The sequence below is a fragment of the Bos indicus x Bos taurus genome, chromosome 8 (assembly GCF_003369695.1).
Source record: "Bos indicus x Bos taurus breed Angus x Brahman F1 hybrid chromosome 8, Bos_hybrid_MaternalHap_v2.0, whole genome shotgun sequence".
NCBI classification, from domain to species: domain Eukaryota; kingdom Metazoa; phylum Chordata; class Mammalia; order Artiodactyla; family Bovidae; genus Bos; species Bos indicus x Bos taurus.
In genome coordinates, this window is record NC_040083.1 from 38,952,611 (window position 1) to 39,084,399 (window position 131,789).

General features: G+C 40.4%; 2 protein-coding genes across 3 annotated transcripts; both read right to left on the reverse strand.

Annotated features, from left to right (window-relative positions):
* Positions 1-2,867: 2,867 nt before the first annotated feature.
* Positions 2,868-66,023, reverse strand: PDCD1LG2 (programmed cell death 1 ligand 2). Its single transcript, XM_027549336.1, has 7 exons — positions 65,673-66,023; positions 52,335-52,400; positions 43,802-44,107; positions 29,743-30,009; positions 21,118-21,255; positions 17,846-17,895; positions 2,868-4,179 (listed from the first exon to the last, which is right to left on the reverse strand). Exons 1-7 carry the CDS (start codon positions 65,692-65,694, stop codon positions 4,174-4,176), a joined length of 855 nt encoding a protein of 284 aa, XP_027405137.1. The 5' UTR covers positions 65,695-66,023; the 3' UTR covers positions 2,868-4,173.
* A 33,719-nt stretch (positions 66,024-99,742) lies between these two features.
* On the reverse strand, positions 99,743-118,290 carry CD274 (CD274 molecule). 2 transcript variants are annotated; one of them, XM_027549337.1, is made up of 7 exons: positions 118,202-118,290; positions 113,834-113,899; positions 112,392-112,733; positions 106,448-106,732; positions 104,152-104,259; positions 102,674-102,733; positions 99,743-101,226 (listed from the first exon to the last, which is right to left on the reverse strand). In XM_027549337.1, exons 2-7 carry the CDS (start codon positions 113,883-113,885, stop codon positions 101,159-101,161), a joined length of 915 nt encoding a protein of 304 aa, XP_027405138.1. In that variant the 5' UTR covers positions 113,886-113,899; positions 118,202-118,290; the 3' UTR covers positions 99,743-101,158. The 2 variants fall into 2 exon arrangements, with proteins under 2 accessions (XP_027405138.1, XP_027405139.1); XM_027549338.1 differs by having other exon boundaries at positions 100,854-101,280.
* Between the last annotated feature and the right edge of the window lie 13,499 nt (positions 118,291-131,789).

Consider the following 131,789-nt stretch of genomic DNA (forward strand, 5'->3'; position numbering starts at 1 on the left):
CTGGAGTGGGTTGCCATTTCCTTCTCCAGTGCATGAAAGTGAAAAGCGAAAGTGAAGTCGCTCAGTCGTGTCCGACCCTCAGCGACCCCATGGACTGCAGCCTACCAGGCTCCTCCGTCCATGGGATTTTCCAGACAAGAGTACTGGAGTGGGGTGCCACTAATCCTTAGGAACCCCAAATAACACTGTGATCTAATGGTCAAAATAGGGGCTTAGAGTGATCAGGTGATAAACAAAGTTTGGGTCCAATTCCAGCTTATCATGGATCTGTGACCCATGCATCCATTAAAAATGAGAATTAGGAAGCCTAGTCAGCAACATATTTGTGGATTTACTCATGTGTGCTCAGTCGCTTCAGTCATGTCTGACTCTCTGAGACCCTATGGGGTATAGCCTGCCAGGTTCCTCTGCTCATGGGATTCTCCAGGCAAAAATACTCGAGAGGGTAGCCATGCCCCCCTCAGGGTAATCTTCTCGACCCAGGGACTGAATATCTCTTATGTCTCCTGCATTTGCAGGCAGGTTCTTTACCACTAGCACCACCTGGGAAGCTCATCTGTGAACTTATGTACAACGACTAACTTGAAAAAAGGACAGAAAATGACATGTTAACAACTATACCAAGATGCTGTACGAGTCTGGACAAAGCAACTGCTAACAGCAAAAATGAAAATACTTGTGTTTGGATGATGGCGTCATAGGTGATTTTTGCTTGTTTGGCTTTCTCAAGTCCTCAAACTCTCCCAAATGCTGTTTTTGCTTTCTTTGTAAAAGGGACTTTTTTTTTTTTTAATACTTGGAACTCATTTAGCTCTTCTTCTTTGAGGATTACCATTGCACAACTTTCTGGCCAATCATATTAAGGTCATGGTAAGTAAGAACATTAAGTGTAGCCACTCTGTCCAGTGCTGTAATGAGTCTCAGAGCCAGTCATGCATGAGGCATCGCTCACATACAAGATACTGCAGGAATGACAAAATCTCACTCTTTTCCCACCCTCTAGGAGCATATAGCTAAGGGGACGATATAAAATGTGCTCAAATCCTCATGATTCAAAACTGAAAATAGATAACTGTTTCAGAGAGGGACAAAGAAAACACTGCTCCACCCAAAGTAAAGAGAGCTCATATTCAGTAGTGGGGGGGAAAAAAAAACAGAAAATATTCACTGGCAGAACTGGCATCTAAAGAAAGCATAGGGTTTTGTGAAGGCAAATTGAGGCCCCAGAAAAGAGGTGTTCTGGGTGCAGGGGACAGCACAAGGCATACTGGAGGACTGAAGAGCCCCTTGACTTAGCTGGGGAATGCGGCATGTATAGGAGAGCCTGGGGACAAAACCCCTTGGCTGGAAATCCTTGGAAGCTCACTTCTCCCCTAGGGTTAGGATTTAGGAGAAATATCCTGCAGACAGACTAGCTTAATAGTGTCCAGACATTGCCCATTTAGCGAACAGTAGTGGCTGGTACATAGGGGGATTACCAGTGGTACTTGTCATTTAACAGGTACTTACCATGTGCTGTACATGCTAAGTGCCTGATAAAGGAAGATGCTAACTGTCTTTTTTATATTACAGCTGGGCCTTCATATTGAGTTTCCACATCCAACTAAGGATTGAAAATATTAGAAAAGAATTGCAGAAAATTCCAAAAAGCAAAACCTAAATATGCTCTTCAACTATTACATAGCATTTATATTGTAGTTACAACTATTTTACTTAAACACTTACACTGATTGGGTCTTATAAGTAATCTGCAGATGATATAAAGTATATGGGAGAACATGAATAGATTACACAAAAATATGGCACCATTTTGTATAAGGGACTTGAGCATCCACAGATTTGGTATCCGAGGGGGTCCTGGAGCCAGTTCCCTGAGATACCAAGGGAGGATTGTATTCATCTTTTAGATAAGGAAACTGATGCTTAGAGATCAGATGATATGTACAAAGTTGTGTAATTCATATACAGTTGAGGTGGGGTTGGAATCTCTGACATCAGAGCCTGTCTTCTACTTCCTGTAGTGCCTCTTTGGAAACAGTAAGAGTGAAATTAATTCTAGACCAGGAAAAAGGACTACAGGGTGTATGTAACCAGTAAAGGACACATGGTGGGGTGTAATGAATATGGTTTCATTGTTCTAGTTCTCTCCTTTCCAAGCTAACCAGGCAGCCTTAACCAAATTTCTTAACCTCTCTGTGCCTCAGTTTCCTTATCTTTAAAATGGAGACATGAATAGTGCCTTTCTTAGAGGGTTTTGAGAGAATTCATTTTAATAATATGTATAAAATGCTAGACAACATCAGGTGGGAAGTACTTGGTAAATGTTAATCATTATGGTTGTTAGGCTGTACTGTAGAACATTTCTCACACTAGGACACAATGCTTAGTGCTCTTCTTCCCCAAAGAACCCTGAATTTTGGGATACTGGAGCTAGGGAGCCCTGTCCCAATTTGGTGTTTAAGAAAATAACCCTGATCTAGGACTAAAGATGGTGGTATTTTGACAGAAGCCATTATTCCACCAGGTTCCTACAGAGTTAAATATTACCACCCAAGGATGCAGCATGCCAATCACGTATCAGTGGAGATGTGCAGCCCACATGGACAGACCTGCTTCCTCGGGGAGAAGGTCCTGTCTGCCTGCTCTGACCTCTGCACGATTAGGAGGTGCTTCCTTCCCCAGCAGGGGCCCCAGACCAACACATGGGACCTGGGAGACAGCTGTGGGACCCTGCCCTTCTAAAGAGGCATTTGAGTGTGCTGCAAAGGCTTTTAAACCTATGGGAGCCAATTGGCCTTATGGAACATTAAACTTACTGATCTGGATGGTCCCTGAGGAAACCACTTAGCCAAAAGCAGAACATCTGGAACATTTTGAAGAACTGAGTTTTATTCTTCAATGGCATTCTTTGATTTTCAACAGAAGAAACTGAGATATTACATAATTGTCTATTATCCACTTTCACCCCCCTTCATTCTCATCAACCTAAAATTATTCTTTGTGCATCAGTTAAAAGAGTTTGCTTGAAGCACATTCATCATCTGTTATACTTGATAATGTTTACATTTGGATAGTTTATAGGTCAGCTAATGCCTTGAATGTACTAGCACAAAGACCAAATTGAACATGATCAGCCTGATGGACCACATCCAGTTACCCTCCTCCTTGACACATGATAATGGAGTCCCACGGGTTTTCTAGTACTGACCATCAGAGGTCATGGCTAGTGACCATCACTCTATCACAGACCTGGAAACTGAGCTACTGAAAGGTTAAGTTTAAAGTCAAAGAGAAGACTAGGAAAGGACCCTTAGTTTGGTGCTTTGACCATTATAGCTACTCATCTGAAATTTTTGCAGAAATAGCATATTAGTATGACAAAACTTAAAATGTGTATGATTGGCTTCTGAGGTTAAGAAGACAGGATTTTTTGAAGGGAAGATGTAGTTTGCTTTTGCTTTTAAAATACCATTCAACACAGTTCCATTACAAGTTAAAATCAATGCTTTGTGATTTAGATCTCAGAAAAATACTCAATGGCTTTTCTCCACAATCTGTAGTTGACCACTCTGTGTACTTCAATGCTTAAACATTTCATTAAAACAACACAGATGTTTTCTAGCTTCCTGTAAACCATAAAACATGTCAATTATGGCTTGATTTTGTATAAAGTCCTGTCTGTGAACTCACAGTCTCAATAGGCTTGTTCAGTATCCAGAGGAAACTACACATAAAAATAACTCCACTGGCAATCTTCTGTCCATTTCTGTAACTGGAAACTTCTACTTGTCTCTGCTTCTGGAAACCACTTTGGAAACTTAAGGAGAAATAATTCCCTCTGTTTCCAGTCTGGAAGAAAAAAGAGCCAGAGGACCCTCAGGGGGGTCCAGGATCCACTGTGGTTGTTTTCTAAAGTGCAGTAGTGTGTGCGTGGAGCCACGGGCTGTGGGGGAGAGAGCCCAGGTCAGTGGAGGGGCAGTCGCCTGACTTTCCGTTACACGGTGGTGGGTGCTGCCTAGTCGTGCTGCAGTCTCCAGAATAAAGTGCTGATTTATACAAAGACAATTGAAAAGTACAAACAACAAGCTCTGCAGGCCAGGGGATTCTTGTTCAGAGTCTAGAAGTTTCTTGAGGATGTCCTATCAGGTCACCCCAGCTCCTGAGACCACAGGTTCAAATCTGGAGAGAAAAGTTCACAAACAGAAAAATCACTTTTCTGACTGGAAAATACACAAACTCTCAAAGTCTGATTGGAGTGAGAAAATTGGAGTTAAAAACAACAAAAAAAAAAGCTCAAAGGCAGCAGGGCTTAAAGCTTTCTTTTCACCCCCTCGACAATTTGCCCTAGTCCAAATCTTTAGTTTCTCTCCCCAGGCTGATGGCAAGAAGCTCTCTCCTCTGTTCTCTGAGCTGCAGGCAGCTGAGAAATACTGGAGCAAAGTTCAAGGGGCTTACCTATTCAGACCTTTCATTGTGTCAGATATTTCTGTTTATTCCTGGAGATGCATTTTCCTCCACCCTGCTCAGCTTGTGCACGTCCTAGGACTGCATCACTAGCCTCTCTTTCCTCTGGTTTCCATTCCATTTTTCCCCTCAAGTATCAGAGAGAGAGGAGATTGCATGGGATAGGAGAGTAAGGTTGGGAGATCTCTTCCTCAGTCACCTACTGGACAGGCTGCAGGTCCGTTTTATCCCTCTCTTAAAGCCTACAGCTCTGTGGTCTGCCCTTTCCTCCTGCAGTTCTCACCAGGCTTCTGAAACTGCTCCCTTCCCTTTCCCCTTCAGTCTGAGGATACTGGGCCCCCTGAGACTAGCAAGAGCAGGGACCAGTGTCCATCTGTATCCTCTATCATATCCTTTTATAATGAATTGATAAAACATGTAAACTATTTTCCTGAGCCCTGTGAACAGCTCTAGCAAATTAGTTGAACCCAAGGACCTCAGATTTATAGCTGATTGGTCAGAAGTACAGGTGACAGCCTGAACATGTGACTGGCATCTGAAGTGGAGGGGGAACACTCTTGGGAACTGAGCCCTTAACCTGTGGAATCTCACACTATCACCAGTTAGTGTCAGAACTGAGTTACATTGTAGGACACTCACCTTGTGATGCAGAGAATGGCTTGATGTGGGGAAAACTTCCACACATCTGGTGTCAGATATGCTTGAGTTTGATAGTAGTATGAGAGTAAAAGAGGAATATAGGAGGACAACTCAAAATTTTTCCTACTCAGAATATATATGTGTATATATATAAAGGGTTATAAGAGAAAAGAAGAAAAAAAATTAGAATCATTGGCATAGGAAAAAGAAAAGGAGACATGTCCATGTTGCTATAATAGAATGCCAAAGCTGTGGTTGGTTCTCTGATGGAAGTTCTTAGAGGAAAGACAAGAGAATCAAGTAAACAAAGCAAAACAAAATGAAGATATTGGACCAACTACTATATAGGTATATATAGAAAGCTGGCCTCATATTTTAATATAAGGTATATAGAAATATAGAGAGGTATACAGAAGTATACAGAAAGAGGTATACAGAGGTATTTAGAAAGCTGGCCTCTTATATTTTAATCTTAACCTAAACTATGGCAATGAGAGCAGTTTTTTGAGTGCCTCATCTCTAATACTTCATTGTAAGACTCTTAGATGACTAATGTGCTTAAGTTATTTTCAAAATTCTCCCATGGCCTACCTGACACAGAGTCTTGCAAATAAAAACACAATACATGTTTGAGAGTGAATGGATAAATAAATAGTGTTATACTGGGGATCACAAGATCTTTCAATTTTTTTGTCATTATTTCATCAATTGTCACTTAACATGCCTTAAACTCAATCTCATGATCTCTAAAGTAGAGAAGTCAGGCTGCTTTATTAGGTCTGGAAGCTCTAATAAAGTATGACTTGGATGACTAGAATAACTTTTTTTTAAGGAAGCATAACACATATCTGGCCATAGCAAACACCCTCTTCCAACAACACAAGAGAAGACTCTACACATGGACATCACCAGATGGTCAAAACTGAAATCAGATTGATTATATTCTTTGCAGCCAAAGATGGAGACGCTATATACAGTCATCAGAAGAACAAGACTGGGAGCTGACTGTGGCTCAAATCATGAACTCGTTATTGCCAAATTCAGACTTAAATTGAAAAAAGTAGGGAAAACCACTAGACTTTTATGTATGCCATATATCAAACCCCTTATGATTATACAGTGGAAGTGACAGATATATTCAAGGGATTAGATCTGATAGAGTGCCTGAATAACTTTGGATGGAGGTTCATGACATGGTACAGGAGGCAGTTATCAAGACCATCTCCAAGAAAAAGAAATGCAAAAAGACAAAATGACTGTCTGATGAGGCCTTACAAATAGCTGTGAAAAGAAGAGAAGCTAAAGGCAAAGGAGAAAAGGAAAGATATACCCATTTGAATAGAGTTCCAAAGAATAGCAAGGAGAGATAAGCAAGCCTTCCTTAGTGATCAATGCAAAGAAATAGAGGAAAACAACAGAATGGAAAAGACTAGAGATCTTTTCAAGAAAATTAGAGATATCAAGGGAACGTTTCATGCAAAGATGGGCTCAATAAAGGACAGAAATGGTATGGACCTAACAGAAGCACACACTACTAAGAGGAGGTGCAAGAATACACAGAATGACCCAGATAATCACAATGGTGTGATCACTCACCTAGAGCCAGGCATCCTTGAATGTGAAGTCAAGTGGGCCTTAGGAAGCATCACTAAGAACAAAGCTAGTGGAGGTGATGGAATTCCAGTTGAGCAACTTCAAATCCTAAAAGATGATGTTGTGAAAGTGCTGCACTCAATATGCCAGCAAATTTGGAAAACTCAGCAGTGGCCATGGGACTGGAAAAGGTCAATTTTCATTCCAGTCCCAAAGAAAGGCAATGCAAAAAAATGCTCAGACTAATGTACAATTGCACTCATTTCACACACTACCACAGAGAAGGCAATGGCACCCCACTCCAGTACTCTTGCCTGGAAAATCCCATGGATGGAGGAGCCTGGTAGGCTGCAGTCCATGGGGTCGATAAGAGTCAGACACGACTGAGCGACTTCGCTTTCACTTTTCACTTTCATGCATTGGAGAAGGAAATGGCAACCCACTCCAGTGTTCTTGCTTGGAGAATCCCAGGGATGGGGGAGCCTGGTGGGCTGCCTTCTATGGGGTCACACAGAGTTGGACACGAATGAAGTGACTTAGCAGCAGCAGCAGCACACACTACCAAAGTAATGCTCAAAACTCTCCAAGCCAGGCTTCAACAGTACGTGAACCGTGAACTTGCAGATGTTCAAGCTGGATTTACAAAAGGCAGAGGAACCAAAGATCAAATTGCCAAGATGTGTTGGATCATCGAAAAAGGGAGAGAGTTCCAGAAAAACATATACTTCTGCTTTATCAACTATGCCAAAGCCTAATCACAACAAACTGTAGAAAATTCTTCAAGAGATGGGAATACCAGACCACCTTACCTGCCTCCTGAGAAATTTGCATGCAGGTCAAGAAATAACAGTTAGAACTGGACATGGAACAATAGAGTGGTTCCAAATCAGAAAGGAGTACATCAACGGTGTATAATGTTACCCTGCTTATTTAACTTATATGCAGAGTACATTATGAGAAATGCTGGACTGGATGAAGCACAAGCTGGAATCAAGACTGCCAGGAGAAGTATCAATAACCTCAGATTTGGAGATGACACCACACTTATGGCAGAAAGCAAAGAAGAACTAAAGTGCCTCTTGATGAAAGTGAAAGAGTGAAAAAATTGGCTTAAAACTCAACATTCAGAAAACTAAGATCATGGCATCTGATCCCATCACTTCATGGCAAATAGATGAAGAATCAATGGAAACAGTGAGACTCTTTATTTTCTTGGGCTCCAACATTGCTGCAGATGGTGACTGCAATCATGAAATTAAAATACGCTTGCTCCTTGGAAGAGAAGTTATGACCAACCTAGACAGTATATTAAAAAGCAGAGACATTACTTTGCCAACAAAGGTCCATCTAGTCAAAGCTTTGGTTTTTCCAGTAATCATGTATGGAAGTGAGAGTTGAACCAAAAAGAAAGCTGATAGCCGAAGAATTGATGTTTTTGAACTGTGCTGTTGGAGAAGACTCTTGAGAGTCCCTTTGACAGCAAGGAGGTCCAACCAGTCCATCCTAAAGGAAATCAGTCCTAAATATTCATTGGACGGTCTGATGCTGAAGCTGAAGCTCCAATACTTTGGCCACCTGAGGCGAAGAACTGACTCATTGGAAAAGACCCTGATGCTGGGAAAGATGGAAGGCAGGAGGAGAAGGGGAAAACAGAGGATGAGATGGTTGGATGGCATCACTGACTCAATGGACATGATTTTAAGGAAGCTCCAGGAATTGGCGATGGACAGGGAGGCCTGGTGTGCTGCAGTCCATGGGATCGCAGAAGTCGGACGCAACTGAGTGACTGAACTGAACTGAACTGAATTGATACATATCTATGGTATCAGAATTCAGTTCTAGTCGACCAGCCATATCCGATTCTTTGCAAACCCATTGACTGTAGCACGCCAGGCTTCCCTGTGGGTCAACAACTCCCAGAGTTTCCTCAAACTCATGCCCATTGAGTCAGTGATGCCATCCAACCATCTCATTCTGTTTTCCCCTTCTCCTCCTGCCTTCCATCTTTCCCAGCATCAGGGTCTTTTCAAATGAGTCAGTTCTTTGCCTCAGGTGACCAAAGTATTGGAGCTTCAGCTTCAGCATCAGTCCATCCGATGAATATTCAGGACTGATTTTCTTTAGGATGGACTGGTTTGATCTCCTTGCTGTCAAAGGGACTCTCAAGAGTCTTCTCCAACACCACAGTTCAAAAGCATTAATTCTTTGGCACTCAGCTTTCTTTATGGTCCAACTCTGACATTCACACATGACTACTGGAAAAACCATAGCTTTGACTAGATGGACCTTTGTTGGAAAAGTAATGTCTCTGCTTTTTAATACGATGTCTAGGAATCAGAATCCACTCCTAAATTTATACTGGTTGAAAGCTTGTTTGCCTGCATAACAACAAGAAGCCAGGGGCCTGAATAGCCCCACAAGTGAGTCAAGTTAGCTGCAAGGAGAACTTCCACAAATGGAAAGGGTAGTGTACCACAGAAAAGGATTCAGGAATTCTGGACTAGGAGTTCCATCATAAAGTTATAACATAACCTTGTGCAAGTTACCTTGTCTGTTACATCCCTGCAGTATGTGTCCACTCGTTCTCAGTTGCCTGAGCTAGGAATCTGTGAGAGGCAGCTAAGACACTGATACATGTCCTTGAAAGGGAGTAAAAGCGTTTCCCTCCCAAAAGTTGAAGAGGATCCTAGGAAGAACCCTACATAATGCATTTGACTACTGAGATATAGAGAGATGAGTGCGGGATGGTTAACAGGGCTTAAAAAACTCCTTTCTTCATCTAACAGGCACCCCTGGGTACTTAAAACAGTGACACATTGGGGAATTTAAAAATGTACTAAAGTACAAACAGAATTCAGGAAACATGAAGAAAATAATATGAGGTTCCATCACACAATGACAATTATGGACATTTTTTATGATTATGAGCAGTTTAATGTTTTTTATTGGCATTTTAATGTCTTCATTTTGGGGGGAGAAAGCAGGTATGGTGGGTATATTAAATACTTTCTTTAAATAGAGAACTAATTATATGATGAATATATTCTTATGCTTTATCCTTTTTTCTTTTTTATATAGAAAGCATTTTTCCTCAGAAACAGAATGTTAAATGGTAACATACGGTCTATTGTTTCCCTGTTGTATCAGTCAGGATAGCCTAGATTATGCTGCAGTAACAAACAACTCTTAAATCTCAATATAATAAATAAAGGTTTATTCTTGCTCATGCTCCATGCCCACCGACAGTCAGCCAGGCGCCCTGTTATTTGTTGTTACTCAGAAGCCCAGGCTGTTGTAGAAATCACTACCTTGAATGTTGCAGATGAAAACAGAAAATACAGCAAAGCACAGGCTAGCTATTATATATTCTACCCCAAAGTAACAGACATCACTTATGCTTACATTTAGTTGATCACAGCAAGTCATATGACCACACTTATGACCTAATTAATCACAGAGAAGTGCAATCCTATTGTGTACACAAGAGCAAGAGATCTAGAATTGTGTGAAATAACACTAATGACTACCACATTCATCATGGAGAAGGATGGGAAAGAGCCATCTCCTTGGCTACATTTAGTTTTATATGAGTTTTTAATTTTATAATATTAAGGTTAAGGCCTTGAAGGCCCGTCTTGGGTGATTGAGAAGTCTGGATTTTCACAATAACAGGAACAGGCACTACCTTTCCCAGAGCTCCCTAGAAAGTTAGGGGTAGAAACATGGAGTGGAAAACCCAGCCCAGAGCAGCTGTTAATTGAATTACTGAGCCCTTCTGGGCACTCTCACAGTAATCAGGCCTCACTTCAGTCACTGGTCAGTGAGGCAAAACCAGCAAGCTCTTCCTTTCTTAGGTGGGAAGCAAGAGTAGTTATTTGAATAAGAGTCTTGCCAGAAGTATGTGTGACACATATCTCAATGTTCACAGTAGCACTATTTACAACAGCCAAACATGGAAACAACCTAAGTGTCCATTAATAGATGAATGGATTAAGAAGATATAGTGTATGTGAGTGTGTGTATACACACACACAATGGAATATTAGCCATAAAAAGAATGAAATATTGCCATTTGCAGCAACATGGAGGGACCCAGAGAATATTATACTTAACAAAGTAAGTCAAAGAAAGACAAATATCTTATTTGTCTTATTCCACTTACATGTGGAATCCAAAAAAAAAAAAATACAAATGAACTTATTTACAAGACAGACTTACAGACATAGAAAACAAACATGATTACCAAAGGGGCAGGAACGAGGTTTAAGTTAAGAGTATGGGATGAAGAAATACTACCATATATAAAATAAACAACAAGGATTTACTGCACAGCACAGGGAACTATATTCAGTGTCTTATAATAACCTGTAATGGAGAAATATCAATAACCTCAGATATGCAGATGACACCACCCTTATGGCAGAAAGTGAAGAGGAACTAAAAAGTCTCTTGATGAAAGTGAAAGAGGAGAGTGAAAAAGTTGGCTTAAAGCTCAACATTCAGAAAACGAAGATCATGGCATCTGGTCCCATCACTTCATGGCAAATAGATGGGGAAACAGTGGAAACAGTGTCAGACTTTTATTTTTTGGGGCTCCAAAATCACTGCAGATGGTGATTGCAGCCATGGAATTAAAAGACGCTTACTCCTTGGAAGGAAAGTTATGACCAACCTAGATAGCATATTCAAAAGCAGAGATATTACTTTGCCAACAAAGGTCTGTCTAGTCGAGGCTATGGTTTTTCCTGTGGTCAAGTATGGATGTGAGAGTTGGACTGTGAAGAAAGCTGAGCGCCGAAGAATTGATGCTTTTGAACTGTGGTGTTGGAGAAGACTCTTGAGAGTCCCTTGGACGGCAAGGAGATCCAACCAATCCATTCTGAAGGAGATCAGCCCTGGGATTTCTTTGGAAGGAATGATGCTAAAGCTGAAACTCCAGTACTTTGGCCACCTCATGCGAAGAATTGACTCATTGGAAAAGACTCTGATGCTGGGAGGGATTGGGGGCAGGAGGAGAAGGGGATGACAGAGGATGAGATGGCTGGATGATCACCAACTCGATGGACATGAGTTTGGGTAAACTCCGGGAGTTGGTGATGGACAGGGAGGCCTGGCGTGCTGCAATTCATGGGGTTGCAAAGAGTCAGACATGACTGAGCAACTGAACTGAACTGATAATGGAAAAGAATCTAAAAAACTATATATGTATTATTGAATCATTTTGTTGTACAACTGAAACTAGCACAATACTGTAAATCAACTATACTTCAATAAGAATTAAAATTAAAGAAATGAAATGAAATATGTCCAAAGAACATGGTCAGAGCAAGTCCCAAGACTTCATCTTCTGAAATGATAATGAGTAAGAATATGAAGGCCCAGGATTGCTCCTGGAAAGCCGAGAACCTAACACTGTCCCCCAGTGGTGGTTTTTGGGGGTGAGGCAGAGCTAGGGTAGCAGAGACTGTGTCGGAGAGTGAGAGGCTAGCTTGGCCTAAGAACTTCCGGTGGGCTCTGGCCTCAGACTTCATGAAGCTGACATAGGAGTGGGGGTGACATTGTATCACTTAGCTCAGGAAGAAGTATTTGGTTGACCAAGAAGTTCGTTCAGGTTTTTCCATATCTTACAAAAAACCCTGAAGGAACTTTTTGACCAACCCATTACATTTAGTGTGGAAGGAAGTGTAAAGCCTGGGAGTACCTCTAGGTCAGAAGACAGCAAACTTTTTCTGTAAAGGGCCAGATTATAAAAAATTTAGATCTGTATGGGCTATATGGTCTCTGTTGCAATTACTCAACTCTACCATAAGAAGCAGAGGAACGGATGGGAAATTAGGGGGGAGGGACAATATGAAAACGGAAAGCATGATTAAGTTTTAATAAAAATTTTGTTTACAAAAACAGGTGGGGATTTGACCCCCTGACCATGGTTTGCCTACTCTTATTTTTTTATCAATACACACCAGTGGGTAGGAGAGTGTTAACTGTGGTTGATTCTCATTAATAGGTGCCTACTAAAGTATGACAAATGTTCTAGAAATCATTATAAGTTGTTCTTTTTTGAATTGGCAAACTCACCTAAAATTAAACAAGATTTTTTAGTAGCAAGCTTAATTTGGTCAAAATCAGTCACTTTCTTTTAAACTGATCATAGAATAAGCTAAAAGAAGTGTAGAAAAACAGCTAATAAAGCAGACAAAACCAAATACCCAATAGTTTTATTAACAGTAATATCTCACTTCATTTCATTGACTAAGTAGATATAAAACATGTACACTTAGAAGAAGCCAGGAAATAATGCTGTGACCATGCACTTAAGAGAGGTATAGACTGTGTGTACAATGCAGAGGGAAAAACAAAGAGGGCCGAGCTGCAGAGAGTCTTACAGACTAAGAGAGGGAGGACAGTTTAATGTACAGGCATGGGCTCTGTACTGGCATACTTCGGTCTATTTTCTGGCCCATGCATTCACTAGTCATATGACCTTGCACAAGTATCTCCTCATCTCTGAGACTGGAGATGGTGGGAGGAAGTATATAGGGCTACTGTGAAAATTAAATGTACCTCTAGAGTGTTTAGAACAGTGGTCTGGCATTAAAACAATAATAATGCTAACTTATTATTCTATACTAAGGCAGATCCTACAAGAAGTTTGAGTTTGAGTCAGCAAGAAGGAATGAAGAGGGCATTCCAGGCGGGAGACACAACATGAACAAAGGCGCAAAGGTAGGAATGAGCATGACTTGGGGACAGGAAAGGGAGAAGGATGGCCTGAAAAGCCATGCAAAAGAGCTCAAATCTAGTCAAGAGACAGAAGACTGGCCTGATGATGAAAACAGTGTAGGGGTGTGCTGCTCCACTCAAGGGGACTTCCCAAAGCTATCTATACATAGTATACATATCTATCTATAGTTCTCACTGGGTGTTGGCAATGAAACAAGATATTAGTTAAGTCAAGTCCAGCTCTTATAATTTGTCCATTTTACTGAGAAGTAAAAGTTATTTTTTCAAAAAACTTGTTTGATTTTATCAAGTAATTTCTTGGCTACAAGTTTTTTGTTTTTTTTTTTTACCCCCTCTAGATCTACTCAGATATTCATTACTTCAAAATATACAAAGTGGTAGATTCTGAAGTCACAGATGCCCTTTTGTTATTGAATGGTTGACAGGCAGGGAGTTGAGGGAAAAACATCTTGCTGAAATAAACAAAAACCCCTAAATAGTCTACATGCAAATCTGGAGTGCCAGCTGCATGGATGAGCGGGTATTAGACAAAGCCCTGGTCATTTGGAAAACTCGAGTGACCAGAAAATACATGGCCACATACTTGTATTTTCAAAGGCTCTAGGAAGTCTGGCAAACTGACTTACTCCAGGCAAGAATGTCCCCCTCATTTCTTGATGCCTGTGATGGTTTATTTTATGTTAATTTGGCTAGACTGCTGTGCCCAGCTATTTGGTGAAATGTTAGTCTAGATGTTGCTCTGAAGGTATGTTGTATAACAGATGTAATTAACATTTATTTCCATCAGCTGACTTTAAATAAAGTAGATTACCTTCCATAATATGGGTGGGCTTCATTCAATCAGTTGAAGACCTTAACAGCAATCAGAGAAGGAGGAATTCTGCCTCAAGATTGTAATATAAAAAATTCTACCCGAGTTCCCAACCTGCCAGCCCTACAGATTTCATACTTTTCAGGCTAAGAATCTGCCTGTAATGCAGGAATCATGGGTTTGATCTTTGGGTTGGGCAAATTCCCTGGAGAAAGAAATGGCAACTCACTCCAGTATTCTTGCCTGGGAAATCCCATGGACAGAGGAGCCTGGCAGGCTACTTACTGTCCACGGGATCACAGAAGAGTTGGATGTGACTTAGTGACTAAACAACAAGTAGTTCTGTGGTTCTGTTCTTCCGGAGAAGCATGAAGTGCCCCCCTCATCCCCAGAAACACATTTCAAGTTTTCTTGGCTGTCCAAACACTTGGCCCCAGAGCTATTCTCTTTCCATCCCTCAAATCAGTATTTCCATGTCCTGTTCCCTCTTCTTCCCAGGGGATATTATTCCAAATGTTAAATCAGTTCTCAATAAAGAGTTAATAACTGATGAGCAACTTTTTAGGGAAGAACTTAAAAAAAAAGCATCTACTGAAAATCTAACACATTTGTATCTGCTTTGACAAAACCATAATACATTATACTAAATAAAAATAATTTTTCCTTTAGTACTTTGCTAATGATCATCAACCAAGTTCTATATTTTATGCAGCTCTAAACATGATTAGAAAGACTTCAATCAATCTGAAAATAACTTTGAATGCAATCAAAACAAGTACTAATAGACCATAAAATAATGTCATGTACGTATGTACATGATAAAGATGAACAGAAATACAGATAAACACAGTTTTTTTTTAAAAATGAAAAACATCCCCTCCACATTTGTCATTAAATGGCCAAGGCCCTCAACTCTTCCCACCCTGCACCCAAGGCAGACATTATTCATCCTTCTATCACCACAATTTGCATCTTGAAACGGTCTCCCAAACTATCCTCATCTCTGCTCCAGGCATTCCCCGCACCTGACATGAGGCTTGTTTGCCCTCCTGGACTTGATTTAACTTTCTCAATTTACAGATGACAAAACTGAAGCACAGAGAAGAGGCAGATCTTACCTAAGATTATGTAGCTAGATCACAGAAAAATTTAAATCTAAATTGTCTTGAATTTTAATTGTGACCTCTTTAAATAGATATTTCAGGTATAAAATAAAGAGAATAATGTAATGAACATCCATATATCCACTACTCATTCAGGAGGTTAAATTTGATGTTTACCATTTCCATGCTATTTTTGTACTTCTTTTGTACTTTGTACATATGACTGTTTCCCATATACAGTACTTAAGGTTGTTTGCATGTTTCTGAACTTTCTGTCATTGGTAATATGCTATCTATGCCTTTCTGCATCTATCTTTCCTCTCAAAATTATATTGTTCAGATTTATTCATCTCAAAAATACATCTGGTTTTGGTGCTTTCATTTTAATTATTGTCTAGTTTTCTTATTCATCTTTTCTCTTTTTGATTCATATTTGATTATTTCTAATTTGTCGCTGTTATAGGTAATAGTACCAGGCACATTCCTATCTGTATCTTCTATATATATATAGAACTAAGATACCAGTTCTATATATAGAACTGGTCCTGACCTCTTACTACTCTCAGGTAAGTGTCAAGGAGGAGTGAGGGAGGAAGAGGAGAAGCATCACTTTCACCTCCCTGACTCTTCCTTCCTCCAGGTTAAAAGGTAGAGAGTGTGAGTAAATAATTGTGGAGGGGCAGTGGTTTGGGCAGGGGATGGAGAAAATGAATCCCATTTATTTAATTTTCCTTTTGATCAAGATAGTTACTTTATTTTGAATTTCAGACAACCATTAAAAGAGAGTGTGAGATTTCTCTGTTTATAAAGGAGCTCTACTGGTTAAAAATGACTGTGACACCCTCACTGTATAACTGCAATATTCAGACCATGTGGCAGGTCACAGGAGAGACATTTAGGTTGGCAGCAAGCTGTTGAGTAATCAGTTCCTCAAATAGGTGTTTCTGCCTTCATTACTCAGATTCTAAACTCTTCCCTTACAATATTATGTTTCTAGGAAAAGATTTGAAAACTGATCGACAGGCTCAATTAACCTACAGGCATGTTTTGTTTAGTTTGTTTGCTATTTGAAATACTTTCAGCTAGCATTTAATAATTAAGATATTTTATATATAAATCCGGATTTCTTCTCTGGCAATGTAAGGCTAGTGCTAAACTGACAGGGAAAATGCTCTCCAATTTGTCAAAATCCCTCCCCTCCCCCACTCCCTATTTGGTTAGGGACAGTTTTTACTCATTTCATCACTGGCCCAATAGGCATCTGAGTTTATTACTTCTGTGCTCAAGTTTTGCACTATTTCTTCCTTATGCTGAGCAGCTGAAGGAATCACTTATTCAAACATTTTGACCTCATGAAATTCAGCAAATATTGGGCCTCTTTCATGGGAACTCACCTGGAGGCCAAGGAGATCAATTTATAGGAATACAGGATTTTTGTTTCCCAAGAAACAAATGTTTGTATCAGAACTTGCAGTGTTGATCTGAAAGTTGTCTCATGATTCAGAAAAGCTCAGGCAATGGGATATCAAGCACAGCCAGCTTAGGCTGCATTTCTTCTCTGGCACTGGGTCCAGGAATGAGTCTATAGCAAAAGGATATATTTTCAAGAATCTCTTTCAGGGAAGTGGTGGAGACAGGGAGGGTGCAGGAGCCTCTTTTCATTTCATTCTTTTAAGTCATATTTTGTGCTTATGAACTGCCATGTGTGATAGATAAGCCAAATGCAGACCCTGGTATTTGAAGGTTTTCTAGGGTTATTTTCATAATCAGTGTCCCTGGAATCTGGGGAATATATTCAAAAGAATTCAAAAATAAACACTTCTTAATATTCTGAGCAGCTGATAATACATAGTTATTTAGAAATGTCTACGAATTGCCTATCATTATTGTGGTAAACTCATAATGTCATGTGTGATACCATATGATCCCTAGATTTCAGGCAAAGGAAGCTTTCCCAAGAGAGCCAGAAATACCCATTTTACTATGTGACCTAGAGCCGTGGATCTCCAACAGATCACTTCCCCAGTGTCTATGCTTTCCATCCTATGAAGCTAAATGGTTTCAATCTCATGAAGAGACTTCTACATCTCCAGAAATACCCTTAACCCACAACCCACAGTGACTTAACGACTACTGCAAAAATCCCAGCTGCTGACTGTGTCACAGTAAACTATCTTCCTTTTGCTGTTAAATTTAACCATGTTTCTAATTTGAGCCCAGATGTCCCGTGCATTATCTTCTAGGAGTGCTTAGGAATATAAACAGACTAAAGGCTATATAGTTGTTCTCTGGCTATTCAACTGACACCATCTTTATTTTCCGAGAAAGGTATGGAACAATGCAGGATTGCAAGAGAAACTAAATGCCACTTAGCAGGAAGATTCTGCCCAGGCTATTTGCCCTTGGTGCCACAAAGCAGAGGTTTTATTTCTTAATTTAATCTGGGAGAGAAGAGAAGGTGAAAAAGAAAAGAAAAATCATGATTACTCACAGCTCTGTCCACTTCTCTCCTTACCATGGTGGCAGATCTTTTTGTTGAATCTGAAAAAGAAAAATTCCAGGGGTGGGTTAAGATTAACAAGGAAACTGTTCTGTTTATAGGTGAAATAATGGCAGAACAAAAAGTAAATCCAAATAAATCCACATAGAGAAGCATAAATTTCCACCGTGGTTTGAGACCTCAGGCTGGATACAAACTAAAACCATACTCTTAGGAGAAAATTGTGAAGAAAGAAGGCCTCGGCTTACTTCCCATTCCCTTGTCTGCCCAGGCCCCCAGGTCCTCAGAGGCTGAGGGACTGCTAATTTGGGTATTTAGCCCAGGAAATACCTCTGAAATTCTCTCTCCCTGTTCTACTTTAGTCTTGAATACCACTTCTGTCCTGTCTTCCCTACACAGAGCAGAAGGTCTAATCAATAAATCTGTACTAAGGTGTAATTGACTGATACTGGTTCAAAGTAACTTTGGGAGCAGAAACACAAGTTCACAAGACTGGTTGCTGCTCATCATTGTTTCCCTGGCTTTATCTCTTTATCAAGCCCTGATTTCACACATTCCCTCTTATTCTGATTTTCTTACAAGGTTCAATACCCATGTGCTGCAGTTGCTTGGGTTCCTGAACTCAGCCCATCCCTAATCTGCTTTTGTTCTGCATGTCAGCTTCTTAATAACTCCTTTGTATCCATCTTGACCTTGGCCCAGATTTAGAGGGCTTCTATCCAGCATTATAATCTCCTCCAAGAGCATTTGTATTTGAAAGGGGTCAATGGCTAAGCTATAGGAATTGCCCTTGAATGTTGGAGATTCAGTGAAGGACTCTTAACTCCTGGGGTCAGTGCTGTCATTCTCTGTGATTCTCATGCAAACATTAGTCAATATATTTGGGCTTTGGTTTAAATCTCTGCAAAGCTCTGGCTCGGTCTTTTAGGGCAAAATGTGGTGCACAGGCTAGTACTGGTGGGCGAGTTGATTATTAACAGTCCACAATGAGATAGGTATAGAAATAAAGTGCAAACACTAGAAATTTTTATAGTAATTCTTCTAATATGTTAGGTTTTTTATGATCATATTTATTGAAATATCATATTATGTTTATTAAATCCAATAGAAATTAGAAATACTTCTCTATCCCATACAGTAGCTACTAGCCCCATGTGACTGTTGAACACTTACAATATGTGAGCACTTAAAATATGACCCAGAACTTGAATTTTTGTTTAATTTAAATAACCACATATGACCATGTAGTATAGAGCAGGTTAGCATACATATCTGCATATCAGAGGTTCAAAGTCTAAAATTTTATTGAACAATTTTGTTGTATATGCCAGGTAATGTTTTAGACACTGGACATATACTGATGAAAATGAGAAACCATAGTCCTTGAATTCATGTGTACTTGTATACTCCCTTCTAAGAGAGCAGATCCCAAAGCACAAGAGTTACAGAGGGCTATTACGTAGCAATGGTGATTTCACTTTAGTTTATTAAAAAATAAATCACTTGAAAATGTATTCACTTAACTCTTATTAGTAACAAATCTCTCCCACTCTAGTTGGTGCCTGAGACTCACACCCAACTTGGTGCTACTTACATTTGAAATTGGGATGAGGGATGAGGGGAAGACTTCTTTTCTCCATTCTATCTTTAAGAAATGTGGCTCTACTTCATTTTCTCAGAGAGTAAGGATAAAAAATCTGCTGCTCATTTATGAGGTGCCTAATGGGTTCTCAGGCCCCAAGCCTGGAACCTTGGTTATAAAATGCTTCTGAGGGGTATACATGAGGGAAGTACTAGAGGAATGCAGGACTTTGCTGGTGGTTCAGTGGTTAAGAATCTGCCTGCCAGTGCAAGGGACAGGTTTCTGATCCCTGGCCCGGGAAGATCCCACATGCTGCATAGCAACTAAGCCCGCATGCCACAACTATTGAAACCCACACGCTCTAGAGCCTGTGCTCCACAGCAAATGCCACCACAATGAGAAGCCCATGCACTGCAACTAGAGTAGCCCCTGCTTGTCACAACCAGAGAAAGCCCATGCAGCAACGACAACCCAGTGCAGCCAAAAAAAGAAAAAGAATACAGAAAATAAGGTCCTGATGAGGTGCATCTGTCATGACTCTCTGAAGTCACAGATTTTCAGAAGTGATTCTGTTTAGTCCATGATTTTTTGGGCAAGACCCTAAAATTCCTCTACTTCCATTCTTTCTCCCTATCCCATTTTTTCTCCTTTCCTCCCTCCCTTATTCCCTTCCTCCTTCCTCCCCAAACCCCCTCTTTCTTTTGACAACAGTTCGTGGATCTTGGATTCTACAGTAGAGGGTTTGTGGTTACTACCCAAGCTAATGCACACGTAGGTCAACGGACAAATAGATGATGACAATATTTCATGGCAGATGAGAATATAGAAGTTAGATTGTAAATGTAGGATAACAATCACTGAAAAGCCCCCCAGTCCTCAAATAGTGACCACTTCAAATTCTTAGTGAATTATTCCTAGCTGCTATTTCCTTTTCTATAGGCTGTGTATAGATCTTGGGAGGAGGCTCACTGGGTGCTGTGTAGGAAAGGACCTGTTTAGGAAAGCACCAGATGGGCTTGCAGGTATTCTGGCCTGGGTTCAAACACCACAGGCATGCTCTGCCTCACTGTCACAGAGGAATGGGAATAGGCTGGTGAGCCTGTGATGGGCTGAGGAGGGAGCTGCTGGAAGATCTCAGGGTACCACCAGTCAGGTGCTTTCCCTACACCAGATGGCCTCACACTTCTTTCCTTTCCTTACCCAACCAGAAGATTCAGATTCCTGTGGGGAAGAGGACAGCTCAGCCCAGCTCAGACCCAGAATGGGCAAAGGAGGAATGAGAACTAAAGGAGTCCTCATGAAGGATCCTGCCATCCTCCCACCAGTGAACTCTGACTGCACAACCATCCGCATTGCCCAAATAACACTGATCTCATGAGGCTGATGACACTTCTTGGCTCAGAGAACAAAGCAAACCATTTCAGCTACAGGAATGAAGCACTCATTCAAAAATATTCAGTTTTTTAATTTTTACTTTTATCAATATTTTTATTCAAAAAAAAATTGTATCTTACTGAAGACCACAGGCATTTTCTCCTGGGAAATAATCATCAGGACAAGCCCCAAGAAACTCATGAGCCCTGAGTGGACACAGTATGAAGCTACAAGTCAGTGGGGCCAAACAGGGCCTCACACTGCAGACACCCAGTCTACTTGGTCACCATGAATAAAACTCACTTACCTTCTCCAGAATACAACTTCTGGCAGAGTCGTTTTCTTAGGGCTACCACTGTGGCTATGAATATGGGAGCAACGATGAGGGAGAGAATGAAAACATGAAGCAGTGAAGATGAAGGGATCTTGGGGTCTTCCAGAGGACCTGGCAGAAAGAAAAAGCACCAGAATCCCACTGTATGGTAACTCAGAGGCAAACCAACAGTGCAGCCAAGTGAGTTATAACCAACACGGCCAACTTGCATTGAGCGTTTACTCCATGCCAGGTGTTTTTCTATGAATGCTGTGTCTATATGAATGACGTCTGTATCAGCTTCTTTACTCTTCATGACCACTTTATGAGGCAGGCTGTACTATAACTCTCATTTTATTGATGAAGAAAGTGAGGCACAGAGACCTAGCACACCTTCCTAAAATTACACATTAAGTGACATAGCTGAGATATAGTCCAGGCTGCCCGATTCCACATTCCATGTTTTTCACCAGTCTTATATACCTACTGTATTATGTTCTCTTTCTTTCTCTTCTTTCTTCCTCTCTCCCTTCCTTCCTTCTCCTTCCTTTCCTTCTTTTTCTTCCTTCCTTCCTTGCTGTTTCTCCTTCATCATCTCTCTTTTTACAGTAGGATAGTCCCTCAGCCCGAATATGTCTCCCCTTCCACTATCAAGCATTCATGATGCTTAGAATATATCTGATCAGTTATTCAACCTCTAGGATTAAGAGGATCCTTTTGAAAAAACAGAATATCGTATCTTAATGTGAATCATTACAGCTAGCCATTTTCCTTTTCTCAGGGAATCAAGGTCTGGCACTGAGGAAGAGATGAGTTTAGTAGAGAGGTGGATGAGAAGAGTAAGTTTGGAGGCTGGGGAAAGCCTTTTAAAGGAATGCTCTGGTTGGAATGAGGGCTCCAGACTGACCAAGGACAGGCCTGGATGGGGGTTCACTACAGGGAGATGGAAGCATACTCAAGTAAACTGTGCCCTTTCCAACAGGCTGAATTTTGCCTTATGGAGTAACTCATAAAGAATAAACATAACAGGGAATTCCCTGGCTGTTCAGTGGTTGGGTGTCTGCACTCTCACTGCTGACGGCCTGGGCACGGCCAAAAAAAGAATAAGTGTCATAGCCTGGTCCTGGAAAAGTCTGCCAAAACTGCTCTTGAGGAAGGGCTCAGTCCTGCCCTGTCTTCCCCTTCTCCCATCATAGTGCTATCTGAGAACCACAGACAGTTTTAGCTAAGAAGAGACTAGGTGTCATTTAATTTGAGGCACTCATCTTAGAGTTGAGGAAGTAAGGCTCCAAGATCTAAGGTCATCACTGCTAATGGGCTGGTGGCTCAGTGGTAAAGAATCCATTTGCCAAGTAGGAGACGCCGGTTTGATTCCTGGATTGGGAAGATCCCCTGGAGAAGGAAACGGCAACCCATTCCAATATTCTTGCTTGGGAAATCCCTTGGACAGAGGAGCCTGGTGGGTTGAAGTCCACGGGGTCACAAAGGGACGGACAAGACTTAGTGACTGAGCACACATGCACACATCAGTGCTAAGTAAGTGGCCAAACCAGGACTGCAAACACAGATCTGTCTGATCCAAAGCTCAGGCCCCACAGGTATTTGTCTCTAAGTTTAAGATTGTAGTGAACATAAAGATAAAAAGCATTAAGAAGTTTGCTTCATCTAAACGTTGGGTAATCCATATTTAAAATTTTTAATTGAGGTATAATTGTCATATAACATACTAGTTTCAGGCATATACCATAACGATTTAATATTTGTATACACTGTGAGTTATCACCACAATATATCTAGCTAACAGCCCTTATCACGCATAACCCAGAGTAACTAATGTTTTCTTAGAAGTGCTTACTAGGGCTTCCCAGGTGGTGCAGTGGTAAAGAATCTGCAGGTTCAATCCCTGGATTGGGAATATCCCCTGGAATAGGAAATGGCAACCCATTTCAGTATTCTTGCCTGGAAAACTCTGTGGATGGAGGAGCCTGATGGGTTATAGTCCATGGGGTTGCAAAGAGTTGGACACAATTGAGCGACTGAGCACACACACACAGGAAGTGCTTATTAAGTATTTGCTGCATATAGCACCATAAGTCAAGGAGTTCTTACTGTCCCCATAGCAGGAGATGTCCTTACCTCAGTGCCTTTATGCAAACCCTTGTCCTGTAAGGTTCCCTCATAGTTCCTTCCAAACACAAATTCTACTTATTCTTAAAGATTTTCTAATGCTGAACATGCAATAAGACCTCAGTCTGCTTAGAATATAAGTACATGAAATTACAAAGATTTTTGCAAAGTCATCTCTGAATCCCCTAGAGGCAAGCACCAGCTACAAGAAAGGTGTCAATAAGGATTTGCTGGACTGAATTGACTATCTGTCCATCTAGTCTACCTTGCCCAATCTTTCTTATCATTAGTTAAATCTTGTGACAGACTGCTAAATCCATTCTCTGTTTCTTCTCTAGTATTAGCTAGGTGTTAGCTGGACACATGGTTTTGCTGAGACTACATGTCTAAGCCTTCCCTGCAGTTAGGTATGGCCAGCCATGTGAACTAAGTTCAGGACTAGAGAATGGGTTTTTTTTGTGTCTTGGCCTTCAAACACTGGGTATATTTTTTTTCTTTCTGTGGGCTGAAACATGAATGTAGCAGTGACCTAGTTTTGACAGTTCAACAGGGTAACATCCTGGAGAGTGCCAGAGCAATGGAAAGAATCTAGATTACTGAATTACTATATAGAATACAGCAACTTACCTGCTCTGACCCACCTTCTATCTCTGAATGTGACATCAGAGAGAAGTATACTCCTGCTTTAAGCTACTATATTTCGAGTCCTCTTAGCCTAAATCCTAATGCATATTATTCTAGACTGTTTTATAACAATTGCATGCTACTTAACAATGAGATGTCCTGATGTGATGGGAAAAATATTGGATCTGTTCTTATCTACAGTCTCATGCACTTATAAGGAAACCAGGCTTCTTGCTGGACAAACCATGGTTTTTTTTTTTTTTTCCTGTATCTATCCTTTTTAACTGCTAAGGACTTTACATATTTCATTTAATCCTCATGATAACTCTATTAGGTATCTACTATTATTTTTCCCTATTCTACAGATGAGAGGCTGAGTTCTAGGGTGGCTCAGTCATATGTTCATGTTCTCAAAGCTAGGAGGTAGCAGAGAGAGGATTTGAAATTCTAGTCCACCTGACCTCAGAGCCCGTGCTCCTGAGCACTGCCAGAGAGTCACCTCCAAGTCTCCTGGGAGAGCTTCTCTGCCAGCCCTACAAGGGTCTTGTTATAGTTATTTCCTGTGCTCCCATCTCATTATATTTCCTAATGAAAACGCATCACTGGCTGAGTGGAAGGAACCCTGTTTCAAAAGGAAAATGGTGTCACTGCTCCTTAATTTCTGATTGAAAATTAGGATGTTCAGTCATCTATTCTGGAGCTACTGGAGCACCTCCCACCCCAGACTCTCACTGCTCTATGTGTTTTATTCATTGACTTTTAAAGAAGTATGTGTGGGTCACAGAAGTCAGCAGTGAGAAGCCAATTAATGAGAAAGGGCACAGTCATAAGACAACTTAAAAATGTCTTTGAGAAATAGAAGCAAGGAATCCATGGGAGGATGTGTGACTTTGGTCATTTTGTTACCGGTATTTGTATCACAAACTAGGCAACCATTTGTACCATACAGACTGGCAGCTGGGATGATAGGACTGGGGTAGTCCAAGAGTAAGTCTCCAAGTCATTAATCTCACATTTACTGAGCACTTACCATGGGCAGAGCACTCACCATGGGCAGAGCACTCAGGTTTTGCTTTAGTTTGGATATAAAGAAGACTCATGTGAACAATTAAAATGCATTGAAAATAAAAGAGCAATGAAAGAGAAAAGACAAGCACAGTAGCAGGCAAACAAAGAAATAGGTCTTAGGAAGTGAGATGAGGGAAAGATACCTTGTACTCTGGAGTTACCTGAACTACCCTGAGAGCTGGTGAAGACAATGAAGAATGATATTTTGTGTGGAAGAAACTGCCTGAGGAAAGAAGTCATGGTGACCAGAGAGGTGCAAGTAGGTTCAGAGAGTACAGGGTGAGGAAAGGATACTACTTGGAGCGGAGGATCCATGACTGGGGGCAGGATGAATATAGAGCTGAGAGCGACTCTCAACTCAGAGAATCTAACTGCACAAAGATTCCTCCATCTCCCTGCTGGCTGCATTCATGAGCGATATCCTAGGAGCTCCCAAGCTCTGATGCAGACCCCACAGGTACCTCCACAATTATTGACTCTACTATTAGGTCTCTCCCATGGAGAGAAGGGCCAGCTTACTTCATTCTTAACTTCTCACTGCTTTAAGGCTTCTAGACAAATGGTCAGTCTGCCTGTCCACCTCTCTACTATGAAGAGAAAAATACTGATGTAATCAGTGATGACAAGGGTAGGTTGTAGTTATTTCCAAATTCTTCTTATCCAGGCCCTTGTTTCCCAGTGAAGATCCTTATGTAAGTGTCACTCTAGAAAACCACATTTCATCCAATATTGGCCAACATTCAACCAGACAGAAAATTCTACATAACAAAGGAAAGTTGACTAAACAATTCTTGGAAAAAACTAATTCCCCTGGGATTATTAATATTTGAGTCTGTGGAGCTCTGGTACAAATTAGTTATAGCTCAGTTTCTATAAGGTGACAAGTCTGGTGGTCTTAGTTGTGATAAAAGGAGATGTAGAGAATGTTGAAAGGTCAACTTGCCTAATTCATTATTTTCACTTAAAGTTGGTCCTCAAAATGGTACACTTATAATGTCTTCATTTCTGTCCATATCCTTAGCATGAATCCTCTCTTTGCCTTCTCACTTCATCATAATAACTTAGAAAGAAGCTGGGCTAACTTTAGTGTTGGAATTGTGTAGTGAAGTGTGGGGAGATGGGGAAATGGGGATTTGGAATGACAATGGAGCTGGCTGCCTCTAAAACTATATCAGGGAGGATTTTATTTTCTAGAAAAAAAATGCTAGGAAATTAATGATGAGATAGGCACTGAGTCATTTCAAAGTTCTCTGACTGGCCTGTGGATCAGTGCCAGTCCATGACAAAATTTAATTTGAGATAGAGCAGGTATCTCTGGTGCCCCAACTCATATTCTGTCTGTCCCATGTGATTTCAGCCATGGCTCAATGTGGCTGAATGATGGATGGTTCTGTGCAGGTTCTAACTCACTTCTCCCTGACAGCCATGCCTCAACAGTGTGCTGCTTTTGTGCCAGGGCTTCCCCAGTGCTGAGGGTTGTTTCCTCTCATCACTTTTTCCAGTGACCTACTTGTAGAGTCTTTGCTTCTCCTATCCACAAATTTAGGTTGCCCTGGATTAAAATTCCAGTTCCCTAGTGGCCAATACTTCTACCAAGGATGCTGTGTACCAAGGGACATGTTCTACCGCATGTAAAGTTATAGCTACTGCCTAGTCAACTTGAGCTCTATCCACCGTCAGACCAGCGGGCAAAGCAAAGAATAATAATACTGGTAGAGGAACTGATCTTGATTCCCACGTTGTTGCTGTTCAGTCTCAGTTGTATTTGACTCTTTGTAATCCCGTGGACTGCAGCACGTCAGGCTTTCCTGTCCTTCTCCCAGAGCTTACTCAAACTCATGTCCATTAAGTCAGTGATGCCATCCAACCATCTCATCCTGTCATCCCCTTCTCCTCCTGCCTTCAATCTTTCCCAGCATCAGGGCCTTTTCTAATGAGTCAGTTCTTCACATCACGTGGCCAAAGTATTGGAGCTTCAGCATCAGGCCTTCCAATGAATATTCAGGATTGATTTCCTTTAGGATTGACTGGTTTGATCTCCTTGCAGTCCAAGGGACTCTCAAGATCTTTTCCAACACCACAGTTCAAAAGCATCAGTTCTTTAGTGCTCAGCCTTCTTTATAGTCCAACTCCCACATCCATACATAACTGCTGAAAAAACCATAGCTTTGACTCTACGGAACTTTGTTGGCAAAGTAATGGTTCCCATGAAGAATTCCAATGCTGCTACACAATGGAGGCAGGGAAGACTGTCTGGAACTCAGGGATCCACTGATTCTCTGAGTCTTGTAACTTCCATACCCAGTGATAACAATGAAAAGGCAATTGCAACAACTGCAGTCTGCTGAGGATGAGGGGACTAAGGGCTCAGGTTTCCCAGTGTTGAAAGTCTGAGTCACCCCCATACCCCTCCTTCCCTCCACCCTCCAGGCAAACAAACTATTCCATCTGAAATGCTGAGTGAGGGAAAGCTAGAATGTATGCTGATGAGAGAGATGACAAATATCAACTATGGCTTGGGATCAGTTGCAGCAGTAGAAACTGTAACTTGTTTCATGAACTCTGGTATATGTATCTTGTGCAGCGATAGTAGCTACTTCCCTGCCCAAAGGCTCGGAGACAGTAGTTAGAATACAGGGCATGAAGGGACAGACTTGAGCAGTGCAAGGGATTGACTACTGTCATCCTGCCTCACTTTCTCTCAGCCTCTCTTCTGAGTTTAGCCACATATTGGGTAGAATTCTGGGTGGGCCTAAACTCACTTCATGGTCAGTGACTCCCTCAGGTGGACACTTGCTTTCTGCCCTGAAATGACTTTGATGCCATAGATGCTGGGAGAGCTCTCTCAGCCCACATGCATGCATAGCTCACAGCAGAAGGAAATTATACTCCTGGGGACAACTGCTCACCACTGGGGGTGAAAGCAAAAGATTAGTCCTTCAGTCTGAAGCTCTTTGAGTTAACATTTTAGGAGATGATCTATACACTTCTCACGAGGTTCTTGAGTATTTCAGCTTCTACTGTTCATGCCAACTATTGGAATAATGCACCCTTCTATTTTCTCTTCCTTCTTTCCTGTCTTAATTTTTGAACATCTCACTTCTGCCCCTTTGGGTCAATACCTAAATGCCTGCATGCCACACAAGTCCTCATCATAAGCCCTTTTATCTAACTAAGATAGAGAGTAAATAGTGGAATATAATGATAATATATCAAATCTTCTGTAAAGTCAAATTTAATCACTACTAAGGACTGTCTTTGTTCTGAAATTATATCCCTTATTGGTAAGATAGCAGAATAATGGCTCCTCTTAAAGATGTCCATGTTCTGAAACCTATGAATGCATCATCCTACATAACAAAGGATTGTGCAGATGTGGTTATATTAAGGACCTTGAAATGGGAAAACTATCCTGAATTATCAGGTTGAGGTATGTATTGGAGGGGCATCTAATGTAATCACAAGGGTCCTTAAGAGGTAGAAGACAGAGGCAAGAGAGTTAAAGAAAGAGATGTGATGACAGAAGCAGAAATCTAATGCTGGTTTTGGAGGTGGAAAGAAAGGCCATGAGCCAAGGGATGGAGGTAGCCTCCCAAAAGTGGAGAAATCCAGAAAATGAATTCTCTCTTAGAGCCTCTACAATCCCAGGACAACTTGATTTGAGCCCAGTAAAGCTCTTTTCAGAATTTTGACCTCCAGAAGTGTGAGCTAATAAATTTGTGTTGTCTAAAGCCCACAGTGGGGACTTCCCTGGTGTTCCAATGCTAAAAAATCCACCTTGCAATGCAGGGATATGGGTTTGATTCCTGGTCAGGGAACTAAGATTCTACATATCCTGGGGCAACTAAGCCTGTGCGCCACAACTAGAGAGTCCATGCATTGCAAGGAAAGATCTGCATGCCACAACTAAGGCCTGACATGGCTAAATAAATAAATAAAATTCTTAAAAAAAATAAAGCCCATGATGGTTGTGGAACAATAGGAGACTTATGCCTCTGCAAAAAAATGACTTGTCTTATAAAATGATTATGATACTAAATGTTAGCTGATACTAAATGACCTAATACTAAATGTTAGCTGCTCTTATTTGTCAAATGAATGTTCTTAGCAGATAAAAAATTAGCAGACTATGAGAACTGTTATAAATTTTACTGATGCATGAAGTTCTAAAGTATAGGATTCGGCATAGCCAGAGAAGTCTATAAGCGATTTTTTTAAAGAGGTCAGTTTTCCTGGAAAACTCTAAAACCACTTGGCTGGCAGAAAAGCCAGCAAAGTAATATTTATACTGCTGACACATGGCATTATGCCTGAATCAAAGTGATCAGTCTTTATGCTGGGTATTTTCAGTTTCTTCTTTGGGTCCATTCATTGCACTCTAACACTCTATTCTAAGCTCTGAGAGGCTGACCTTATGAACATATCAGAGGACTTCCTTGTTCTCTGACCTCACCTGCGTTCTGGCAGTGGGAGACTCCAGCAGGAGACTGGAGGGTGGGAGAACAAGGTTGGGGCATCTGTTCATCACCTTCTATTCTTGGGAGTGGCCGCAGCTGGCAGTACCCCTGTACTGGAGGCCCCAGGTCCCTCTTCCAGGTTCCAGCAGCCTCTCCTGGAGGCAAGGGCGGTACAGCTCCACGACTTTTGAAGTCCCAGGTGCCCTATCCTACTTTTAGTAGTTTCTCTAAACCTTAATCATTCCCTTTATTACAGTCTTCTCAGGTTATTCATTCTGACTGTGTCATCCATTTCTTGCCTGAACCCTGATTGGTAGAGCTAGGAAGTGTGGGCAGCTCTTACCTTGGACAATGGTGGCTGAAGTGAGTTCCTTCACATTGGCATTCCAGAACACACAGCTGAAATTCCTGCCAGGGTGTGGCTTTAGGCGCAGAACACTGGTAACCTGGTAGAGGCCTTCAGAGGTCTTGGTGTGGCTGGTGTTGGTAGGAATACTGATGTTTGGCCAAGACACTTCTGCCAGGGGATAGCCTTCAGCTTGGCAGGTGAGCTCTACCTCATCTGTCCCTGGGACCTTGAGGTGGCGAGTGTTTATTTTCTTATAGGAAGCTGGGACAAAAAAAAAAAAAATGAAGAAATAAGTCTCTCGTTTCTGACTCCTATAGATCCCTGTACTTAATGTCATATGAAATAAATTATCATTATCAATATTAAATAAAAATGGTTTTAACTTTTAAAACATTTCCTGTGTCCCAGATATCATGCTCTTTTACATCACTGAATAATTTAATTTTTACAACAAAAGAGCATCATCAATATTCCCAATTTTTGTTGAAGGTAACTGAGGCTAGAGAGGTTTATTTCACTCTAAGATACAGAGTTATTAACTGGTGGAGCCAATTATGCACAATCGAGGCTTGATTTCAAATCTCAGTGGTGCTTTATCCTATCACAATCTGTGGCTGTAAATTATCTCACAGTCAGAGATTGGAGGAAAAAAAGACGATGGATAAACAAAATCATTAGATAACCCCTACATCCCACTTTATTTAGTATTTTCTAACATCTTCAGGAGGAAACTTTATTTCCACTTCCCCCTTTCTTCTTTCTTCTTCAAGATTCGGAGGAGAGAAAAATGAAGACCTAGACACCTGTGGGAGGTCAGATTCATTGCCATCTTGGCCCCCGTTGGTTTCATCTGGATTTGGGTTTTTTGTGTTGTTTGTTTGCTTTTGCTTGCAGTTTCCTTTCTTATCTCTGGACCTTTTAATGGAAAGATTTATGTTTACTCCTGCTGAAGGTGGGGGTTGATGAGTTTTGAGCAAAGACCTAGAGCAGCTCTGACAACACTTTGAAGATGAAATGAGTTAATACATGTAAAGTGTTCAGAAAGGGCAAATATGGTAAAATAATGCTCAAAATTCTCCAAGCCAGGCCTCAGCAATATGTGAACTGTGACCTTCCAGATGTTCAAGCTGGTTTTAGAAGAGGAAGAGGAACCAGAGATCAAATTGCCAACACCTGCTGGATCATCAAAAAAGCAAGAGAGTTCCAGAAAAACATCTATTTCTGCTTTATTGACTATGCCAAAGCCTTTGACAGTGTGGATCACAATAAACTGTGGAAAATTCTGAAAGAGATGGGAATACCAGACCACCTGATCTGCCTCTTGAGAAATTTGTATGCAGGTCAGGAAGCAACAGTTAGAACTGGACATGGAACAACAGACTGGTTCCAAATCCTGAAAGAAGTACGCCAAGGCTGTATATTGTCACCCTGCTTATTTAACTTATATGCAGAGTACATCATGAGAAATGCTGGGCTGGAAGAAGCACAAGCTGGAATCAAGGTTGCTGGGAGAAATATCAATCACCTCATATATGCAGATGACACCACCCTTATGGCAGAAAGTGAAGAGGAACTCAAAAGCCTCTTGATGAAAGTGAAGGAGGAGAGTGAAAAAGTAGGCTGAAAGCTCAACATTCAGAAAATGAAGATCATGGCATCCAGTCCCATCACTTCATGGGAAATAGATGGGGAAACAGTGGAAACAGTGTCAGACTTTATTTTTGGGGGCTCCAAAATCACTGCAGATGGTGATTGCGGCCATGAAATTAAAAGACGCTTACTCTTTGGAAGTAAAGTTATGACCAACCTAGATAGCATATTGAAAAGCAGAGACATTACTTTGCCAACAAAGGTCCGTCTAGTGAAGGCTATGGTTTTTCCAGTGGTCATGTATGGATGTGAGAGTTGGACTGTGAAGAAAGCTGAGCACTGAAGAATTGATGCTTTTGAACTGTGGTGTGAAGAAGACTCTTGAGAGTCCCTTGGACTGCAAAGAGATCCAACCAGTCCATCCTAAAGGAGATCAGTCCTGGGTGTTCATTGGAAGAACTGATGCTGAAGCTGAAACTCCAATACTTTGGCTACCTCATGGGAAGAGTTGACTCATTGGAAAAGACCCTGATGCTGGGAGGGATTGAGGGCAGGAGGAGAAGGGGACGACAGAGGATGAGATGGCTGGATGACATCACCAACCTGATTGACATGAGTTTGGGTAAACTCTGGGAGTTGGTGATGGACAGGGAGGCCTGGCGTGCTGTAGTTCATGGGGTTGCAAAGAGTCGGACATGACTGAGCAACTGAACTGAACTGAACAGCAGGTACATGATAAGTGCTATTATTTTTTAAAGACCTAGATTATGTCTATAAATATTCAAGAATACAGTATATTTATTAGTTATTTCTCCTCTCTAACACCCCACACATGCACACACATGCACATATGCACACACACGTGCATGCACACACATACACACACACCATTCTGTGCAGTGGATGCTGAATGAATTAACCAGACATTCTTCCCTGTCCTCTGGAAAACTGAGATCTAAAATAGATACAAGTGACACTGAGAGCACCAGGAAGACACAAGGACAAATTGTCCAACTGTTTCAGACTATAGCTAAAAATAAATGTTAGCCACATATGCAAGCACAAGGGAATGCAAAAAGTAACCTCTTGATTTTTGGTGAAAGGAAGAGAGGGTGGGCACTAGCTTTCAATGGCTAGCCTTTAAGAAATAGAATTTTGATACCATCTTTGAAGTAAAGACATATATACGGCCCACATATGAATAAACATTTTTTTCTTAAATTTTTGGGAGGAGTATAAATGAGTACAAATGGTGAAAAGTGATTTTTCTACTAAAATAATGGTAACAGCCACATGGAAAACATCAAGTATGTATGACTTACTAAGTGTTTTCTAGGTACTGAGTTCATGTTCCACACTTTTACATTCTGTGGAGGTGGAAGGAATATTCAAGCCCCTTTCCACAACTTTTGCCTTTTGAGAGCCTTCCTTGTGTGTCTCTATGTTATGAGTTGCTAATTTGATTGTGTTAGTCACTCAGTCGTCTCTGACTCTTTGCTACCCCATTAACTGTAGCCTGTCACATTCCCCTGTCCCTGGAATTCTTCAGGAAAGAATACTGGAGTGCATAACCCCTTCTCCAGAGAATCTTTCCCACCCAGGGATTGAACCTGGATCTTCTGCTTCACTCACTTGGTCATGGGTCACCAGAGAGCAGGATGACTGTACCTCGAAGAGCTGTTTATAACCTGTGGCCTTTTCTTGAAGTTCTCTGTTCCATGCCACTAAGCATACTTGGTCAGGCCTGCTGGGCTGCCTGCCTCAAAAAGCTCTCACATTTTCCTCACTCACACTAGTCCAGCTTTTGTTTGTGGCTGAGTGGTGGGGCAGATTTTCTTATCTATGAGGCTGGATGGATGAGTGACTTCAGGGTCTGATTGCAAATCTGGACTCAGTTTAAGACCAGGGAACAAGAAACCAGAAGTCCCTATTCTGAGTCATGTTCTCCAGTGCAGATTATAAGAGAAGGCTCAATGTAGGGAGAGGCAAAAGGAAAAAAAATATGTGTTAATCCAGTTATTATTTTAAAAACTGGAGCTCATTTCCCATTTGGCTACTAATTACTCTGGGTATATCTCACTTAGTCAAGAACTTAGAGACAACTGGGGTGAGTAGCTCTAAACCTGACTCCATCACCTTAATATACCTCTTCTCACTTAAACTGTCCTACACTATTGGTGGGAATGTAAATTGCTATAGTCATGATGGAGAACAGGATAGAGGATCCTTAAAGCAGAATTACCATATGATCCAGCAATCCCACCCATGGGCATATATCCAGAAAAGATGAAAACTCTAATTTGAAAAAATATATGCATTGCAATGTTCACTACAGTACTATTTACAATTGCCAAGATATGGAAGGAATATAAATGTTCATTGGCAGATGAATTGGTAAAGAAATAAGATGTGGTGTATGTGTGTGTTCAGTTCAGTTCAGTTGCTCAGTCATGCCTGACTCTTTGTGACCCATGGACTGCGAAGCACACCAGACTTCCCTGTCTATCACCAACTCCTGGAGCTTGCTCAAACCCATGTCCATTGAGTTGGTGATGCCATCCAACCATCTCATCCTCTGTCATCCCCTTCTCCTCCTGCCTTCAATCTTTCCCAGCAGCAGGGTCTTTTCCAATGAGTCAGTTCTTCACATCAGGTGGCCAAAGTACTGGAGTTTCAGCTTCGGCATCAGTCCTTCCAAAGAATACTCAGGACTGCTTTCCTTTAGGATTGACAGGTTGGACCTCCTTGCAGCCCAAGGGATTCTCAAAAATCTTCTCCAACACCAAGTTCAAAAGCATCAATTCTTTGGTGCTCAGCTTTCTTTATAGTCCTCCTCTCACATCCATACATGACTACTGGAAAAACCATAGCTCTGACTAGACGGATCAGTGTTGGCAAAGTAATGTCTCTGCTATTTAATACGCTATCTAGGTTGGTTGTAGCGTTCCTTCCAAGGAACAAGAGTCTTTTAATTTCATGGCTGCAATCACAATCTGTAGTGATTTTGGAGACCAAGAAAATAAAAAGTCTGTCACTGTTTCCACTGTTTCCTCATCTATTTGCCATGAAGTGATGGGACCGGATGCCATGATCTTAGTTTCTTGAATGTTGAGTTTTAAGCCAACCTTTTCACTCTCCTCTTTCACTTTCATCAGAAGTCTCTTCAGTTCCTCTTCATTTTCTGCCATAACGGTGGTCATCTGTATATGTGAGGTTATTGATATTTCTCCCAGCAATCTTGATTCCAGATTGTGCTTCATCCAGCCCAGCATGATGTACTCTGCATATAAGTTAAATAAGCAGGGTGACCATACACAGTCTTGATGTACTCCTTTCCCAATTCGGAACCAGTTGTTCCATGTCTTGTTCTAACTGTTGCTTCTTGATCTGCATATAGATTTCTCAGGAGGCAGGTAAGGTGGTCTGGTATTTCCATCTCTTTAAAACTTTTCCACAGATTGTTGTGATCTACACAGTTAAAGGCTTTGGTGTAATCAATAAAGCAGGAGTAGATGTTTTTCTGAAAAACTCTTGCTTTTTCTATGATCCAATGGATGTTGGCAATTTGATCTTTGTTTTCTCTGCCTTTTCTAAATCCAGCTTGAACATCTGGAAGTTCACAGTTCATGTACTGTTGAAGCCTGGCTTGGAGAATTTTTAGCATTACTTTGCTAGCGTGTGAAAGTGAAAGTGAAGTCGCTCAGTCGTGTCTGACTCTTTGCGACCCCATGGACCGTAACCCACCAGGCTTCTCCATCTATGGGATTTTCCACGCAAGAATACTGGAGTGGGTTGCCATTTCCTTCTCCAGGAGATCTTCCTGACCCAGGGATTGAGCCCGGGTCTCCCGCATTGTAGGCAGACGCTTTACTGTCTGAGCCATGAGTGCAATTGTGCAGTAGTTTGAACATTCTTTAGCATTGCCCTTGTTCAGGATTAGAATGAAAATTGATCTTTTCCAGTCCTGTGGCCATGGCTGAGTTTTCCAAGTTTGCTGGCATATTGAGTTTTCCAAAGTTCTGGCGTACGTAGCACTTTCACAGCATCATCTTTTAGGATTTGAAACAGCTCAACTGCAATTTCATCACCTTCATTAGTTTTGTTCATAGAGATGCTTCCTAAGGCCCAGTTGAATTTACATTCCAGGACGTCTGGCTCTAGGTGAGCGATCATACCATCCTGATTATCTGGGTCATGAAGATCTTTTTTGTATAGTTCTTCTGTGTATTCTTCCCACTTCTTCTCAATATCTTCTGCTTCTGTTAGGTCCATACCATTTCTGTCCTTTATCGAGCCCATCTTTGCATGAAATGTTCCCTTGGTATCTCTAATTTTCTTGAAGAGATCTCTAGTCTTTCCCATTCTGTTGTTTTCCTCTATTTCTTTGCATTGATCACTGAGGAAGGCTTTCTTATCTGTCCTTGCTATTCTTTGGAACTCTGCATTCAAATGGATATACCTTCCCTTTTCTCCTTTGCCTTTCATTTCTCTTCTTATCCCTGCTATTTGTAAGGCATCCTCAGACAACCATTTTGCCTTTTTGCATTTCTTTTTCTTGGGGATGGTCTTGATCAATGCCTCCTGTACCATGTCACAAACCTCCGTCCATAGTTCTTCAGGCACTCTTTCTATCAGATCTAATCCCTTCAATCTATTTATCACTTCCACTGTATGATCATAAGGACTTTGATTTAGGTCATACCTGAATGGTCAAGTGGTTTTCCTTTCTTCAATTTCAGTCTGAATTTGGCAATAAGGAGTTCATGATCTGAGCCACAGTCTGCTCCTGGTCTTGTTTTTGCTGACTGTATAGAGCTTCTCCATCTTTGGCTTCAAAGAATATAGTCAATCTGACTTCACTATTGACCATCTGGTAATGTCCATGTGTAGAGTTTTCTCTTATGTTGTTGGAAGAGGGTGTTTGCTATGACCACTGCGTTCTCTTGGCAAAACTCTGTTAGCTTTTCCCTACTTCATTTTGCACTCCAAGGCCAAAGTGTGTGTGTGTGTATAAAATATAACTCAGCCATAAAAAACAATGAAATAAAATTTAAATTAAAAAAAAACAATGAAATGATGTCATTTGCAGTAACTTGGATGAAACTAGAGATTAGCATACTAATTGAAATAAGTCAAAGACAAATATCATGATATCACTTATATGTGGGATCTAAAAATATGATACAAATGAATTTATTTACAAAACAGAAGTAGATTCATAGACATAGAAAACAAAGTTATGGTTACTATAGGGGGATGGGGCAGAGGGATAATTTAGGAGTTTGGGATTAATAGATACACACTGCTGCTGCTGCTGTTTAGTTGCTAATTCATGTCTGACTCTTTACGACCCCATGGACTATAGCCTTCCAGGCCCCTCTGTCCATGGGATTTCCCAGGCAAGAATACTGGAGTGGGTTGACATGTCCTTCTCCAGGGGCTCTTTCCAACCCAGAGATCAAATTCATGTCTCCTGTATTGGTAAGCGGATTCTTTACCACTGAGCCACTTGGGGAGCCCTAGATATACACTGCTGCTGCTGCTGCTGCTGCTAAGTGGCTTCAGTAGTGTCCGACTCTGTATGACCCCATAGACGGCAGCCCACCAGGCTCCTCCGTCCACAGGACTCCCCAGGCAAGAATACTGGAGTGGGTTGCCGTTTCCTTCTCCGCAGATATACACTACTATATATAAAATAGACGAACTACAAATAGTTACTGTATAGCACAGGAAATTATATTCAAAATATGTAATAACCTATAATGGAAAAGAATTGGGAAAAGAATATATATATATACACCACATATCTATATATATACATATATACATACACATAAAACTGAATCACACACAAAACTAACATAACATTGTAAATCAACTATTCGTCAATGAAAAAATAAAATACATTTTTTTAAAAAGAACGAGCAAGGTCTGAGGGAGAGGCATGAGCCCACATCCTTCATTTACATAACATTAAAGAAGTCTCCCCATCTTATTTGGGAAGTGGGTAAAAACACATCATTATCAGCAACACACAATGGGGAAGCTGGTCGCAGGGGTGATATTCTTAGGAAAATATGAGTAAATTTTAGAATTTTAGAGGTGGCAGTGATCTTAAAATTCAATTAGTCCAACTTCCTGCTCAACAAAAAGTATCTTCTCCAGCAGCTTTGCTAGATGACTATCTTGAATGTTTCACATGCACTTGGAAACAATGTATATTCTGTAGTTGTTGGGCTTGAGTTTTATATAAGTCAATGAAAATGGCTAATGCTGTTCTACTCTCTTGTTTTCTTTTTGGATATTCTACCAGTTATAATAGAGATGAGTTGAAATCTCCAAATATGATTATGGATCAGTTTATTTCTCCTTTTAGGTCTGTCAAATTTTGTTTTATACACTTTGAAGCTATATGGTTAGATGTATATACATTTAGGATTGTTATATCTTCTTGCTGAATTGATTTTTTTCTATCATTATGAAATGTCCCTTTTTCTCTTTAATAATATTTTTTTTTCCTTGATATTGGTAACCTGCTAGATAACTAACTTTTGGTTAAATACACTTACGTATGGAAGCTCCTACTTCCAGAATTAGTCCTTGCAGTGATTAGACAATAAGAAAGTTAAACTTTCATTGGGAAGATTATCTTGACACCAAGTCAAATTTTGCCTCATGGTAGCTTTAACCCATTGGTACTTACTTGTCTGGTTTAGCAAAACAACACATGGTAAGCATACTAGTTAAGAACATGGGCCTTAGAGTCCAAAAGTTTTGACTAGACTTCAGTGCTGCTTACATAACCTGTCAAGCCTTAAGCCTCATTAGTAAAATAAGCACAGTATTACTTATCCTTAACTGTAGTGTTAGAATGATAAATGAGTTAGGTACCTAGAACGTATTAAATAGTCAATTAGTACTGGTAATTATTATCTCTTCCTGCTTTCACTAATTGCTGACTTGCCTCACTATTCTCTATTTGGCTTCTCAGTTTGTTTCATTAAAAGATTTACTACTTTCTGATTTCAGTTTCCACTGGTTTAAATGCTTTCTATTATTCTGCTATTTCTGACTATATGATTCAAATGTTACTGGCAACTTTAGCATTTCTGAAATAAAGTTGCCAGTAACATTTGAATCATATAGTATATGATATTATTATATTATAGCACTATATTATCTACTGTACATAGTATTATCTGCTTTATCATCATAATGACCATAACTAAGGTGGAAAAAAATGTAGTTTTAAATGCCTTAAATTTAAAGAGTCCTGGCAGGTTTCTAGCAGTCATTAAAAGAAATATTTTAGGACTGCTCTCAATTGGTCTGTTAAATGACCTGGAGAGGAACATCAGGTTAAACAGTCTGTAATTTCCAGGAGCTTTCCCACCCCTCAAAATTCAGGATATTGTTTTCTTAACTCAGGCTTTCCTTATTCCCTTCTGTTTCCCCAGGGAGAAAAGACAGAGCAGAGATTTAGCCTCATTACTAAGTTATTTTAGCAAATGCTTTTTTTTCTGGGTCTAGAAGCTAAATGTACAGACATCATTTCACTACGAAGATGTTTCTCTTGGGCTATCTCCTCCCTATGCTGTTTGTCTTCCCCTTCTTAGGGTGAGGGCTGTTTCTCTCTATGATGCCTTATTCCTCCACTTTTTGATGAAGTTGTACTCTATCCTGGGCCTTTCTGTTGATTTAAAGAAATTCTGCCAAGCCTTAGCCTGCTCAGGCCTTCAGGATGGTTTGGCCCTTCTATTCTTAGCTTCTGCTCTATGTCTGTCTGGGATCCATGCACAGGCCGGTTCTCAGCCACTGTGCTCAATCCCTTGCTTCTCAGGGCTGCTGTGCTCTCCTCTTCCATCATGCTGCTTGGCCTTCCTCTGACAGATATCTAATCTTGGGTTGCAACCTGGCATTTCAAAAACTGCAGCCTTCTGTTACTTTTATAAACTCTTTAGCCATGCTATCTGGTGTTTTTTTTCCTGTCCTTATGAAATCAATCCTCTTTTCACCATACTTATTATGAACTGTTGTCCAGACATCAAAGAAAATATTATAAATCTATTTTCAAGTATATGCCAAAAATTAGGCATTTTAAAGACAAACACATCCTCCCTCTAGTCTTGTTCTATTTAAGTGCACCCTAACTGGGGTCTCAGATCTCCCCTGTTTCTTTCAGAGACCCCCAATTAGGGCAGAATATCCTTAGGTGCTTAACTTCAACCTCCTTTTTTTTTTCCCTTTTTGCTTGCATTCCTCCTAAAACAATTGTGATGTAGTGTGCTCCCTCTCACATATTTATTAAGTTTATTCTTGGAATATTTCATAGGTTTCTATATTGGAAAAATATATAATGTTTAGCATTTTATGAACACATATTTTCATTAAGGCATTTCACTCATTCACAAATGTATCCAACATCACCTTGATATCCAAGAAGGTGTCTTTAATACACACCACCATCCACTGAAAAATACAGGGCTTCCCTGGTGGTCCAGTGGTTAAGAATCCTCCTTGCAATGCAGGGGACACCCGTTTGACCCCTGGTCTGTGAAGATCCCCCATGCGGCAGAGCAACTAAGCCTGTGAGCCACAACTACTGAAGCCCATGTGCCTTGAACCTGTGCTCCACAGTAAGAGAAGCCACTGCAATGAGAAGCCCACACACCACAACTAGAGAAAGTCCACATATGGCAACAAAGATCCAGTGCAGCCAATAAATAATAAATAAATATATTCATAAAAAAATAAAAATAAATGGTCAGAACTTTTCTTTCTATTAATATTCCTTAAATATCAGTTCCCATTCCACTTCTACAGAATTTTATCCTAATGCAACATGTTTGATCACTCCTTTGGTGGTTATCCTTTTGTTTCTTTGCAATAACAAAAATGAATAGCTATTGAAATTAAATTTTTTTCTTGTGACAATGAGGCTTTAAGTGTTCAAATTTTTCTTCAGCATTGAGGTCTAGTTTCCATTATTATCAGCACATGTAAAATCAAAACAAATATTATGAATATTGACAATTATTAAACTTAAGAAAAGTTTACTGGAAAGGTATCTCTTAATGGTATGGATGGGATTCTCATTTTCTATCTGTGCATGAGGACACAAATGACTTAAAAGTTGGAATGAGACAATCTTCAGAATCAATTCTATTTCTGTTTTTCATTTTTTTGTAGCTATAAGTGCTAAGGAATCATGCTCATATGAATAAATAGGTGGGCATGGAAGGAGTTCAGTTATAGTAATATTTCATTCTTTGAAAGCCTTATGATTTATATAACAAAAGTATTTCTTTTTTTATTAGCTATTAACTGTATTAGGGACTCCTTCAATTTTTCTGAAAACAGAGAATTTGATACTTCCTGGTTTGCTGAAGGATTTGTTAGTCATTACAATTTGGTAAGATATCAATATTTCCAGTCATTCTTTTGTTTGGCACTATGGAAGTTTTTACACCTCGGAGCAAAGCACTATATTCATGATGGGTGAGAGGTAGGCTTTATATGAAGTGGGTAAAGCAAAATTAAAAGAGGAAGTGTTTTAGGGGAACCCCAAGAGCCTTGCCTGGAAGACACATTCTCAGGCACAGTCAATTTAGGGAAAGAGTATTTGAGGAAGATGAAAATCTAGAAACTAATTTCCTAAAACTGTCTATGTGTATGCATCCCATAGAAGGTCTTTGTGATCCCATATAGTCTAGCTGGACAATCATTAAAGGTATAAGGGATTAATAATTAATTAATTAAGGTTTGAGTCATCCTGTCAAGTCATCCCTGATCTAGGTGAGGAAGCAGGCAGAGTGCCTTTCCATGGATGAGGGACACCCCTCAGCCAGAGCAAGAAAGACTGGGACTGGTATCAAATTGCCCAAAGACCCTACATGCATTAAAGCATGCCCACAAAGATCAACAAACACGGGGCAGTGATTTTGGGGTGTAGATATCCAAGGACACTAGGAGATCATGAGGATGTTGAGCTCTCTCTCCAACCATTGATTAAACTCAGACTAATGTCAATGTCTGGAGCTCCTCCCAGCTGATTGTAGAAAATGCAGTAAAGGTAGAAGGAGGTTACATCCAGGCTCAGGGCTTTCTTGATGATTCACTGTTAGTTGATGTGTAAGAGGGCACTATCCTTGCGGGAACTGAGGGTCTTTGAACCAAATCTCTGGACACCCACCATATGCCAGGCATCATGCTCAGTTTTTTACGTTATCTCTTTTAATTTTTACAGTAATCTTATGTGGTAGATGCTACTATTGCTGCTGCTACTGCTAAGTCACGTCAGTTGTGTCCGACTCTGTGCGACCCCATAGACAGCAGCCCACCAGGCTCCCCCATCCCTGGGATTCTCCAGGCAAGAACACTGGAGTGGGTTGCCATTTCCTTCTCCAATGCATGAAAGTGAAAATGAAAGTGAAGTCGTTCAGTCATGTCCGACTCTTAGCGACCCCGTGGACTGCAGCCTATCAGGTTTCTCCGTCCATGGGATTTTCCCATGAGGTGGGGTGCCATTGCCTTCTCCAGCTACTATTGCTATTCTTTTATAAATAAGAAAAATTCCGATTATGATAACCTCATATATTCAGATGACACCACCCTTATGGCAGAAAGCAAAGAAGAACTAAACAGCCTCTTGATGAAAGTGAAAGGAGAGTGAGAAAGTTGGCTTAAAAGTCAACATTCAGAAAACGAAGATCATGGCATCCAGTCCAATCATATCATGGCAAATAGGCGGGGAAACAATGGAAACAGTGACAGACTTTATTTTTGGGGGCTCCAAAATCACTGCAGATGGTGACTGCAGCCATGAAATTAAAAGATTCTTGTTCCTTGGAAGGAAAGCTCTGACCAACCTAGACAGCATATTAAAAAGCAGAGACATTATTTTGCCAACAAAGATCCATCCAGTCAAAGCTATGGTTTTTTTAGTAGTCATGTATGGTTGTGAGAGTTGGACTATAAAGAAAGCTGAGCACTGAAGAACTGGTGCTTTTGAAGTGTGGTGTTGGAGAAGACTCTTGAGAGTCCCTTGGACTGCAAGGAGATCCAACCAGTCCATCCTAAAGGAGATCAGTCCTGAATACTCATTGGAGAACTGACGCTGAAGCTGAAACTCCAATACTTTGGCCACCTGATGAGAAGAACTGACCCATTGGAAAAGACCCTGATGCTGGGAAGGAGTGAAGGCAGGACGAGAAGGGGATGACAGAGGATGAGATGGTTGGATGGCATCACCAACTCAATGGACATGAGTTTGCGTGAGCTCTGGGAGTTGGTGATGGACAGGGAAACCTGGAGTGCTGCAGTCCATGGGGTCACAGAGTCGGACAGAACTGAGCGACTGAACTCTGATGAAAATTGAAATAACCCACTCAAGGTCACAGGTGAAAACAACATTCACCCTCATGTCTAATTATACCAGTTTGTCCTTCTTTATTCCAGATTGTAAAATCACACCACAGCTGTCAAGGTCAATGGTCTTTAGGGACCAAAATTCGGAGACTCTCCAGAAGACAGAAGAGATCCTCTGAGGTCTAGTGGCAGAGGAAAACTGACATAGTTTACCTCAGAGCAGTTAGTAAAGGCTGAGACACACAAGCTGATTGACAGAGCCAAATCTACTTTTCTATAGTTGTTATGTCTTTGCTCAAGTGACCTTTTCCAGAAGAAACAGCAACTTGAAGATTCTCTTCTGATTTAGGTTCTTGGCTCATGTTGTAGTGGAGAGAGCCCTCAACTCAGAGGAATGGAGACAGCTACTGAATTGGCTCCCTCAGGCTACCCATTTCAGTTCTCTGAACTTCAGCTGTTTTCTGTGCAATAGATAAGACTGAGGCTAGAGTAGCATTTCCCAAACATTTTAGACTATGACCCAGAGTGAGAAAGAATTTATTATACCACAAGCCAAGATGCACACCCACATGTGTGCGCATGCGTGCACACACACACACACACACATCCCCTCTGAAATAGTTTGTGATGCCCTGATATATTCAATTCTATTCATTTATTAATTTTATTGGTAAAAAGCCCACTTTTGTCACTCTTTAAACTGATATTTTAAACTTTTAATGGGTAGCAAATCATAGTTTAAAAAACTCTGGACTCTGAAAGAGTAGTATAATATCAAGCCAATATCGTTCCTGTGAATTAGGCAAAACTTATCTTTGGTACCCTCCCAACTTACAGAGAGTCATTTTCCTGGCTTTCTCTAGACCCGTTTTATTCCCTCTACCCCTATTTACCCTCACCTCCATTGCTTTATACATAGATATGAAAAACTACTTCTGAGCAGGTGCTTTTGTCTTCTCTGAGGTAGCTTTTTCTCTTTATAATCATCGTCCCAGTTTTTGCTTGGGCTAGCTTCAGTGGACTTGTTACTTGCAGCTAACACAGGTCCTGCACTGGAGAGGTGCCTCTGTGGATTCCAGTCCCTGAAAGTACTCACCTTTGACTTTCAGCGTCAGGTACTTGTAGTCCCAGGCAATCCCATAGATGATCAGGCAGCGGTACTGCCCTGCATCCTTCAGCTGGATTCGGGGGATGAGGAACAAGGCCTTCCCCAGGGGCAGCTGCTCCTCCAGCAAAGTGGCTCTTTCACTGAGCAAGACTGTATCATTTTCCACTTTTTGCAAACTGGCTTTTAAAATCCCGAGTTCCACAGGACCTCCAGTGTCAAAATCACACTCCAAGGTCACATTGCTGCCGTAGTCTACCATGTACATTTCCTTTGGGATGGTCACTGTGAACAAAGCTGAACAGAAAATAAGACATTCTCCCACTGTCTGCCTTCACATTTCAGTTCTGTTCAGAGTGGGGGAGCTGAGGAGACCCATACAACCTCGGTTTCCCAGGAGACATCTATCAGTATCTGGGCATTTGCAGAAGTTCTTTTCTATCCCTTGCCCTATCCACTTTGTGGAAGAGTGTGATTCTTGATCCCTGCTCTTGCCTCTCAACACTCCTCACCTGTACAGCTGACTGGCCTCCTGCTCCCATGATCCAAGCTCATTTTCTTTATATGGATCAAATTACATCATTCCCTGCCAAATTTTACCTCCTCTCAGCAGCTGCTGCTGCTGTTGCTAAGTCGCTTCAGTCGTGGCCGACTCTGTGCAACTCCATGGACGGCAGCCCACCAGGCTCCCCTGTCCCTGGGATTCTCCAGGCAAGAACACTGGAGTGGGTTGCCATTTCCTTCTCCAACGCATCAAAGTGAAAAGTGAAAGTGAAGTCACTCAGTCGTGTGCGACTCTTAGCGACCCCATGGACTGCAGCCTACCAGGCTCCTCCGTCCACGGGATTTTCCAGGCAAGAGTACTGAAGTGGGGTGCCATTGCCTTCTCCGCAAAGATAGTAATAATAACGACTATCAACTGTTGAATTCTTACTAGGTGGTGGGCCTCTGCTAACACATGATCTCTTTTAGTCTCCCAGCAAGACAATGAGGTAGAGCCATCTTCTTTTTAGAAAATGAAACTGACACAGAATGGTTAAACAACTTGCCTAAGATTGCACAGCCAGGATCAGACCTAGGTATTGCTAAGTTCAAGTGCTCTTGACCACTACATCATACAAGCCCACTGTAGAAATGTCTTTTCTACTAATACTAATACTTAATGTATATCTACCATGTGTCGGCCACTGTTCTAGACTCTAAACCATATTATTCAATATTGAAAATGCAACCATAAAATATGCATAATCATTACTGTTTTATAGTTAAAGAAACTGGGTCAAAGAGGTTTGTTTCAGGATGCACAATTAGTAAAGTTAAAATTCAGAGCCAGTCAGATGGTTGACTTCAAAATCTATAGTTTTTGAAACAGTAGTTCCCAAAATGTGAGGCATATACCTCAAGAAGTATGCACAATGATTTTACATATGAAAGAATCAAGGCCCAAAGGGAGTTGGGTTATGCAGAGAAGAATTTATCCCCTCTTCAATTCTATTTCAATCTTTCAAATTACATACAATTTGCAACTAGACTTTCACATTTCTAACAATGGTTATTTTTCCTTTTAATAAAACAAGAAGCGCTCAGACAGATATTATCAGGGTAGACTTTAAAGCACCACTTTACTTTTATTGCATTTATTTTTGCTCATATCTTCTATTTACTAGTATCATTGATACTGGTTTTCCATTTACCACAGGGGTAGATTGTTTTGTTCAAAAAATAAAAGCTCAGTTGATTTAGATAATTCTATAAAAACAATAGTGCAAAGAGTAGTCAAACATGGCAAAACTAATGAAAGTAGTGTATGCATGAATAAATTGTGAGAGACTGTACAAAATTACGCTGTTTCCATCAATAATGAATGGGGAGTCATTAAGACTGCGGGTACGATCTCAAAGTAGCTTCTGAATTATGACAGAAGATTAGATCAAATTATGTTCAGTAGGACTTGCTTCATTAATCCATTCATTTAATTAATTCAAAACTTTCATTTAACAAATATTTGGGGATGGCTTCTAGAATACGCTATTTAAGGGGTTGCTTCCACATAAAACATAGTATGAAAAGAGCTTGGGATTTAGTGACAGATGAACCTGGGTTCAAATTCTGAGTGTATCCAGATTATGAACCCTTTGATCTTGATCAAACCTCTATGAGTCTCAGCCTCTTTATCTGCAAAGGTCCAAGGTTAAATCTACCTGTCAGCAGTGTGGTGAAAACTAGATAAACAGCACAAAATGGCTTATTTTGGCAGGTAGTAGGTAGTCAGCAAACATTGGTTCCTTTCTTTTCTACCATGCTTTAGTTCTTGAGAAAGTGGTGTTCTGACCATCCTGGACAACAGATTTCACAGTAAAAATAGACTGGGGGTTTTCAGTTGCTCGAATGATTCACATTGAAATTCTCTTCTGACTGGAGATTTTCCTCCTACCATCCTGCAAATCTTTGAAGGCAGTGCAGGTTGAATTTGTTTTGGTGTCTCCAGTGCCTAGCACATACTAAATTCTAGTTAGAGGTTTAACATATAAGTGACAAAAGAAGGAGAGGAAGAGAAAAAAAAGGATGAGCCTACCCATATTTGCAAAGAGTAGGACATGATTGAGAGACTGAGTATGCATGCACCCATATTCACTTCTGTTTTCCTCTCATCAAACTTCATTTTGCCCTAAATTGCACAAACCGGCATTCTTAATCACCACCCAATGCACCTGTTAGTGTAGTGCACAATATGAATTTTATTAAAAATAAGTGATGAGTTTATATCTTTCTTCCAAACCCTGTTTTAACCACAGCTAGAACATGAACGTGCCTTTCTAACAGAAAGGAGTTCACATCTGCCTGGTATTTTTTGGTACAGAATGGGGGTCGGGGCAGTGCTTCTGTATAAAACAATGCTAATTAAGCTTGCATTTTCTTGGCCACATTGAGAAGACTCTGGGATGATACATGTGAAAAAAGACACTGTGCTTCTAAATTTCCCATATGATTCCATTTTGTGGAATGCCCTGAACACTTGTAATAACTCTCTCCCAAGTCTCCGTAATAGGATACTCCTAAAAGTAGATTCCTAGAATCATCTCCAAATATTTGTTATTAAGTCCTCTTATACCTAAAACAGAGCTACCTGTTTTATTCACTCATCAAATATGTATTAACTATCTTCTATGTGCCTGGTTTAGAAATTTATACTTTTACTCTCTTCATTCCTCCCAAAGAAATCCCAGGGCTGATCTCCTTCAGAATGGACTGGTTGGCCTGGCGTGCTGCGACTCATGGGGTTGCAAAGAGTCGGACATGACTGAGCGACTGATCTGATCTGATCTGATCTTACTCTCTTCATAGTACTTCCTTCTCTTTTATTATACGATAAAAGAAGAACAAGAAACAAGATGGAACAAGAAACAGGGAAGAGAAATGGGGCTTGCAGGTAAAGTTAGTTGCTGAGTCTGAGATTTAACAAGCATCAGAGGACTTTGGTGTAGTCTGTATTGGATTTATTTAGCAAATTTATTTACCACACTTACACTTCTTCTCGTGAGAGAAGGAACACCTGTAACTTCCTCTGGAACTCCCCACAGCATACGGCAGAACTCCCCTCTTCACTGTTTGGGCCTTTGACAAAAACCCATTTTCTGCTTGCTTTTCCCCTCTGCCTTCTACAGAGTGTAAGAGTATATACACACATGGAACCCTTTATGGAAGCATGAAGTGTGCTATCTCTCAGGCAGGTGACATTTTCTGGCTAACATTCACAAGAGGAAAGGGCAATTGGCAAACATGAGTCATGTATCTGAGTCACTCAGAATAACTAGAAGATTGTTAGTTGGTCTAATTTTCCCACAATTGAAGTTTTTAAAACATGCAAAGCTTTCAGCTTGATTACTTGATATAAAATAAGTTTAGGAAAGCAGTACAGTTTTGCAATCCTAAAGTATTCTTGAAAGTGAAAGTGAAGTCGCTCAGTCTTGTCTGACTCTTTGCGACCCCGTGGACTGTAGCACACCAGGCTTCTCTGTCCGTGGGATTTTCCAGGCAAGAGTACTGGAGTGGGTTGCCATTTCCTTCTCCAGGGGATCTTCCCGACCCAGGGATAGAACCCAAGTCTCCTGCATTGCAGGCAGACGCTTTACCCTCTGAGCCATCTTACTTATTGTAAATTACAGAGGAAATCAAAACACTTTTGCAAACAATTCTGTGAAGAGGTTTTTCTCAAGCTTGGCTGCATATTAGAGTCACTAATGAGAGGGCCTCAACCTTAGCCATAGTTGGTATCAGCTTGGGAAGCTTTTAAAACATGCTCAGACCCCACTTTGTATCCTATAAAATTAAATTCTAATCATTTCGTGAGGCCAGCATCAACTAAAAATAATTTCCTGGGAGTTTCTAATGTGCAAGGAGCATTGAGAAACCATTCAAAGTGTTGTTCTCAGTTTTCTTAGGCAGCTAGTTAGGAATGCAGAATCCCAGTCCCTTCCCAGGACTAAAGAAGCAGAACCTGCATTTTGACAAGGCTGGGGGATTCAAATGCATATTAACATTTAAGAAACAGAGTTATAACACTGGTTTGTATTTGGTCTGTTGTGTAAGATAGAGTAACAGTTAACATTTATTAAACACAATGAACCAGACACTAGGCTAAACTGTACATCTCATTTGATGTCCCCAAAGCTGCAAGACTGGAGTCACTGCACTCATTTCACAGATGGGGAAACTGAGGCTTAAAGAAAAGATGCAACTCGCCCAAAGTAAAAAAGTGGGAGCTCATGGACTTGGAATTCACATTCATATCTCTGTGCCCTGAAAGCATGTACTTCTAACAGATATGACTATATATCTACTGGCCTGTGTATACTACATACATTAATGAAACAGATATACTTTCCAGCTTTATACTAAGTAAAAGACATTTGTGTTCTATTTCATATGTCACATGGTTATAAAACTAAACTTCAATGTAGCACTGAACTCCTGATGTCATCAGACAAAGGAGAACACTGAAAAAGTTTCCACAACTGCAAAACTAGGCAGACGAAATATTCATTTGGTCGTCTTGACTAAATTAAAGGGTGAAGGATGTGGCTACAGCATGAAAAATTAATACATGAAGGTTCTTTAGACAGATGAAAATAGCTGGCTTGAGTAATGCTAGAGCCTTTTTGAAAGTTCTTGGGAGAAGTTTGCATTTTATTTGCAATCAGGAGTCAGCACCTGTCATATCTCCAGGAAACACAAAACAATTTATTTGCATTAACTCCCAAGATAGCGTCCTCTTTAAGCTAATTTTATACTTTTTTTCTGCATTAACAGAAACTTAAATGCTTACAGACTTCCTACCTAAGGGATTTGAAAAGTGAGGATGGGTCTAGGCGGGGAGGTGAGAGGGGATTGCTTTACACAGCCAGTCCTCAGAAAACTCTAGTTCCTGGTTCTGGATAGATGCTGCTCTGGACACCTGACTCATGCACTTCTTTTTGCAAGAATGCTGCATGAGACATCTTGTCTACTTGAAATCCCTTCCCCAACCTGATTTTTCTGCTTTGTATATCTCAGGGGTCAGCAGATGTAGTTTTGAAGGCCGGCTATAACCTAGACAGAATGACCCAGGGTGTGGTCCCTGTCCTAGAGTGACGTCAGCATCACCATGGCCATGTGCCTCTTGAGTTTTATTCTTCTCAGATGGATGAAGAAAGAAGGAAGCATCAATGAGAGACATAAGATTGGGGTTACTTTTTCTTCCAAGACATGATGAAGTACAAAAATAAATATTTTTCTTGAATACGTCTAAGTTACAAGATGCCTTAGGTTTTGAAATGAAAATATAAGAAAAAAAAACTGAACTACAACGCTACAGTAATAAGAGAGTGATATGAGTGAAAGCATATATACATAGATCAATAATACAGACAGAGGGCCCAGAAAAAGACTCACACAAAGAGCCAATTGCCTTTTTTTTTTACAAAGGTGCAAAGGCAATCAATAGAAAAAAGACAGTCTTTTCAATAAGTGAACAAATGGGGCTGGAGCGACTGGATGTCCATATACCAAAAAGAAAAATCCCAATCTACACTTCACAAAAATTTTTGTATACTACACAAAAATCAACTGAAGGTGGATGGCAAACCTAAATGTAAAATGTACAACTATAAAATGTTTAGAAGAAAACATAGGAGAAAATCTTTCAGGTCGTGGGTTAGGCAAAGAATTCTTAGATATGACTAGCCATCAAAGAAAAAATTTGATAAATTGGATAGCTTCAAAATTAAAATCTCTCCTTTGCAAAAGACACTGTTAAGAGAATGAAAAGATGAACCACAGACTAGGAGAAAATATTTGCATATCACATATCTGATGAAGAATTTGTATCCAGAATACATAAAAAACTCTCAAAACTGAAAAATAAGAAAATAACCCAATTAAAAATGGTCAATGATTTGATATGCACTTAAGAAGATATATGGATGGGCAATAGGTACATGAAAATATGCTTATCATTGCCAGATACTAGGGAAAGGCAGATTAAACCTCAATGAGATACTTCTGTACACCTATTAGAATGTCTTTAAAAACAAAAATGACAATGTCAATACCAAGTGATGTCAAGGATGTGGAACAATTGGAACTCTCATACTTTACTGGCAGGAATGCAAAAACAGTATAGATACTAAGAACGGCTTGATGGTTTCTTATAAAGTTAAATATATACTTAATGTATGTCTCAGCAATCCCACTCCTAGGTATTCACCCAAGTGAAATGAAACTATGCTTCCACAAAAACCTATATACAAATGTTTAAAGCAACTATATTTATAATTGCCAAAAACAGGAAACAACCCAAAAGTCCCTCAACTGGAAAATGAATAAACAAAATGTGGTGCATACAGACAGTGTGATACTAATCAGCAACAAAAAGAAATGAACTACTGATTCATATAACAATATGGATAAATCTCAAATGCACTGTGATAAGTGAAAGCCAGACAAAAGGTATGTCTAAAAATGATCCCATTTATATAACATTCTGGACAATTTAAAACTATAGGATAGAGTTGGGAGGCGGTTGAGGGACAGTTTTTGTTTGTTTGGTGACAGAACCGTTCTGGGTCTTGATTGTGGTAGTGGCTATATGACTATGTGTGAGCGTGTGTGCTCAGTCATGTCCAATTCTGCGGCCCCATAGACTGTAGCCCACCAGGCTCCTCTGTCAATGCAATGTCCTGGCAAGCATACTGGAACGGGCTGCCATTTTCTATTCTAGGGCATCTTCCTGACCCAGGGATCAAACCTATGTATCCTGCATTGGCAGGTGAATTCTTTACCACTGAGCCACCTGGCAAGTGGCTATATGATTATGCATATGTCAAAACTCATAGATGCTTTTATTTAAAAAAGTATAAATTTTTATGTCAATTTAAAAATTAGTAATTTTAAAATGAAAATATTTTCTGATAGCTTTTCACTTCACACTTTAAATTATTTTACAGATAACACAGTAGACCATCCACAGAGCATTCATATAAGGAAAGAGTTAATTTCACACCTGTCTCCAAAAATCCCAGCTGGCCAGGATCCCTTAGGAAGGAAATATCAAGTGTTCATTCAGCTGCCACTGCAAGGGCAGGGCTGGAGTAAGCAGAATATTGGGGTGTTCTCCAAAGATGGCCCCAAGTCAATGACTCTAGTGCTAGACCCTGCTGGGCAGGGAGGGGGAGGAATTCTACTGGGATCACCTGGAAGAGAGGGGAAAGCTCCTCAAAAATTTATCAGTGCCAACAAAGGCATTCTTTCTCAGTCAAAGGCAGCATGTTGGATGACTTCCCATGGGATTGGGCCTGCTATTACAGAGGACCTAATTCCCTGTGTCCATCTCTGTCTTCCTCTCTTACGTACTGGTGTTCACCACTATAAAGCACTCATGATCCTGACTGAACACGTGAATGGTCTGAACTGCCTTCCTCAGGAAAGTGAAACTCTGAAACTGCTTTCCTCCTTGCCATCTATACCCTCGAGCAGAGTATCTTTCTTCAAAATCCAAAGGCATAGCTTAAGGTTCATTTTTCATTTAGATGCAAGGAAGACTCTGATTTCCCAATTCAAGTAACCCACATTAATGTGTGAATGACCAATGGCTGCTACTGTTGCTTTTTAATAGAGGAAGTGTCTCTGACAGAAGAGAAAAGAACAGCTGCTTGACATCTCATCTTTCAGGACACTTAACCCGTGTTCTCTTGGGTCATTTCAGCAATGATGGTCTGAATGGTCTTGTCATCTTGTTACTATGTTTACTGGAGAGTGGGGATAGATGGACCAATATTATCAGTCCCTGTTTCTGTAAGATAGGGAAACAGGTGTGCACAAGCCACCCTGGGCACCATTCTTTTGACTGCGCTTGTCATAGCCGGTAATCACCCTTTCTCTTAAAGAAAGCCTTTAGCCCAAGGACCACATTCTCATCCTCATCTTCAGCTAGGGGTCATCATCTGTTCCTTTCTCAGGACCCTCCCCAGCCTTTGACTTTTCTTACCTACTGTCTGTTGAAGCTGCAGTCCCAGGCTCAAAATTAGTAGGAGGAACATGCTCTGTACCGGATCTGAAACAGACAATTGAAAGTCTCAGAGCCTTCAGCAGTTTTACTGGATCTCATGATCTGGTCATTTGCTCACTCCTGAAAACAATGAAATGACTGGTAAACAAATCTTTGGGGAGGCAGCAGACCATAGTAGAGTAGAGCTAGGAAGAAAAGTTAAAGGCTGATTGCCTAGAGGAGATGAGAGATAGGGTAAGAAGAAGTGAGGCACTCTGTCGATCCAAATTAGAAGCCCTTCTTCCTTTTCTTGCAACCTTTTCTGAGTATGAACCAGTCCTCGTGACTGATAACCACAAAAGCTGGTTATCTGCACCTCTTTGTTTCTTCCATAGTTTCAGTGTAGGCCTTTGAAAATCAGTCTTGTTCATCAAATGGATACTGTACACCATCATTTCCAGCTGGACTGCAACTCTGGGAACAGAGCTAGATACTCTATAAATATTTGCTAGTTGACTGAGCAGGTAAAGTTGTCAAAGCTCACAAACTTTCCCACTTAAGGACTTCTCACAGCTAAAGTAAAAGAGACAGGGTATAACACTGTCAACTTCTTTGTCTTCAAAGAGGCTTTTAAATTTTATTGGCCTTGGAAGCATTTCTTCAAGGGGAATTAATCAGACAGCGCCATACATCTGAATCAGGTAAAAGCAGAGCTGCTCCGTGTACAATGGAAAGCCAGTGAAGGATTTGGATCAGGAGAATGACATGACCTCATTTACATTTTTAAAAGAAGACTTAGTTTTGGTGTAGACAATAGACTACTGTTGTAAAGGAGAGTGGGACGGGCAAGATTGGAAGCAGAACGATCAGTAAGGAATTTTTTTGCAGAGATGATGATAGTTTAGACCAGAGTAGTGGGGCCAGTGGAGATGAGAGGTGGTCTGTTGAAGGTTTTTTCCATTTATACATTTAAAACATTTATTGAACTTTAAAAATTTGCCCTTTAAATTATTAAAATTTTAACAGCTTTATTGGAGTATAATTGACATACCATACAATAGAGGATTATGTGTGTGTATACATATATATTTAAGACACAGATGATTCAGTGGTATAGCTCAGTGGTTTTTAGTATATTCTACAGAACTGTGCAACCCATACTACTATCCAATTCTGGATTATTCTCATCACTCCAAAAAGGAACCCCATGCCCATTAGCTGAAACACCCCAATTCTTCTTCCCTCTTCCTCCAGTCCCTGGCAACCACTAACCTTCTTTCTGTCTCTATAAACTTGCTTATTCTGGTTATTTCATATAAATAGAATCATACAATATGTGGTCTTTTGTGTCTAGCTTCTTTCACTGAGCATATTATTTTCAAGACTCCTCTGTGTTGTAATGCATTACCAGTCTTCATTCCTTTTTATGACAAGCTGATGGCATCACCAACTCGATGGATGTGAGTTTGAGTGAACTCCGGGAGTTGGTGATGGACAAGGAGGCCTGGCATGCTGTGATTCATGGGGTCGCAAGGAGTCGGACACGACTGAGTGACTGAACTGAACTGAACTGAGCGCTGAAGAACTGATGTTTTTGAACTGTAGTGCTGGAGAAAACTCTTGAGAGTCCCTTGGACTGCAAGGAGATCCAACCAGTCCATTCTAAAGGAGATCAGTCCTGGGTGTTCATTGGAAGGACTGATGTTGAAGCTGAAACTCCAATACTTTGGCCACCTGATGTGAAGAACTGAGTCATTTGAAAAGACCCTGATGCTGGGAAAGATTGAGGGCAGGAGGAGAAGGAGATGACAGAGGATGAGATGGTTGGGTGGCATCACCGACTCAACGGACATGAACTTGGGTGGGCTCTGGGAGTTGGTGATGGACAGGGAGGCCTGGCGTGCTGCAGTTCATGGGGTTGCAAGGAGTTGGACACGACCAAGTGACTGAACTGAACTGAACTGATTATTCTATCGGTGTGTATTCACACCACATCTTTCTTATCCACTCAACAGTTGATAGATATTTGAGTTGTTTCCATTTGTTGGCTATAATGCTGCTATGAACATTCATTTACAAGTTTTTGTATAGATATGTTTCTGAATCACTTGAGTGTACATATAGGAGTGGAACTGCTTGGTTAAATGGTAACTCTGTATTTAACTTTCCCAGAAACTGTCAAACTGTTTATCAAATATATGATTTGCAATGGCTCTTTCCCATCCTGTGATTGTCTTTTCAGTTTCTTGATGGAGTTCTTCGAAGCACAGATGTTTTAATTTAATTGTAACGTACAAATTAATTTTGATGAAGGCTAGTTTTGTCTAAAACTTTCTCTTTTAATTGCTTGTTCTTTAGGTGTCATCTCTAAGAAATCATTGCCTAACCCAGGGTCACAAAGATTTACATCTATGTTTCCTTCTGAGAATTTTTCACAGCTTTAGTTCTTTTATTTACATCTTTAACCCAGTTTGAGTTAATTTTTGTCAATGGTGTGAGGTAAGATTTCACTCATTCATTTGCACGTAGACATCCAATTATCTCTGCACAATTTGTTTAAAACAGTATTCTTTTTCCATTGAATTGTCATAGCACCCTCACCAAAAATCAACTGACCTTAAATGCATGGGCTTAGCTTGAAATCTCAATTCTATTCCATTGATATAAATGTCTGTCTTATGTTTGTACCACAGATTGCTCATTATGTGGTAGCTTTACAGTAAGTTTTGAAATCGGGAAATGTGAATCTTCAAACTTGCTTTTCTTTTTTTAAGACTTTACTTTTATTATTATTTGATGTGTGGCTATTCTTGCTCTCTTGCATTTCCATGTGAATTTTAGGAAAAACTTGTCCATTTCCACACAAGAAAGCAGCTGGAATTTTGACAGGGATTGCACTAAATCTGTAGGTCTATTGGGGAATACAGCCATTTTTATAACATTAAGTCTTCTAATCCATGAATGCAGCATGTTTTTCCATTTATTTAAGTATTCTATATTTTTAAAGAAGATTTGATGGGAATTGCTGACAGGTTGTAAATATAGTTTAACAAAAGTAAATAAATCTAGGAAAATTTCTAGGTTTGGGGCTTGAGTCATTAGGAATGGAGATACCTATTAAAAAGCAGAAAACTAAGAAAGAAGCAGATTTGAGAGCAGAAATCAAGAACTGTATTTGGAATATCTTTGGTTTGAAATGACTATTAGACTCCAAGTAAAGATGTTTAGTAGGCAGGCGGACAACTGGTGGTCCAAAGTTTAGGACAGAGATACACATTTGGACAGAGATACACATTTGGGAGTCATTAATGCCTAAGTGTTACTTAAAGCCATAGTGCTGCATGGTGTCTCCTAAAGAGAGAGAGAGAGAAGGGACACTGTCAAAGGACTGAGATATGGGGCATTCCAACATTTATGGGTCTTTGAGGGGAATACTAACAAAGCGAACTGGGAGAATGGGTATAAAGGCAAATTAAGCATCTCTTATTTTCTATATTCTGATGCTTTCACATCTGGAGTCTTGTTGACTCTAGAAGGACTGCCTCCTCAGGATTAGCCAATTCCTAGAGAGAGTAAACAACTTACCTATTTCATATGCAAATCAACCTATCCAGAGCCCTACCTCTAATCACCTCCTTTTGGGGCTTTCACACTCTGGGCCACTTTATATGTATCTGCTCTGATCACCCTAGGGCCAAATAACAGATTATTCAAACTAGCCCAATTCCTTCCTATGGAAACCACAGTGAGGGCTCCTGCCCACTTTGCCCCCCTCTCCTTCTACCTCCTGTGCAACACTGGTATTTGCCTGTATGTCCCTCTGTGGTGTGGCATGCCCCTTTTCTCTTGGCATCTGTGACTATAACAAACTATTTTTTCAATTACAGTCACCTGATCTGTTGGCTTCACCACTAGTAAATAATAATAAAATAACAGATAAAATAATGAACAAAAATTAAAAAAATAATAATAATAAAACCTAGAGTTTAAAACATAGAAGGAGGGAGTTATCAGTTGAGCCAAATGCTCCTGAGCACTGGATTTAGTAGTATGAAGGTCACGGATGACCCGGGTAAGCACAGTATCAGTAGACTTCATACAGATAAAAATAGGAAGTAAGGAAGTGGAGGCAACAGAATACGGGCAACTTTTTAGAGAACAGTGCTATAAAAAGGGGAAGAGATATGAGGCAGTAGCTAGAAGGGAATGCAAGGTCCACAGGGGTCTGTATTCTTGTTTTTAATTTAGGGAGGGAGATATTACAGCAGGTAACAACTGGGTATGATAGTCATACCATACGCATATAGTCATACTATAGGAAAGCGGAGCGCTGAAGAATTGATGCTTTTGAACTGTGGTATTAGAGAAGACTCTTGAGAGTCCCTTGGACTGCAAGAAGATCCAACCAGTCCATCCTAAAGAAAATTAGTCCTGAATATTCATTGGAAGGACTGATGCTGAAGCTCCAATACTTTGACCACCTGATGTGAAGAACTGACTCATTGGAAAAGACCCTGATACTGGGAAAGATTGAAGGCTGGAGGAGAAGGGGATGACAGAGGATGAGATGATTGGATGGCATCACCGACTCAATGGACATGAGTTTGAGTAAACTCTGGGAGTTGGGGATGGACAGGGAGGCCTGGCATGGTGCAGTCCATGGGGTCGTAAAGAGTCGGACATGACTGAGCGACTGAACTGAACAACTGGGAACAAAATCTAGTGCTTTCCAGCAAGAAATGCTCAAGACACACCTTTGCTGGACTTGAAAACTCTCTTCCTTATTGTAAATGCAAATATATCCAGAAAAGATATCATTTTAAGCTGCATCTGTAGCCTAGCACTTTCTGAGCATTTTTGTTTCTAGAATACAAAAGGATAGCATGTAGCATATAGTTCTGGCGACAGAAAGGACTCCGGATTCACCCAATACTGGTTCTAACTTCCCCTTCTTCCCTCCCCATCCAAGGGGACTTTCCTTGCACACTGCTTCCTTGAGCCAACTAAGAGAGAGTCACTGTCATAAAGGTACTTTCCAACCAGAAGTCTTTCATCTAAGGATAATGTGCCCCATGCAATGATTAAGAGTTCAGGTTCTAATGTCAGGAACATCCTGAGTTCAAATTCTGAGTCTACCAATTATTAGCCTCTTTCCTGGTGGCTCAGATGGTAAAGAATCTGCCTGCAATGCAGGAGACGCAGGATCAATCCCTGGGTTGGGAAGATCCTCTGGAGAAGGGAATGACTACCCACTTCATTATTCTTGCCTGGAGAATTCCTTGGACAGAGGAGCCTGGCAGGCTATAGTCCATGGGATCACAAAGAGTCAGACATAACTGAGTGACTAACACTTTCACTTTCAAGACCTTAGATAGTTTATAAAAACTTCTGTATTCCATTTCCATAAAGAGTCAGTAATAATAACTCTTACTTCAAGCCAGAACCCTGGGAGGTCATCTTAAACCTACTCATCTCTCATCTTACACATTCAGTCCATCCCTCAGTCCTATTAATTCTACTTCCTGGATACTTCCTGATGATGCCTCTTCTTCCCACAGCCCTACTATCACCTTAATTCAGCTTCACATCATTTTTCCTTACACCACAGCATAGCCTCCTCATGCCATTTTTACCTTCTAGTCTTGCTTCCTTCTGTTCCATCCTTCTCTAGTGGTCACAAATCTTGGAGTCATCCTTGATTCCTATGTTTTCTCACCTACATCTGATTCATGAATAAATGCTATAAGCCGTTATTTAAAATATATCCAGAATCTGACCACATCTCACTGCCTCTATTAATGTATCAATCTCAGCCATCACTGTCTCTCATGGTGATTCTAACTTTGGCTTCCTACAGGTGATTCTCAACACAGGAACCAGAGCGAGTCTTTAAAAATATGAGTTGAATCATGTCTGCTCAAAACATTTTGGTGGCTCAATATTTCACTGAGAATAAAATCATAAGTCCTTCCAATAACCCAAATAAGAGAGGCCTCTGTGTTAAGCCCCTCCTGCCATGCTTTAGAAAACCCTATTGTGGCCATGCCCCTTCTGCAGTGTGGGGTGTTTGCTGGGCTGAGAGGTATTATCTGGAGCCCTTGACCTTACCGCATGACCCATTACAATCTGTGTCTTTGGGATGCTAGACTTCCCTGACCAAATGGCCCTGAGCCCACTTCCAGCCTGTGCAATACCTTCCTCACACCCACCCCTTTAAGAGTGGATCTTGCTGCCAGTGTGCCTATCCCCGCCCTTGGATGTTTTCTTTGCTCTTTCTAGTGAGACTGCCTTATATAAAATTGCAACAGCACCACCTCCCCCCGTCCCCAGCATTTCCAATTTTCCTTGTCTGTCTCTCTTTCCCAAAACTTTTGTTACCATTGAATTTACCATATAATGTACCTGTTTTATTGTATTATTAATATTACCTGCTGTCTTCCATTATAATATAATCACTCAAAGGGCAGGGATCTTTGTCTGTTTGCTTACTGCTATGCCTTCAGCCCTAAGCACAGTCTGGCAATAAGGAGGCACTCAGTTCATATCTATTGGATTAACCATCCCTTTACCTAGCAGGCAGAACAATCTCTTGAAAACTGAATAATCAAACCTAAACCATGTCACTCCTGCTTAAAAGACTTCAACAGCTCCCACTGTTTACAAGGTGATGTCTTCAAGGCTAGAACAGGAGCTCTTTGTACAGTCATCCCCTGGTATCTTGCAGGGTATTGGTTCCAGGATTGTCTGCAGATACCAAAATCCAGGGATACTCAAGTCCATTATGTAAAGTGGCATAGCATAGCTGGCCATATACATAGGGTTGTAGAGCCCTTTGGATGAAAAAGGTGGACTGCACTTGATTTGGTCCTTACAACTGTGTGCTGAACAGACAAGTGAATGAGTGTTTGTATGCACAGCAATTTAGCATCATACTCAGGAATCTTAGTCTCAGTTCAGTTCAGTCGCTCAGTCGTGTCCGACTCTTTGCGACCCCATGAATCGCAGCACGCCAGGCCTCCCTGTCCATCACCATCTCCCGGAGTTCACTCAAATTCACGTCCATCAAGTCGGTGATGCCATCCAGCCATCTCATCCTCTACAGACTCCCAATTGACACAATTCTATCAGAGAAACAGAAACTATATAGCGGCTGTTTATTTTGGCTGCACACAAGAACTTTTTATCAAACAGAGCCACTCATGCATGGGGAGGCCTCATTCCTGGAATTCTTTAAGCACAGGGTACATGCTGAAACAAAGGTTTCCACAAGAGGTAGAAAGTGATCCCTTTTTAACAGTAAGATTATTGACAAGATTATCTCCCAGAAGAATGCTTCCACAGGTATCTCAAGCCCCTCACCAACCTCCCTCAAAACACAGCAATCTGGATAAGACTTCTGCCTCCTGGGCTCCTTAGGAGAACCACATTTTCCGAAAAAAAAAGTGGATTCTTAAAGCATTTAATGTTAGGGAAGTATGAATTCTTTCATACTCAGTCAGGCAGGGCCTGGAAGAATTTATCTGGAGAGTTTATAGGGTGTATTGCCTAAATCAATTAACTTGATGCATCATTTACAGAGTGCCGATGGGTGAGGTACTTCTTCAGCCAAATGAGCGTTGTGATGACTCTTCTCCACAATGCAATGAACATGTTCAAACAACCACAGCCTTCTCTAGCTTTCTCTTTTAAAACTCACCTTTGTTTTGGATTTAACTATTTTCCTATGCCTTGCCTATGCCCGGTCAGTTGTTCATTTCATCTTAATTATATATCCCTTATGGATGGATTTGGTTTTGCTAGTCTTTCCATCAAGCAGAGGAAGATTATAGCTATCCTTGTATCAGGCAGGATGAAGTGAAGTGAAGTGAAGTGAAGTCGCTCAGTTGTGTCAGACTCTTTGCGACCCCATGGACTGTAGCCTATCAGGCTCCTCCGTCCATGGGATTTTCCAGGCAAGAGTACTGGAGTGGATTGCCATTTCCTTCTCCAGGAGATCTTCCCAACCCAGGAATCAAACCTGGGTCTCCAGCATTGCAGGCAGACGCTTTAACGTCTGAGCCACCAGGGAAGCCCTTAATGAAAGAAAGGAATGTCTTAAAACTCAGAATGGCACCAGGCCCCTCACCCATAATAAATACTTTGGAATGTGAGTGGAAAAAATAGTTTTTAATCAAGTAATCAGTTTAGCTGAATTTCTTAATTTCTGGATAATTCTTAATGAAGTTCTGAGTAGTTCTTGATAATTCTGCCTGTGAGCATGTCGTAGTAGTTGAGGGCAAGGCAAGTAGTTGAGGGAAGTATGAACTCTTTCATACTCAGTCAGGCAGGGCCTGAAAGAATGACCTAAAATGGAACAAAATGGCATAGGATAAGCTTTGAGAAATTTTCTTGTGGCTCCAAGAGGAGTCAAGAAAGGCCCTCTTGGTCAGGAGATAATCAAGCTTGAGAGTGAGAAGAAATGAAAGCTACCATTTTTAGATTTGTGAAAGGTCCTGCTCAAATTGCTGTCCTCTTTCTGTTGTCACCCAGGCCACTAGAGAAGCTGCTGCTATTGGTGGCATGGTGGAAGGTTTAGGAGACAGGAGATCCGGTCTTTGTCTCTGCTGCCTTAGGAACTTATTCTCCACTTTCTACAAAAGAAGGGTGAACTAGGTGATTTCCACAGTCCCTTCCATGTGCCATCTATGCAGCTAACAACCAATCTCAACTATTTTGTTTCACCATGTTAGGTAATCCTCAAGTGTGCAACATACCAAGATTTTTGATGAACCATGAAAACTTTAATACTTTTAGGTATTAATGTGTGATTCCATTTCTAACTACCAAAAGTACTATTGGCATATCAGTAACATTTGATCACTAGTGAAAGTTACAATAAGTAAGATTGGCCTTATTCCAGCTAAAGTCTTTCACTCCTTTCCTCTAAAAGGCATTTAAGAAAGAGAGTTAAGATGATATCATAGAGATAATTGATACATTTTAACTTATAAATGTGTATTTATATGAATGTGTGTGAGGGTTCACTCGTGTCTGAGTCTTTCCAACCCCATGGACTATAGTCCACCAGGTTCCTTTGTCTATAAGATTATCCCAGCAAGAATATTGGAGTGAGTTGCCACTTCCTCCTTCAGGGGCTCTTCCCAACTAAGGGATCTAACTCATGTCTCCTGCGGCTCCTGCACTGGCAGGTAGATTCTTTACCACTGAGTCACATGGGAAGCCAATATGAATGTGTTCAGTTCAGTTCAGTCGCTCATTTGTGTCCAACTCTTTGTGACTCCATGAATTGCAGCACGCCAGGCCTCCCTGTCCATCACCAACTCCCGGAGTTCACTCAGACTCACGTCCATCGAGTCAGTGATGCCATCCAGCCATCTCATCCTCTGTCGTCCCCTTCTCCTCCTGCCCCTAATCCCTGCCAGGATCAGAGTCTTTTCCAATGAGTCAACTCTTTGCATGAGGTGGCCAAAGTACTGGAGTTTCAGCTTTAGCATCATTCTTTCCAAAGAACACCCAGGACTGATCTCCTTTAGAATGGACTGGTTGGATCTCCTTGCAGTCCGAGGGACTCTTAAGAATCTTCTCCAACACCATAGTACAAAAGCATCAATTCTTCGGCACTCAGCTTTCTTCACAGTCCAACTCTCACATCCATACACAACTAATGGAAAAACCATAGCCTTGACTAGATGAACTTTTGTTGACAAAGTAATGTCTCTGCTTTTGAATATGCTATCTAGGTTGGTCATAACTTTCCTTCCAAGGATTAAGCGTCTTTTCATTTTATGGTTGCAATCATGATCTGCAGTGATTTTGGAACCCCCCAAAATAAAGTCTGACACTGTTTCCACTCTTTCCCCATCTATTTCCCATGAAGAGATGGAACCAGATGCCATGATCTTAGTTTTCTGAATGTTGAGCTTTAAGCCAACTTTTTCACTCTCCTCTTTCACTTTCATCATATGAATGTGTACATAGACATAAAGTTGAACTTTTGATCTGAGACCCAGGTAGACTATCTGTAGACTTAAGACACAATTCTAATGAATTTAGCTTAGCAGTTCAAATTTAACTTAAATTCAAATTGAATCTCAACTTTTTAATCAATAAATAGTAAGCTCCCATTTTTTCAAGTTTTTATAATAGACTGTGAGAATCAATAGAAGGATTCACCTAAGAAAGCATCCCTACATTTAAAGACATTATAACACAGTCAGAAGGTTAAAACTTGTACACATTAAAAATAATAAGTGGCATAGAATATTTTGCATGAAGATGAAAAAACCCTGGAAGCTGACTGGTAGTGATGGGATTTGAAGTGAGTCTTTGAAGCACTGATAGGAATTGGAGAGCTGAAACAACTCTTAAGGGCACTGCAGACGGCCCAGGAACAAACACGTAGGGCATGTTGAGGAAGACAATGAAGAGCATAACCTGGCTGGAAATATAATTTGAGAATGTTAAGAGCTTAATACCAGGTAGAGCTGCCAAGAAAGACAGTGACAGTCACTCAAACACTGAGTGACAATAACAAAGAAGTTTGGAAAGATTAAATCTAAGTTTTGTTTTTTTTTTCCCTTTAGTATATAATGGTGGAAAAGTGGAATTAGAGGCCAGCTACTTGATTAGGGGTTCACAGTATTCATCCAGAAGTTTGGTAAAGCCCCATATTTAGGGTCAAAAAAAAAAAAAAAAAAAGGAAGAAAGGGAAAGGAAGGAGAAATTTATTATAAGACAACTGATGGGAAAATTGACAAAACAATTGACAAGTGATCAGCCACATGGGAAAGAAAGAGAAGCAACAAGTTGATTGTGATTTTTGAGGCCAGACTGTCAAGACAATATTGATGTTATTGGGGGTGGGGAACAAATATAAGACCAAGAACTGATTTTTAAAGGGAAGATGATGGGTTGAGTTTGAGTCAAGAAGTAATGCAAGGCAGTCAAGAAAACTGTAGGTCTAAAGTTTGGGACACTATTTGAGACTAGAGATAAAAAGTTAATTCTGATAAAAATGTAAGATGATACTAAGGAATAAATTAACTCTCTGAGAGGGAGAGTATAAAAAAAAGAGATTAGAAAGGAAAAGTCTGAACTCTGAGGAACGCTCCAAAATTTGGAGAGTAGGAGTAAGAGACCAGAGAAGAAGGCAGAGAAGAAATGATCTAAGAGTGAGAAGCTTCATTATCACAATATCTCAGAGCCATGGGAGGAAAATCCCAAGAAGCAGAAGGGGCTGATAATAGAAAGATCAGGAGAGTAAGAACTGGGAATCAGTCCCAGGGGTATTGGAAAAGGCTGGAGAGCACCGAGGTGACTGGGGCTGGATAAACTTTCAGATTCCTCCATCTATCCTAGAATTCTGCGAGTTGATTTGAAAATTAGGGGAACACAACCTGAGGAAGCCCCATTGCAGAAGACCCAGGATGGGATATGAGGAGGCCAGGATGCAGTTGCCTCATTACAGGGTAACCCAAGTATGACACGGTTAATGCTGGTGGCATATTTGGATGTTGCCATGTGGAATAAAAATGACACACAACAACCTAAGGATCGCTGTCCAGTGCATCTTAAAGCAAGTCAATCTGAGGTGTAACTCCTAATACTGTCCCTGAGGAATCTGCTTCACTTCCATCAGTCCCGTTGCCTGCTATATTTTATGCAAACATCCCACATCTGATGATTTACCTGCCATTTCATCAAATCAACTAATTCAACAACTGAACAAGCACTCAGTGAGAACCTATGCATATACACTATGATAGGCACTCAGGATTCAGAGGACCTAAAAGGTGTGTCTTACCCTACAAGGAGCTGAAGTTTAATGGAAAGGTTCACAGACAGAAGAAATCTGAAAAGACACCTTGAACAGAAAGCAAGGAAGATATGTTGATAGTGAGAGTTCAGGTAATGAAGGCAAATAGACCAGTTGAGTGGCAACAGATACAGTTCATCTATTCATAAACTCTTAGACTTCAAAGGGAGCTTAAAGAACATCCAGGTCAACTGGCATTTAACTCCTGCTACAACTGTCTGAGGGCTTCCCAGGTGGTGTTAGTGGTAAAGAACCTGCCTGCCAATCCAGGAGACGTAAGAGCCATAGGTTTGATCCCTGGTTCAGAAGCTCCCCTGGAAGAGGGCATAGCAACCTACTCCAGTGTTCTTGCCTGGAGAATCCCATGCATAAGGAAGCCTGGCAGGCCACAGTCCATGCGGTTACAAAGAGTTGGACGTGACTGAAACAACCTGCCACACATGCACAACTATCTGATTACTGCTCACAGTGAATATTCTTACCGTGCATTTTACCAATGTATGTCATTCATTTCCTTCCACAGGACCACAGAATTTCAGGGTTAGAAGACCTTAAAGTGAAAGTGAGAGTGAAGCCGTTCAGTCTTGTCCGACTCTTTGTGACCCCGTGGACTGTAGCCCACCAGGCTCCTCTGTCCATGGGATTCTCCAGGCAAGAATACTGGAGTGGGTTGCCATTTCCTTCTCCAGGGGATCTTCCCAACCCAGGGATCAAACCTGGGTCTCCTGCATTGCAGGCAGATGCTTTACCCTCTGAGCCACCAGGGAAGCCCTTATCTATAGGTAATTTCATTCAAGTTTCACCTCCTCACTTCAACCATTTCTCACATGAGTTCCTTATCATCTCTATTCTATTATGTACACATGGGTAGTGACCAGTAGTGGTTTTCCTTCATTTTGCTAAACTTTCTTTTATCATTTTATGTAGAATAGAAGCCCTTTAGTAGGCCCAAGTCACACTTTTGTTAAATAATGGTTGTTTATAAGTTAATGCGCATGGTTGGTTTTTTTGCCGTGTCCCTCAGCATGTTGGCTCTTACTTCCCTGACCAGGAATCAAACCTGCAACCCCTGCATTGGAAGCTAGGAGTCTTAACCAGTGGATCGCCAGGGAAGTCCTGGTTTGTTTGTTTGTTTTAAACAACTGATTTTTAGAACATATCTTGTAAACACAGGCTACTGTGGAATGTTGACTGCCTGCCAAAGGGTTAATCACAAACAGATGTTGGATGTAAAAAACCAAATTTTTAAGTTCCATTAACTTTCCAAAATTCTAAGTGGAGTGACAATTTCAGGAATATTTCAATTTTTTCCATTCACATTTATTTTGTGCAGAAAACAAAAACAAAAACAACAACTCACCTTTTAAAACTGCTCAGCAAGAATAATAAGCATAGGACCAACAAGAGAAATCCTACTGTTTTGAGGACAGGTGGAAATTAGCTTGTTTATGCCCCTGAACACAATTTCTGAGGCAGTTTCTCACATCTCCAATGGTGTGGAGAGAAAATGTGCCTGCACTTACCCGACTGTGGCAGCCTCATCATGGTCCGCAACACCAACTCACAAAATGAGACAATCACAGCCCATTTGATACTCCCATCAGGCCTTGGTGAGGCTCCTCAGGCAAAGACTCAAAAAGAAAATAAAACAACAAACAGTAGCTGTTTGTCAGTCCTCACAGAAGCCAACAAAACAAACAGCCAAAATGAAAATAAAACCTAGGTTGCTGCCTGGGTTCTTTCTAGCTGGCAGAGGGACAGCTAGAAAGGAGATGGCGGCTGACAGAAAAATATGGAGATAAGGTACATTAAGCAAGAGGAGAAAAGATATCATCCCCATCCAGCTCAGGCTTTCTCTTAACATGAGGACAATTCAAACCAAAACTGATTCTAAGGAACTGATTACAGCCCAGCCTACTGGGAGGTTTTTGTTTCACTTTCAGCGTTGCACATTCTAGCTACGCACCAAGAAGTTTGCATAGATATTATCTGTTTTCTTAGGCTGCTGTAACAAATCACTACAACCTGAGTGGCTTAAAACCACAGACAGTGTATCTACATTTCTCTCACAATTTCTGAGGCTAGAAGTCAGAGGTCAAGGTGTCACATGGCCATACTCCTGCTGAAGGCTCCAGGGAAGAATGCTTCCTTGCCTCTTCCTACCTTCTGGGGACTCCTGTCAAACCTTGGCATTCCTTGGCTGCAGCTGATCATCCCAATCTCTGCCTTCATCTTCACCTTATTTATGACCTTATTCCTTGCTCATATTCTTTGTGTCCTCTCCTCTTCTTATAAGAACACCAGCCATTGTGTTAGTGCCCACCCTACTTCAGTATGACCTCATCTTAACTAATTACATTTGCTAACACCCTAGTTTCAAATAAGGTCACATTCAGAGGCTCCAGTGGGCATGGAATTTTGGGGGAACACTATTCAACCCACTACAGAGCTTCATTTCATTCTTGGAGCAACTTGTGGTCTAGATACTGTTAGACCCATGATACATATGAGGAAACAGTTGACATCAAGCAACCTTTCCTCAGTTGCATGGCTGTATTTGAACTCAGGCCTCCGAGGCCCCACTACACCATGAGGCTTTTCAATAGGGAGACTCAAACCTGGTGGCAAGGAAAGGACAACTTGCATGTAGTCCTAGAAGACCAACTCAATTCCTATGACCCCAATTCACTTGGTTCATAGGAATGAGGTCAGAAGAGACAGGGTAGGTTTTCTTAGTCATATTTCTCTGATGTGTTCTAATCCTCTTAACATGTCGTACCTCTAAATCTCCCCTGCCTAACTGTTTTTCTTTTGAAAAAGCAGCATTTTCCTTTCCTCCTTCTCATTCTTTATATTTCATCTCTTAAAGCAGAAGGGATGAAACTTGTAGTAGCTGCAAATAGGAGTGGCTGCCTAGACCCCGAGAATTGGGCTGTGTGGGGAACTGCTTCTCCACCCATAGCTCTAGCCATATGCTTTTAATGAGAGTTGCCTGCTGTTACTTGACCTTCCTTCGGAGAATGGACGAATATCCCCTGCAAGACTCTAAAAAGTTCAGCATCTGTGAGGTCCACATACCACCCACCAGAGTTCCTGCCTTTCTTCAGAAGGGAGATATACTCTCTACTGTCCCCCTTCCTCTACCTCGCCTGGGCCCCATGGCATTCGTGGGGCTGCCAGGAAAGTGGCAGGCAGGGAGCTTTGGGGCACATGGTGAAGGTGCTTCACAAGCAGGATTCAAAAATGTGAAACAAAGAACGTGGTGATCTGACCATCTCCAAGTCTTCATGGGGAGTGTTCTTGAGGGACAAGGCTCTGCATTTAAAAACTAAACATTCAGCAAGATTATAAGATATTGCTATGAAGGGAAAAGAAGTTTCAAACCTCATAGGAATCTCAGTTCACACAGTGATACCCTGATCATCAGAAGCATCTCTATTCAGCTAAAGAGCAAAGACTCCGGAAGCAACTTAGAAGAGCTGACTGGGGACCTCCCTGGTGGTCCAGTGGTTAAGAATTTGCCTTGCAATGTAAGGAATGCAGGTTTGATCCCTGGTTAGGGAACTAAGATCCTTCATGCTGCAGGGCAAATAAGCCCTCACTCTGCAATTACTGAGCCCGTGCTTTGGAGCCCAATGAAAGATCTTGAGTGCCACAACTAAGACTCAACGAAGCCAAATAAATTAATTAATTTAAAAAAGAAAGAAAAGCTGACTAATCTTTGTTAGAACAAGTTGACCTGCCTTTGTCAGAAAAGCAATGTAGCATTGACCAGGTATTGTCTGAAGAATGTTTGAACACTGAGCAATCTCAGCTAGAAAAAACTCTATTACTATGCCAAATAAAAACAAAAAGAAAACTATCAAATCAAAAAACACATGAAGAGCTAAGCTTGCTCAGTTCAGTTCAGTCGCTCAGTCGTGTCAGACTCTTTGCGACCCCATGAATCCCAGCACGCCAGGCCTCCCTGTCCATCACCAACTCCCGGACTTCACTCAGACTCACATCCATCGAGTCAGTGATGCCATCCAGCCATCTCATCCTCTGTCATCCCCTTCTCCTCCTGCCCCCAATCCCTCCCAGCATCAGAGTCTTTTCCAATGAGTCAACTCTTCGCATGAGGTGGCCCAAGTACTGGAGTTTCAGCTTCAGCATCAGTCCTTCCAAAGAAACCCCAGGGCTGATCTCCTTCAGAATGGACTGGTTGGATCTCCTTGCAGTCCAAGGGACTCTCAAGAGTCTTCTCCAACACCACAGTTCAAAAGCATCAATTCTTCGGCACTCAGCTTTCTTCACAGTCCAACTCTCACATCCATACATGACCACTGGAAAAACCATAGCCTTGACTAGATGGACCTTTGTTGGCAAAGTAATGTCTCTGCTAAGAAGCAAGAATTTGAGAGGAGAAAAGAGAGAGAAACTCAAAGCCTTTACAAAAAGAAGAAAATCAAAGTGTCCAAAATACTGAGCAGAAAATTATAAAGGGAAAACCAAATTTGAATGGAGTTTCTTCTTAAACAAATGGAGTTTCTTCTTAAAAAATACAAGAACATAGGACTTCCTTGGTGGTGCAGCAGATAAGAATCTGCCTGCCAATGCAGGGGTCACGGTTCAATCCCTGGTCTGAGAAGATTCTACATGCTGCGGAACTACTAAGCCCATGTGCCACAACTTCTGAGCCTGTGCTCTAGAGTCCCTAAGCCACAACTACTGAAGCCCATGTGCCCACAGCCTGTGCTGTGTAACAAGAGAAACCACTGTAATGAAAAGCCCACGCACTGCAATGAAGGATAGACCCCACTCGCTGTGACTAGAGAAAGCCCATGTGTGGCCACAAAGACCCAGTGCAACCAAAAAAACAGAATAAAATTTAAAAAATAAGAACAAATTTAAGTCAGACATGTCACCCTTAATGAAGGGTTAAAATATATCTACCATTTACAGAGTTTTTCTTATATATAAACCTCATAACAATTAACTAAATCTATCAACAGAAACTGGGATGCTACGCTGTACTAAATTTAAAATGTCCAAATACTTTTGTTTTTATAAGAGAAAATTTTCTATATATGTTCTACATAATATTATTTTTTTAAAATGTATTTGCCTCTGAAAGAAGGTTGGCCAAGAGAACTGAAAGAACCTCCTATTTGAGTGAAAGGTTCAAACATATAATACTTTTGTACCATATGAAATCACATGAAATAAAATGTTAAAAAAAATTGAGTCATTATGTTGTGTACCAGGAACTAACATAGTGTTATAGGTAAATTATCCTTCAAAAGCAAGCAAACAGACTTTTAGGAAAAGATGAGATTTCTTGAGAAAAGAGGCAAGGGCAGATGGAGGGGGAATTGGATGAAGGTGGTCAAACTATACAAGCTTTCAGTATTATAAGGTAAATAAGTACTAGGGAAAGGATTCACATAACGAGCACTGCTGTATGTTATATATGAAAGTCGTTAAGAGAGTAAATCCTAAGAAAGAGAAAATTTCTTTTCCAATTTTTAAAATTTTGTATTTATATGAGATGATAAATATTCACTAACTTGTTGTGGGCATCATTTCATGATGCATATATGTCAAGTCATAATGCTGCACACATTAAATTTACACAGTGTGGTATGTTAATTATGTCTCAATAAAATTGGAAGTAAACGAAAAAAAAAAGCTCACATAATACACATAATAAAACAGTGCTTGTCACTAGCAGGTGCTAAGTCAATGTTAGCTACTTCAGGTCCAAAAAATAAGTCCAGTAGTTCCCACTTTACTAGGCCTTATTGGGAAGAAAAAATTAAAAAAGAACACAAGTCTAAGTGTGAGAAAGAAATGTTTCCTGGGTTTTGGGGACTTGGACAAAGAGAAAGAGCCCAGAAAGAGCATCTCAGAACTGCAAGAAGCCAGCAATTTAGCTAGAACCAGCCTTAGCAACCTTTCTAAAGTCAGGGGCCAACGTCTTGATATGAGTTTATCTGGAATGTGACAAAAAGGAATGATGGCTAACCTCCTCTCTCAAAAAATGGGGATAGAGGATTCAGAGGTGAGGAAAAAGTCATAGGCAGAGGGAGTCAGATGGGGGGGGGGAGTGGAAATCCACACTGAAAACTAGACTTCTTCAGTTGCAGTCAACCCCGGGGCTGGAGGTTGGTCATTTGCCATCTTATTAGAAGTCACACACATAGCTTGGAATCCCATGTGATCTCTACCTGTGAAGGAAAACTGTTGCTCAAAGTGAGGGAAGGGAAAGTGTGGATGAATATTCTGGCCAGAGCAACTGAGATGGTTGTATTTAGAAGGAACAAGGCCCAGGTTTCCTTCACTTTCTGAAAGAAACTCATCTAAATGGGAGGTTTATTGTAAGTTTAATAGTTTGATTAAGTACATTTCCTGCTCTAGCAATCCCCATGTCACCGAATGGGGAAGAAATAACTGGGGAGATGGCTCCTCATAGAGAAAAAAAGTTACAGAAGTCACAAATGTCAAGTTTCATTAAGGTCAAATTCCCTAGAGAAGTCTCCCAAGTGCAAGGGTGGGGGCAGGAAATGAGGGTGCAGAAGAGGGGACTATGGGAGAAATTGAACAGCTTCACTGGCCTTTAGCCAGAAAAACTAAATGAGAGGGATTCAAGAGACAACGAGGAGGTTGTGGAGGGCCTGGAGGGAATGTTTACTGTCTTCTTCTTCTCTGGTTCTTAGGAGAAAAGGGGGTGCTAGACATACATCCTTGATGCTTGAGAGTGCCTTTATGTAGACATTAATACCTGCTTCTTGCCTGAAATTCCTGAAGTGGGGGTGGGGGTTCACTGGAGTATCCCATACCTTGTGTGTGTGCTAAGTCGTTCAGTTGTGTCTGCCTCTCTGTGACCTCATGGACTGTAGCCTGCCCGGCTCCTCTGTCCATGGGATTCTCCAGGCATGAATACTGGAGTGGGTTGCCACTTCTTTTGCCAGGGGATCTTCTGCACTCAGGGATTGAACTCACGTCTTTTACGTCTCCTGCACTGGCAGGAGGGTTCTTTACCTCTAGGGTCTGAAAAACTGTAGAGTTGTTTTCAAGGATGAAGAAAATGGGGTCACCCCTAATTCCAGGCCCCAGAGCCTTCAGTGGCCTCTGAACACCCCCAGAGTAACTGCGGCTTCAGGTGACACAGAGGGAGGGAAATCAGGGGCACAGGAGTTCTGGGCCCTTATCAGGTCAGACTGAAGCCTGGAAGTATTTCCCTCCCTGACTCCAAGATAACAGAGCCATACTTTAGCCTGTTCTGGGAGAAGGGGGGATATGTGAAAAGGATATATGATTGGAATTTCAAGTGGGACTGGATTCTAGCAGTTCCCCTCAAAATTAAAGATAGATTTACGGTATGACTCAGCATTCTACTCATAGGTATACATACCCAAGAGAAATGAAAATAAATGAGACAAAGGGTCATGCTCTACCCAACAGGCTAGGAGGTTTGATGGGATTCTATTGGCAACACTTTCTAAAAAACCGTTTACTAGCATCTTCGAACATGTAGCCCAGATAAACTCTTCAGAGAGAAACTCTTTAGTTAGTAGATGAGAAACAGAGGGCCCCTGACCAGAATTTTGTTACTTGTTCCAGACCTTTCTACAGTCTGGGTTGTGCTCCCAGCTTCTGATTTGACCAGATACCTGTGTGGAATTATGATTTTTGCTCAAGTGGGTCTCTATTACATCAGACAGTTCTAATAATACAAAAGAGCAAAAATGCCTGAGATTTACCTATTGCTGCAAGCTAACTATGCCTGACCTCATTTTTAGGGTGGTTGGGAGGAGAAGAACAAGGTAAACCTACAAAACCAAATAATCTACATGTGTTCTAAAGTCTCCCTTTCCTTTGTCCTGGCTCATTGCTGGGAGGTTGGAGGGAGGCAAGAATGTTGAACCTACACATCTAGGCTTGCTCTAAGATGAACCCGGTCTGAAGGATCCCCAGAGTTCCAAACTTTTTAGGAACTCTGTGCCAGAAATGGAGACAAAAGACCAAATAGTTATGTCTTATTATAAATCAAATATCACACAGCCATTTCACCCAGGGACTTCCTAACCAGGGCTGATCAAGACTACAATATCTTCCCAGGACTAAACAGTGGAGGGAGTCTATCTCCTGAAGCCTCACCTGGGAAAGCAGATGCAGTGCTTGGACCAAGTGAAGGGGACATTTGAACTTACAGTCAGGTAAAGGAAATCTGAGGTTTGGCTCTTTGGTTTCAATTCAGTTTGGGGAAGAAAAAAAGTGAAATGATGATTCATTGCTTCAAATGCAGTCAAGGGCAGGACGAGACAGCTGACTCATGTTTTGGGGTCAGATCAGTGATTCCCAGATCTGGCTGCACAGCAGAATCCCCTGGGGAACTTCAAAAAACATACAGATGCCGGGGCATTACTCCAGATCTCTTGATTCAAAATCTCCAGAGGTGCGATCCAAAAATATGTATTTTTCAAAACTTCTTTCAGGTGGTTCTGAATTAACCAGTCTGCCCTAATTGGTGACTCAGCATAAGGGAATTCCTAGGTGATGATGTTCACAGCAGTCCTTGTGAAGAAAAGTAAGTGAAAGGGAGAAAAAGTAGGCGAGCACCCAGAGATTAACAGTGGCTGTTTAAATATATCTGTCCATGCCTCTTCGATTTTTTTTTTTTTTTGGCTAAAAAGAGGTGATATCATGAGCCTTAGTTTACCAGTGGGGAGAAAAACGTAAGTACTCAGATATGAGTTGATCTCTCCTAAGATGCCAGAGTTAGTGGCAGGGTTGCTTTTAGAAACCACAGTAACTGGTTAGAAGGGTGGTGCTATGTAGAAAGTGGAGAGCAGTGACACAGGGACTGAAAAGCTGGATCAGGTTCCACTCCTCACCAGCTGTGTGAGTTAACTGAGCACTGAAGGTAGAATGCCTGAAACAAGAGAAGGAGTTCTGTTCATGATATTTTATAATTTACATAGGATGACTAGAATCTTACATTAGATGATCAATGTAAAATAGAGTCTTCTGGTCCCTTTTGCTTAAATGGCATGTTAAAAATTAGTGACTTCTCTATGGAAGCAATGTAGATGTCCATCAACAGACGAATGGATAAAGAAGCTGTGGGATATATACCTGAATACTACTCAACCATAAAAAGGAATGCATTTGAATCAGTTCTAAAGATGTGGATGAACCTAGAGCGTATTATACAGAGTGAAGTAAGTCAGAAAGAGAAAAACAAATAATGTATATTAACACATATATATGAAATCTAGAAAGATGGTACTGATGAACCTATTTGCAGGGCAGCAATGGGGACGCAGACACAGAGAACAGGCTTATGGACAAGACAAGGGAGGGGAAGGAGAGGGTGAGATGAATGGAGAGAGTAGCATGGAAGCATATACACTACCATACGTGAAACAGATAGCCAATGGAAATTTGCTCTATGACTCAGGGAACTCAAACTGGGCTCTGTAACAACCTAGAGGGGTGGGGAAGGGTGGGAGGTGGGAGGGAGGTTCACGAGGGAGGGGACATATGTACACCTATGGCTAGTTCACGTTGATGTATGGCAGAAATCAAACCAATATTGTAAAGCAGTCATCAACCAATTAAAAATAAATAAATATTTTAAAATAGTGACTTTATTTAATGACCATTCTTACTCTGAACTTGGTGTCAGATGGGGTAGAAAGCAGAAAACAAAAAATAAATTAATATGCAAGTACTGCTTTCCCTATTACTCTGGAATCTTGAGGCCACATGGCTTTGATTTTCAGATATTCAGTCCACAAAGAATGTTCAATAATTGAACAATGTTACGTTCCAGGCATGAAGGATGCAGAAGTATCTAAGACATTGTTTCTGCCTCAAAGGGTTCATGTCCAATGGGGAGAAAGACAAATGAACAGGATTCTCATAGAGGGTGGTAAATGTAGGCACAGAGAGTGTGCAGCTGTTTTCCAGCCTCTGTGACAACTTGTCCACTGGGGAACGCTGGGGCCTGCCTCTCAGCCTGAGATGGGATGTTGGTGGTGACAGTACGGGAGCAATATAAGTGCCACAACAGAAGGAGCTACCAGGTCGGTGCACAGTATAGAGAAGGAACTAATTAATTCTAGGTTGGATGGCTTAAGAAGGCTTCCTTGTTTTACAAAAAAGGAAGCTGAAGCTTAGACGGGTTAAGCAAACAATGGACAGTGGGAGGCTGAGGAGCCTTGGGGAACAGCAGGGAAAGAGGACAGAGTCATGCTCCTGTCACCGGACCGCTCCTCAGACCCGGCACCCCAACTCCTCCTTGCCGAGGAGGAGCAGATGAACCCTACTCTGAGGAGCACAGGGCTCATGACCAGAGATCTCTGTCCAAATCTTTGTTTCACTATGTCCTGGCCCTGAGACCTTAAACAAATGACTTTCTCTCTTGGATTCTGTTTTAGTATTTATTAAATACTGATAATAAAAGGCTTGCCTCATTACATTGTCATATAGATTAAGTGATTTGAGACATGGAAAGTGCTTAGAACAGGGTCTCTGGTGCACAGTATAAATGTTAATTATTATTATTATGTTATTCCCTGATTGGTGTGGCCAACCCAAGATCTCACTCTGAAAACCTAAAACCTAGCTCATTTTCCCCCCTCAGAACTAAAATGTAGCTTTTTTTTAGATTGTAAAATGATATACTGTATCATTGTAAAATATTTTTAATGAAAAAAAGTAAAGATTACCCATTACCTAATTCCAGAGATAACAGCTTTTATGTTTTGGTGAACATAATTCTCTATAGCTCTCTGGACACATCTATATGAATACAACTTTAATAAGTAGCATTATCTGAGGATACTATTCAGTGAATGGCTATTGTTACTCATCAAAGATATTGTGGGTGTCTTTCCATGTCAATAATTATAGATCCCAAACTTATTTGTAAAGACTGATTAAGTATTTCATTGTATGACTGTGACACAATTAATTTATGCCATCCTCTAGTTCTGGTCAGTTAGGTTATTTCCAATGCTGATATTACAAAACAGTTGGCACCACTGACTGAACCCACACAGTTAGCCAAGGGCACTTCTCTAATTATTTCTTGGGACAACTTGCTGCAAGTGGAATCTCTGGATCAAAAGGGTATTAACCTAAAGACACATGTCCCAGTAAAGTAACTCATATTGCAAGGAAACAGACTGGCCGGTCAGCTGGCTTGACAGAAGTTTTCGTGAATGTGGCTTCTGCAGCGACTAGTTGTGGGAGGACAACTAGGCCAGTGGTCAGTTTGTGGGAGGGTAAAAATGGGGAGGCAGTCCCTGCTGTCAGGTTCCCAACATGTTCCTGTGTGAGCAGGTAATTTTTCAAACTTGTGAAGGAACTCTGTGGAGAATTTACTGACCTCTTCGTTAGAGCAACACTACCCTATAATTTCTCTGAATATCTGGCTTTTCTAGGAAACCCATTAGGGAAGTTTAACTAGCTGGAAAATGTCACTTAACTTTTAAGGAACCTTCTAACGGTATAATGTCTAAGGGTATTTTGTACCCATCAGGCTTGGGAAAGATTCTTCTCAGCCCCAAATTCTCCTCATCACTTGCCCAGTGATCCTGAGCATTTTCCTTAGCAAATGAAGCTGGAATGTGGAATGGGAGTGGTAGCCTTGAGACTCAGCCCCTTCTACTGACCAGGGAGTAATGAAAGATGAAGAGAAGATGGAAAGGAAATGAATACAGACTGAAATGCATCAAGGGATTTGGCTGGATCAGACTTTCACAAGTGGAGGGAGGTGAGAAAAATGCTTGGCCCACCACTGTAACCAGAGGTCTGCCATTGCACACATTTCATTCCAGCCTCCCTGACCACTCAGACAGTATCCTTGGTGGACATTCTGACTCACAGGCTTGGTGTGGGTGAGGACTGATCAGAAGGAGTTAGGGGAATGTGCAGTCTGCTACTACTTTTAGTAATTCTTACCGAAGTGGAATGCAGTAACAGGCTAACATTCATAGAGGCCTAAACATTGCCAGGACAGTTCCAATAACTTTATGTATATTAACCCATTTAACTCTCACAGCAAACCTAGGGGGTAGGTACTCTCGTGGATCCCATTATATAGGGAAACTGAGGCCCAGAGAAGGCAGATAATTTGCTGAAGTTCACATAGGAGTAAATGGGAGAATTGAGGTTTAACCCTCATGTCTAATTCTGGAGTTCCTTTATTTACTCTCATTTTTATTTACTGTGGTAAGAATAGGTGTCTATGATTCCATCTTCAACCAGACACTCTAGAAATAATCAGAAATATATACATACACATACATACATATGTACATACATACCAGGGGTAACCTTAGAGAAGCTAATGGGAGTTCTTGAGCCTGTTGGTCAAAGTGAAACCTCTTAAGATTGATCAAAAGTAAATAAATAAAAGAAGATTGAATGGAGGTCCTCCAGGTCGGGGATTGGGAAACAAAACACCATCTTTAAGGGCAGAACCCTGGGGATTCTAACTGGAGGATGTGTGATATTATCTGACAGCTACATGTTTTGCATTAAAAGCCAGAGATAAGTGGACATCTTTGCTTTTTCTCTTTGTCAACTTTATAGTTTCTTTACTTTTCCTTCCTTGTTCCTTTTGTCCCTTCCTCATAGGCTACAGCTGCTTTGTACCTAACAGACATACACACTATTCATTTCTCATTCAGGCACACAAATTTACAGATGTATATATTTATACACCTTTGTATCCATTTCCATCTATACATATATATATTCCATACATACACATTTGTCTCCATGAATTGTTCATTTTCTAAAAATGTTATTAAGACATCAGGTTTAGGAAATGTTTTACTCCATGTACTGTATTTACAAGGTCATGAAATTATGACTTCACTGCTCAAGAAAACAGGACAAGAGTTGGGTCAAATGAGGTACCTAAGATGCTTAGACACCCAGTCAGAGGCCAGAGCCATGATATGATACTGAGAATGAAGAGACAGAGATGCTGGGAGAAGTGACCAAAGAGCAGACAGAGTCAGCAAGCCATTGAGCAGTGGATGGAAAGGAAGGAGAGTGAGTTGGCTGAGAGGTATGGTCTAAGAGCGGGGGTACTATACTTCCATTATGGGTATAGCAGCCCAGATTTTCACTCCCTGCTGACAGCCACACTGGGCAGTCAACGCCTCTCTCCCCTAGTAGGTGATTTTAAGTATAATCATGCTAGTTTAACTTGCCACAGGCTCACCTGTTACGTCTTTTCAACAGATATGCATGTGTGAGGGCACGTGCATGTGTATGCAGCTATCCATTTCCAGTAACCTCTTAAAGTTCAGACCAGAGCATTCTCATAACCCTCCTGACTTTGAGGAACTAGTCTCCTGTCTTACTTCACCTTTTCTACCTTCACCACTATTTCCCCAGTTGTAACTCCGCTCTTCATAGCTATCAAACTTGAGGTTCCCCGGCTGTCCGCAGAATTTCCAAGTGTTGTCCTTTCACAAAAGCCTAGAAAAATATCAGAAAAGCTTTATTCCAAGGTTTATGACCAACCTTCATAAATTGTGCTTAGTAGCAGTTTAGGTTTTTTGGATCCCCTTTCTCTAAAAGTCCCAACTATCTTCACAGCTGGGACTAAATCAATCTACCCAGAAATGCCAACCCTCTTGAGAAACAATAAGAAGCAGTATTTCTTCTTCTTGAGACATATAATGAAATAATTTTGGTTCAGAGAGAGATCTATATCATAGGATTTGAGGAGTATTTGGGATATTCAGGAAGGATTTAAGGCTGTTTACAAGGGACTGGGATTTCTTTGGAAGGAATGATGCTAAAGCTGAAACTCCAGTACTTTGGCCGTCTCATGCGAAGAGTTGACTCATTGAAAAAGACAATGAGGCACCACCTCAAACCAGTCAGAATGGCTATCATTAAAAAGTCTACAAATAATAATGTTGGAGAGTGTGTAGAGAAAAGGGAACCCTCTTATACTGTTGGTTTAGTTCAGTTCAGTCGCTCAGTCATCGAGTCGGTGATGCCATCCAGCCATCTCATCCTCTGTCGTCCCCTTCTCCTCCTGCCCCCAATCCCTCCCAGCATCAGAGTCTTTTCCAATGAATCAACTCTTCGCATGAGGTGGCCAAAGAACTGGAGTTTCAGCTTTAGCATCAGTCCTTCCAAAGAAATCCCAGGGCTGATCTCCTCCAGACTGGACTGGTTGGATCTCCTTGCAGTCCAAGGGACTCTCAAGAGTCTTCTCCAACACCTAAGTTCAAAAGCATCAACTCTTTGGCACTCAGCTTTCTTCACAGTCCAACTCTCACATCCATACATGACCACAGGAAAAACCATAGCCTTGACTAGATGGACCTTTGTTGGCAAAGTAATGTCTCTACTTTTGAATATGCTATCTAGGTTGGTCATAACTTTCCTTCCAAGGAGTAAGCATCTTTTAATTTCATGGCTGCAATCACCATCTGCAGTGATTTTGGAGCCCCCAAAAATAAAGTCTGACCCTGTTTCCACTGTTTCCCCATCTATTTCCCATGAAGTGATGGGACCAGATGCCATGATCTTCATTTTCTGAATGTTGAGCTTTAAGCCAACTTTTTCACTCTCCTCTTTCACTTTCATCAAGAGGCTTTTGAGTTCTTCTTCACTTTCTGCCATAAGGGTGGTGTCATCTGCATATCTGAGGTTATTGATATTTCTCCCAGCAATCTTGATTCCAGCTTGTGCTTCTTCCAGCCCAGCATTTCTCATGATGTACTCTGCATATAAGTTAAATAAGCAGGGTGACAAGATACAGCCTTGACATACTCCTTTTCCTATTTGGAACCAGTCTGTTGCTCCATGTCCAGTTCTAACTGTTGCTTCCTGACCTGCATATAGGTTTCTCAAGAGGCACGTCAGGTGGTCTCGTATTCCCATCTCACTCAGAATTTTTCCACAGTTTATTGTGATCCACACAGTCAAAGGCTTTGGCGTAGTCAATAAAGCAGAAATAGATGTTTTTCTGGAACTCTCTTGCTTTTTCCATGATCCAGCAGATGTTGGCAATTTGATCTCTGGTTCCTCTGTCTTTTCTAAACCAGCTTGAACATCTGGAAGTTCACGGTTCACGTATTGCTGAAGGCTGGCTTGGAGAATTTTGAGCATTACTTTACTAGTGTGTGAGATGAGTGCAATTGTGTGGTAGTTTGAGCATTCTTTGGCATTGCCTTTCTTTGGGATTGGAATGAAAACTGACCTTTTCCAGTCCTGTGGCCACTGCTGAGTTTTCCAAATTTGCTGGCATATTGAGTGCAGCAGCACTTTCACAGCATCATCTTTCAGGATTTGAAATAGCTCAACTGGAATTCCATCACCTCCACTAGCTTTGTTCATAGTGATGCTTTAGGGATGTAAATTGGGACAGCCACTATGGAGAATAGTACAGAGGTTTCTCAAAAAACTAAAGATATTGTTGCCATATGATCCAGCAATCCCACTCCTGGGCATATATCTGGACAAAACTATAATTCAAAAAGATACATGCACCCCAATGTTCATAGCAGCACTATTTATGGCCAAGACACGGAGACAACCTAAACATTCATTGACAGATGAATGGATTAGGAAAATGTGGTGTGTGTGTGTGTGTTCGTGTGTGTGTACATACATACAGTGGACTATTACTCAGCCACAAAAAGAATGAAATATTGCCATTTGCAGCAACATGGATGGACCTAGACATTATCATACTAAGTGGAGTAAGTCAGAGAAAGGCAAATACCATATCACTCATCCATGGAATCTAAAATACAACCCAAATGAACATATTTACAAAACAGAAACAGACTCACAGACACAAAAATTAGGCTGGTGGTGACCAAAGGGAAGCAGGTAGGAGAGAGACATATTGGGAGTTTGGGATTAACAGATGCAAAGCATTATATATAGGACGGATAAATTATAAGGTCCTATTGTATAACACTGGGAAATATATTCAACATCCTGTGATAAATACCGTAATGGGAAAAAATACATATGTATATGTTTATACAACAGAATCACTTTGCTGTATAGCAAAAAGTAACACAGCATTGTAAATCAACTATACTTCAGTAAAATTTTGGGGGGGAAAAAAAGAAGACAAAAACAGGCATAGGGTAGAGGCTGATTATGGGGATCTTGAATGGAGAGGCCAGGTGTTTGGACTTTATCCTTCAGTTAGAAGGGAGACACTTAGGCCACCGACCAAGAGCGTCTGCCTATGGTGACAGAATTGTGTTTAAAGAGGACTGCACTGGCTTCTCAGCATTATAAATGTTGAGAGAATGGGGGCTAAAAACAAAAGGCAGGGAGCACAGTTAGGAGGCGGCTGCAATTATTTAAAGCGAGGCAGATACTGTTGGTTATATCTATCAGCATTCAAATGCTATCTTCCATGGTACAAGACCCTGATTTTATTCAGGTATCTTACCTCATGTGACCCAGAAGAAGATGATTTCATCCCTGGTTACTGGGTAAATCCTTGCCAACAACTGGTTTGAGAGTAGATATGTAGGCTGGAAGGCCAATGAGACATGAGATATGATTGGTTGGGTGTGGAACCTAGAACTGCCTCAAGCTTGGGTACAGAGTCAGGTCACCCGTTTGGTGGGGCCAAGAAAATTGCAGAGAAACAGAGACAGTGTCATTCTCTCTGTGTATTTCTTGTTACATGGTATAATAAACTTCCTTTTTATTTAAGCCAATATGAACATCCTGATATAAAGGCTAAGAGAAGACCGTAACAGTGAATTCACAAAAGAAGTAACTGGAACAAGAGATTCTGTGCAAGGGAATTAGGTCAATATTGAAGCTGAGACACGAGGAAGAGGGAGGAGTACACTGATGGTCCTGAGGTTTACTTCTGGAAACTTGATAAACCATAAGCAGAAGTGAGGAATTGCTGGACATGGCCCACAATCTCTGTTTTAGTCAAGTCTTCACCCTGAAAGTGAGCCAGTGAGGTCAACAGATATCAACAGGGGATCTACTTCACATATTACTAACATGAATCTACTCTAAATCAAGGAATATGAGATAAAATTTATTTGATCCTACAATATTGTAGCTGTGAGCAAACATTCTAGGAAGCCACAGTTATCACAATATTCATTTTTTATTAAAGATTTTAAACTTATAATAGAAAGGACATATTTTGTAATTGTTGTTAGATTAGAACAAAATCATTTCTTTGTAGAATTCAGATAAACTTGTTGTTTTAGGGTGAGTGGAAAATATTCTTCTAGAACAAAAAAAACATTGAATTTATAGTAGAAAACACTTTTATAGTAGAAAACACTTTATTGAAGCCTATATAGATAAGTGTAATTTGATACCTGTTTTATTTTAAAAATACATTTAAATCCCTTATTTGTCTACTTTTGAAATAATGCACAAGGAAGAGAAGACATTCAATAAGTAAAATAAATGATGAGAGTATGATTTTATACTTATGGAGAGACAAACACATTCAGAGAGAAAGATAATAGAGTGAATACAGACCTAGGGCGAATGTGGGACAGATGAACAGTGCGGGAAAAAAAAATGTCTTTTGCACAGCATTATCCCTATGGTTTTTCCTGTGGTCATGTATGGATGTGAGAGTTGGACTGTGAAGAAGGCTGAGCGCCAAAGAATTGATGCTTTTGAACTGTGGTGTTGGAGAAGACTCTTGAGAGTCCCTTGGTCTACAAGGAGATCTAACCAGTCCATTCTGAAGGACATCAGCCCTGGGATTTCTTTGGAAGGACTGATGCTAAAGCTGAAACTCCAGTACTTTGGCCACCTCATGCGAAGAGTTGACTCATTGGAAAAGACTCTGATGCTGGGAGGGATTGGGGGCAGGAGGAGAAGGGGACGACAGAGGATGAGATGGCTGGATGGCACCACTGGCTCGATGGACGTGAGTCTGAGTGAACTCCGGGAGTTGGTGATGGACAGGGAGGCCTGGCGTGCTGCGATTCATGGGGTTGCAAAGAGTCGGACACGACTGAGCGACTGAACTGAACTGAACTGATCCCTAGGATGGAAGTCTCAGGTGAGACTTTACACTGCAGGTGAAAAATCACAAATTCAAGTACTATCCTAGCCACAAGAGGAAAAATTAAAACTCATTAATATAGCTTTAATAAAATCATCTAGATATAAAAACAAATGAGGGGATCAATATAATAGAAAATAATTCAGAGACAGGGAGAGAGAGATAGAGATTCTAGTGAGATAGAGATATAGATACAGTTACCTGGATTATGATAAAGCTAAGACTGCAGTATAGGGAGGGAAAGTATGGTCTTTTCAATAAATAATGTAGGGACAATTAGATATTCATATAAAAAATGTACTTTGATCCCTATCTTGCATGATATGCAAAAAAAATTAATTCCAGAAGGATTGCAGATCTAATGTGAAAGACAAAACAAAGATATTTTGGAAGAAAACATGGAGGGAGTTTCATGACCTGGGAGTAAGCAAAGTTTGCTTAAATGGGACACAGAGGGACTTCCTTGGTGGCGCAATGAATGAAGAATCTGCCTGCCAATGCAGGAGACAGGTTCCTTCCCTGGTCCAGGAAGATTTCACATGCAGTGGAGCAACTAAGCCCGTGTGCCACAACTACTGAAGCCCGCACATTCTAGGGCAGTGAGCCACAACTCCTGAGCCCATGAGCCACAACTACTGAAGCCCATGTACCCTAGAGTCCACATGCTGCGACTACTGAGCCTGCGTGCTGTAGTTACTAAAGCGTGCGTGCCTATAGCCCACGCACCACAAGGGAAACCACTGCGAGAAGAAGCCCAGGCACAGCTACGAAGAGAAGTTCTCCCCTACTCCAACCCCACCTAGCTGCTGGCTGCAACTAGGGAAAGCCCATGCAAAGCAGCCATGACTCAGCACAGGCATAAATAAATAAAATGTAACAAATGTGATAGAGAAGTAGAAAAATAGAGAAAAGAATAAAGAATACAGACTTTAGCTTATCATTCACTATTAAAACACACATAGACACAAAAGATTATAAAGAATGCTAACAAATGGATAATAAATATAAAAAGATTCTCTAATTCAATAACATTCCAGGAGCATGGCAAGATGAGAAAAGAGACACAGCTAAAGACTGCTTAGAACGAAAAGAAATTTGGCTGTTTTAGAAAATGATATAAAAAATACAATCAACCCTGAGGCTCTAAAACCGAGATGTTGAAATATCAGTCCATTTCTTGTCATGGCATCAAAACTTAAGAGGAATTTGAATCAAAGCATAGTGCCGATATGTTATATCAGAAGAATAGAGCAAAGATGTTAGCCATGCCAGAATAGGAAGAGTCTATACCCTACTCCACTGCAAGCCTCAAAAATTCAGTTTGAAGATAGGAATGAATAGCAAAATCTCCTGGAAATTGTCTGGTAGGGTAATAGAGATATAAACCTGTGGTTAACTCCCAAAGGACAAAACAGAAGTTTTTAGCATCTGAGGACAATAAAAGCCCTAGCCCTAGGCAGTAAAAAAAGTATTTAGTGACACAGGAAGGCACGCGATCTTACAAGGAGTTACAAGGACACTTTTCAAAAGTGGCTGTTTTCCATGCTGTTATAGTTCCTTGAAAAGTCAAATGTACCCCTAACCAAAATTTGGTTCACATTGAGACATGAAAATGGTATGAAAAAGTTTCTTACATAATTGAGGCCTCTAGGGAGTACAGGACAGTCAGTCTCTCGTGCAGGTCTGAAACGGCTTGAAAAAGCAAAGAAGGGAGATGAGTTGTTGTTTTTTCAGTAATCTTTACAGGATAGAGCTGGAGTGGGGGGTTCATATGCAAGATGAGGTTTGCGTGGTTTGGATCATCCCCTGTGCCAAAGGAGGGCAGCCAGGCCTCCTTATCAGCTTGGCCAAATATGGGACACCAGAGGAAAAGGGAGAGACGCAGCTTAAACCTGTCAACAGTCAGACATTAAAAAAAAAAATGGTGTTAGACTTCTCATCACACATACAAGCACACCCCGTACCATTATCACCATTTAAACGATGCATCAATTAAAACTGAAAACACATATAAAGAACGCATGCATACTGAGTCACTTCAGTCATGTCCGACTCTTTGCAACCCTATGGGCTGTAGCCTGCTAGGCTCCTCTGTCCCTGAGATTCTTCAGGCAAGAATACTGGAGTGGGTTGCTGTGCTTTCTTCCAGGGAATCTTTCCGACCCACGGATCAAACCCTCATCGCTTAAATTTCCTGCATTGTTAAGTGGGTTCTTTACCACCAGCATCACCTGGGAAGCGAGAAACTATGTAATAATGCTATCCCACAAAGACATTCATAGCTAACAACTTAGCAGATGATTCTGCATCCATAATTCTCAAACCTGGGTTCATATTGGAATCACCTTAGAAGCATAAAAATATTATCGATACTTTTATCTCACCTCTAGAAAGTCTGACTGAATTGGTCTGAATTAAGTATTGGTAACTGAACTGGACATGGAACAATAGACTGGTTCCAAATAGGAAAAGGAGTATGTCAAGGCTGTATTGTCACCCTGCTTATTTAACTTATATGCAGAGTACATCATGAGAAACGCTGGGCTGGAAGAAGCACAAGCTGGAATCAAGATTGCTGGGAGAAATATCAATAACCTCAGATATGCAGATGACACCACCCTTATGGCAGAAAGTGAAGAGGAACTCAAAAGCCTCTTGATGAAAGTGAAAGAGGAGAGTGAAAAAGTTGGCTTAAAGCTCAACATTCAGAAAACTAAGATCATGGCATCTGGTCCCATCAATTCATGGGAAATAGATGGGGAAACAGTGGAAACAGGGTCAGACTTTATCTTTTTGGGCTCCAAAATCACTGCAGATGGTGACTGCAGCCATGAAATGAAAAGACGCTTACTCCTTGGAAGGAAAGTTATGACCAACCTAGATAGCATATTCAAAAGCAGAGACATTACTTTGCCAACAAAGGTCCGTCTAGTCAAGGCTGTGGATTTTCCAGTGGTCATGTATGGATGTGAAAGTTGGACTGTGAAGAAAGCTGAGTGCCGAAGAATTGATGCTTTTGAACTGTGGTGTTGGAGAAGACTCTTGAGACTCCCTTGGACTGCAAGGAGATCCAACCAGTCCATTCTAAAGGAGATCAGTCCTGGGTGTTCTTTGGAAGGAATGATGCTAAAGCTTAAACTCCAGTTCTTTGGCCACCTCATGTGAAGAGTTGATTCATTGGAAAAGACTCTGATGCTGGGAGGGATTGGGGGCAGGAGGAGAAGGGGACGACAGAGGATGAGATGGCTGGATGGCATCACTGACTCGATGGACATGAGTTTGAGTGAACTCCGGAATATGGTGATGGACCAGGAGGCCTGGCATGCTGCAATTCATGGGGTTGCAAAGAGTCGGACATGACTGAGCGACTGAACTGAACTGAACTGAATTGAATTTTTATGATCTAAAAAATAGTACTAGGCATAAAGCAAAAAAATTGATGATTTGCACTATGTAAAATTAAGAATGTTTGTTCATCCAAAGGACCCACTAAGAGAGGGAATAGAAAACCCACAGAATGGAAGAAGATATATTTAATTCATATGTCTGACATATCTAGAATGTGTTAAGAATTCCTACAATATCAGTAAGATAGACAACCTAACAGAAAAGTAGACAAAAACACTGGAAAAGACACTTCATAGAAGTTTACTGCCAGGTGGCCAACAGACATATGAAAAGGAGGTCAACTCTATCAGTCAGCAAAGCAATGTGAATTAAAACCATAAAGTAATACCTCTACGAATCCATTTCTTTTAAGAATGTTTAAAAGAAACAGAAAATATCGAATGTTGCTGAGAATGTGGAGCAACTGGAATTCCCATACATTGATGTTTAGGAATGCAAATTGGTACACTTTCCAGTAATTTCTACACTCTGCCCCAGAAATTCTACTCTTAGGTATATATCAATGATTCAGCAATTGTACGATTGGGTATATGCTGAACAGATATGTGTTTAAAGATTCAGTGAAAGACCCATACTAGAATATCTATAGTAGTGCTAGTCAGATTAGCCCCCATTGCCTGGAGAAACAAAAACACGTGGGCTAACAAACCTCAGGCTGCTTCTGAAATTGTTCAACCCAGCAGGTATCACTATAGTGTACTGCTCCAACAGCATTAAACTTTGAAACCACAATTAACATGACTCAGTCACTCATTTGGGTGTAACATATTGCAGAGTTTAAGAGCACAGGCTCTGAAGGCAAACTTTTTACATTCTAGCAGCATGACTTTGGCTAAATTACCTAAACTTGCTGTTCCTCAATCTCTTCATCTGTAAAGAGAAGATAACAGTACTTTCTTCACAGGGTTTTTAGGAAGATTAAATGAATTAACACACATAAAACACTCACAACATTGCCCTGCTGCTGTTACTGCTGCTAAGTCGCTTCAGTCGTGTCTGATTCTGTGCGACCCCATAGATGGCAGCCCACCAGGCTCCCCCGTCCCTGGGATTCTCCAGGCAAGAACAATGGAGTGGGTTGCCATTTCCTTTTCCAATGCATGAAAGTGAAAAGTGAAAGTGAAGTCACTCAGTCGTGTCCAACTCTTAGCGACCCCATGGACTGCAGCCTACCAGGCTCCTCTGTCCGTGGGATTTTCCAGGCAAGAGTACTGGAGTGGGGTGCCATTGCCTTCTCCGCAACATTGCCCAGTGTGTAGTAAATACTAAAAAACAAAACAACAGCAAAACATCTCCCAAACCAAAAAACTTAATACCAGTTATTGACTCTCTTCCATGTGTTTTCCAGTGCTGTGATAATGTACTAGAACACATGGAACTATCAATACAAAAATACCATATTTGGATTACAGTCACTGAGGTACCAAAATACATGAATTAACAGTAGTTTGATAAAATATAACTCAAGTGGTAGAGGGTATAAAGGTTGAGTTCAAAGCACTTTAATAATTTTCTGGTGATTCAGTGGTTTGTGTTCTTATTTCTAACAAATTCTTACTTGTGTCTTTTGGTTTGTTTTGTTTTTGGAAGAACAGGAGCTATGCCCATAACTAATGATAGTATGTTTCAATCTTCATGTTCTTAAGGCAGCTGGGATATCTGGGTCATAGCTGTATTCTCCACAATGTCTAGAGGATACAGTAGGTGCACAGCCAGTGTTCAATGAAGAGGAAACATTGTTAACGGTGTATTCATTTCTGTGTAGTTAGAAACAAGCTGGGTCATTGTTTTGTTATGTTTTCAGTTTGACTGAAAAATAGACAAATATTTAACCTGAGGTGTAAAAAGAGGAATTGCTTTCCACTATAAAGCTGTTTGTTCTGAAACTAGCAAAGAATGAAGCATCCTTCTTTAAAAACAAACAAAACATGGTTTATTAAAATAAACATTTACTAAATTTCCCCTAAATAAGTTTTAAGTTATCCTATGTAACTAACTTCTGCTTTATAGTAGCTCATCATTTGTCAACATGAAGCGCCTAGATGAACCAAAAAGGAATGCCAGAATTTTAAATGTGCAAACTAAAAAAGAAAAGGAATTCTAGTTAATTTTGACATTATGAAAAATTCAAAAATGATAGTCTAATGATAGTCCTTTAACTTGACCTAATTTAAATTCAGTTGTTTAGACTTTTAAGATAGAAAAATTAAACACTTCAGTTTTCAATTTTTTATTTTTAAAAATAAATAATTTTAACAGTAAATTCTTTCAATTAAAAAAAAATAGTTTAAGTCATCCATAACAGTAACAGTTTGACTGATTATTAGCTCTTGAACCTGTAAATAATAAACCATTTCTTGGCATCAATAATATCAACACACAAACTGTAGACTTTCTAAGCACCAGGCATAGTACTAAGTACTCTAGGTATGCTGCCTCATTTAGTCCTTACCCCATTTTAGTCAAAGGGAAATAGGTTCAGTGAAGTTAAAAAACATTGCCATGGTCATAGAGTTAAAAAGACTGGAACTCGGGTCTAGATGACTCCAGGTGTTTAAAAGCATTCTCTCACTCTTCCCAAATACACTTTCGTCTCTCAATACAGCTTTGTTTTTTTTTTTCATTCAGTCACTTGGAGTGAAGCAACTTCAATAGAGCTTGTGGTAAGTATAAACATGTGTTTGTTGCTTTTGTCTTTTGCAGGTTTTTGTATTTTTTCTCCTAGATACCCAAATAATTTTAAAGTTTTTAAGTCTCCAAACACCTTCATGTCCTAGGAAGGAACCGTTCTATGCTTGCTAAATCATCTGTGTCCAGAAAGGAAGACAGACGGTTGACAGATGAAGGCTGCTCTCAGTCACTTGCTGAGACTAGTATTAGTTTTTCTATTACTCGGTCCTGACACAGCATTTTCTTTAGTTCTCACAACAAAAAAGTTCTTCTAATCAGTTTCAGTTATGTAAATTTTGTTGTCTATCGAGTAACTTCTCCATGATCTCTCTCTTGATTTTTCACCACTGCAGAGCACTTAGGCAAAAACAGCTTTTTGTGCCTTGTCAAAGGCTGGATGCTTGATGTCCGGGCAGACAGCCAAAGTTTCTCAGGCAGAAGCCAAGATGCTGAAAGGGGAAGCCTAGGCCTGGGAATTTTGATAGTCACCAATAGCCCCCAAAATGCTGATCAAAGCTACACTTTGCAGTTTGCAAAAACTTCACTAGTGCTAACCTCAGTTTTCCAACTGGATAAATGTAAGTTGGGATCATTCTTGCAAGCTTTCCCAAAGTACAGATATTTTATTTATTTATTTATTTTTTTTTGCGCTTCTTGAGCCAGGAAGGGGTCCTTGTTAAGTCTGGGGTGCTGGGAGAAGCATTTTATTTATTTTTTTTTTTGTTTTTGCTTTTTTAAAATTTTATTTTATTTTTAAACTTTATATAATTGTATTAGTTTTGCCAAATATCAAAATGAATCCACCACAGGTATACATGTGTTCCCCATCCTAGACCCTCCTCCCTCCTCCCTCCCCCCTCCCCATACCATCCCTCTGGGTCGTCCCAGTGCACTAGCCCCAAGCATCCAGTATTGTGCATCGAACCTGGACTGGCATCTCGTTTCTTACATGATATTTTACATGTTTCAATGCCATTCTCCCAAATCTCCCCACCCTCTCCCTCTCCCACAGAGTCCATAAGACTGTTCTATACATCAGTGTCTCTTTTGCTGTCTCATACACAGGGTTATTGTTACCATCTTTCTAAATTCCATATATATGCGTTAGTATACTGTACTGATGTTTTTCCTTCTGGCTTACTTCACTCTGTATAATAGGCTCCAGTTTCATCCACCTCATTAGAACTGATTCAAATGTATTCTTTTTAATGGCTGAGTAATACTCCATTGTGTATATGTACCACTGCTTTCTTATCCATTCATCTGCTGATGGACATCTAGGTTGCTTCCATGTCCTGGCTATTATAAACAGTGCTGCGATGAACATTGGGGTACACGTGTCTCTTTCCCTTCTGGTTTCCTCAGTGTGTATGCCCAGCAGTGGGATTGCTGGATCATAAGGCAGTTCTATTTCCAGTTTTTTAAGGAATTTCCACACTGTTCTCCATAGTGGCTGTACTAGTTTGCATTCCCACCAACAGTATAAGAGGGTTCCCTTTTCTCCACACCCTCTCCAGCATTTATTATTTGTAGACTTTTGGATCGCAGCCATTCTGACTGGTGTGAAATGGTACCTCATAGTGGTTTTGATTTGCATTTCTCTGATAATGAGTGATGTTGAGCATCTTCTCATGTGTTTGTTAGCCATCTGTATGTCTTCTTTGGAGAAATGTCTATTTAGTTCTTTGGCCCATTTTTTGATTCTGTCATTTATTTTTCTGGAGTTGAGCTGTAGGAGTTGCTTGTATATTTTTGAGATTAGTTGTTTGTCAGTTGCTTCATTTGCTATTATTTTCTCCCATTCTGAAGGCTGTCTTTTCCCCTTGCTAATAGTGAGGTGATATTAGTACAGATATTTTAGTTCATACCTATGGAAGCATATTACATGTCTGCTGCTTCTGCTGCTGCTGCTGCTGCTAAGTCACTTCGGTCGTGTCCGACTCTGTGCGACCCCATAGACGGCAGCCCACCAGGATCCTCCGTCCCTGGGATTCTCCAGGCAAGAACACTGGAGTGGGTTGCCATTTCCTTTTCCAATGCATGAAAGTGAAAGTGAAGTCACTCAGTGGTGTCTGACTCTTTGAGACCCCATGGACTGCAGCCTACTAGGCTCCTCCATCCATGGGAATTTCCAGGCAAGAGTACTGGAGTGGGTTGCCATTGCCTTCTCCATTACATGTCTATGGCTCTATAAACAATGGGTTTATTTGGCCTACTCATTATTTATAAAGTGTCCTTTATTACCATAAGGATCCAGACCCACAGCTACTTAATGAGAGCCCATAAATAAACTGATCAGTCTTCCACATACTAGAGGCTGTGCTGGCAGTGAGGCTAGGGAAAAACAGGGAAAATTACATGAAAGAAAGTAATTCAGTACAATTGGATGTGAGAGTTGGACTATAAAGAAAGCTGAATGCCGAAGAATTGATGCTTTTGAAATGTGGTTTTGGAGAAGACTCTTGAGAGTCCCTGGACTGCAAGGAGATCCAACCAGTCCATCCTAAAGGAGATCAGTCCTGGGTGTTCACTGGAAAGACTGATGTTGAAGCTGAAACTCCAATACTTTGGCCACCTGATGCAAAGAGCTGACTCATTTGAAAAGACCCTGATGCTGGGAAAGATTGAGGTCAGGAGGAGAAGGGGACGACAGAGGATGAGATGGTTGGATGGCATCACCAACTCGATGGACATGGGTTTGGGTAGACTCCGGGAGTTGGTGATGGACAGGGAGACCTGGCATGCTGCAGTTCATGCGGTCATAAAGAGTCGGACACGACTGAGCAACTGAACTGAACTGAACTGATGGATTGAAATCCTGTGGTTGTTGAATTCAGTTGTTCAAACTGCCTTACCTCTGATGCTTATATTTGGCCTTATACATTAATGAGAGTTATCATTTCTTAAAAGTACATGAAAGTCCCTGAAAGGCAAATAATAGAGCTCAGACTTTTAAAATTATAATTATTTGGAATAAGTAATCATTTAATTCAAAAGGTTATGCCATAAAATTCTCTCCACTATAAACCCAATATGCCCCTTCAAAAGCAACCAATTTTGGATGCATCCTTTCAGATATGCATTTTTGCATATACAAGGAAATATGTATCTATATTTTTTCCTTCCAAAAATGCAAAAATTTTATCTGAAAAGATGCATAGTGTACATAATATACAAATTAAGTATACACAGTATACATAGGGTACCAAGTACTTATTGTGAAAAGTGCTCATAGTATACATGCTGTATACATAATTAATATAATGTACTGCTGCTGCTGCTGCTAAATCACTTCAATCGTGTCCGACTCTGCGATTCCAGAGATGGCAGCCCACCAGGCTCCCCCGTCCCTGGGATTCTCCAGGCAAGAACACTGGAGTGGGTTGCCATTTCCTTCTCCAATGCATAAAAGTGAAAAGTGAAAGTGAAGTCGCTCAGTCGTGTCCGACTCTTAGGGACCCCATGGACTGCAGCCCACCAGGCTCCTCCGTCCATGGGATTTTCCAGGCAAGAGTACTGGAGTGGGTTGCCAATGTACAAAGTGCAGCATATCGTACTCTTTTATACCTTTTTTACTTAATAAATGTATCTTGGAGATCTGTTTCATGCCAGTGCAGAAAGAACTTCCTTATTTGTTGATGTGGCTGTCTAATATAGTATTCTGTTGTTTGGATGTGCCACCACACTTATTTAACAAGTTCCCTATTGGTGGGCAGTTGGGTTGTTTCCAGTGTTTTGCTATTAGAAAGAAAGCTGCAATAAATAGCCTTATGCATATGTCATTTTGCACATATGAGCATATAACTGTAGGGTAAATTTCCGCAAGCAGAATTTCTGGGTCATTTATAATTTGATAGATATTGCCAAATTATGTTTTTCAGGGGTTGTATCATGTAAGGGATTGCAGATTTTCTTTGTTAGATTTCTCCTGTATGAAAAGAAACTGCTTTCCACACTGCTACTCTCTGTTAAGTTTGTACCCCCCACCATTGATACATGTTAAAATTCTAACCCTGAAAGATGATGATATTAGGATGATGGGGCCATTGGGAGGTGCTTAGGTTATGAGGGTAGAGCTCTCATGAATGGGATCTAGTGTTTTTACAAAAGAGATCTCACAGAGATCCCTTGGCCCTTCCATCATGTGAAAACACAGAGAGAAAAGTGCCATCTATGAACTAGGAAGAGGGTCTTGGCCAGAATACAACCAGGCTGGTACCTTAATCTTGGATTTCCCAGTCTCCAAATGATGAGAAATAAACTCTGCTAATAAGCCGCCAAATCTGTGGTATTTTGTTATAGCAGCTCAAGTGGACTAAGACACACATCATCAGAATTAGGCATCTGGGAGGTTCAAGAGGGAGTGGGGATATGTATATTTATGGCCGATTCACATTGTTGTATGGCAGAAACCAACACAACATTGCAAAGTAATTATCCTCCAGTTAAAACAAATAAAGAAGTCGGCATCTTCTCCATTCTCCAGGGTCCGAGTTGAATCTGGCTTACTTGGTGAAGGTTTCCTAGCCCTTACTATTTGTTCCCTCCTTTACTTCACAGCATTTGCTGTCCTCTCTTCTGTCTTGAGACATTTTTTAAAGTCTCATCTTCTCTCTTGTTTAATTATTCCTAAATTTATATACTGTCTCCTCAGACTGTAAGCTTCATGAGAGCATGAGTCACGTTAAATATCTTTGATTCCCCCACAATACCATGTAAATGCTTGGCATGTAGAAGAAGTCTGAAGAGTTTGTCACCCACTGAGATACTTATAGTAGAACTGTGGGAAATGGGAGTGGAATTTATGTATCAAAGTGGTACCTTCTAGGTCTCAGCTTTGGCATGGGCTTGGGAAGGAAAACTGACCCTCAGATGCCCAAGAGGGAGGCAGGAAATACACAGAGAAAAATAAGATTATTATGTTGAGATATAACACAATCCTGCCAGAAGAACTTATTCTGGTAAACCATTTATTTCTTATGTTGAGAATTTTCCTGTCCCAAAATGTAGGCATTGGAACGCTGTCCTCATTCAGTTCTGTCACCACTGTAGTCATCCTCAGGGCTCTCAAAGTGTGAATGTGAGAGTGTGTGATTCTTTGACAGATCTCCAGCCAAGAGACACTGCAAGTATAGAAAATGGATGCATCTTCACCTCCTTCTACCTCCCCTTCAACCAGGATGATGATGATGCTCAGGCCCCATCCTTGCAGTGGGAGTCTCTACTTACCATTTTTGACCTCCTTTCCCTCTCTGGGTCATCCCTTGGTTTCCCACCTGGACTGAAAACCTCTGATGAGGAACTGAATCCTGGGGTTGTGGGTGAGATTTCACTCCACACCCTAGGCTGCTGCCGATCTCCCCAGCCTGTCTCCCTTCTTGGTGAGATAGTATAAGCCACTCTCATTTCTATAAAAAGAGATATCCTAGAGAGGGCACATTGACTGGAAAGTGGAGATCAGTGATCTGTTTACTGATCATATTTACTTGAGTGCAAATATATATTCAGAATTTTCTGTCCATCCAACTTCATTCTTATACTATAGAATCAGCACTCACATCACAAATTGGTGGAAAACAGTCAAAATACAATAGTTTCACAACAGTAAGAAACTGAGAAGTGTATATATTAGCCAGTGTTCCACAACTTACTCTCCATTAAAAATTAATGTTACAGTTTTATATATATACATATAACATTTGAATGACCATTGTATTTTTCTCTCAAGGGAAAATAAGTAAACAATCAGCAAGAATTATAATACAAACTCTTTAAAAAAAAAAAAACAAACACCTTCCCATAATATCACTGCAATTATGAAGTTATTTATTTTTGCCTTAAAAAATTATTTTTGTCTGTGCTGGATCTTCATTGCTGCATGTGGGTTTTCTCTAGTTGTAGCAACCTGGGGCTACTTTTTGTTGAGGTGCTCAGGCTTCTCACTGCAGTGACCTCTCTTGTTGAGAAGCACAGGCTCTAGATGCATGGGCTTCGGGAGTTGCAGCATGCAGTCTCAGCAGTTGTGGCACACGGGCTTAGCTGCTCCACAGCACATGGAATCTCCCTGGAGCAGGGATCAAACTCATGTCCCCTGCATTGGCAGGCAGATTCTTATCCACTGGAGCACCAAGGAATTCCAATTTTGCCTTATGAACGCTCAAGTTTTTCTTAACTTTACTGATTTGGTAGCTTTCCAGGTAAATGTGGTGAACTTTTGTGGCACACCTCATCACCAGGCCATGACATTAAATGAGATAATGTGTGTAATCCTAGTGCCTGACACAGAGTACATGATCAATAAATAGTAATTATCATAATTATTTTATTTTCTTGGGCTCCAAAAACACTGTGGATGGTGACTGCAACCATGAAATTAAGACACCTGCTCCTTGCAAGAAAAGCTATGACAAATGTTCAGTTCAGTCGCTCAGTCGTGTCTGACTCTTTGCGACCCCATGAATCGCAGCACACCAGGCCTCCCTGTCCATCACCAACTCCCAGAGTTCACTCAGACTCATGTCCATCGAGTTAGTGATGCCATCCAGCCATCTCATCCTCTGTCGTCCTCTTGTCCTCCTGCTCCCAATCCCTCCCAGCATCAGAGTCTTTTCCAATGAGTCAACTCTTCGCATGAGGTGGTAACAAATGTAGACAGTGTATTAAAAAGCAGAGCTATCACTTTGCTGAGAAAGGTCCATATAGTCAAAGCTACGGTTTTTCCAGTAGTCATGTACAGACGTGAGAGTTGGACCATAAAGAAGGCACCAAAGAATTGATGCTTTTGAACTGCGGTGTTGGAGAAGACTCTTGAGAGTCCCTTGGACTGCAAGGAGATCCAACCAGTGAATCCTAAAGGAAATCAGTCCTGAATATTCATTGGAAGGACTGATGCTAAAGCTGAAACTCCACTACTTTGGCCACCTGATGCGAACAGTCAACTCATTTGCCATTTCATGGCATCTGGTCCCATCACTTCATGGCAAATAGATGGGGAAACAGTAGAAACAGTGTCAGACTTCATCTTTTTGGGCTCCAAAATCACTGAAGATGGTGATTGCAGTCATGAAATGAAAAGACACTTACTCCTTGGAAGGAAAGTTATGACCAGCCTAAAAGCGACCGATGCTGGGAAAGATGGAGGGTAGGAGGAGAAGGGGGAAACAAAGGATGAGATGGTTGGATGGCATCATCGACTCAATGGACATGAGTCTCAAAAAACTCTGGGAGACAGTGAAGGATAGGGAGGTCCAGCATGCTGCAGTCCATGGGGTTGCAAAGAATCCGACACAACTGAGCAACTGAATGATAACTGCTTCAATTTGGTTAAAATTTAACTTCTTAAAAATATTTATTTATTTATCTGGTTGCACCAAGTCTTAGTTGCGGCATATAGGATCTCCCATCTTTGTTGCAGCATGCAGGATCTTTGGTGGCAGCATGCAAACCCTTAATTGTGGCATATGGGATCTAGCTTCCTGATCAGGGATTAAACCCAGACCCCCTACATTGAAAGTACAGAGTCTCAGCCAGTAGATCACCAGGAAAGGCCCTAATCTCTTTTAAAATACAGATAATTCTGAAAATATTTAAATTATAATAGGAAAAATTTGGCTTATAATATTAATTTCCTTGAAACTCAGGGGGCCTGGAAGAGGGAAAAATTATAAAAATGAAATGTATTTATCTTCACAAATTTGGTTTTGTATATATACAGTGAAAAAGTTAATTCTGAATTCTAAGTTTTAAAATAGTAATAACCTATAGATGACACCACCCTTATGACAGAAAGTGAAGAGGAACTAAAGAGCCTCTTGATGAAAGTGAAAGAGGAGAGTGAAAAAGTTGGCTTAAAGCTCAACATTCAGAAAACTAAGATCATGGCATCTGGTCCCATCACTTCATGGGAAATAGATGGGGAAACAGTGGAAACAGTGTCAGACTTTATCTTTTGGGGCTCCAAAATCACTGCAGGTGGTGATTGCAGCCAGGAAATGAAAAGACACTTACTCCTTGGAAGGAAAGTTATGACCAACCTAGATAGCATATTCAAAAGCAGAGACATTACTTTGCCAACAAAGGTCTGTCTCTAGTCAAGGCTATGGTTTTTCCAGTGGTCATGTATGGATGTGAAAGTTGGACTGTGAAGAAAGCTGAGCGCTGAAGAATTGATGCTTTTGAACTGTGGTATTGGAGGAGACTCTTGAGACTCCCTTGGACTGCAAGGAGATCCAACCAGTCCATTCTAAAGGAGATGACTCCTGGGTGTTCATTGGAAGGACTGATGCTAAAGCTGAAACTCCAATACATTGGCCACCTCATGCGAAGAGTTGACTCATTGGAAAAGACTCTGATGCTGAGAGAGATTGGGGGCAGGAGGAGAAGGGGACGACAGAGGATGAGATGGCTGGATGGCATCACCGACTCGCTGGACATGAGTTTGAGTAAACTCTGGGAGTTGGTGATGGACAGGGAGGCCTGGCGTGCTGCGATTCATGGGGTCGCAAAGGGTCGGACACGACTGAGCAACTGAACTGAACTGAACTGATATGTTTCTAAAATATTTAGATAAAAATACATTAGGTCCACTTGTGGCAGACAGTCATATCCTTATAAATGGGATTGGAGTAAAACCTTAATGAAAGCTCATGGTCCATTTTCAGGCTAACTTTCCTACAATATAGACCCTTCCAATGTCACAAAATTTCATCCAGAACCATGACCACCAAAGCCAGCCAGGAAGTCTAGTCAGAAAGGTGAAATATTCTGATGTTAGCTAAAGATTTTTATTGCTTTCATTGCCCAGCAGTAGCTTAAACATTATATCATCATTCTACAAAGATACTGATGCTTTTTCTTTAGAATCATCTATAATCTGTCATATATTCTTAGAAATAGTCATCATTATCTTTTAAGAGTGTCTGATTTACAGAAATGATTAAAAGTCTCTTTAAAGTTAAGATTGATGACTATGTAAGTTAGTTGACACATTAAATCTCACTGTCCCACCCTGTGCCAGGCCTTAATCCTCAACTTTGTTCTAGGTTTCTCACTTCCTTTTCAGAACTTGATGACTGAATAAATCCAGCTTCACATGCATGGGCTTGCATATCCATGTCTACTGATCTGAGAAGAGTACTCTTGTAAAGGAAAGTCCCTTCATTTCCTTATAGTTCTCTCGAAGATCACTTTTCTCTCATCTCCCTTCCCTCAGATCTTCACAATAGTGATCTGAACGTCACAATTTTGACTCTCTTCTTGGTACTATCCTAAAGGAAGCTATCTAGTGAGAGAGGATGAAAATTTTCAATACAGTCTTTAAAACATCTTTTGATATTTTTCATCATATGGGTTGCAAGAGTATACTGTGTAAACATAGAAGCTATGCTTACATAGCTATGAAAAACAGAACTAAGAACATAGCTGAAGATATTCCAAGTAATTGTCTCCATCACGATGTTAAACTCAGAATGTTTTTATAAAACATGTAGGAAACAAGAAAATCGATATGCAGATGAACTGAGAAAGAAAATAAATAAGAATATTTTATTAAATTAATGCATGTGTAAACAATGACAAATGCATAATTAGATATCATCTCTGCCTATATCATTTACAATGAAACACAAGACAAAGGAATAAAGTGCCTTAGAAATCCAACACCACAAAAAGGCATTAAAATTTAGGAATGAACAGATTTCACCACTTGCTGAACCAAATTCTTGCTTGTACTTCACACAAAACAAAGGATACTGTCACTCAAACAAGGGATATTGTGCAAATGAACATGTACAAAAAGATAAGAGGAAAATTTCTGTTGGAAATTCTGTTTCTTCAGCCTTCAGTTCAGTTCAGTTCAGTTGCTCAGTCGTGTCCGACTCTTTGCGACCCCATGAATCACAGCACGCCAGGCCTCCCTGTCCATCACCAACTCCCGGAGTTCACTCAGACTCACGTCCATCGAGTCAGTGTGGCAAAGCAAAGAATATTTTCCTTGTCACTGATCCAGGTGAGTGAGGAGGGAAGAAATATTCTGGGATCTCCTTAGAGGGCATCTGAACCTTTGGAAAGCAGTATCTTAGGAGACCTGTGTAGTGGTAAGAACTGGTTGGACTCAAGGGTTCAGGTAGCTCACAGGCCTCACAAGCCTTTTCTTACACAAATGAGGATCTAGGGTCAAGGTTCTTGACTGGAATTTCCAAAAAGAACACATATTTTAAAAGTGCAACATCAAAGTCAAGTTTATACTCAAGAGAAAACAGAAAAAAAAAAAAATGTTCCAGACATGATTCTGTCATACAGACTTAGCAATAAAGTCATCCTTTAAGGCCAGGTTGACATGGTACATTTTGGAAAATCCATTGTGAGAAACACATTATCTCTTTGAGAAACATAAAATAAACCAAATCCAAACACAGTCATAGAGCAAGTACTCGACAAAGGCTGGTTGTCTAAATGTAGTAACTATTTGGTGTGTATCACCCTGGGACTGTAGCCTGCCAGGCTTCTCTGTCCATGGAATTCTCCAGGCAAGAATACTGGAATGGGTTGCCCTGCCCTCTTCCAGGTGATCTTCCCAACCTAGGGATCGAACCCACTTCTTTTATGTCTCCCATAAGGTCAAACGTGGGTTTGATCCTTGGGATGAGGAGATCCCTTGGAGAAAAGCAGGGCAACTCATTCCAGTATTCTTGCCTGGAGCATTCCATGGACAGAGAAGCCTGGCAGGCTACAGTCCATAGGGTCACACAGGGACATGACTGGTGACTTAGCATGCACACATATCTTCTGAAAGACACTAAGAGGCTATGGAAAAGATGACCTAGAACAAACAAGACAGTGCCCAGCCTCTAGGAACTTCACATTTGTTCTATCTAGTACATAAGAAATAGTATATTAAATAAGATAGCAAAGTGCACAGCAGATGCATAATGCATTACCACTTATGTGGAAAAAAGCAAAAATCAAAAATATATACATTTTATAAGTATTTCCACATATATTCACAGAATATCTTTAGAAGACAAATGAACAAAAGATAAGAGTGGTTGCTTCTGTAAAGGGAAACTAGATGAGTAGGAGGATGGAATGGAGACTTTTTAATGTCTCCTATAGGACTTCTTGAATTTCAAATCATGAAAAAGTACAAATTCAAAATTCAGTTGCATTTAAATAAAAAATAAAACTCCTATTAACAATACCAGGCCCTATATACATAAGCATCAAATTTCATGGCAAAGGCAAACACATCAGGGGTAAATACAGTGATAGAAAAGGATTTGCCAGTCCAGGTTCGATGCACGATACTGGATGCTTGGGGCTAGTGCACTGGGATGACCCAGAGGGATGGTATGGGGAGGGAGGAGGGAGGAGGGTTCAGGATGGGGAACACATGTATACCTGTGGCGGATTCATTTTGATATTTGGCAAAACTAATACAATTATGTAAAGTTTAAAAATAAAATAAAATTAGAAAAAAAAAGAAAAGGATTTCAGGAGCCATTTTCCATGGTTTTAAAGAATACTGATATCTCATAAACTGAAATCGCTTTGATTTTTAAAATATTTACGCTTTTCAACTGTCCAGGAACACACTGACTGGCTACCCAGAGAATCCCCTCCTTTGGAAGCTTTCTAAACTTTCCTCCTCACAACATTTTTCTCCTCTTATACCTAGTGCCATAAGTGCATTATAGCATATTATAGCAATACATTTTCTTATTGATGTCCTTATTATATTATGAGGTCCTAGAGGGAAGTTTCCTTATCTTGCTCACATCTGTAGACTCTGCCTGGCACAGTGATTGACATGCTAGGGCACTTCCTAAATGTTTGCTGAATGAACATGTCTTAAAGTAAAGCATAGCTGTAAATTATATTCTAAAAGGACAGAAGGTAACAAAGTGCTTTTATTAATTCTTTAATAATTAAAAAAGAACATATATATATATATATATATATATATATATAAAACTGAGTTATTTTGCTTAAGAGCAGAGATTGGCACGACGCTGTAAATCAACCAGACCTCAATTTAAATAAATAAATAAATAAAAGGATGAAGGGTGACACCTTTGGAAATCTGAAGTCTGCTATATATTGCCTTGGTCATGTTTCTGTACCTCTGCTCCCTCAGCTGTGAAACAGGTAGAATAATAGTGCTTACCACAACACAGGGATGAAATGAGATTATGTGCACACATAGTTGTAAAGCTGCTATTTAAATATAAGAGATATTTTGGTAACATATCTTATTTTGAGGTCTGAGAATAAGATTATCTGAGTCAATTGAAGTATCAGTGGGTTAAATAAGGCATTAAAAATATCTTATACAAACTAATGGTTTGTTCTCTATGATTCGTAAGTACTGACAGTTATAGAGGATATCAAATACTTTAAAAATACTACATTTCACTCGACACATACAAGTCATCGAGCAGTAAATTTGGTCTGGTGACATTAAAGTGTTACTTTCTACTACAGCATATCTTTAGAAGAAATTACTCACAACCACACTTATATGACAAGACCCCACAGACTAAAAATAAATAAAAATAAATCATACTCACACACCTGGCAACACTAGGATGTTCAATCAACCAGAAGACAAATCAAGACACTGAATAAAGGCAAAGGGCACTTCTGTAGGAACTGACCATTAAATCAGGGAATCTCAACCTGTTTTCTAAGATGAGTGATGGATAATGTGCATGGAAGTTCATCATTTAGAAGTGTCCTTTCTCCTTTTCACATGTATTGATGAGTCTTCCACCATTCGGAAGTACCAATGTTTCCTTCCAGGGTACCTTTATTCCTTCTTCCTTTGTCCTCCTCTTCTTTCTGAGCTTCTGTTTTCGGAGCTTGGGCTTTTTAAGTTCTCCATCATCTGCAGCCCCCTGGCCCACTGCATACCTCTGGTCTGATAAACCCAAACCACAGGCTGAGAATCCCTGTTTTAAGAGCAGAAGTTTCAACACTGGATTACGTCTCCTCAAACTGTGTAGCTGGAGAGTAAAAATGAGAAACATAAGATATATTTGCTAGAGGATATAATAAGCTTTCAACAAGACAAAGAAACATTATTTTTATGCCCAATTCCCTTTACATGATAGACTGTAACCATCTACTATGGTTTGCCAGGAACTGTCCTGGTTATGAAACTGAAAGACTCATGCTCTGAGAAAACCCTTAATTCTTGGCAAACTGGGATGGTCTGTCACCCCAAGAAGCTCCAAACAACACTCACTAATTAGCTTTACAACACAAATGAGTGTTATGGACTACATAATGAAATATGCCTGAGCTTGTCCAGGGTAATTAGACTAACTTTAAACCTGGGCTTATTGTGAAGTTTGGTTTCAAATTATGTAAGAAGAATCAGAAACCTTAATATAGTTTTCTTCTTAGTTCAATGATCTTGATTGGGTGAGGTCTTTCTGGACTTCTACAAACGTAGACATTTGTGGTGAAATAGATTTAAGTGAACAGGTTAAGAGTTAGGTTCCATGGTCAGATTAGCAGGCTCCAAAGGAGATCCAACCAGTCCATTCTAAAGGAGATCAGCCCTGGGTGTTCTTTGGAAGGAATGATGCTAAAGCTGAAACTCCAATACCTTGGCCACCTCATGCGAAGAGTTGACTCATTGGAAAAGACTCTGATGCTGGGAGGGATTGGGGGCAGGAGGAAAAGGGGATGACAGAGGATGAGATGGCTGGATGGCATCACCGACTCCATGGACGTGAGTTTGAGTAAACTCTGGGAATTGGTGATGGACAGGGAGGCCTGGCATGCTGTGATTCATGGGGTTGCAAAGAGTCAGACACGACTGAGCGACTGAACTGAACTGAACTGAACTGAAAGCCTGATTTTTGTCAAGACTTGTGTTCTTGAGCAATTCATATTACCTTCTTGACTCTTAGCTTTCTCCATTATAAAACAGGATAATCTAGTATTATCCTGGGATAATAAAAAAATAAATCTTCTTTGATATTGTGGAGGGAGAAGATTGAGGTATTGTACATGAAGCAGTACACACAGTGCCCGATATAAAAGTTTCATCTATCTATCTACCCATCCATTCATCTATCACCCATCCACATAAATCAACTTGGTCCCCTAATGCAGGGAGATGTTAGCATGCAAAGCAAAGGACCTAGCAGAGAGAAGTTGCCTCCTTCTCCCACCTCCCCAAAGGGCATCCCTCTACTCCCCTCTGCTATCCCTAAATCTCAGACTGTGGGAACCGTTCTTATATCAGAGTCTTGAGACAAATAAGAGCTGGTAGTTCCAACACTCAGCATTCAGTAAAATAAGGGGAGATTATAATGATAGCTTTCCCCTTGTTCTTTAACTTTTTGTTTCCTTTCTTCAACTTCCAATCCCTGCTAAAATTCTTACCATTTTGTTGCTTTGAATTCATATCTCGGGTGTCACATTTTTCTACATCCATCATTCTCACTTGAAGAAAAAAGTTATTTTTATTTTCATGTAATACAACTATACATCCCACACAGTGACTCAAGTTTAAATCCTAGGTTCCTATGAAATATTTCTAATCCCTTAGGAAATCTGGTAGACTTCCTTTTTCCAGGGGTCCCAACAGTTTAGAACACATATCTTGTTCCTAAATTTTCTTCAGGGTTATATACTTTTATTTTTTATTCTTCCCCCACAGATGTACCATATCCTGAGACACTTTATTATACTTTAGTTTTCTAGCCTTTTCTAATGTCAGTTAATGATTTTTCACATGGAAATGCAAGTTGTGGTCACAGCCACTTCCTTGGACAAATCAACACCACCTCAGGATCTTCCTATCACTGAAACTTGATCCATATAGTCTGGCTGTTTCAGTTCTCTGTTTGTTAAAAGAAGCTGACCTCCACTCCCTCAATTACACCCCTTTCCCAGATCCACCCACCTCTTAAGGGGTTGTAGGGAATTTCTCAACAACTATTGGAATTCCCTTCCATTTTCCACTTCCCTATTTGCCATTAAATAACTCTATACACAGATCATCATCGGATCCTTTGGTATACTTCTCAAAGTATTGGGGAAATGTTTACTCTGAATCATCTTAAAATGAAAGGAAATTATTTGAATAGACACATTTTCCTGAATTTTAATTGTCCCCTTGGGTAAATAGAGAAATATACACATTAAAATTATTTTGAAAACTATATAATACCTTCAGCAAACTGCTCTGTGGTAAAAGTATCACTGTTCTACATAAGGAACTATTTTTATTATTTAAAGCTCCCAGAACCCAGTTCAATATAACAGTGTAACTAACTCAAGACAAATTCAACTGAAACCAACAGGCATGTTAACTTTTTCTTTCCTGTAAGTCTGTGATTATTTGCATGATAGAAAGAAACTGTTTAACACTTGGTCTTCTTCAACCTCCATGCACACCCTTTTTCTCATGATCTTCACCCTGCAATCCTGCACAGTTTCACTATAACTGCTGTGGAACAGTGGAGTATCTTTGTGCTACCTTGCAGAGGCAGGCCAGGTTTACCTGCAGCCATGATCCAACTCTCACCCCCTTAGAAATGTTACTACAAGTGTTTACTGCCACCCTCCAATTCAAATGATGCTACAGAATGGTAGCTAAAAATATACTTTGCATGACTGAAAGTTGGCCCTGTAAGGGAAAGCTAATAGAAAGGCATTTTATAAATCACTGTTTCCTGTTAGGGGCACCCCTAGCATTTGAATAGGGTAGAATAGTTTTCCGATACATGGGACTGTCCTGCATATTACAGGAGATGTAGCATCCCTGGCTCTGCCCAGCAAGTGCCACTGTGACAACAGTAGCACTCTCATACATTTTTCCACAACCCCACCAGAGACTGTCACAATAAAGGAAATACCATCTCTTTTCAGACAGAAGATGACTGCCAGGGTTACACTCAGGCATAAGAAGAGAGCTCCCAGAGTCACCAAGTGATTCCTCTTTTTTGCTGGATCTAGATATGGTTCTGAAAAACAAAATAAAGTGAAACTGACTAAAGATAAAATTTTCTTTGGGAGGGACCAAGAGAATAATCATCTTTGAAGTTTAATTTAGGTTAGCATTTTCTTAAGTACCAAAAGTTCCTTTCCAATGAGTGGCTGGAATGGTGAAATACCTGATACGGAAATGGGGGCAACATGGAAAACTGGAAGCAGCCCAGGTGTTGGACAGGTGGACCTGGGGTTAAGTTCTGCAGCTACTCATTAGCTTTGAGTTCTCTGGCAAATCATTTAACCAGTCTACAAAATGGAAATGATACTGGAATTTTTGTCAGGCTAAATGTTAATAAAATGCTTTTCACAGGGAGTGGCAGCTCAGTATTATATGATAGCCTTGATTATTTCTCTTCTTGCATTCCTTAATATAAAAGCTAGCAGCCTACTGCACATGGCAAAGATGCAGTATGATGGCTAATTGGCACTCCCAAAAGAGCTCCTTCTTCCCCACATCTGTGGCCATGATTGTAGATCACAGTTTGCTTTTTTTCTCTCTCCATCATTTGAACACCTTGGGACATCTAATCATTGGCACTTTTCACCATTCTATCTCCAGCCCCCTGCAGGAGGAAAAGCGGTCTTACGGCACATGATGCTCAGAGACTAACTCCCACCTCCCACCATTAGCCATGATTCGTGATTACTTAGTTCAAGTTTTAAAGCCACAATCATAGTCAGTCTTTCTCTAGTAGCTGGCAGTTTACAAAGTCTGTCAATAACTCTATGAGTTAGGTGTGCAAAGTATTAAAGAAAAAAACGCGAGGTGACAGATGAGAACACATATTTCAAACAGTTAGGTGAGTTAACCCGAGGTCTTCCCACAAGTAAGTTGTTATAAAACAGCTTTTAAATGGCAGGGAAATACTAATGCAACTCCTCCCAAAGTGACTCTTTAATTTTTCTAAACTGCTTTTGTTCTTTTTGTTCTTCGGGCTACCCTGGATTGTCTTTTCCTATTGTTTGCCTTTTCTATTCAATTTTTGGTTTGTTTTCTCTGAGGTATCAGAGCTTTACTGTCAACATCTAGTGGGGGGTGAGGAGAGTGTGGTGAGAAGTGCCTCTGAGAAGACCTCTGGGTTTATATTAGCATCACGCTCTCAAGGCTCACCTTCTCTAAAGGTCTGAGCCTCTCACCAGATTATATCCTGCCTTATCCACTTCTGTAGGAAAGTGAGATAAAAATATAGCTGATTCTGTGCAAACAAGAGTCTCAAATCATTTTCACGCATTGTAGCCCATGTATTTCCAGGATACTGTTGCCCAATAGGTTATAACTATGTAAGAAAAGTGAAAAGCACAGGAGAAATCAAGTCACTTGCCCAGGGGAACACTGATTTATGCACTAAGAAGACTTCCTTGGAGGAGACAGAACGGGCAGGAAGGCACTCTCCCATCTGGAATAAGATAGAAAAGTGCATCCTATGTGTTTCCTGCCACAGAAACTCTGGAAAGAAGGAAACAGCTGTGACGTACTCAGATCTGCATTCCTGAAACATGGCCTGAGTTGAGTCTTCCTCTCAGGTGCTCCCCCAGATCCCCCCAGCCACAAGAACATTTCTAACATGAAACGAGATTGCCTGTTTTATTATCCATTTCCTGCAGAGTGTTAACTGTTTTTTACTTTTCTATGAGCCTCCAATGCCTGGAACGTACAGCATATTGAATAAATACTTGCTTAATGTTTCAGTTCAGTTCAATTCAGTTGATCAGTCGTGTCCAACTCTTTGCAACCCCATGAATCGCAGCACGCCAGGCCTCCCTGTCCATCACCAACTCCCGGAGTTTACTCAAACTCATGTCCATCAAGTTGGTGATGCCATCCAGCCATCTCATCCTCTGTCATCCCATTCTTCTCCTGCCCCCAATCCTTCCCAGCATCAGAGTCTTTTCCAATGAGTCAACTCTTCACATGAGGTGGCCAAAGTATTGGAGTTTCAGCTTTAGCATCAGTCCTTAATGTTTACTAAGTAGAAATATGACTTGGATGAATGGAGGTGAGGAAGCAGAATGCATTTTGTAAATGTAGTTCATTCATATAAATATAATTTATTCATTCATTCATTCAACAAACAATGAAAGTTTATGATGAGCAGGCATCAGGCTATGTACCAAGAGACAATACTAGGCACATTTTAATTGAGATGTTCAAAATATTACCTGGGATGACCAACTCAGCTGTGTTGTTTTCCTCATGACCTAATCTCCGAAAAGTGCAGTAGAAAATTTTGTCAGCTGTTGTGTTGATTCTCAGTGTGCTGGTCACATTGAAAAGCTTTTCCTCCCTCTTTGAACTGGTGATGCTGGTTTTGCCACTCAGGACTTGGTGATCGCTACTTGTCCAGATGACATCAGCTTCAGGGTAACCCTCAGCCTGACACGTTAGTTCATGTTCAGAGGTGACTGGATCCACAGAAATTGTATGGTAGATTTTGCGGTATGGAGCTAGGTCATGAACAAAAAGAAGGCATGGTTTTCATTTAACCAGAACTAGACATGTGGCTTTTTGGTCTTGTCAACCTTAGATAGAATACCAATCCAGGCTGTTCTCAGAGAAATAATCTTAAAGCTCAGATGTCTCAGCAGTGGGGAATGTCTGGTAGTTCTGCCTCAACTCTTCCACTCATACTTGGGCCAAGTTTGGGCTTAAAGGAATACCTATCTTGCTAGAAAAAGTATATTGCTATTTTTATTGAGGTCAAAGTAAATGTACAGATTGTTTGAAAAGAGAACTTTCAACTTTAAACCAGTAGTCTTTTTATCCAAATATAAAACATGTCTGTTTATTTATTCAAGTCTTTATACGTTTCTCAGTAAAGTTTTATAGTTTTTATAAAGGACCAAATTCTTAAATTTATTCCTGGACATTTTCCCCTTGTTGTTGTAAAGCTGTCTTCATAAATACAAACCTCTCCAGCTGTTCAGCATTGTTTTCTTACATTTTATTTAATAAACAGAAAATTTCATTTTGATATGCCATTTACTTTTTCAACATTATGTGAATGATCAGAAATTAGGAATGCAAATAGTATTATGTCATTGTAAAAGTTGATACATGTTCCTGAATGGTACTTTTTAAAGTTTAAGTGCATTTATAGGATTTTAAAATAGTTTTAGATTTACAGAAAAGTTCCAAAGATAGTATAGGGTACCCGTGTACCTCTCCTCCAGTTTCCCCTACTGTTACCATTACCATGGTACTTTCATCCTAACTAAGGAGCCAACACTAGAACACTACTGTTAACTAAATCTTATACTTGGTTCCATTTCACTAGATTTTCCCTACTGCCCTTTTGCTGTTCTTGGATTTCATCTAGAATACTGTATTATGATACTTATTTTTTTAACCTTTTAGCTGGTTATTTTAATAAATCATTTAACTTCAATTAAATTTTAGATCATTAATTTGGGATGCTTTTAGGATTAAGATATCCAATGTACTGAATATTTTAGTAGATTAGTGCACTTATATTGCTTAAGAGCTTTATTTCATTTTTATTCATTACAACTATGTTAACATGTTATTATTCTGTTGGCATAATTTTTACTCCTAATAGTTTAGTGTTACCACTAATGGTATAAGAAGAAAATATTAGAACTTATACACTCATATGTATTTTTATCATAACAATTAAGAAATAATCTAAGCTTAACAAATTTTACTGACTGACACTGCCCCTCACTTCATGTGCCTCATGAGAGTCTTAAAGGAATAGAGGAATTTTATAACACCAAAGGGAAGACAGTGACTTGTTTGAGATTATTATAGATATTCAGGTTCTCTTATCTAATTTTAACGGAACTAACCTGCTTACAAAATGAACAACTAATAAAAAGGTTTCCCACAAAGAAGATGAGCATTGAAGATATTACCAATAATTTAAGCAAAAACCAAAAGGAAATGTCAGGAGTGACACTTTTTACCACAACTTTATGAAGTAAAACAAGTACCTAACTCTACAGGACAAGGCATTGGTTAAAAAAAAACTTCAAGATTGTCAAGACCATCCAGTTTGGGTATCAATGAATTTCACCTGAGATATACTCTGCTTTGAAATATTAGCTGATGATAGTGAAGCATCATAATTAGTAAGACATTGAAAATACTGTTTATTAAATTCTCATGTCATCTTTTTAAAATTTGTATTTTTTATATTTATAGATTGTCCAATGTATTTTCATATGAACCATATGAAATTGGTGGTGTTCAATTTCTTTTGCCTTTAAAACTGTCAATTTCTTATGACATAAGCTATATACTAGCACAAATATATTCTTTATAAACACACATGCACATAAATATATTTAACATGCTTTCCTGATGGGATAGATAATCAAAAACATTTGCAGATGACTGGTTTACTAGATCTGGAGTACACATGTGCTAATCCAGACCATGAAAAGTTAACAGTAGTTTTAAGTCAATATATTAATATAGCTCAATACACAATTTGGAGGTAGAAACACAGAAAATAAAACCTGGCTGTTAAGGGCAGACCTCAGAGCCAAATTGCTTGAGTTTAGAACCTGGCTTCATCACTTAATAGTTGAATGAAGTTGGCAAATTACTTAAATTTCTTTGGATCTCAGTTTCCTCATCAATGAAATGAGGAGAGTAACACCACATGTCACTGACTCTAAGATGTTACCTACTGAAGATACACTCAGATTTCAGAGCTAGTAAATGTGAAAAATATGCATTTTTAACATGATAAGCTCTGACTCCATGCAGTCACTTAAGGATTAAATGCGGTAATACAGGCAAAGTGCTTAGGGTGGGGCCTGGCCCTTAAGTACTACAGAATTACTGCTAGAGTTGCTCTTCCTCTTCTTACTGCTACCAAAGTGCACTCACGTGGTATTCTTTAGAAAGTACTGACAGCTCCTGACGAACAGCCTTGGAAATAAATTTTCATATATCCAAACTTGTTCAAGTTTCAAAAATTTTAGATTTATCCTATTTGAGGAAATACATCATTCATTCATTCAAAAAGTTTTTTTTTTATGTGTTCCTGTCTTACTACTACTCGTATATGCCAAGTCCTAGGAAAACAGCAATAAATATAACAGACCAAAGTCTCTGTCTTTGTGGACTGTATGTTCTAGAAGAAGAAGAGAGATAATAACAAAATACATAGGTACATTTATATGATATGGGGTCAAATGCTACAGAAAAAACTTAAACAAGACTGGTTGGTGAATTTGGGGGAGAGATGGGGGTGGTAAAGCAGTTAATCCTTGGTCCATACAAACAAATTAGCTTTATCAGGATAACTACACATACTTTGTTCTTTAAGTTGCCTAATCCTATTTAAGCTTCCCTGGTGGCTCACAGGTTAAAGCATCTGCCTGCAACCCAGGAGACCTGGGTTCAATCCCTGAGTCGGGAAGATCCCCTGGAGAAGGAAATGGCAACCCACTCCAGTATTCTTGCCTGGAGAATCCCATGGATGGAGGAGCCTGGTGGACTACAGTCCATGGGGTTGCAAAGAGTAGAACATGACTGAGCGACTTCACTTTTTAATCCTATTTAAGTTCTTGAAAGTATAAATGGGCACTTCATTTTCCTGGCTATAGGGTTCAGTGTTTAAGGAAAAAATAACATTTTCAACTGAAAAGTCAAATGTCTGAGAATCTGGTATTTAAACAAAAATGAAAGGTGCAATAACACCAAAGTGATAATAATAATTGAGTTAATCTAAAACTAAACTCAAATTTTAGTTTTGAAATGTTTCACCTTTAAAATCCCATGGTGACTGAACTCCCTGTGGGGAAGCTGTGAGACTACATGTTTACAGTGATGGGAAGAGAAGCTCAACAGCTTTACTCGTGAAATTATTTGCATATGGAGATGACTCAGGAGTTATACTTCCCTGAGTTGTAAAGCTCATGTAAGCCAGCATGGCTTCAGTGCAATGAAAGCTTGGTGTCTGGCTTGCTTTCAGTGCAGCACAATGTAACCTCCAAGACCACTGTGTGCAAATGACAATGAGATGTTCTGGGACTAGGATGCCAATTTAGTAATTTACAGTATGAAATGGAATGGTCAAACAAATCACATCCTCAAGTCTGGCTGGTCATCTGTTTTGCTCCATCAAGGACCCCACCTTGGAAAAACCATCAGTGCTGAAAGGTTTTCTACTGTGTTACACTACAGCAAAGAAAATCACAATCCACAAGGGACATTACAGAGCCCAGAAAAACTGGAAGAACAACTTTACAACAGGGACAGCTTTCCCACTCTCTGCATACTCCCTACAGGCTGATGAGAGACTCTTCTTATGGAAGCAGAAGATTATACCCTGTACTTCCTTCTAATTCATTTATGCCAGGCTGATGCTCTTCCTACCCACCCAAGATCTAACAATGCTGGCTGTTCATGGAGCTAAGTCTTGACCATTTCTTTAATACCTTGAAATATAGTATGCCTGATAACTGCTGATAGACTGAAGAAAAGTTAAAAATCTCAACCTGGGATCCCATCAGCTTGTTTTTATAAATATCGCTCTGGAGAAACATATGGTAAGATACAATTAAATTAAATCTATTTCATAAGACAAGTGAGATTTTAACAACAGTAGCATTAACTGAGCCAAATTCAGAGGCCCAGTGATACACCATGAAATAAGACACATTCCTATATAAATTTTATTTTGAGTGTATAATGATTAGTTACTTTTATGATAAATGTAAACTTTTCTTATTCATATTACAGATCTTCAGATTGATGCTTAGGTCAGGAATAGAAACACCAAGGAACACTATTTAACTCTAGTCACATATTAAAAGGTCACCATGTGAAAAAAAGAAGCAAGCAGATACCCTCAAAACTGTGACTATAGATGGCAGATTCCAACTCAATATCTGAAAGAAATTACAAAAGGCTATGGAAAAGAGGTCCAAATGACAAAAGTATCATCGCAGTAAGTATGTGAATAGAAGATCCTTTGTGGAGATTTCTTTGGGTGTTTGGACTAGCTGCTCTCATCTGGGATTCTTTCAGCTCTCAATTTTGTGGATCTTAAGAGTGAAAGCAGGGGTGGTCAGCTAAGGTGTTTTCCTTTATTTAGCTAGCTGCTGCTGCTAAGTCACTTCAGTCATGTCCGACTCTGTGCGACCCCATAGATGGCAGCCCACCAGGCTCCGCCGTCCCTGGGATTCTCCAGGCAAGAACACTGAAGTGGGTTGCCATTTCCTTCTCCAATGCATGAAAGTGAAAAATGAAAGTGAAGTCTCTCAGTCATGTCTGACCCTTAGTGACCCCATGGACTGCAGCCTACCAGGCTCCTCCGTCCATAGGATTTTCCAGGCAAGAGTACTGGAGTGGGTTGCCATTTAACTTCTCTGTATTTAGCTAGAAGCAACCCCAAATTTTGAACCCAGGTGACCATATATCATATTTATAGGTCAGTACCTAGGAATTGGACATTCACAGTTCCTCTTCAAGGCTCCAACATAATATTGGCACAGATGTTTAAGATGAAAGTGTGCTCAGTGAGCACAGTTCACACACTCTTCATTTATTCAATACTTGATATGATTATTTTTTGCCTTCATAGATTGACTTCAAGTCTTTTTGAATGTGAATTTTACAATGGGATTTGTTTTTAATATATGTATTTACATTTGACATAGAGAGTTTCCAAGGAAGGAAAATGCTGGCAGACCTCATAAAACTGAGAAACAGGTACTAAATTTAAAAATTCTTGGAGGAACATACAAATAATGATATTACCTTTGCATGCCATGAAAGTGGCAAAGGGAGGAGAGACATTTTTGTAGTTCATTGTATCCTCTTCCATAGTATGTGAATTATTTGCAAGTATGTGTATACATATTACTTTTTTAATAATAAAAAAGTGAAGCTTGGGAATTTTTAGGAAAACTGAATGTACTGTGAAACATGACTGTCATGTTTGGCTCTAGATCTCTGGGGACTATCAAACAGGATGTACTCAAGCAAGGCTCATTGGATGAGTATGCAAATGAATGAATAACAGACTGCTGCTGTGGAAAGTGAAGCTGGACTTCCAAGAACAAAAAGTTCAACACTGAGATATGGTTTTAACAAAGGTTGTGCCTTATTATCTATAATAAATCTTACCGTTGACTTTCAAAGTAATCCGCTTGTAGTCGGCACCGCCATAGCTGATCAAGCAACAGTAAACCCCCGCATCCTGCAATTTCACATCTGTTATCTGAAGTGCAGCCTTTCCCAAGAAGAGCTGGTCCTTCAACAGTTGGGCCCTCCCATGGTAGCTACTGTGCTGAACGTTTGGGTCTTCCTTCCCATTCACAAACTGAATAATTTTCTTATCCTCCATTTCCCAGTAAACAACTAACACAAGCAGGTTTAATTGTTTGTCTACTGGAAATCTGCATTCCAACGTCACATTGCTGCCATATTCTACCACATACAGGTCCTTGGAAACTGTGATAGTAAATGCTGAAAAGAAAGATGACCAATCTTTAGAAGATGGAAAATTCCTCAAAAAATTTATAGAATGAGTCCAGGATTTACAGAAGCTTTATCTGGTCGCTTACATGATAATTACACTTACGGACTTACTTCCCTGAAATATTTATTTTATCCAGTGAGCCTGAGACATATCTCACCCCCAAGTTAGAATAATAAAATTAGCTAAACAAGTTGTCCCAAAATTCATAAACATACACTACTGTAGAACTAGTACATGGTAAAGGGGTACTTATAACCAGGAAGACTTTGTTTCATGTGGACATCCCCAGAGTGTCCTTTGACTGGACACTTATTTGCCTTTTACATAGTCTAAATCATACATTCCAATGGATCTCTCTACTTATTGCCCCAAACTCTTAATCAGTTGTCTGGCCAGATGAGTATAGAGATTTAGGGAGCATCTCAGGTTGATGCAGGTACTGTGTTACCCTGACATTCCATGTACGCTACAATTCTTCCTTAGGATATACTTATTGGATAAAACAGGTCATAGAGCAAGGTGGACAGAATGATCCTGTCCTTATTTAAAACAAATATGTAAAAGTATACACATAGGCCATTTCCCCAGATATTTTCAGTAATTATTCTTGGGAAATAGATAATGGATAATGAGTAATAGATGGGCTTCCCAGGTGGCACTAGTAGTAAAGAACCTGCCTGCAAATGCAGGAGATGTAAGAGACGCAAGTTCAATTCCTGGGTTGGGAAAATCCCCTGGAGGAGGATCTGGAAATCCACTCCATTATTCTTGCCTGGAGAATCCCCATGGACAGAGGAACTTGGCCGGCTATAGTCCATAGTGTTGCAAAGAATCAGACATGACTGAAGCGACTTAGCATGCACACAACAAGTAATGGATATGGGTTAATTTTGTTTCTTTCAGTGTGTCCATACTCCTTATATCTTTGTCCAGTGAAATAGGTTTATGAAATATGTTTATCAATTATAATGAAGGAAGAATAGAAAGTCCTCTATATAAAAATTATATCCGTTTTATTATTTCACTTTTGATCTTATAGTTAAAATATTTAAAATATAGAACCTAATGAAAGGATTTTGTGTCTTACCTTTCAGCAAACAACAGTAAGCCATGAATGTTAAGACACTATATATCCTCATCTTTCTGGAATGACCTAATTATGGAAAACAGAAAAAAGGAAACTCCTTTACTCAATAATTGAATACCCAGACAGTATGGGACTTGGCAGTTCTAATTCAAACTGTCTACTGATAACCAGACAGTAACTGATTTGTAAGTGTTACAACGCAGCAGGGAATTTAGAAGTTCAATACCTTCACATAATATCCCATAGTCATATGAATCTAAGTGAAAAAAAAAAAAGATACTATGATGAGACTTTAAAAATTTAATTGCAAGTCCTGGAAAAAACTTGTACACACAAAAGAAACCAAGATGAAAATATTGCACCAAAATCCTCTCAAATATCTTATGGGTTTTTTTTTCTACAGTGTAACATCTCTAGAAATCCAAGCCCGCCCTATACAAAATTTCAAAGCAAGCAGAATCTGACTTCCATGTTTCCCACCCTTCAGTGCCTTTTCCCCTCAGCAGCTGAATACCTTCATCCTACTCTTTAACTATTCAACTCTTTCAGATTATCATCCAAACCATGCCAGTTCTCGTCCAGGTGCCATCTTTCCAAAATCTCCTCTTTTGTCCTTTGCTTATTCCAAATTATAAATTATATTATATTCCCTCAATAAACTGATTCCACTAGTAGCAGGGGGAGTGAGAAGGAGAAACAGTTGGCTTCAACCACTTCATACTAAGATGTGACTCACTCACAGCCTCCTTTCAGTGGTATCTGCCTCGATTCTACTCTTCATCGTGTCATCCTGCTTGAAATTCTACCAATTCTTTAATTTAGCAAACATTAACTGAATACCTTTCCTGTGCTAGGCACTATTTTTGGCATTAGAGATATAGCAGTGAACAGGAAAGAAAAATCACTCTCCTCTAGGAGCATATATTCAGTAAAGGAGTAAATAGAGAAGATTTGGGCTATAGTTCAGCAAATCTGTTTACTTATTAACATTTTCTCATGCTATACATATATTTACACACTTTGAAGAGAAAGCCAGTTTTCCCCCTTAAGAGTCTCTGCGACCTTTGTATACACACAAAAACTCACAATTGATCAATTAATCAATGCTACACATATGTAAGGCAAAAGATTTATGCCATATGTATATAAATAGCTCTAAAAATCAGTAAGAAAACTACATACAACCCAACAGGAAAATGAGCCAAAGGTTCTACTATACAGTTCAGAGAATAAGAAATACAAATGACATCTAAACAAAGGGAAGGATTCTCTATCTTACCAATGAAGAAAAGATAATAGTTTAAGACACGAGACATAATTTTTCACTTATTTGCTTGATTAAGAGTATAAGTATTCCTAATATTTAGTGTTTATGAGGATATGAACAAATGGGTTTCCTTACCAACCACTGATAGGAATGTGAAGTTATATAACCTTTTTTTTTGGAGGGCAATTTGGTAATCTCCATTAAAATTTTAAATGTATATGCCATTTAGCTTTCACTTCCTCTCTAAGAAATATATCTTACAAAAACAAAAACACAAGCATATGACAACAGACATCAAAAGATTTTAGAGGCACTATCTGCTACTATCTAGTAGTAAAGTAGTAAAGGCCAGGGATGCTGCTAAACATCCTAGAGTGCCCATGACAACCCCTGCAGCAAAGATACATCTGGTCCCAAATGTCAACAATGACACGGTTGAGAAACCTTGCAACCACTGTGAGTATTTCAGTATATATTTTCCTTCTAGATTTTCTCCTATGAAGCTTTTAAAAACAATTAGACACATAACACCCACTTTTTAAATTTAATATTTTGATGATTATTTTCCATTTTGCCACACATTATTTATAAGTATCTTATTTAGTGGCCCCATAATGTTTCGTTTCCCTGCTGTTAGGTATAGTATTGTGTTCAGTTTTTAAAATAACATAAGTATTTGTGTATTCAGCAAATATTTGTTAAGTGCCTACTGTGTACCAGGTCCCAGGCTAGGCCCTGAGGATAGATTTTCCCCAAGTAGAACTGCTGATCAAGGAGAAAGAACATTTTCCTAATTCTTGACACATGTGGATAACTGGTGCCAGTTACACTGTGTCTTCACCTAGCACTTATTTTATATATATATATACACACACATATGCATATATATATTCTCATTTAACTACAAAAAACAAGCAAAGAACTATTGCATAAAACAGAGGCACATTAAATCCACTCACAGATTTCAACTAGTTTTTCCAGTGTTTATGACATGCCTTGATGGAGTTCCTATCTCTTGACAAATCTGGTTGAAAATTTTAGAGGTAATGAAAGTTTACTGGAAGGTGAGGGATTAGATCTGATATTTACCTAAGTCCTCATTATACCTCCTCTTCCAGGGCTCCATTCCTTTGGAGTACAGCTATTGTTAGTGAGGGAATAGTAGGGGGAAGGTAAGAGACCATGTAAGTAAACATGGTCTTTGACCTCTAACAGTTACCTGGTGGCTCAGAAGGTAAAGTGTTTGCATGCAATGCGGGAGACTTGAGTTTGATCCCTGGGTCTGGAAGATCCCCTGGAGTATGAAATGGCAACCCACTACAGTATTCTTGCCTGGAAAATCCCATGGATGGAGGAGCCTGGCAGGCTACATACAGTCCATTGGGTTGCAAGGAGTCGGACACGACTGAGAAACTTGTTTCTTTCTTTCTTGACCTCTAAACCCCACATCAGGCAGTTGGGCTAAGATAAGAACACTAGCATCTTCCTCAGATAAGAAACTCAGTATAACTAAATCCCCAGACAAGAACTGAGACATTCAAAGAGTAAGAAAATGTGAAGTAGGAAAGAAGTGATGGTTCATTCAGGATGGGGAAGCAGGTTTGTCCCTGGGGGAACCCAGTATACCAATATGGAACTGATACTACTTCTCTATCTCACCAAGGTAGGGCAGACAAGACAGAAAGTCAGGGAAAAGAACTCAAGTTTTCTTAAAAGCAAGGACTGCCGTGTTACCTGTCAGTTCAGGGTTTCCTTTGATTTTTATCTGATGTATATGAACTACAATTTGATTTTTAAAAATTCCTAGAGTTTGAAAATGTCTCCAAGCAAGGGGAAAATCTGCTCAATTAACAGATCAAAATCGTTGATCTATTAAACCTCTGTGCTCATATTCACTCTCTTTAGTTGTGTGCGACTCTTTGCGAGCCTATGTTGTCAAACTCTATTAAACCCGACTAAATCCTGTGCCCTAACTCCCTCCCTTTAGTCACACTGAGCTATTCTACATTTCCCAGGTGTGGCTTCAGTTCCACAGTATTTCTGTGGCTTCCTTTAAGAACACACTCTAACTATTGTCCTGTAACCTCTGTCTACTCTATTCTACTGGGGGGAAAAAAAAGTTGATTATTAATTTTTTTAAAGAGTATCACAGTTCTAATAAACTGCTGGGCAACTGTCAATATGAACTGGCACAACCTTTCTGGAAGGCAATTTTCAATCTGTATCAAAGGCTCTTAAATCATTCAGACTTTGATTAGTAGTTATACTTGTAAGAGTTCATCTGAAGGAAATAATCACCAAAGTTTCAGCTTTTATAAGCAATGAAGCTGGGTGAATGGCTAAAATAGTGAACCTCTAAATAATCTTGATGTCCAGCATGAGGGGATTAATTTTGTTTGGTTATCCAGCACCATGGAATGTAGCCATTAAAAAAAAAAATCACATATTTAGAAAGCAATTTTAGAAAGCGTAGAAACTCATGCACATTAAGCCCAAAAACACAAGGTGTAATAATGATATGACATCCCTGTGAGACAAATCCAAACTCAACTTTGATATAGGCTAGGCTCAAAGTGTTAAAAAAATGCTTTAACATTTTCCCCCTCAGGCTCCTCATTCCCTCCTTCAGGACTCCTTTAGTCCTCAGAGCAGACAGAGCAAAGAACTCCGGTTTGGTATCCTGGCTCTTACAGCAGGAAGGGGCCTCAGGAGATGCTGCGGCTGTGAGCACTTACCCAGCTCAGACTGCTAGTGAGCGGCTGAAAGTGTACTGGGACTCAGGTGTCCTGACCTCCAGTCCAGAAATTTCCCTCTAGACCCGTTTACCCACCTTAGGACCACAGTCATGAACGCGCAGAAACATGTATGTACTTACAAGACAAGCAAAACTAAATTCCGCCTAACGAAAAGCTGAATTTGTTACTTGTTCTTACTAATTTTGGCAAGTAATCGGCTTCACATCACCGAAACCATCACATGCTCTCCCTTTCCCTTCTCCTCTCTCCATCCCAAAGAAAGGGTCTCTGTGGCAGTCCCGTTTTAAAGTGCCAAGCGAGTGAGGCAGCCAAAGACACTGGCCAGTGAGCGAGAACGCTCCCTACCTGCCGGCGGGAGAGTCGCGGCTGGCGTTGAGACTTCGGCGCTGTGCCCCGGACTGCCAGGGCCACCCGCAGCTATGAGCTCGCGTGGGTGTTTCTCCGCCCACTTTCTGACCCGCCCCGTAAGCGCTCAGGGGACTGGATTTTCCTTACCCTGACCCAAGCATGTGAGTTGGGAAATAAACGCATTATCCATTCTTGGAATAAAAAGATAGATAAACCAAAAGTGAAACTTAAATCCGGCTTCCCGTAAATCAGCTTTTTAAAAGAAAAGTTTCAAAAATGAAAACAAATCATTATCTGACGTTTTAAACAGTATTTAGAAACAAAGCAACCTCGGAAATCATCACAGATGTCCGACCTTGGTTTTGCCTTAAGAATCCACACTAAATTCTGCGATGAGGTTTCCCTTTTCTGATAAAAGCTCTTTTACAAGATGTCGGATCATCCTGACATAACTCGATCTACAACATATAGAAAGTAAAACGATATTTCCCTAATTACTCATTATACCTCCTCTTCCAGGCCCAGATGACGTTGATTTTTTTAGAAAGTAAGTGTATGTGTATGATAGGAAATGTATTTTTAAAACGTGGATTTTGTTACTTCCTTAAAGTTCCTCGACATTGTGAAACCATTAACTGCCTTGTCATTAAAATAACTTCCCATCAGGACTGACACCTTTTAAGAATGCTCTGGGGATCCTGCTATTTTGCCTCTTTGAGATCCTGGTTAGGGTAGCACATTCTAGGTATGGGTTGAGAAAATCCTCTGGTAACTCCGGATCCCTGGCTGAGGGCAAGCGGAAACCACGTGACTCACACTGAGGAGGCCAGGATGGTTTTAAGCACCACCGAACTTCTAGGTGCATCTCTCTTGCTCTTTCCTTCTGGCGCTCTAGGGCGGTCTCACTGTCCGTCCCTCCCTCCCGTCTTTCTTTTTATAATAATTTTACATTGATAAATTGGACTCTTCATTGCTTGCTTTTCCTGTTTATTCATCTCATTGGGCAATTCAAAATAGGGATAATGAATGAATATTGAGATGTTCATTGTCATGGTTAGGCACCTGCTTCCCAAGTAAGGCCTTTCACATTCTTAGAATATCACATATTGTTTTATTATTATTATTTTTTAACTTGGAAAAATATACAAGATGATGCTACCTTTAAAATCTGGTGAGGGGTATGAAATTCTCTTTAGCCTTAATAAAACTAATAGACTTGGAGATTTAGCTCAAATCTCTTTGAGACCACATGGTGGAATAGAATCATGTTTTTTCAACTTAATCCCCTGTGATATTTTCTATTTAACCAGTTTCATTTTTCTAAAAATGACAGTCAAGACCCAGGATTTTCAAGACCTGCTATTGGGGTCATGATTGTCACACAGGAAAAAGCTGGCTCTAGAGCCACCTACCACTAACTCACTGAGTCTTCTGGAGCAAATAATTTACTGAGTAGGCAGATAAGTAATATCCTCTTAGACAGCCTCTATGATGCATGCATAATTTTTTAAAACTGAGGACCAGGGGGATTGTTTATTTGTTTTACCAAAGAAGTGTTCAGGGTCTACATAATGATCAGCAGGGAAGGCAGGAGGTGAGTGGAATTTGCCTTTCTCTGAAGCTGTTGATGGTGTCACGTGAGTGTATGTTCCTCGGTTCTTTGTCTCATCACAACAAAGATTTGGAGCGACGGACATTAAAGCCCTCAGTGCGTCACAGCTCTCGGGTCTTGGACAAACCGTGCTACAGCTCTTAGGCAAATCAGTGTTACATCTCCATTTTATTTAGAAGATAGCAGGAGAGAGAGAGAGAGAGAGAGAGAGAGAGAGAGGGAGAGAGCGCATGCATGCACGCGGGAGAGAGTCCGTGAGAAAGCGCTTTGGCTCCTCCTTTTATATGTTTTTTCCTCCACCTGGGCCTGCCCTATGCAAATTGGGCTTAGCCAGGAGTGCTGTTTGTTCTGCCTGAAGTCTTCACTCTGGTCCTCGGACCTTCCTTTGACCTTCCTTGTCTTTTAGCCACTGCCATTTTGGACTCCTTTTCCCTATTCTACCTACCTAACAATGGGAATGGAAGGTATTTGCTCAGCTTTCTGCTCGATGACTTACATATTAGTAATCTGAGCGTTTGTGATTTTGTTCATCTCACCCACCTGTTTCCACCCTTCAACCATTCATATCCCATTACCATTTAATGGAGTTTGTATATCTTCTGGAGTTAGAAAAACAGGATGAGTTAAGAAAAAAATAGATTTTTATCACCTCAAAGAAGCATATGAAAATTTAACAATCAGGGAGGCATTACTCCCAAATACTTGTTCAGGTTTTGTGATTTGGGGCAAGTAGGTGGAGGAGTGCTGAGACAGGAGATGAGCAGTGGGAAGCCAGTGGGAAGCTGTAGAACTACTCACCTACCTGATTGTCTCTAGAATCACCATGTCCTGTTCACATCCCCCTCACTCTGTTCATCTTTAGAGGTGAAAAACTCATCATTGTCAATGTCCTGTTTCTCAGAGCATTTCTGAGAGTCACTTGCATCACAGTTGACTTGGGATAGTCATTTAAACACAGATTCCAGGTCTCTGCCACAGGCCTGTTAAATCTGGGGGTGGTCCTGATAGTCTACATTTCAACACCATCCCCACATGATCCCCACATCCCCACATTCGCACACTGAAGTTTTTAAAACTGATAGCATAATGTTTAAAGAAAAAAACTGAATGAAGAATTCTTTGCAATTACAGTATAAACCCCCTTCCTTCATTTAGTTTGGTTAACTTGGTATCAACACTACTCTTCACTCTACCTCTGCCCTTTCTACTTTCACTCTTGCCCCTGAAACAAGCAACATGATTTATGCTTGTCCTATCCTTAGAGAGGGTTATCTATCCTTAGATAGATTAAGGTTATCCATCCTTAGAAAGATTAATCTATCTTAGGTTATCTATCCTTAGATAGATTTCAGGATCTTACAAGTGGGCCTGAAGTGATGCTAGCAATTTCCTGGTGAAGGAGCAATTTTCAGTAAACTTTCTTGATTATCAATAACAGGACATAATAAAGATACTTAAAAAAAATTGACAAACTGCTTTGTTTTCACTAACAATGTAGATAATGAATTTTATTATAATATATAAAGACAACATCCAGATTTTGCCCCATGTTCTATTTTTTGATTACCTAGATTTATAAACCACAGTTGTATGCTATGCCCATTTCTCTCTCTGTCCCCATTCACCAACTCTCACCAACTATTGCTTCCACCTTTGACAGCTATTCATACTCCCATAGTGAAAGTCAAAGTGAAGTTGCTCAGTCGTGTCCGACTCTTTGCGACCCCATGGACTGTAGCCCAGCAGGCTTCCCCATCCGTGGAATTTTCCAGGCAAGAGTACTGGAGTGGGTTGCCGTTTCCTTCTTCAGGGGATCTTTCTGACCCAGGGATCGAACCCGGGTCTCCTGCATTGCAGGCAGACACTTTACCATCTGAGCCACCAGGGAAGCCCGATAGGCTGGTGCCAAACAGATCTCATGGAGCAGAACACTTTACCCTGGTTATATGATTTGTTGTTGAGTGGCTAAGTAGTGTTCAACCCTCTTGCGACCCCATGGCTGTAGCCTGCCAGGCTCCTCTGTCCATGGACTTTTCCAGGTAATTTTATGAAGCTGTTGCCATTTCCTACTCCAGGGGACTCTTCCTGATCCAGGCATTGAACCTGCATCTCTGGCATCTCCTGCATTGGGAGGCAGATTCTTTACTACTGCACATGACCTGGGAAGCCCTGGTTATATAACTGTTTAAAATACAGGGGCAATTAACATGTGTGGATGCCCTAGGGGTAGCAGCTGTCATCACCTGACACCCATACTCAAATGCTTCTCTTACTTAACAATGACTGTTTTTGTCTCCTCCCTTCCTGTCCTGAACTGGAGACGAGCTGGTCAGGTGAAGAGCTCTTGGCTCCAAGATGCAGTTCCCAGATCGTGGATACTTTAAAAGAAAGACAAGGCCTCCAACAATGTCCCTTATCCTCAAGGAATTCACAAACACAGATACAGATAATTATGACTCAGATAAGTGTGGTGGAAAGTTGGGAACACTCAATGGTAAATAATTCCAAAGAATCTTGATAAATGAACAGAAGACTGCTAAAAACAGAATCTACAATAGGGAAATACCCTTTCAGAGGATACTGGGAAATATTTTATAGATTTAATATCTTTAGAACTAAGTAGCCTAAGTGAATATTGAACAAGTGAAAAAGTCCCCTAGTGAGTCATTTCACTTGGTTTGAGGACATGATTTAGTTCAAACATCTCTGTGGAATTGCCTCTATATTATTTTATACTCATTCTTGATTTTAAACTAAGAACAATATGAGTTCTAAAAGTCTAAAAATCTTCAAAATCTCTATTTGAAAGGGAAAAAATGACTTTTGTTTTCTGGTATGAGTAAATGGTTGTTATTCAAAGGCCAGTTATAGTCACATCCTGGTTACTGGATCTAGAACATAATTAATCTGCCATTCATGATTATAGACTCAACATAAAAGAATGGGAAGTAGTCTTTTTTCTTTCCCCCTACCCTATCCTGAAAGGATAGCAAGACCTTTCTATTCTTGGAGACAGAGACAGAGAGAGATGGGGGGTGGGGGCAGGGGTGGCAGTTCCAAACATAAACTAATAAACAGAAATTTCAGATACTGGAAAGTACTATGAAAAACAAAAAAAGAAAATGAGGGGACAGTATGCTAGAATGCCTTGATGTGAGTCTCCTTTAGTGTAGTGGCCAGGGAAGACTCCTCTAAGAGGTGATATTTGAGAAATGAATTATGAAGACCAACATGAAATGACTTGCGGGAAGAACATTCCTGGTAGAATGGTCAAGAGATGGAAAAACTGAAAACCAAGGTTTTTCCATCTGTAGCAAAAAAACTTGGCAAGTTCTTGGAATGAAGGTCACTATGGCTGGAGTACAGAGTGAAGTGGGGCTGGTGATCAGATCATGAAGGGTTCTGAACACCAAAGGAAGAAGGTTGGATTCTAATTGCAATGGAAAGCCACTGGATAATTTAAAGCAGGAGGGTTACCTGATGGATATTACAAAAACCCATGCTGTGGTCTGAAGTATGGAGTACTGAGGGGCTAGCATGGAAGCTGGGAGACCTTAGGAGCTACTGCCATAGACTACATTCTAAATATAATTTGGAAGTAAAATTAATAGAACTTGTTGATGGATATTAGTGGTAAGAAAGAAAAGGGAACCAGGGATGGTAAATATGATGTAATATGCTGTTCCAGAGTAGGATATTATACCCAAAGCTACAGGTTTTCAAATTTTTGTGAGCTCTTTAAGGAAGTCTAAAAATGAAACACAAACTCTCCCATTAAATTATCACTGGAAACTGGTCATAACCTATCGAGAGACCAATAATTTTTTAAGAAGAAATTACAATCCCTTCCAGAAATGGAAAGTTGGTGGCAGTATGCTGAACTGGCCCAAGGCCTTGGTCTTGCTCATGGGACTTAATCAGAGTACAACATGACTGGTCTAGATCATTTTCTATCATAAGCTGAAGAAATTAACTAGGAACACTGCCAGAGATGAGAGGAAAAATTCTGAATTATAGGTAGAGCATTCCTTTGACAAGTATGCAGAGGAAAAGTCTCAGAGGTTGAGAAAGACCATCAGCTAAGGCATTAGCATTAAGGTGTGCATGCATGTCTGTGTGTGCATGCATGTGTGCTCTTTAGGGATGAACTGCTTTGCTTCCTACAGAATATGGCAGTGTGGAAAGTAAGGGGAAAGCATAGGTTTCATTCATGCTTGTGCAAGAACAAGCCAATTAGAAATATGTGAAATATGTTAGACAGCATATTCAAAAGCAGAGACATTACTTTGCCAACAAAGGTCCATCTAGTTAAGGCTATGGTTTTTCCAGTGGTCATGTATGGCTGTGAGTTGGACTGTGAAGAAAGCTGAGCGCCAAAGAATTGATGGTTTTGAACTGTGGTGTTGGGGAAGACTCTTGAGAGTCCCTTGGACTGCAAGGAGATCTAACCAGTCCATCCTAAAGGAGATCAGTCCTGGGTATTCTTTGGAAGGACTGATGCTAAAGCTGAAACTCCAATACTTTGGCCACTTCATGTGAAGAGTTGATTCACTGGAAAAGACTCTGATGCTGGGAAGGATTAGGGGCAGGAGGAGAAGGGGACAACAGAGGATGAGATGGCTGGATGGCATCATCAACTCGATGGACATGAGTTTGGGTGAACTCCAGGAGTTGGTGATGGACAGGGAGTAATTCACGGGGTCACAAAGAGTCGGACACGACTGAGCGACTGAACTGAACTGAACAGACATTTTACAACCCCAAGCAGAGGTCCCTGACCCAGAAACTCTTGCTAATTTTGTGTTCATCAGAGTTGACAAAGCCAAAAGAGAAGACCATAGCAGCATTTTAAGAGTAAGATAGGATAGCGACACTCTAATCTCAAACACTGAGGTAGACTTGGAAAGTCAGAAGCAACATGGGCATACTTCTACCCCTTGAAGTCCAACTCTTTCAAAGCAAGGCCCCAGCGGGTGAAGATAAGCAGTTTCCACAAACCCAGTGAGACCTAGTGAGGTGTGAGTTGGAAAAAGTGGTTCTAGTTTGCAGCTGGTATAGTAGGGTTGCTGCTGCTAAGTCACTTTAGTCGTGTCCGACTCTGTGCGACGACCCCATAGATGGCAGCCCACCATGCTCCTCCGTCCCTGGGATTCTCCAGGCAAGAAAACTGGAGTGGGTTGCCATTTCCTTCTCCAATGTATGAAAGTGAAAAGTGAAAGTGAAGTTGCTCAGTCACGTCCAACTCTTCGAGACCCCATGTACTGCAGCCTACCAGGCTCCTCCATCCATGGGATTTTCCAGGCAAGAGTACTGGAGTGGGGTGCCATTGCCTTCTCCATAGTATGGTTGATATCAAGCAAAATTTTTGGGTATCCTTACTTTATATGTCACAGATTCCAACAGTTACGAAGATAACCCTCATTTTCTATGTTTTGATAGATCAGATCAGTCGCTCAGTCGTGTCCGACTCTTTGCGACCCCATGAATCGCAGCACGCCAGGCCTCCCTGTCCATCACCAACTCCTGGAGTTCACTCAGACTCATGTCCATTGAGTCAGTGATGCCATCCAGCCATCTCATCCTCTGTCATCCCCTTCTCCTTCTGCCCCCAATCCCTCCCAGCATCAGAGTCTTTTCCAATGAGTCAACTCTTCGCATGAGGTGGCCAAAGTACTGGAGTTTCAGCTTTAGCATCATACCTTCCAAAGAAATCCCAGGGCTGATCTCCTTTAGAATGGACTGGTTGGATCTCCTTGTCTGCTGTAACCACAAAAAAAATTAACCCAGTGAACTCATCAGTTTTCATATGTTCTTGGAGGTCCTAAGAAGAAGATGAGGGAGTTGGCATGAGGAAGAATAAAGTCTAATATTGACATGCTGCTCCCAGGTCTGCTTGGAAGAAGTTTAATAGACACTGTTAGGCCAGGCTGTATAGCATTTCCAGGGATCCTTGCCACAGAAAAAAAGAATAAAGAATGAAACCTGGGAATGGTTTTTTGATGTCTCTGGATGGCCCAAACAGATGTTGTGTCCCTCTTGTGAAGAGCTGCAAAAGAGAGGAAATATATAATAAGGTAGACCATTTTATTCATCAAATTTCAAGGAATGTTTTCAATTTTTAAAAAAAAGGGGGTGGGGGTGGGAGAAATTCCAGGTAGGAGACCAGGCTGAATTTCTCAGAGGTACAGGAGCTGAGAGTCAATGGCAAGGAACAGGGTTATGTGAGTGGCATAGGCTGTAGGGGAAGGAAGTTATCAGGGATTTAACTACTTCCATAACAGTGATATGGGAACCCCATGTTTGAGAAGTAGGAAAAATATAAGCAGCTACTGTTAGTGGAAAAATACTTGGAAAGAAAGCAATATGTAGAGAAGATTTAGAAATTCCCTGTTAAATATGCTGTGCAGATCATTTCCAGGGGCTGCTTAAGAAAGTTTATGTACTATTCTTAAATGCTTTAGCAGTCTGTTGATGTTTTCTTAGAATGCTATTACATGCTTGGAGTGAACCATGTGAAGCCTCAGTTTTATTCAGGTTACATTCTAGAATATAACTCCTCACTGCTCGAAAAAGCTTTACTTGACTTGGCTGCCTCCATGAATTACTGTCATCTCTGATTATCCCATTTCAATGGCAACCCTCAACAAATGATTTCTTCATCACTTTTTCAACTATCAAGTTAACAAAACAAAATGCAATGATTATAATAAATATTAAAAGTAACAGTAATGGTAAAACATGTATCATTTTTTAATATGTCAGACACCATATCTTGGTGATTCACTGCACGGCTGTTGCTGTTTAGTCGCTCAGTCATCTTCAACTCTTTGTGACTCCATGGACTGCAGTCTGCCAGGTTCCTCTGTCCTTGGGATTTCTCAGGCAAGAATACTGGAGTGAGTTGCCACTTCCTTCTCCAGGGGAATTTTCCCAAGCTAGGGATCAAACCCGTGTTTCCTGCTTGGCAGGCAGATTTTTTACCATTTAGTCACCTGGGAAGCCCTCACCATTAGCTAGCTTTAATTTTACAACAATCCTATAAAAAAGATAGTAATATTGCCACTATTTTAGAGATGTGGATACTGAGGCCCAAAACATGTAACTTATCTAATCTTACATAACTAGGAAGTGGTACAAATGAGATTCAAACCCAGGTACTCTGGTTTCAGTGTTCAGCTCAGTTTAGTCACTCAGTTGTGTCCGACTCTTTGTGACCCCATGAACCGCAGCACACCAGGCCTCCTTATCCATCACCAACTCCCAGAGTTTACCCAAACTCATGTCTGTTGAGTCGGTGATGCCATCCAACCATCTCATCCTCTGTCGTCCCCTTCTCCTCCTGCCCTCAATCTTTCCCAGCATTAGGGTCTTTTCAAATGAGTCAGCTCTTCACATCAGGTGGCCAAAGTATTGGAGTTTCAGCTTCAACATCAGTCCTTCCAATCAACACCCAGGAGTGATCTCCTTTAGGATGGACTGGTTGGGTCTCCTTGCAGTCCAAGAGACTCAACAGTCTTCTCCAACACCACAGTTCAAAAGCATCAATTTTTCGGTGCTTAGCTTTCTTTATAGTCCAACTCTCACATCCATACATGACCACTGGAAAAACCATAGCCTTGACTAGATGGACCCTTGTTGGCAAAGTAATGTCTCTGCTTTTTAATATGCTGTCTACGTTGGTCATAACTTTCCTTCCAAGGAGTAAGCGTCTTTTAATTCCATGGCTGCAGTCACCATCTGCAGTGATTTTGGAGCCCAAAAAAATAAAGTCTGACATTGTTTCCACTGTTTCCCCATCTATTTGCTATGAAGTGATTGGCCCGGATGCCATGATCTTAGTTTTCTGAATGTTGAGCTTTAAGCCAGCTTTTTCACTCTCCTCTTTCACTTTCATCAAGAGGCTCTTCAGTTCTTCTTCACTTTCCGCCATAAGGGTGGTGTTACCTGCATATATGAGGTTATTGATATTTCTCCTGGCAATCTTGATTCCAGCTTGTGCTTCTTCCAGCTCAGCGTTTCTCATGATGTACTCTGCATATAAGTTAAATAAGCAGGGTGACAATATACAGCCTTGACGTACTCCTTTCCTGATTTGGAACCAGTCTGTTGTTCCATGTCCAGTTCTAACTGTTGCTTCCTGACCTGCATACAGGTTTCTCAAAAGGTAGGTCAGGTGGTATGGTATTCCCATCTCTTTCAGAATTTTCCACAGTTTATTGTGATCCACATAGTCAAAGGCTTTGGCATAGTCAATAAAGCAGAAATAGATGTTTTTCTGGAACTCTCTTGCTATTTCCATGATCTAACAGATGTTGGCAATTTGATGTCTGGTTCCTCTGCCTTTTCTAAACCAGCTTGAACATCTGGAAGTTCATGGTTCACGTATTGCTGAAGCCTGGCTTGGAGAATTTTGAGCATTACTTTACTAGTGTGTGAGATGAGTGCAATTGTGCAGTAGTTTGAGCATTCTTTGGCGCTGCCTTTCTTTGGGATTGGAATGAAAACTGACCTTTTCCAGTCCCATGTCCACTGCTGAGTTTTCCAAATTTGCTGGCATACTGAGTGCAGCACTTTCACAGCATCATCTTTTAGGATTTGAAATAGCTCAACTGGAATTCCATCAGCTCCACTAGCTTTGTTCATAGCGATGCTTCCTAATGACTTCACATTCCAGGATGTCTGGCTCTAGGTGAGTGATCACACCACCGTGATTATCTGGGTCATGAAGATCTTTTTTTGTACAGTTCTTCTGTGTATTCTTGCCACCTCTTCTTACTATCTTATGCTTCTGTTGGGTCCGTACCATTTCTGTCCTTTATTGTGCCCATCTTTGCATGAACTGTTCCCTTGGTATCTTTAATTTCCTTGAAGAGATCTCTAGTCTTTCCCATTCTATTGTTTTCCTCTACTTCTTTGCATTGATCACTGAGGAAGCCTTTCTTATCTCTCCTTGCTATTCTTTGGAACTCTGCATTCAAATGGGTATATCTTTTCCTTTTCGCCTTTGCTTTTCACTTCTCTTCTTTTCACAGCTATTTATAAGGCCTCCTCAGACAGCCATTTTGCTTTTATTGCATTTCTTCTTCTTGGGGATGGTCTTCATCATCGCCTCCTGTACAATGTCACTAACCTCTATCCATAGTTCATAGGCATTCTGTCTATCAGATCTAGGCTCTTAAATCTATTTCTCACTTCCATTGTATAATCATTAGGGATTTGATTTAGGTCATACCTGAATGGTCTAGTGGTTTTTCCTACTTTCTTCAATTTCAGTCTGAATTTGGCTATAAGGAGTTCATGATCTGAGCTGCAGTCAGCTCCCATTCTTATTTCTGCTGACTGTATAGAGCTTCTCCATCTTTGGCTGCAAAGAATATAATCAATCTGATTTCAGTATTGACCATCTGGTGGTGTCCATGTGTAGAGTCTTCTCTTGTGTTGTTGGAAGAGGGTGTTTGCTATGACCAGTGTGTTCTCTTGGCAAAACTCTTATTAGCTTTCACCCTGATTCATTCCGTACTCCAAGGCCAAATTTGCCTGTTACTCCAGGTGTTTCTTGACTTCCTGCTTTTGCATTCCAGTCCCCTATAATGAAAAAGACATCTTTTTTGGGTGTTAGTTCTAAAAGGTATTGTAGGTCTTCATAGAACCGTTCAACTTCAGCTTCTTCAGCATTACTGATCAGGGCATAGACTTGGATTACCGTAATATTGAATGGTTTGCCTTGGAAATGAAGAGAGATCATTCTGTCGTTTTTGAGATTGCACCCAAGTACTGCATTCCGAACTCTTTTGTTGACCATGATGGCTACTCCATTTCTTCTAAGGGATTCCTACCTGCAGTAGTAGATATAATGGTCATCTGAGTTAAATTCACCCATTCCAGTCCATTTTAGTTTGCTGATTCTTAGAATGTAGACCTTCACTCTTGCCATCTCCTGTTTGGCCACTTCCAATTTGCCTTGATACATGGATCTAACATTCCAGGTTCCTATTCAATATTGCTCTTTACAGCATCAGACCTTGCTTCTATCACCCATCACATTTCAGTGTCTACGTCCATACAAGTATGCTGTGAAATTAGTATTTTTATTCACTGCTGATGAAAACACAGGTACAAAAACTTGTATGAAATGTTCATCTCAGCACTGTTCATAATAGCAAAAACACAGGAACAATCCAAATGTTCATCAGTTTTGAATTGACAAACAAAATTTGGTACATCCATACAATGAAATATTATTCCACCATTAAAAGGCACGAAGTGCTGATAGATGTTACAACTTGGATGTACCCTGAAAACAGTATGCTATTAAAAAAAAAGACTTATGCTATGTGAAAGAAGTCATATACAAAAGGCCATATATTGTATGATTCTATTCATGTAAAATGTCTAGAATAGGCAAATCTATTGAGACAGACAGGAGGAGAAGGGGATTAACAGAAGGGGGCAACAGAAGATGAGATGGTTGGATGGCATCATTGACTCAATAGACATGAGTTTGAGCAAACTCCAGGAGACAGTGAAGGAAAGAGAAGCCTGGGATGCTGGAGCCCATGGGGTTGCAAAGAGTTGGACATGACTGAGTAACTGAACGACAGCACTGAGACTGAAAGAGATTAAGATATGCCAGGGGCTAGAGGGGAAGTGACACTATGAGGAGTGACTGCTAATGGGTATGGGGTTTCTTTTGGGGGTGATGAAAATGTTATAGAATTAGAAAGAGGTAATAGTTGAACAACATTTTGAATAAACTAAAAGCTACTACACTGTATAATCTTAAATGGTGAACTTTATGATATGTGGATTATATCTCAATCTAAAGTTTTCCAGGCAGGGAGAGAATAAGTCCACTGTTGCCATTATATTACAGGGCCACATGATGTCACTAGAAGAATGGACAAAGTCTAAAGTAGGCTGGACAAAGTCTAAAGTAGGCTGGACAAAGTCTAAAGTAGGCTGCACAAAGCTCAGTGATGCTCTGCTGGTTCAGATTGTGCCCAGGCTACATTTGAATCAACAGGGTGCCCCATGAATGAAGTCTAAGGTTAAAATTCAGACTGTGTTCCAGAATACAGACAACACAATGCCAGAATAGCTTAATACTGAAGAGTTTCTATCCTTAGCCCCATGTTCTCCTTCACAGATTGAAGTTCTTGGCTAAACTTGGTTCCCATTGTAATGGAGAAAGAAATTCATACTCCTTTAGAAAGCATCTCTTTAAAAGGAAATACATCTGAGTACACCGTGAACTTTCAAAAACTTTGTTTGATCTACAATTCTGTGCCAGCTTCAGGTGCACAGCAAAGTGAATCAGCTACATACACACACATGCCCAATCTCCCTTAGATTTCCCTCCCACGTAAGCCACCATGGAACGCTGAGTAGAGTTCCCTGTGCCACACAGTAGGTCCTTGTCAGTTGGTCCTCATTCCATATGTAGTAGTGTTGAATATGTCAACCCCAGTTCTCCAATTAAAAACTTAAAAAAACTAATTTATGGATATACAGGGAAATATTGAGTAATTTTATTGTCCTGAGGTAGGGGGTTTTTCAGTGAGTTATGGATTTTATGCATTTTACATCAATTCTTTCTAAAATATGTATACTATTTAATTCAGTCAGATCAGATCAGTCGCTCAGTCATGTCCGACTCTTTGCGACCCCATGAATCGCAGCACGCCAGGCCTCCCTGTCCATCACCAATTCCCAGAGTTCACTGAGACTCACGTCCATCGAGTCAGTGATGCCATCCAGCCATCTCATCCTCTGGCATCCCCTTCTCTTCCTGCCCCCAATCCCTCCCAGCATCAGAGTCTTTTCCAATGAGTCAACTCTTCACATGAGGTGGCCAAAGTACTGGAGTTTCAGCTTTAGCATCATTCCTTCCAAAGAACACCCAGGGCTGATTTCCTTCAGAATGGACTGGTTGGATCTCCTTGTAGTCCAAGGGATTCTCAAGAGTCTTCTCCA

Excerpts from the sequence above, each read along its gene's own strand:
- PDCD1LG2 (XM_027549336.1), bottom strand. The coding sequence starts at position 65,694 with ATGATGAGGCTGCCACAGTCGG. Across the intron at positions 44,108-52,334 it reads GCAGCTTCAACAGACAGTAG|CTTTGTTCACAGTGACCATC; the intron begins GTAAGAAAAGTC and ends TTTTCTGTTCAG. Across the intron at positions 21,256-29,742 it reads TTCAGCCACCATTGTCCAAG|GTCCTCTGGAAGACCCCAAG; the intron begins GTAAGAGCTGCC and ends TCTTTCTGCCAG.
- CD274 (XM_027549337.1), bottom strand. The coding sequence starts at position 113,885 with ATGAGGATATATAGTGTCTTAACATTCATGGCTTACTGTTGTTTGCTG. Across the intron at positions 106,733-112,391 it reads GATTACTTTGAAAGTCAACG|CTCCATACCGCAAAATCTAC; the intron begins GTAAGATTTATT and ends TTCATGACCTAG. Across the intron at positions 104,260-106,447 it reads AGCTGAGTTGGTCATCCCAG|AACCATATCTAGATCCAGCA; the intron begins GTAATATTTTGA and ends TTTGTTTTTCAG.